General features: G+C 36.3%; 1 protein-coding gene across 3 annotated transcripts; it reads right to left on the bottom strand.

The window, feature by feature from the left end:
- Nucleotides 1–21,023: 21,023 nt before the first annotated feature.
- On the bottom strand, nucleotides 21,024–92,823 carry LOC145680456 (TNF receptor-associated factor 6-like). Of its 3 annotated transcripts, none has more exons than XM_081751005.1 (5): nucleotides 92,421–92,711; nucleotides 81,596–81,759; nucleotides 74,247–74,430; nucleotides 68,296–68,499; nucleotides 21,024–22,101 (listed from the first exon to the last, which is right to left on the bottom strand). In XM_081751005.1, exons 1-5 carry the CDS (start codon nucleotides 92,421–92,423, stop codon nucleotides 21,274–21,276), a joined length of 1,383 nt encoding a protein of 460 aa, XP_081607131.1. In that variant the 5' UTR covers nucleotides 92,424–92,711; the 3' UTR covers nucleotides 21,024–21,273. The 3 variants fall into 3 exon arrangements, with proteins under 3 accessions (XP_081607131.1, XP_081607133.1, XP_081607132.1); XM_081751006.1 differs by lacking the exon at nucleotides 21,024–22,101 and adding an exon at nucleotides 59,801–60,887 and having other exon boundaries at nucleotides 92,421–92,648; XM_081751007.1 differs by lacking the exon at nucleotides 81,596–81,759 and having other exon boundaries at nucleotides 92,421–92,823.
- Between the last annotated feature and the right edge of the window lie 29,073 nt (nucleotides 92,824–121,896).

Genomic DNA, 121,896 nt, shown 5'->3' with positions numbered 1-121,896 from the left:
TTTTTTTTTTTTTTAAATAATCAATATTCCAATTTTTAAGTTTTTGAGACAAATTACAAATGATTTACCTCATATCTGCAATCTTGCTCATTAAAATGAATCTCGAATTCAATTCAACCATTAAATCAGCTAATACGAATCTCCATGAAACTGAAAGCAATAACAGAAGAAACAGCTCCGCCATTATAAAGTACACGGTCATATTCGATATTTCCATTTCTAGAATGGGTAAAATATAACTAGGTACTAAAAAAAAGTGTTACACAATTTTAAATTTTGATCATTTTATTAGAACAGTATATATACGTGTGCTTTCTTAGATATAAAAAAAAGGAATTAGTTAAATCTCAATAAAGGCACCTGTTTTTAACCAGCTTCCTCATACGGCCAGGGATACAATTGATACTTTTCTGAAGGATGTCAATTAGGATGTTAGCAATAAACCTCTTGAATCCGTGTCTTCAATCCCTTCACTGTGGGAGATTTGGACTTGTCCACCTTCTCTTTAGTGTAGACAAATATGAAAAAAAATCACACGGAGTGAGATCTGGACTTCTTACTGGCCACACGTGAGATCAAACGCAGTGAGAGATAAGCGGATTATCATGTTTGTATATATTGCATGTGCTGCCTCCAGCGGACAACGATTGAACTAAGTGAAGCAAGTAATGTAAAATCTTAATTTCTCAACATGAAATCAGTAACATTATATTTTATACGGAATGCTAAGCATCCGGTACAATACCCAGTTATTTTTCACCAACCCGGTTCATAATTATCTTCTTGGAGCTGAAACTATCCATTGCTTAATCCTAGATTTTCACAAGAACGGATTCCGTGCAATATTTACTTTAGTTTTTTTTAAAGAAAGCTCAAGATTTTGGAAATCTTGTGGATATATTAAAATTTGAAGCCAGACCACTTACTTACTTGTTGCAAGTCCTTGGCATGAAGCATAAACATGCTAGGAATGACCGTTCCCGTTAACTGTTTATCTTGAAAGTTTACATATTTGATAATCTTAAACCATTTCTGTGGATTTTTTTACTAGAATAATGCCCTTCACATGTCAGAAAAAGCAGTCTAGTTTTATAATAGTCTTCAATTTTTACCATTATCAAAGACGCTTCAAATGACTAGGATCGATGTTAACAGACCAAAACTATAACCTCGAAGAAAAATGAAAATGAAATCTAAGTTTTACGTCCCACGGTTATGCCGGTTAGGCTAAAGGAGACGGTGTTGATGAGAGATGAGTGAAATGGTGTAATGAAGAAAGTGGGAGGAAACGGGAGAACCCCGAGAAAACCCACGAGCACGGTGTTTGTCCACCACAAAGTCCATACGGCGCAAGTTGGAATCGAACCAGGGACCCCAAGCACCGGAGGTGAACGCTCTACACTGAGCTACCGCGCCTCCCGTAACCACGAAGAAATTAAATGTAGAATTCTGTCGAGGAATTTACAGCTCAAAATATCTTAAAATGTTAATTATGCCTGTTGTGCTGTATGGTTGCCTGTAGCGGTTCGTTGTCTGTACAAGCACCGGTTGCAATGTTGCAATATCAAAGGTATGTAGGTACGCGCAAGTGTTCCCCTCCCCCAGCATTCTTGAGTCTTATCCAAAAAAATATTCAGGAAATATGAAGAGAAAAGTCTTTTAAGCTCTATTTATATATTAAATTATTTCTCTAATATTGATTTAATATATAAGCTATTTCCTTTTTTTCAAACAACCACTACCAATGTACGTTTATACTAGGGATGGCCAATTCCGGAATTTTTACTTTCCGGAATCCGGAAAGTAAAATCGGAAAATTCCGGAATTCGGAAAAATTCCGGATTTCGGAAAAAATCCGGAATTCGGAAAAAATCCGGATTTCGGGAAAATTCCGGATTTCGGAAAAATTCCGTATTTCGGAAAAAATCCGGAATTCGGAAAAATTCCGGATTTCGGAAAAAATCCGGAATTCGGAAAAAGTCCGGAATTCGGAAAAAATCCGGAATTCGGAAAAATTATTTTTTCTTTTTGTAATCCTAAGAATTTTGGTCAAATGCAAACGAACAAATTTCCTTTTTGTAATCCTAAGAATGTATGATGCAAGTTAAGCTGAAACTTACATCCTAAAGTATACACTACTCAATCTTCCCATGGTTAATGAGATGTAGTCCAAAAGTACGATCTACTCCTAATATTTAATTTTTGTTTTACTGTGATATTGTCCAGAGGTAAGACATATATCACACTGAGATAAACAACTTGACATAATGAAGATGTTATCATACGTAGTTTTCCAGAAAATCGTGAGAAACGATTTTTTATGAAGTTAAAATATGCGTCGCTTGTTGCCAGTGTGATGCAATTGATAACTTTTATGCTGGAATAGTCTTATTATTATTATTATTATTATTATTATTATTATTATTATTATTATTATTATTATTATTATTATTATTAATCGTTTATGTACTGTAAAAGAAAAATATGAACCGTTAAGTAGTAGATTTTATCTGTTGTTTTTTGATATCTTCTAACAAAAATAACAAATTGCTTGTAAATACGCAATGATTATCAAGGACAATGGCATATTAATGTAAGGACTACTCTGCAGACTAGCAATAAACAATAAACAATAACAGATAAACAATAGTGCCCCTTCCCAAAAAAAAAAAAGTAACTAACTTGGGCACGTCAGAATGTTCGCGAGAATATAGGGACGCATTGAGACTAGCAAAAAACGTGGTGTTATTATTACTCAAAGGGCCGTACGATGGAGGCTTTAACGTTAATGTTAATGGCACCAATGAGCACTTACTTGCTCTAACGGTTAACCTCATTTTTGAGATGATTCTTAGAAGTGAGCGTGTTGGCATGCAGTTGGAGTACTAACGATTTGCGTCACTATCGAACACTAACGTAGCACTAGCGACGTTTAAAGTCGAAATTGGAGTCTGACATAAGTGGCTTGTCAACTTCACGGACATTATATTTTCCTTGAATGCGAGAATTTTGCGCCCTACCACAAAAATAGAAAAAAATGCGCTCGCAATATATTTGCACTGGGATGTTTGCGCCCTACCCCAAAAAGAGGGGAAAATGCGCCGGCTATATATTTACACTGAGATGTTAGCGCCCTACAATTCAACTTATTATTGTATTGTGTAAAGTAACTTCCACTCGCACTTGAACTAGGCTTGCCTCTCATCGTCTCAGTGAGTTACTCCATCCGTTATAATATTCCGAACAAATGAAAAAAATACAATTTTATTTCACTAAAGGGCAATCCATACAAATACAATTTTTCATTATACTACAAAATTTACAATAAACGTATAAATGACTGATATATAATTATTTATTAATATAATCAAAGAGTATAATTTAATCTACAAAAGGCTGTTTGGCTCTACCCAGATATCTCTGTTCACAATCCTTGCGAGTTGTTTGGCTTTTCAGGACACAAAATATAGAAAAGAAAATGTAAAGTGAATGTAAAATCAGTTCAGTAATATTATCAAGAAAACTATGTACAGTGTGTTTACTTGCTGGAATTACACTTCAAACACACAATTGCGTTCAGTCGTTCTTTCAGGAAAAATGTTCCGGGGGGCACATTTAGTATTCCGGAGGGGGGTCACTGTTGGTACTATTCTATTTATTATTATATTATAGACGTATTATTTTGGTCTCCTCCGAGGGGGCACTCTGAGAGCTCTGGGGAGGCCAGTGTTCCCCCAAAATCATCTCTGGAAGAAGCAGTGATTGCGTTGATCCGTTGTGTTCTTTTGGCTTATATTGAAGTTTATTCTCCCCTTATACAGCCACAATGAAAATAAATCACAAATGGTATGGTTGTGGGGGAAGGATTGTTTATGCTGTAATGTCAGCCCCTCCGAGGAAATGCGTAAGCTCCAATAGTTTCTTTTATTTCGCAGGGCTCAAACTTCCCGGTGGAGGTACTACATCGCACGCGCAATTTTCCCTGTTCTTGAGGTAGGGCGCAAATTTCCCAGACGCAAAATTCTCGACACCGTTCGAATGACCTCGGAAGACGATATCTTTTTCAATACTTTTTTTATATTCTTTTACTCGAGATTTCTTCATAGCTTCTTATTAAAATACTTACTAATATATCCTCATTTTATTGTCCTAACCAATCAATATGGGTATGTTGTCAGTAAAATATGTAGATTGATCGAGCCTCTTTTGTGTAACCATAGTGTTTCATATCATGTCCCCATTAGAAATCTTGGCTAAACGAACCAATATATGTTGCCAATAAAATAGTTTAGATTGATTGAGCCCCTGGTAAATAACCACAGTATTTCGTGACAGATCCCCCCCCCCTTCCTATTACCATATTCTAGCTACGTGCCTGACTCAGCTAATTCTCTACATTCTTTACCAAGCACACATTTTCTAAAGCGGAAAATGCTCTCTAAATACCTAAGCTCATTATTTTCAGCAGATACACAAACTGGGTAACATTCTATCTACATGAATGTTATATATGTCGATTACTGGAAACCGCTTCTCGCTATCTATTACCATATTTACTATATAATGATTAACGTTAAAACCGGAAATGGTTGATTTGTACCGCTTCCGGTTTGAATATTACATTCATCAGGGAACTCGATTCTTAACTATTGACTCTGTACATCATGGCCAAAATTGATTGGTAATCCATCAGATAGTTCTTGAGACTGTTTGTTTCACTGACGGACAGAATGAATATATGGCTATAGAGTTTTGATAAACTAAATTCGTTAATGAGTGATGATGGAACAAATATAAGAAAGTGAACCAAGAGTAGGCCTACCACCGGGAAAATTTTCGAACACAAAATTAGCCATCGAAAACCCACATGTCCTGAGTTAGAATACCATAGATGAAAACTCTACCACTGAGTCATCAATCACCCGCTTATTAGTTTTGTTAACTATGAATGCCTGCTTATGTTAATTATTGAACAATTACATTGTATACTTCGTAAAGTCAAAAATTATAAATTTGTATTTACTGTACAAACAGTGAGCGCAGAAAGTGTTCGTACACCTATGCTATTGAAACGAGAATGCCTGCGAAAAAGAAACAGAAAATTTAAGAAGTGTAATAACACACACAATATGAATAATGAAAACTAAGCTTTATGAATATATCAATAAAGAACCACAAAGACAAGTTTAATGGTCAGAAAGTAAATAAATTCCGTAGAAAATGTATAGAGTAGACGCAAAAAGTGATCGTACACCTGACGTACGAATACGAAACAAAGATACCACAACTGGGGTTCACTAGTATTCACCTGAGTATACACCTCTGTATAGCATGACGAGTAACAGAATGAGTTTAGTTGTGAATAGGAGTGAAAAAACTGCACGGTGGGCTGTCGAAATGGGAAGCAACCGAACAGAAACAAATGAGGAGACAAGAAAAGTAATTATTAAAGTGCATAAGAAGGGTAAGTCTTTGAGAAAGATAGCAAACCTCAGGGGCAGATCCAGAGGGGGGCGATCGGGGCCATCGCCCCCCCCCACACACACAAGAGGAAACTTTCTTATTTTATATATAAATAAACCCATCCATAACAAGTTTGGAGCTCTTAAAAGTAGCAGTATTACTGCCGACCGCCCCTTCCCCAGAAGTCCGTCCTGGATCCGCCCCTGTGTAGAGTAGCCACAACCGAGTATTTTCCGCTGTATGTTTGGAGTCGTTGTCTTGCTGAACAATAAATTGTTTTCAAGAACCATCTTCTGGCACTAGTATGGAGATATTCCTTTAATATGTTAATATACACTTTGTGGATCATCACTCCATCGATAAGGTGGAGACGACCCACTCCTGAGGCACTCATACAACCCCAGACGAGCACGGACCCTCCTCCGTGTCTTACTTTAGGGACGAGATTTTGAGGATTCATCTCTGTATTCACCTTGCGCCATACCATACGCCTCCCATTGGACTCGATAAAATTAAATTTATTTTCGTCCGAAAATATGGCCCTATTCCAGAAAGAAGCCTGATCCTTTATCTTTATACTCTTTTTCAAACTTTAGTCTCTTTATACGATTTGTCTTGTTCACCCAGAACATTTTCCTGGCTATCCGACCATGATACCCTGCAAATATTCCGCACTGTACTGGCTGATACTTTAACACCGCGTGTTTCCAGATCCGTTGCACAGCACTACTTTTTGGAACCTTTTTTCTTTCCCTAATAATGTAACGTTTAACTTGTTCACTTAACACTCTTGGTCTTTCAGTTCTTTTTTTTTTATTATTATTATTTTATTATTTTTTTTATGGTTTCACACAGTGATAGAAACATTATACATCGCAATTATTGTTTGTACTGTTGAACAAGACCTGTCTGCAAGGTTTGCCAGGGGCGGATCCAGGACGGACTTCTGGGGGGGGCGGTCGGCGGTAATACTGCTACTTTTAAGAGCTCCAAACTTGTTATGGATGGGTTTATTTATATATAAAATAAGAGTTTCCTCTTGTGGGGGGTGGGGTGATCGCCCCCCCTCTGGATCCGCCCCTGACTCTATAATACCTTGAAACAGCTTGGCACACCTCCCCAATCCCCAGACATGAACCCCATAGAACATCTATGATCTGTTCTGGAGACAAGAATCAGAAGGCACAGCTTGTCTACTAAAGAAGGCCTAAGAAAAGCTATTCAAGAAGAATGGGACATAATCAGTCCCGAAGCTACAGAACTACGAACTACTACAGGTGAAATCAGTGCCACAAAGACTACAGACAATCATTAACGCACAGGGTAATCTCACAAAATATTAAATAACGTAATATACTTTATAAGCATTAATTCAAGCATAAGTGTACGGTGACTTTTTGCGTTTACAAAAAAGGAATTGTCTCTTTTCTTCTGAACAAAACAGTGATTGTGTTTGTTTGGCCTTTCTCTTGTATATAGAAATAAAATGTATGAATGTGTAGTCTTAATTCTGGTTATATATATATTTTCCACCTCCCGTTCTCATGCTAGCTGTTTTCAATATAAAGTATGCACGGTGTACGAACACTTTCTGCGCTCACTGTAGGTATGTTGACAATAAGCGAATGTTATTAGAATATTTGTTGAGATTTATTTTCCTTCACTGCCTTTCGTCTGGTTAAAAAGTAGTTTGCAGTGCTTTGGAGCAGCTGCAGGTGGGAACGCGATAATGTTTGAGACATACCGGCGACTTTTTTGTGTGTGAAAATAAGACCTTTCTCATAAAGTAGTAAATAACTGCAGTAGCAATTGCCTACGTAAATGATAAAGACATATCCAACTACAAGAAATTAATACAGTATATATAGCATATTCATTATTGTGTTTCTCTTTAAACAGCTACTAGCTAAGGATGGCCAATTCCAGAATTTTTACTTTCCGGAATCCGGAAAGTAAAATCGGAAAAATTCCGGATCTCGGAAAAATTCCGATTTTTTCTAAATTCCGGATTTTTTCCGAATGTCGGAATTTTTCCGAAATCCGGAATTTTTCCGAATTCCGGATTTTTTCTGAATTCCGGAATTTTTCCGAAATCCGGATTTTTTCTGAATTCCGGAATTTTTCCGAATTCCGGAATTTTTTTGAATTCCGGAATTTTTCTGAATTCCGGAATTTTTCCAAAATCCGGAATTTTTCCGAATTCCGGATTTTTTCCGAATTCCGGATTTTTTCCGAATTCCGGAATTTTTCTGAATTCCGGAATTTTTCCGAATTCCGGAATTTTTCCGAATTCCGGAATTTTTCTGAATTCCGGAAAGTAAATTTTCCGATTCCGGAAAACAAAATTTCCGGAATCCGGATTCCGGAAAAATTTGGCCATCCCTAGTTTATACACTATTTATATACAAACCCTCTACACTCAAGTTATTGAACAAGAGATAAATCGAATATATAGTATGTGCTGTAATCCATGAATGATGGCGTTAATCCGAAAAGAAGAAAAAAAAAACAAAAAATTGCATGCACGCAGTTAAACAAAACTATTTAATTGTATAAACTATGCATTATTTTAGAATGGAAGGTCTTTCTTCGTTTTTTTTGGGGGGGGGGAGCTTCAAATTTTTCTATGACTTCATTGAAATCTGAAATGCTCCTCACCAAGTTTTTTTCTGAATAGAAAGCATCGCTACCGCAAATATTTTCCGCTTTATTTTCTTTAGGGTCCAGAAACACCTCTCTCCTCCGACAATATGCATTTTGTTAGCATTTATTTGTATAAATATACGGTACAAAAAGTCCATTTTCAGAAACCAGGTATTTTTGTCTGCTGTTCTAGTATAAAGAAGCATGAAATCTAAGAAGTTTTTCTTAGAAAATAAATAAAAAACGTTTAACATTCCAGCAAATTAGGCTAAAGAAGACAGATGAGTATTGGAAGTGAATGATCTGATATGAATTTTTTTATGCTCTCCGCCGGAAATCGAACACGGGATCATGTGCACGAAAGATACAGAGCTAGGAATTAGATCAGTGATAAGACATTTTCTTCTTCGAGACTCGATTGACCCCCCCCCCCCCGAATAGGATTTTTTAAAAATAAAACTTATCCCAAGAATTTTCACCTTTGTATTATAAATGTTAAATAAAATCTATTGACTTCGAACGACCGCCCCCCAAATTTTCAGCCTGGATCCATCCCTGCTACCAGCAGATTTATATTTGTTCTTTGCGAATTTGTGTTTTTGAATAACTTCTTTCTTCCAAGCGTCTGTACCTCCCTCACCCTATCAGTAGTAGAAAAATGATCGATCTGGGCCAACCTAGCTCAGAAGAGAACAACTCACAAGCCCCTGGGAAAATGACCATCGTACACCGTGAGCTCACGGTCTTTTACGACCTCCATTTTAGGGGTGAATTTATTCCCTTTTATGAGCACTTTTTAGGGGGTGTACTCGTTCCCTTTTATGACCTCCATTTTAGGGGGTGTACTCGTTCTCTTTTACGAGCATATTTTTCAACCCCTATTTTAACATAGGAGATAACACATAAGATTACGAACACATAGAAGAGAAGATAACACATAACACTACGTAACATACAGCAGAGGAGATAACACATAAGAGTACGTAACATAACAAGGGTGTATTTATTCCCTTTTATGAGCATATTTTCCAACCCCTATTTTAACATAGGAGATAACACATAAGATTACGAACACATAGAAGAGAAGATAACACATAAGAATACGTAACATACAGCAGAGGAGATAACACATAAGAGTACGTAACATAACAAGGGTGTATTCATTCCCTTTTATGAGCATATTTTTCAACCCCTATTTTAACATAGGAGATAACACATAAGATTACGAACACATAGAAGAGAAGATAACACATAACACTATTTTAACATAGCAGATAACATATAAGATTACGAGTACATAACATAACAAGGGTGAACTCATCTCTTTTATGAGCATATTTTTCAACCCCTATACTGAATATAGCAGATAACACATAGAAGAGCAGATAACACATAGCACTATTTTAATATAGTAGGTAACATAAGATTACGAACACATATAAGAGCAGAAGACTACATAACATAGCAGGCCTCCATTTTAGGGGTGAATTTATTCCCTTTTATGAGCACTTTTTAGGGGGTGTACTCGTTCCCTTTTATGATTACTTTTTCAACCCCTATTTGAACATTTTAACATAGCAGAAATTTATGAACACATTCTCCACCCCTATTTTAACGTAGCACTGATTTCGTTCCCAACCCTTAATTTAACATAGCAGAAGTGACACAAGCATGTCCCCAAACTACTGACCATCGTGAACAAAGGTCAAACTCGAAAACAAAACAACATATCGAGGTGCTGTTTCCACATTTAGTACAAGTTCCAAAATAATGACCATCGAGGTCAAAGGTCAAAACTCGAAAACGGAGCCACATACTCAGGTGCTGTTTCCACATTTAGTAATTGGTCATCAACTACTACGAGTTCCAAAATAGTGGCCATCGAGGTCAAAGGTCAATATACTTAAAACCTAATTACTCGAAAATGGATCCACATATTGAGGTGCTGTTTCCACATTTAGCAATTGGTCATCAACTACTACGAGTTCCAAAATAGTGGCCATCGAGGTCAAAGGTCAACATACTTAAAACCTAATTACTCGAAAATGGATCCACATATTGAGGTGCTGTTTCCACATTTAGCAATTGGTCATCAGGTACTACAAGTTCCAAAATAATGATCATCGAGGTCAAAGGTCAACATACTTAAAACCTAATTACTCGAAAACGGAGCCACATATTGAGATGGTGTTTCCACATTTAGTAATTGGTCATCAGGTGCTACAAGTTCCAAAATAATGACCATCGAGGTCAAAGGTCAACATACTTAAAACCTAATAACTCGAAAACGGAGACACACATTGAGGTGCTGTTTCCAAATCTAGTAATAGATCATTAACTAGTACATGTTAAAAAGTACTGACCATCGAGGTTAAAGAACGGAGCCAAATATTGAGGTGCTGTTTCCAAATCTAGTAATTGGTCATCAACTACTACAAGTTTCAAAAATAATGGTCATTGAGGTCAAAGGTCAATCTCGTAAATGAAACCACATATTGAGATAACGTTTCCTCATTTAGTAAATTTTTGTGATTTATTCAATTTTGTACAAAGCAGAAAAAAAAGTGAAGAAGGAATAAATTTGAGTGGCTTATTTACTTTTGTAGTAATGAGAAAGAAATCAAAGGAACACAATTTTAACTAGAGCAGAATTTCTGTACCTTTTTGGGCTATTCAAAGCAAGAATTAACAAGAAAGAAAGCAAAGATATGCCATATTAATTAGCTGAGAATTATATGTCATCTTGTATTATTTAAACAAAACGAAGGGCTCCGTTTTGTTTAAATAATACAAGATGACATAATTCTCCAAATTTGAGAAAGCGAACATGGACCATTTTACTCAAATTTGGATGGAGTATTTATCTTTGTATGAACCAGAAAAAAATGAAGGTTCAATATTTCTATATAATTTTGTACTACCCAAATAAACGAAATTTTATTTTTATACCAATTACAAGAAAATCAAAGAAGGGTCATTTTATATCTCTTTGTGTTATTCAAATAATAGAGGGAACAAATTTCAGTGGTCTATTTTATTTTTGTACCAATCAGAAGAAAAGCAAAGATATGCCATTTTAACTATTTAAACAAACGAAAAGATAAATTTGAATGACCTATTCAATTTTGTACCAACGAGAAATGCCATTTTGTACTAATCAAATAAACAAAAAAGCCGAAGAAGGATCATTTTAACTAACTCAGACTTTTATACCATTTTGTACTACTCCAATAAACGAAGGAATACCAACCAGAAAAAAAAGAAGTGAAGATTAGGTGGATTATTTTCTTTTGTACCAACTAGAAAAGAGAAGAAGAGCTACTTTAACTAGCTCAGAATTTATGTAACTTTTGAACTACTGAAATGTTCTATTTTTGTATTAATCAGAAAAAAGTGAAAAAATACCATTTTAACAAGCTCAGAATTTATATACATTTTGTACTAATCAAATATACGAAAGAATAAATTTAAGTGACCTATTCAATTTTGTACCCATGAGAAATTGCATTTTAACTGGCTCAGAATTTTACTACTCAAATAAACAATGGAGTATTTAGTTTTATATCACCAAGAAAAAAAAAGAAATTGCGCCATTTTGGAGTATTCAAATAAACAAAGGACTTATAATTTGTGTCAACTCTAAAATCAATTAAACGAAGTAATGCGTTTGAGTGAGCTATTTAATTTGAAAAACCGAAGTTGAGTATTTTATACCATTTTGTATTATTTCAACAAACAAAGGAATAAGCAAAAAAGGTATAAAATGGTCCTTCGCTTTTTTCGAATGAGTACAAAAATAAAATAGACCATCCAAATTTATTCCCTCGATTATTTGAATTGCACCAAAAGGTATAAAATGAACCTTCTTCACTTTTTTTCTGGTTCGTACAAAGCTAAATAGCTCACTCATATTTATGCCTTCGTTTATTAGGCTAGTTTAAAATGATATAAAATGATCCTTTTTTAGCTTATTCCTTTGTTTGTTGAAATAATACAAAATGGTATAAAATACTCAACTTCGGTTTTTCAAATTAAATAGCTCACTCAAACGCATTACTTCGTTTAATTGATTTTAGAGTTGACACAAATTATAAGTCCTTTGTTTATTTGAATAGTCCAAAATGGTGCAATTAATTTTTTTGGTGATATAAAACTAAATACTCCATTGTTTATTTGAGTAGTAAAATTCTGAGCCAGTTAAAATGCAATTTCTCATGGGTACAAAATTGAATAGGTCACTTAAATTTATTCTTTCGTATATTTGATTAGTACAAAATGTATATAAATTCTGAGCTTGTTAAAATGGTATTTTTTTCACTTTTTTCTGATTAATACAAAAATAGAACATTTCAGTAGTTCAAAAGTTACATAAATTCTGAGCTAGTTAAAGTAGCTCTTCTTCTCTTTTCTAGTTGGTACAAAAGAAAATAATCCACCTAATCTTCACTTCTTTTTTTTCTGGTTGGTATTCCTTCGTTTATTGGAGTAGTACAAAATGGTATAAAAGTCTGAGTTAGTTAAAATGATCCTTCTTCGGCTTTTTTGTTTATTTGATTAGTACAAAATGGCATTTCTCGTTGGTACAAAATTGAATAGGTCATTCAAATTTATCTTTTCGTTTGTTTAAATAGTTAAAATGGCATATCTTTGCTTTTCTTCTGATTGGTACAAAAATAAAATAGACCACTGAAATTTGTTCCCTCTATTATTTGAATAACACAAAGAGGTATAAAATGACCCTTCTTTGATTTTCTTGTAATTGGTATAAAAATAAAATTTCGTTTATTTGGGTAGTACAAAATTATATAGAAATATTGAACCTTCATTTTTTTCTGGTTCATACAAAGATAAATACTCTATCCAAATTTGAGTAAAATGGTCCATGTTCGCTTTCTCAAATTTAGCCCTTCGTTTTGTTTAAATAATACAAGATGACATATAATTCTCAGCTAATTAATATGGCATATCTTTGCTTTCTTTCTTGTTAATTCTTGCTTTGAATAGCCCAAAAAGGTACAGAAATTCTGCTCTAGTTAAAATTGTGTTCCTTTGATTTCTTTCTCATTACTACAAAAGTAAATAAGCCACTCAAATTTATTCCTTCTTCACTTTTTTTTCTGCTTTGTACAAAATTGAATAAATCACAAAAATTTACTAAATGAGGAAACGTTATCTCAATATGTGGTTTCATTTACGAGATTGACCTTTGACCTCAATGACCATTATTTTTGAAACTTGTAGTAGTTGATGACCAATTACTAGATTTGGAAACAGCACCTCAATATTTGGCTCCGTTCTTTAACCTCGATGGTCAGTACTTTTTAACATGTACTAGTTAATGATCTATTACTAGATTTGGAAACAGCACCTCAATGTGTGTCTCCGTTTTCGAGTTATTAGGTTTTAAGTATGTTGACCTTTGACCTCGATGGTCATTATTTTGGAACTTGTAGCACCTGATGACCAATTACTAAATGTGGAAACACCATCTCAATATGTGGCTCCGTTTTCGAGTAATTAGGTTTTAAGTATGTTGACCTCTGACCTCGATGATCATTATTTTGGAACTTGTAGTACCTGATGACCAATTGCTAAATGTGGAAACAGCACCTCAATATGTGGATCCATTTTCGAGTAATTAGGTTTTAAGTATGTTGACCTTTGACCTCGATGATCATTATTTTGGAACTTGTAGTACCTGATGACCAATTGCTAAATGTGGAAACAGCACCTCAATATGTGGATCCATTTTCGAGTAATTAGGTTTTAAGTATATTGACCTTTGACCTCGATGGCCACTATTTTGGAACTCGTAGTAGTTGATGACCAATTACTAAATGTGGAAACAGCACCTGAGTATGTGGCTCCGTTTTCGAGTTTTGACCTTTGACCTCGATGGCCATTATTTTGGAACTTGTACTAAATGTGGAAACAGCACCTCGATATGTTGTTTTGTTTTCGAGTTTGACCTTTGTTCACGATGGTCAGTAGTTTGGGGACATGCTTGTGTCACTTCTGCTATGTTAAATTAAGGGTTGGGAACGAAATCAGTGCTACGTTAAAATAGGGGTGGAGAATGTGTTCATAAATTTCTGCTATGTTAAAATGTTCAAATAGGGGTTGAAAAAGTAATCATAAAAGGGAACGAGTACACCCCCTAAAAAGTGCTCATAAAAGGGAATAAATTCACCCCTAAAATGGAGGTCGTAAAAGACCGTGGGCTCACGGTGTACGATGGTCATTTTCCCAGGGGCTTGTGAGTTGTTCTCTTCTGAGCTAGGTTGGCCCAGATCGATCATTTTTCTACTACTCCTATCAATTGAGTCAAGCGCTGCTAAGCGGAGGAATTCGTAACTATTACAGAAGCTGACCAGTCGCGGAAGAAGATGCAACTACAAGCGGGCAATACGAGAAGATAAGAGCGATGCAAGAATAAATCCACTTCACCATGTTAAGAGATAGGAGCTCGCTGCCATATGCTCAATGTTAGTGCTTCCAGTGGCAACGCTCCCTGCCACTGGAAATGTAAATCTCTCTTTCTTTCAGTTTTTTAATTGTTTTTTTTAGAAATGCATCAATACTGTTTTGCGCTCAAGAACAAAGATGTATTTTTTACTGATACACTACTTTAATACTTAAAATATTTTTAGTATTAAAAATATCCGGTTGCACAACCATGCAACATATAGTACCAGCCGCCGCTGATGGTTGCGAAACATGATCGATTATTCTGAAAGAAAAACGCAAATTGAAAGTATTTGAGAATAAAATCCTGGGACGAATATTCGGATCCAATAGGAACGGGAATGGGTAGAAACTTCATAATGAGGAACTACATAATTTATACTATTTATTTGAAGATTGCTAGGGTCATCAAATCTAGGAGGCTCAGGTGGGCAGGTCATGTAGCCAGAATAGAAGAAAGTAGGAACTCGTTCAAAATTTTTAACTGGAAATTCAATCGGGAAACAACTATTACAAGGACCTACGCACAGAATACAAAGTAGAAACTGGACCCAATTGACTAAGGACAGAAGTCAATGGGAGCTTTTCTGAACGCGCCATTGAATCTCCGGGTTTCATAAGCCGTAGAGTTAGTTATCTTATCAATGATGCTAGAAACCCATATTTGTGATGTCTTGATCAATCCTTGATAACATCATATAATGAGATTTCTATTTGGTTTCTACAAGTATGATTTTTCGGCTCATTTTCTTACTACGGAACTAATAAGCAAGAGAAACCTTACGAACGGTATCTTTGTTTATAATGTATTAGACATTACTACAATCTTGCTCTTCTCTGTCCAGTAAAAATGTAACAGAAAAAGGGACTACAATGTTACAATCTAGAATTTTACAAGGAAATACTATGTGGATACTAAACACTTCATAATTTGCTAGGATGATCTAAGGTGGCCAGAGGAAAACTTTTTGAATTCACTTCGTATATCGGCATTATAGAAAGATATACATGTTATAAGAAATGTATATTTTTTTTGTCTGTTAATGACACACGTGTCAAATATGCACGAACAGATGAAAATGGTTTTAACCAGATTAAACTGGGTGTGCCGCTGCTAATTATATCTGGATTAGGGATCATTTGGGAATATTCTTCAATAGTACTATGAACTCTATCTGCGTACTATACACTTAAATGTGCAATTTGGGTGTGTCTTCTAAAGACAAGAGTTGAACTGTACGTAGTTAGCACGTAACACTCTGTTGTGTTTTATAAATAGAAATTCTATACAACAGTTAGAATAAAAATAAAAGATAACTGGAAATACGTTCCCCTGTAAGAAAAGAATATAGGGTGTACCAAAAAAAGTGTCTTAGTTCTTTAATGCAATGGCGGCTATTGCCCATGCTGTGTTCTTGCGCATCGCTCATCATATATACAGGATGTTCAAAAACTACACCAAAAATCTTTCGGAGATGAATCCTAATACGATACAAAAAAAATACAGATCAAGAAAGGTACGTACACAAATACATCATTTTGGAGCTATAGCCCGCACAAAATTGGTAGGAAGGATGCATTGATTAGTTGGATTAGTTAGACGCAGAGTTACAGTTTTTAAGGTAGAATCCGAACCACCGGGAATCCAACTTGGAACTTCGTGCACAAAAAAGCGTGCATGCTAGCCAAGAGGGTAGGGTTGGAGATGATAAAATAAAGGGCCATAACTCGAGAACAAAATATTATATCAAGGTCGGGTAAATGAACTTGCTGATTATTTTGAACATAGACTGCATTAATAAATCAATTGATGTGGAATAGAAGTGGCCACAGGGTTAGCTTCGAAGCCTGTATTTATGGGAAGGAAATTCATAAGGTTTTCTAGAAATCGAAGACTAATAGATCAGAAATTGATAATTAGTATACATTTCACATCCACTAGTACTACTTTAATAAAATTTAGGCTTAAAATAGTAACTGTACAATGTTCCATTACTCGACCTTTTCATGTCATTCCGACCAATTTACGATGGACTATAACTCCTATATACAAGGTACATAAACAAAATGCAACTTACCTGATTACTGGCGTGAACAGTTCTCAATCGTCGTGGAATGAAGATAAATCAAAGTTTTCCAGATGAATAATATTTTACCATTCCTCATGTGGTGTAGTAAGGATGGTGAAAAATATCTGCTCCGGAGTCTGAACTTGCGAACTGGCCACAATAATTCAATACTGTTGAGAGCCAGGGGGGGGAGGTGTACTTCATCCCGGTGTTCATGAAACCACACTTCTAAATCTCCAGCGAAGTGAATGAGCGCACTGTCATCTTAAATTGGGTTACTGGACTGAAACATTCGAACCTGAACCCTAGAACGCACGTGATCATCTAGAATATCCACATAATCAATGTACTAAAGCGTTCTGTGATCATAATCACAGGATCCACAGAATACCAAGAAATTGTAATCCACTGCGTCACCGAGCCACTGTCATGTTTCATAGTAGGGAGAAGACTGTTCGGATCATAAATTTCTTCTAGCGTCCGTCATATATGAACACTGTCTCTTATTGGAAATAAGGTGAAAGATGAGTCATCGGATCATAGGCTATTAAGAACTTCCTGTCATCAGCGGTTCATTTCTCATGTTCTCTGTACTAATTATTTTACACATGCTAAAGCATTGTTGGCGGTAATGGCGTACGCAAAGAGAAGTTGCGGGTTATAATGTCCCTTCGACAAAGTATTGTAGGAAAATATTTATCATTAAAATAAGAATACAAAAACCAGCGTTTGCTGAAACGATTTTAGCTTAAATGCTTGAGTAATAGCAGGAGTTGTAGCTCCGCCATTGGTATAGTACATAGTCGCACAAGCTCACATTGTGGTACATGGCCATATTCCATGTATCTATATATAGGATTACAGGGAGAGAAATTAGAAAATTTGAAAGAAATGAAACAAAATAATCTAGATTTGGTAGGAGCTTGTGAAGTTAGATGAGAAAGAAATGGGGTGTTGAACAGTGAAGGATTAGAATGTTTTACCCAGGTAATGGAAATGGCGGTTATAATGGTGTAGGAAAATTCTTGATAAGTGCTTAAAAGAGAAGATAGTGAAAGTAGAATGTGTTGATGATACAGTCATCATGTTAAGACTTAAAGGAAAAAGAAGGACATAGTAGTGATACAGACATACGCACCCACAACTTTGCATACAATTGAAGTATAGGAAAATTATGAGAAAATAGAATAAAATTATAGACAGGGAGAAGAGGGGTGCATGTATAATTGTAATGGGAGATTTCAATGCAGTTGTGGGAGAAAAACAGGAAGGCAGTGTCGTAGGCAAATATGGTTTAGGCGAAAGAAATGAAAGGGGAGAGGGACTGGTCAATTTTTGTAGGCAGAATTCACTAGTAATTGGGAACATGTGGTTCAATCAGCACAAGGGAAGAAGATATACATGGAAATCACCAATAGATGGCGGAAGACATCAGATATACTAAGTTATGATTTAGGACAGATATCAGAATAGCTTGAAGAACGCGAAGACCTTCCTGGAGCTGACATTTTCTCTGATTATAACTTTGTATTGACCGAAGTGGATATTCGACTGTAAAATGTAGGCAAGAAAATGCTGAATATTAAAAACCTGAAGAATGAGGTGGTACGAAATCTTTTCGTTGATAAATTAAAAAAAAAAAAAAAACTCAAACGAGGAAATTATAGACGCAGATAGTAATCGAAGGTGGGAATATGTTAATCTTTGCATACAGCACGCTGCAGAAGAAGTAGTAGGTTACCGTGAACACAAAACGACTAAGAAACCACGGATTACAGAACAGATGTTGTAGAAAATTAGGGAAAGGAAGACGTGGAAACATGTTGATACGGAAGAGAGCAGAAAGATGTACAGGAAGTTAAACAACGAGTTACGAAAGGAAACAAACAGAGCAAGGGAAGAGTTTTACAAAAGAAAATGCGAGAACATAGGAGAATTAGAAAGAGTAGGGAAAAATGAGAAAAAATGTACAAGGAGGTGAAATCTATGGAACTTCGGAGGATACAAGGGTGTACTACGATAGCAATAGAAAATAAGAATGAGAAGGTAGTCAGCAACAGAAGTGAAGTCTTATGAAGATGGAAATAATATGTTGAGGACTTATATGAGAGTAGGGATAGACCATGTGCCCTAGATGTTGAAGTACAAATGAAGTAGGCGAGGATGATAAAGGGTTTAGGATTCTTCGGAATGAGTTTAAAAAGACTAACTGCAAAAAAATCATGCAGCTTGATAGGAATTTTTGCATTATTCAGAATTACCAGATGTTAATTTTTCTCTAATGTTATGAAGTTCTTGCCAGTCTAGTGCAGTAGTTAAATTGATGATCCTTTAGAAATTCCTGCACTTCAAGATAGAGCATTGTTTCACCAAGGGCTGTCCATCCTCTCCCCAAGGGCTTGGAGGGCCAATACCCCAAATTTACACTTCCCCAGTTCGATTGTATCATTTTCAATGAGAAGTGATTACCCCCATAGTCTCATGTGGGAATCCCTGGCTTCAACTGACATGAATATAGTGTTAGCACTTTGCATGTAGTTCTTACCTTCAAAAACCACAAAGTTTATCACAGAATAAAAAATTTAAAAAAAACGGGCTTTACGCGCAATGCTACAATCAAATCTGCAAACTTTATTTGCTAATTATACTCAACGTTGCTACATCAGTGTTATTAGAAGCGTACTAGAATTCGACCACTTTGATATACATGATATAGAATATATTCTTTAGCTTTAAGAGTAGAACAATGTTTTTCATGTTGCTTGAAGACCCACATATTTTGATTTCATGTTTATTTCTCGATTTTTCTTTACACTTAGATATGCAGTGCATTGATTTATATCAGCAGTTGAATATTGTAAATTAGGAGTTTATATATACATTAACTGTATACTATTTTTTGGAAGGGGAAGCACTGTGGTACATTTTTACCAATGGTGAGCTTACCTGTAATCCATTTACATTTAATAAAATTTAACATTCAAATATTTTACACTTACGAGGAACAATATTGTAAGGGTACAAAGTTTATTTATTTATTTATTTTGGAGAGACTCCAAGTAATTCAGAAAAGATGGATCTGAAGGAGCAGTGAGTATAAACTATATGTTAAATAAACATAATTACATGTAAAAATTTGGATAGGGTAGAGGGGGCAAACACCCAAGTTATTTTCTTCCCTACATATGCAAGAATATATCGCAGTAATCATTTCCTCCGTATAACGACTTGCACACAGATGTGCTGTCAGTTGCTGGATTATACCTTCCATTGATGCTCTTTCTTATTTCATTAACTACAACTAAAAGATCGTTAATAAAAACTACAATGGACTAGTATTATGAAATCTCCAATTTCTGGAGAATGACTCATATAGAGTTGACTCCGATTGAAGTCCACGTCAAAGTAAATTGCTGGTGGATAACTGCCTTCGAAATAAAACTTCTAGTTCAACATTCCATGTTATTGCCGTTCAGGCTATTGGAGACAGATGATTATTGAAAGTTAGTGATTATGTCTTCAAGTAAGATTTCTAAAAGGAAACCAATTCTGAATGGGACTTAGATGATTACATATAAAACCCATGGGCGTCCATATGGGGGCAACTAACTCTTCCCCTTAGCACATAAAAAAATTACTTTTATAAAATCAAAATAAGTAGTAAAATATGTAGCTGGTATCATTCCTGTCATTTATATGACAATTATGCATTAATATGGTTTGTCAGTATCGCAGGGTATGAAAAACAATATTGTAAGGTCTAAAACCTATTAAATTGAACGTTTTTACATATCTTTTGTTCAGCTTGTATATTATAGTTGATAGGTTTAGAGTTTAGCGCCCCGTTTAGCACAGTCAGGAATGGGTCTACAGCTTAGTACAGGATACTAACTACATGAGCTCCCATCAGGAATCGAACACAAGTATCTTGTCAAAGGCGCGTGCGCTAACCACGCAGCCACGAGGGAGTTCACTTATACTTCACGTATTATTGTATATTTGTATTATAGCAGGTAGTTTTCTTGTAGTCTTACTTATTTCGTAATAGTTTGCAACTTCTTGGATGTGATAATTAAATTTAAGTGCTATTTATGTATTCAGTCAGTCTACAAAATAGCTACTTCTGTGCCATCGTGTAGTATTAGAGATTTAGTTTATAAAGTAGGGTACCGGAAAAATCGAGTCCCACTCCTCCTCTTGGAATCGAACATATGGACGCCCATGCACGTACCCAATGAATTATTCATACCACAACATTACATTATTAAACATTTCTACATTCATACTACAATAGTTTTCAACATCTGTCGAATTTGTCAAACTCGTCGATTAGCAGCAAATGATAAACATTATTAGTATTTCAAAGCATAATTTAATGTCAACTCAAAAAAATATATATATATTTGGAAAATATAAAATAAGTCATTAATTAATACTGAGGAAGATAAGTTCCGTATATTATTTGTGTATATATAAAAATATATTTTCTTCGTCCTTTGACTAGGAAGCAAATACTTAACTCAAGGAAATTTAATGTAAAAATGAAACTTGATTTTAAGCAAACAACTAATTTCAAATCAACAAGAAATGTTAAAAGCCCTGAGACATATTCTGACCAATCACGGTAACATCTTTACCTTTCCCTTTTTCCACCTTCAATAATTTCAATTTTGATAGTAATGGAGTCATCTTTTAGGTATCCCAGAGCAGAAATTTGACTGAATGTAATAAATTCTGGGAAACCAAACCCTTTGGCATTCATATCTTGAGAGGGGCGCTGGAATGCAGCCAAATCTCCTCGTGCGTATGCACCATCTTTAAAATGACGATCCGGATCTCTGTGGTTGAGTATTGTAAAGTAAATTTCTCCCGAGAATGGCCAGTCAAGGCAGTAATCATATTCCCCTTTCATTAAGTGAATGAGCAATGCCATGCAGTTCGGGTTAGAGGGTGATATATTCAACCGAGCACAAAACTTATAGCCAAAAGCTGAAGTGTAGAAGCCACGCGTGTAGAATACCGTTCCAGGATTATCCATCATCAGCATATGCTTCTGAGAAAATTCTTTAACGTGCCACACGAATACACCATTGCAAATTCTTGATGTTAGTTCTTCCAGCAAATTATCACAAACTGACCGAGGATTACATGATATTTGAGCAAGCTTAGTTGTTAGATTGTCTATTTCGGTCTCTTGGACTTGACATCTGTTTTCTAACATTGAAATTCTTTCTTGCATTGCTTTCAACAGGTCCTGACAGCTATCACAATTTTCACAAGTGCATGCAGTGGTTACTCTTGTATCTTTAGATGTATCATCCGTGTGAGAATCACCATTACTTGAGTAGGAAAATGGTCTTACTTCAAGACTTCTTAGACTTGGCGCTTTCATAAAATCCAGTTGAGACTTGTATATCTCATCCACTTTGAAGTTCAGTTTATTAAAGACCATGGTGTGGAGCTGCAAATGAAATTTAATATTTTTAAAAGAAAGCATTTTAAAGCATAACGAAGATCTACGTTTCTAACTAATGCACTGCAGGTGTATAAATATTAAGTATTTCATATCAAATTGATTTAAATGAATATTTGGTGTTTGATTATACAGGGTGCGGCACGTAAAACCGGCTCGTCGTAATATTCTGGTATATTGTGTTTTTGGCAACACTTAAATAATCTACCTTCCTACCAAGAGATGGCGTGTCGAGGTCGGGTCGACTTACGTGACCTGCAGCAGTCACGTGTAGCCGCAGCCAGTGAAACTTGTCAAAACCAGTTGAGAAAAAGGCCTCGTTGTGTTAAGCCGGGTGAGTGTCAGTGTGTGATAATGCCGTATTCGATCGCCATTTTTCAATCAATTCCTGAATGGTGCTTTTTGCTGGCACAGAACGTCCTGGAAATTTCTCCCGAAACAAATTCTTTGTTTTCACAAAAGATCCAGTGAGAATGAACCCTTCAACAATGGCAACACGCTCGGGTATCGAATACGGCATTATCACACACTGACACTCACCCGGCTTAACACAACGAGGCCTTTTTCTCAACTGGTTTCGACAAGTTTCACTGGCTGCGGCTGCACGTGACTGATGCAGGTCACGTAAGTCGACCCGACCTCGACACGCCATCTCTTGGTAGGAAGGTAGATTATTTAAGTGTTGCCAAAAACACAATATACCAGAATATTACGACGGGCCGGTTTTACGTGCCGCACCCTGTAGTACATTTACCTTATTACATAACAAAATATACTTTAAACATTTTCAAATGTTTTCAGTTATTACTAGTTCTATTTACCAAAGTTGCGAAATAATTTGCTTGTTTATAAATGACGTCAGTCACATGGCACTGTTTTCAGAGGTACTGGTTTTATTTGAGATTTTTTCTCAAGAAAATCAAAAGGATATGTTGAACGGAGCCAAATTTAATGGAGGCAGTCGTATACATACTTTAAATCCTTGTGAGCTGAATATTAACTATTTAACATGGAATCAAACAATAAAGCATGTAGATGGCTGCAATTTTTTTCCATACGAAAATAGAGCTTAAAGAATATCAAAAACTATATTTAAAAAACACTAATACGTCTACAGTCGTGGCATAGCCAGAAACAACATCTTCGACTAATAAAATTGTCAAGTCAAAGAAGCGCAGATAACTTTTTTTTTTTTTTTTAACAAACAAGTCTCATTCTTTTTACTTTTCTTTATAGTCATACGGGTTTGAAATACTGATGAAATTTGTTAACAGAAAGAAAAAAGTACTGAACTCACTGCCGCTACAATCCATAATGGGTTATGGCTAACTAGATTTAGCACGTTCAACCGGGTGATGCGTGGACAGTGCATCAGCTCTCAGGTGTCATAATTTCTGACTTTCTGGACCTGGGTTCACTGCCTCTTAATTCACGTAGTTCACCAATTGCCTCATGATGATGAAAAAATGAAATCTTTTATTTTACGACCTACGATTATGACTTGGGGACTAAAGATGATGATAATGAACGACATGGTCGAATGAAGGAAATGGAAGGACACGAGAAAACCCACTCACTGGCGGTTGTCCACCACACAAGATCCACTTGGCGCGAGTTGGGATCATATCAGGACTTCATGTACCACGGAGGAGCGCTCTACTACCAGTGTTGAATTCAGACATTTTCACCCGGGGGGAATGTAAACCCTTCGAGGGGAGGAGTGTTTTCTGTATTTTTGCAAGACAGCAGCATATTTAACAATTCTATTCACATGCACATCCTACCTAATATTGAGACTAATTGCGGATAAATATTCAATGTAAGATTATAATTAAAAACAATCGTTTAATTTTATCTAAAACAAAGACATGAAAAAATATTTTTAGAGTAAACTTTAATTGCTACGTACTGTACAGTAGTTATTTTTGTTATTACCTTTTTACAGTAGTTTCTGTTTGTTATTAATGTAGAAATTTGGTAAAAAAAAAAAAAAAAAAAAATAGGGTTGCCATTCGTCCCGGAATATCCGGGATCGTCACGGAATCGAGATCTGCGTCCCGGTTCTCCTAAAATATTTCTTGGGACGCTTAAATGTCCCGGATTTCAGCGAAAAAGAAAGGAAGGGAATATTATAGTTTGCTTTTTTTTCATAGAATTAGGCATATAATTATTCTCTCCAACTTCTGAGTATGGCAGTTCAAAAGTTGAAATAAAAACTTGAATACATGAAAAATGAATTTAACAAGTTCGCGATTTAACTAGTTTCACATTGAACGAAGCATTCGTTTCAGTGGGCCAGAAACAGAAGGTTTTACTGCTCAATCTTATTGTTATCTTCAGTAATCTGGTTCAATCTGCATCTTGCTTCTGAAATATTTTAATCAATAATCCCATGACAGATCCTAAGAAATTAAAGAAAAACAATTTTGTGTACCAGGAGGAAGAGGACAAATCATCTGTTTACATTTGCTTAACTAGGGAAAGTCGACTAAAACGACTAAAAATGTAATTACGTAATATTTGAACAACTCTATCTAATGAAAAAAAAAAGTAAATTAGTGCATAACACTTATTTTTATTTTAAGCACTTCAAAGATTCCCGTAATTTAGTAGCGTTCCGTAGATTTTCAGTTTTGAAATAGCAACCCTAATAAAAGAAGAGTTAAAATAACTCAAATATTTTAATTTTCCTAAAACAAACATACGTAGAAATATTTTAACAAAAAATTCTCATTCTTTCTCACACTTCTGATTCTAAATCAAGCATATTCGACTTGGCTTCTTTGTTATACACACCTCAATAACTTCGTTCACGACATCTTCAGTAGAGACTTCTAGTGATGAGCAAATGCAAGACCAAGACCAAGACCGGGGTGGTCTTGGTCTTGGTCTTGCACATTCAGTCTTGGTCTTGGTCTTGCACTGGAATTCTTGGTCTTGGTTTTGGTCTTGCATGCAAGAGTCTTGCAAGTCTTGCATTTAAGAAATCTCAACCCTTTCATAGGTAAATTTTACTATGGATATAAGGGATACAATGTATGTTTCTAAATGTAATATAGTTTAACTTTGTGTATGATGATAATGTACACCATAGGTGATGATCTTTATTATTTTTAATGGATGCCCACGCTTCACTACTTATAAGATATGCCTAAATCGCAACGTTTCGTAATCTGGTTATATTTTTTTTTTTAACAGATCCAACACTTCACTGGTTCCCAAACTAGGGAGGCTACCCTGAGACGCATGAAAGAAAATCAAGACGGCACAGATTTTTGAAATACCATGAAATACAAAATTATTTTTACACTCTAAAGGCGTTAGATTTTTCTTTTCAACCACGTTTAGCTAATCTTTGTATTAAACAAACTTCCAATTAAATATTGAGATTTTGTTTCACTGATTTTAATATGTACTCTATGGGGCATAAACATGGACATTACGCAAAAGCGATTTAAAAAATTGCAGGCTTTTGAAATGTGGGCATGGACGGGGAAAAAGGAGAGAATTAGCTGTGTTGAACGTAAAACGAATGAGGTGTTAGAAATATTAGCAGTAGGGGAAAAAAGAAGAATTTTAGATATTGTTAAGAGGAGGAAGAGGAACTGGTTAGGATATGGCTAAGGAGGAACTGCATCATGAGGGACGTGCTAGAGGGTATTGTGGAAGGAAAGAGAGCGAGGGAGCGAAGGAGACTAGCTGAAGAAGGTATTAAAACAGAAAATTGCTACGTGAAGACGAAGAGACTAGCTGAGGACCACCGAACGTCGAACCTTCTCAGTTGCAGGTATAGCCTGCCAATAATGGCAAAATACCTAGGATGGTGATGATGATGATGATGTTTAGCAATATTGACCAAAAAAGAGAGAGAGAATTAAAATAATAATTATTATAATCAAACCTCTTATTATTTTAGAATAATTTGAGTGAAAACTGAAAATGACTCAACTGTCTATGTCTTGTATAAACTCAATTTACATGAATACTTTCGACCTGTATTAGAAATACAAAATAACGGCATCAAACTCCAAGTTATTTGAAGTCTCACTTTTGAAAATGGATTACTAGCATCAATTACCCACTTTGTTGGGTTAAACTAAATAATAATAATAATAATAATAATAATAATAATAATAATAATAATAATAATAATAATAATAATAATAATAATAATAATAATAATAATAATAATAATAATATTTCGTTAGTCAGTCACTATTTACTATTAGTAAAGCGCTCTCTGAATCGATCATTTTCAATTATTTTTATATTTCTCTCCCCTCCTCCCCAAGTTGCGGAGCTAAATTTGGATTTAAAGGGCATCAGAAGGTCACTGTTCGTCTCAGAGACCCCCAAAAATTATGGATTCGGCACTAATATCGGTCATTTTGAATAAACACACTCTCTCTCTCTCACACACACACACACACACACACACACACACACATATATATATATATATATATATATATATATATATATATATATATATATATATATATATATCCTCCCCCATGTTGAGACACGGCATCGGAAGTGTCATTATTCATCGCAATGACCTCGAAAAACCATGAGTTCGACATTGATAATAGTCATTTTCGATAATTTTTATATATTTCCTTCCTTCCCCAAGTTGTGGTGCTAAATTTGCATTTAAACGGGATAGGAAGTATCACTGTTCACCTTAGCGACGCCGAAAACTATGGATTCGACACTAATATTTGATCATTATTATGTATCTCCCTCTCCCCCAAGTTATGAAGCAGAATTTGGTCGTAAACGGTATCGAAAGGTCAGTATTCAACTCAGCGACCTCAAAAACTATGGATTCGACAGTAATATTCGTCATTTACGATCATTTTTATATCTCTTCCCTTCCCTCCGCCAAGTTACGGGGCTCAATTTGAACAGCTTCGGAAGTGCCACTGTTTAGCTCAGCGACCCCCAAAACAATAGATTCCATTTAATATCGGTCATTTTCGATCACTTTCAATCACCCCTAAACTGCACTGTCAAAATGATATGACAGAAACCCTCTCAGGTCCGATCCTCATCTATATTTAAAATGAGATAGAGTTCGGTCGAGTGGTTCAAGAGTTATTAAATTTTATTTATTTTTATACATTTTCGATCTCCTTCCCCTCCCTTAAGTTCTATCGTCAAAGTGATTTGATAAAAGCCACCACAAGTTCGATCTTCATCTATGTTGAAAATTTGATTGAGATCGATCGGCTGAATCAAGAATGACGAAGTCACAATGACAGTCACTTATATTTTTAGTTTTTTACATATACCTCCCTCCTCCCCCTCCCCTACGTTGCACCATCAAAGTAAAATTATAAAAATCGCTCCAGGCCTGAACTTCATCTATGTTGAATATTTGATCAAGATCGGTCGGGTGATTCAAAAGTTAAGTTTATATATATATATATATATATATATATATATATATATATATATATATATATATATATATATATATATATATATATATATATATATATATATATATAATGTCCCTCACCTCCTCCCCTACGTTCTACCATTAAAATGAAACAAACTCTAAAAAACACTTTCCAGGACCGAACATCATACAAGTTAAACATTTGATTGAGATCGGTTCAAGAGTTATTAAGTCACAAACTTAGTCACTTTTATTTGTATTTATATTGATTTTCGTACATTTCCCCCTCCTCCTCCCGTACGTTGCTCCGTCAAAGTGAACTAACAGATAACATTCCAGCTTGAACCTCATCTATGTTAAAAAAATAATAATCGAGATTGGTCGTTTGGTTCAAGAGTTATTAAGTTTTATTTATTATTTTATAACTACCCCTTCTCCCAGGTTTTACCGTCAAAATGAAATGATAAAAACACTCCCAGGCCCAAACCTCATCTGTGTTGAAAATTTGATCGAGATCGGTCGGGTGGTTCAAGAGATTAGGAGTCACAAAAATAGTCACTTTCAATCTTATAATTTAGATTTATTGTTGTAGTATAATGTTATATTGCTCAATCCTCGATGTGCCTTATACCTAAGGAGGCTAAAAGTTATATTAATAAACAATTATTCAACGTATAATAAACAATTATTTAACGTACGTCCATGAAATAAAACTTGCGGTCATATGCACTAAGTTTTTGTCAATGTCATGAAAATGTTATTTCGATATTAATTTTATGAGCACACAATAAAAATTTCCAACGGATATTTGAGTCTCGGAGCCAAGGCCATACCCATGTAGTAGACACCTATGGTGTACGATATTACCGATGTTCAATACTACATTTCTCTTTAGTTTTGGAAGAACACCACTAGTATGCTTTGAAAGGAAATGAAGTATCTAGTTAACGTCCCACGATTATGCATTAAGGCTAAGGGAGACGGTAATGATGAGAAATGACTGAAATGGTGGAATGAAGAAAGTAGAAGGAAACAAAAACACCGAGAAAATCCACACACTCAGTGTTTGTCCACCAAAAAAGCTCACATGGCGCAAGATGACACCTGTGTGGTTTGAAAACGAGCAATATCTACAGAAAACGCGAACAACCAATTCAGAAAACGACATACTGTAGCTATATGCTACAGGGGCAGATCGACTCACACGGATTGCATAAACTACTGAGAATATTCACTCTAGCAGCTACTCAATTTTTACTGAAGCTAAGAAATCCATCTCCTTCTTTTTTACACTCTATCAGGGACGGCGCCAGAAACGCTTGATGGGGTGGGCGGAAATACGCGGACCTAGCTGCTGGGTGGGCGGACAATGAAAATGAGAACTGCGCAATGTAGACATTTTTTGACAATAATTAAGTTTCAATTTTTATACTCTTTAGTTAGCTAAGGCTCAGACCGAAATAGGGGAGGAACAAGGATGTGGAAAACAGCTGTATTGGCCTATAGGAGGTACAATTCCGGCATTCGCCTGGTGGGACTGAACAAATGCAGGACTTACGATGATGGGCTGCGGGAGTTTGTGGCTATATGCTCGACCTACCGAATTCCGCGTGGCAGACACACTACCTCTGCTTCCAGTTTTTTAAAACAATAATAACGGTGTGTATTGTGTAGTCGATGAAGTTCAAAACAGCTTTACCTTCTCCCTCCAAGAATGCATATGAATGCATAGAAATAAAAGAAGGTTCAAACAACACAGACTAACAGATAATACTCTACCTTTCGTTAATAACATAAAATACACAATAAGTAGGTAAAGTAAAACAAGGATAAAATAGGCTATTGCAAAAATTTTTATCTTTGAAGAATTTGTTACAAGAAAGCAAGAGACAAAAAAATATAAGTCAGTATCTTCAGAAGTATGCTGTCATCTTCACTCTCCAACATCTAGTTCATTATCACTTTCTTCGAAATCGAACACTTCAAATTCTGAATCCTGTTTGCCAAATGTTTTTTTTTTTTTTTTTTCTATTGAAGAAGGATTATCAGAACGTCAATGGATTGAAAATCGCGCTTCTTTGAACACGAGGAAGACACTGGGCCTGAGAAGAAATCGCTGATAAGTTTTTCGACATATTAGCTGAACAAGCACCGACCGCCGAGACTTCTGAACGCAAGAATGCTGTGCATTGCTGTAAACAATTGCAAGTTGTAAGCCTTTTTTAAAGAAGCTATCGCGCCGAAACAAAGCACTACTACCCTCCTTCTCTTTCTGAAATGAGACAACAGACAATACTGGCCAGTCCTCTCCATTATTTAGTCTGCTTTTTAAAAAGCACTGTTTTTTTTTCCAGTGCAGTACATACAAACACTCGCGTTTCAATAGCACGATTGTGTGTGTGTGTGTTAAACTTTAATTCATTAATCACAACTTTTGGCATCATTGTATTGCTACTAGGGTTACCAGATTTGTAAAATCAAAAAGGAAGACACCTTGACTTAAAAAAAAAAAAAAAAAAAAAACTTACTTTTACCGAAACTTAAGTTTGCTTCCAGACAGGGGCGGATCCAGGACCGACTTCTGGGGGGGGGGCGGTGGGTTGTCATGCTGTTACTTTTAAGGGCTCTAAACTTTGGAATGGGTTTTATTTATATATATAAAATAAGAAAGCTTTACTCTTCTGGGGGGGGGCAATCGCCCGGATCGCCCCCCGTCTGGATCCGCCCCTGCTTCCAGATTATATCAAACAGCACATTTTAAAGAAAAAGAAAAATATAGAAATTAATACATTTTCAAAGTAAACTACTACAAAAAATACAACTACAAAATGATGCCTCACTAGCAGGCAGCAATACTAATGATACTTGAAGTCATGGAATTTAATAAAGTCATGACACTAACAATTCATTTATCTTATCTTCATTCTGGCAATATTTTATGTATCTTGAAAACCTGTTTCATTGATTATTCTCCTGAAGTATCCCTGTTTCATTAATTAATGGGCTTGTTTCATTAAATAGTCTCCAAACTCGAAAAGAAGGACAAAAGCGCGTCCGGCTTGGAGACAAATCCCGACATCAATTTTTATGTCCAAAAGCCGGGCGGTTCGGCTAAAAGCCAGACGTCTGGCAACTCGAATTACTGCAAGTCTCTGTATTAAAATCATTGTTCATTGCAGAGTTAAACAGAATCCTAGAACCTATTACATTACAATCCAAAGTAATTGCTTTGAAGTGCAGGATGTCACCATTATTGTCCTTCTGTTGAGGTGGGCGGATGGGTGGGCGATGCCATCCATCGGGTGGGCGGTTGCCCACCCCCGCCCACCCTTAACGCCGTCCCTGCACTCTATATAAAAAAATTCAAGTAGTGTCGATACTTGTGCAAGATTCTTGGTCTTGGTCTTGGTCTTGCACCCCTTGGTCTTAGTCTTGGTCTTGCATCGGGATTCCTGGTCTTAGTCTTGCATGCAAGACTCTTGCAAGAACTGCAAGACCAAGACTCTTGCGCTCATCACTAGAGTCTTCGTCACCTCAATAGCAATTTTTCGCTGATATACTACTATTCTATTGCTAAAATCTATATAAATCTCAAACCCAGTGGGGCAACTGTTCCTCCCTGATACCTCTAAATGACACTCTCTGAATCTGCCCCTCTGATTTCATTTTAGTTAAAGAAAGGTGTGTTTACTTTAACAATCGCAAAACACACTTACGTCTGTTACTTCCGATGCGAAAACTGGGTTTTAGGTCGCTCTATTTCAAATAATGTAGAACTGTTAATTTTCAAGAACTGAAGTCTGCTAACATCAGAGATCATATTATGAAATGATCGAAGAATCTTCCCTATCTTTTCTTTCCTATCTCAATCTGTGCTAGTGCTACCTATAATATAGGGTGAGAGTATATTACCTTACTAAAATACAAAGCTTTTATCAACTGTTGACAATTTTTCTTCTGTCACATCTATCCTAGATGTTACATGCTTAATATTTTAGAATGGGTCTGTGTCATTTATATGTATATTGAGATATCAGATTTCGTCTGCACGTGCACGGAAAGAAAAGTAAATAATTAGGTGAAGTAATTTCTACATTTTGTGATTGAAATTTTGAGTTTCTCCGGGGGAGGGGGATGAATTTTCTTCGAGGTGAGATTCCCCCGGGCTACCCCCTGAATTCATTCCTGTCTATCACTGACAAGGAGACTTACGGAAGTGTCACTCCCCGATTTGAATGGAACTTTGCACACTTGTAGAACATCGAAAAATAATCGACACGTATTTTTTTGTTTCGGGAATGGTGAAGATTTAAGGATAGAAACCACCCTTTGAACGTTAGGGGTGGTCTCCAAGCATAGACAGAAAACAACCATTTAATATAGAAGAAAACAACCATATACTGTCAGGGGCGTTTTAGGACAGATGATTCAGAATCTCACGTCAAAATTACAAAATTTAAAATGTCGGATCCAATATAGTGATTACAACTACAAAATGTCTTCTGGGTTGAAATTCTCTGCAGTTAGCCAAGAAAAATTTTAGTTGGCAGGGATTACTATGAGAAGGTTGCAGATCGATTTGAAATCCCTTTCTATTAATTTGGAACCCCCTTGCTTTAACGGAATGCTTGATTAAAATGAGTCTCTGCACCTCTCCCTATTCGGAGTTCTTATGTATAGTGAGTCCCCTCGCCTCTCACTGTCAGAACTTCACATATCCTTAATTGTTATAATGAATTTATTGAGAAAACGCTTCACAGTAATGATATTTCGTTTTAAAAAAAGTGGCATAAATATTCGAAAAGGCTTCACAGTAATGATATTTCGTTTTTAAAAAAATGTGGGCACAATGATGGATAAACATTGTTTACACCAAGCTCATCTTATTACAGCAACAGCTGTGATAAATCACAAAATGCAACACAATATTCTTCCAAATAACTGTTTTTGTATCACGCATATCTAATAAGATTTACAAATCTGGGAGAAGAAAACTGATTATGAATTAGTGTTTTGGATCTAAATTATATTATTACGGAGATGTAAATTTATGTTATAGTTGTAGAGGACAATATCAGTAAAATGTCTCAAGAAGTTTTTCCATTGCCTAAAACCGAACACATTAAGAGGCTGAATCCTACCAGTTGTTAGTGCCGAATGATTTTAATTTTGAGGTAATCTTTTGTTCGTAAAATATGTTGAAATAAGTTGATTAATTGTGACCACTCTACGAATCTAATAACAAAATGGACTTGGCGTTAGACGCTGGGAGAAAAACCTCTTGAAACCATGATTTCACAAGACTTGATGTTAATTTTCCCAAATTTTATGCTTTCACAAGAACATTTTCAGATTAAAAGAGGTTGTTTTATACTATAGGGCCAAAGTTCCATTCTTTTCCTGCAAAATAATTAAGAATGGTGATAACAGAACACCATTTTCACGAATTAAAGGCTGTATGGTGTAGCTGTGTCATAGATTTATTGACTGTGCCGCACTTTGTACTGTTTGTGTCTCTGTAACCCTATAGTGAGAGATGCAGAGACTCACTTTAATCAAGCATCCCATTAAAATGAGTACAGAAAGGAGTTACAAATTGGTCTGCAACCTCCTCACAATAATCTGTCAACTATAATTGTTCTTGGCTAACTGCAGAGAACTTTCAACTTAAATCTTCACCACTGCCGAAAAAAAAATACTTGTTCATTATTTTTCGATGTTCTACAAGTGTGCAGAGTTTCATTCAAATCGGGGAATGACACTTCCGTAAGTTTCCTTGTGTCACAGCAGGTTGTAACTGTACGGTCTAGTTGATCGATTATTAAAGGAGAAAATTTTTAACTTTTTAAATGAACCTCGCATAAAAGCACTCTCAAGAATCTCTCTCTCAGCCAACGAACGAATGTGCATATATGTATGTGCGTCTCGTCTGTGACGGAGATCGTAGAGTTCCTCTCGCCTTCCCAAATAAGGAGCTAAAATTCAGCACAATGGACAAACGTCGTCTCTAAACATTCTTATCTATAAGTTGTCATAGCTATTTTTAACTTCTGACATCACCAAACTGCGTAGCAAAGCGAACTGTTGCCTAGCAACGCGAGGAGACGGGGAGAAAAAGTGCTTTAGTCTGACAAATACACCCGGCGAAGTTACCACGAGAAACTGGTGCGAGCGACTAGAATGAAAGAGCAATTCGAAATAATGTTTTATTCAGTCAAGTGCATAACATAAATCAAAACGTCGTAATGTTGAATTAACACCATAATAATGAAGATTATAAATAATTTTAAAATGTTCGTCTAGGAACGTTAATCTAAAAGTTATCTCAGCGACATGGAGTAGATAAACAGCAAAACCAATCCGCACATCGCCCGGAAGATGAAAGGAGAGCAACTTTTAGGACACCCTGATGGATTCACTAAAATAGTTTCCCTTCAAGTGCTATCCCTAGTGAACAGTGATAGTGAATTGTGAAATACAACAATGTGACATATCATAATCTATAAATTCGGGTCGTCTGCGTAATCCGCGTTCATAATTATAAATGGGCCTAAGTTAAAATATCATTACAATAATTAGTTATCCAATAGAAGTGCCTGAAAATAATGTAATATATGTTCGTGAAGTTTAGTGTTGTTAATTAAAGCAAATAGTGGAAATCAGAGTATCCTTTCAAGTATCAATCATGGTTCATATTTTTACTTGTTAATTTTAAGATATGATATAACAATTTTCTTTTCAGCATAATTAAACAGCGCCTATGCAACATAGTAATTCGTACATTACTAAATTGCATCAGCGCTGAAAGTACAATTAAAATCTGTTTTTGTGCCGGTTCCCTAAAACGTTCTGACCGAACTCTGGAGTAGTGTAGTCCTGTGGCTATATGGTCGGCTTTGATGGATGATCCGAACTGGTATTATAGTCCAAAGGAGATATTAAATCGTAGAGGATCGAATCCCGGACCACAGTAAATGCATAAGCCCACTTTGGGACCGTAGGACACGAACCACATACTGTAATAATATGGCGCCCGGACAGGGACAAACGGTAATCGAACCCTGATATCGTTATAAGATCTTCATAATGATAGGTCAATACCAAAAAATGTTAGTGGCCCAACTGGGAGTAGAACCAGGGACCACGCATTACGAAGTCGTATGGCATGGGGTTCCGGGTTCAAACTCTGCTCCCGCCAAGTGAACTTTGTGGTGGACAAACATCGTGTGCGTGGGTTTCCTCAGCGTTCTCCCGTTTCCTCCTACTTCCTTCATTCCACTATTTCATTCATTCCTCATCATCACCATCTCCTTTACCCTAGCCGGCATAAGCGAGGGACGTATAACTCAAAATTTTCATTTCATTTCATTTACGAAGTCGCATGTTAAGAATTCAATTGAGCAGGTCAATATGAGCTACCTGTTTCTTTTTAATGCTCTTACTCGCACCCACAGACGATAAAATTTGATGATTATGCTGAAGAGAATGAGTTCTTCTCCGAAAAAGAAGAATATATACGGTAGTACATAACCAAATCTTACGTAGGGTTAAAGGTAGTTTCTGAGAAGTGAGTTTTGTTTTTAACATGTCTATACAATACCTTGATAAAGATTACAAGAAGTCGTATTATCGGGGATCACAAATGGAATACAAGGTCTGTATGATAAGTAATGAGACTCGCCGCGCCGCGGCGCGCGTGTCGCTGGAGCGGGTTTGTCGGTGATGGAGGATGTAGGGGGGGGTCCGAGCAAAGCAACGCACCGCGCGTCAGTTGGCTCCGAGCCTTAGTGGAGCGCGGACAAGCCTTGGACAAAGCCCTTGTGAACATTCTTGTCACGGCGGAAAATCAACAAACATGGAGGGTTCCATCGAACAGCGTTATGCGATCAAATTTTGCGTTCGCCTGGGGAAAACGGCTACTCAGACGCTTTCTCTCATCACGGAGGCCTACAAAGAGGAAGCCCTATCCAAAGCCCAGGTGTTTCGTTGGCACAGTGCGTTCCGGAACGGCCGGGAAAGCGTTGAGGATCTGGAGAGGGCTGGACGCCCGACAACAGTGACTACGGACGAAACTGTGGCAAAAGTGAGGGATCTCCTGAACTCAGACCGTCGATTATCGTTGAGATTGATTGCTGATGAACTCGATATGAACCACACAACAGTGCACAAGATTGTGACGGAACAATTGGGAATGAGAAAAATCTGTGCGAAACTGGTGCCGCGAGTGTTGACTGACGAACAAAAGCAACGACGTGTTGATTGTTGTCAGGAACTGTTGAACCTCATGAACAGTGACCCTAACTTTGAAGATGACGTCATAACAGGTGACGAGTCGTGGGTGTTCCAGTACGACCCTGAAACGAAACGTCAAAGCGCGGAGTGGCACACTCCTGCGTCCCCGCGCCCCAAGAAGGCCAGAATGTCGAAGTCAAAGGTGAAAACAATGTTGATTGTTTTTTTTGACAATGTGGGGGTGGTCCACAAGGAGTTTGTACCCCAAGGACAAGCCGTCAACGCCGCCTTCTACAAACAAGTCCTTGAGAGACTGCACAGGAGCGTCAAGCGGAAAAGACCGGCGATCGCTAGCCGGTGGAAGTTGCATCACGACAATGCCCCTGCCCACACCGCCTTCTTAGTGACCTCCTTTTTGACCCGGATTGGGGTGGAAGTCCTTCCACAACCACCCTACAGCCCAGATGTGAGCCCGGCCGACTTCTTCCTCTTCCCGAAGCTGAAGCCACGCTTGAAAGGAACCCGTTTTGCAGACGTCACAGCCATCCAAGCAGCCGTGACATTTCTAAAGGACATGCCGGCTGCTGACTTCCAGGGGGCGTTTGCAGCGTGGAAACATCGATTGCAGAAGTGCATCGACGCAAGAGGAGAGTACTTCGAAAGCTTTTAAGTCCCTGTACAGATCAGATCAATAAAACAATGTTTCCAGACCTGGTCTCATTACTTATCATACAAACCCTGTATATTGCATATTAGCAAAATCACTTTTTGATATCACTACACTAAGAGAGGTTAGGCTTTAGCGCATCAGCCCCTTCCAAATCTAAATCCAAATATTTCAGTTTAACGCCCCACGATTATGCCCTTTAGGTTACGGGAGACAGATTATTAAGGTAATTAAGTGAATGATGGAGGAATTGGTGGAATGGGAAAGTAGGTGGAAACGGCAGAACTCCGAGCAAACCGACGGACACGATGTTGTCCACCACAAACTTACTTGGTCTGGATTCTGCCAGGGACCCCATGCACCAGAGCCACCATGTCCCCCATCAGCCCCTTCTGTATGCCTCTAGTCTACAGGTGGGATTATGCATAGTATATAATTAGCCTAAGTACACTCATGTCCAAAATTATTGTCGCATGTCTATAAATATGTTGTGGTAGGAATACAATTTGATAACGAATTCACCCGGTATTTCTTATAATGTTAGTATGTGTATAATCGGCAAAGATATGTATGTGGCAAATTTCATGTCAAAAGAGCAGTAAATAAGAACAATAAAACGAAAATAAAACTTTCTCGTCCATTTAGCAACATTTTGTTTTACTCATTTTAATTTTCGTATTTATAATTATTTTCCTATGAAATTTACCACGAATATACATTTCCCGATTATACACATAGCATTAGTATTAAAAGTACACTGGAAAATCATTATCAAATTATATTCTTACAAGAAGACACTTATAGATATGCGACAATCATTTTGGGCATGAGTATACATAACCATTCCCCTTAACACGAAAACTGTAAAACGGACATGGGCGACCTGTCGATGAGTCGGATGTTGTCACTATTAGCTTACAAAGAGTTAGCCGCTTTCTACTGTCACCGGTGGAACAAATAAGACTGGCCCTCGGTGCTGCAAAGCAATAAAAAAGATTCAAAGTAGGAGTAAAATACAATTCATTCAACGAAATATTTATCTCATATTTTAACATATTATTATTATTGGAGCTCATCCGTGGCTAAGCGGTTAGCATACCTCCTTTGGAGTGGGAGACCTGGGTTCGATTCCCGGCGGGAGCTCATGTGGTTCGGATTCCACGTTAATCTGTAGGTCCACGTCTTATATAGCCTCGCTGCTGAAAGGGACGTTAAAGTCATTATTATTATTATTATTATTATTGATGTTTTGTGCAACTGGAATCAATCTCCATGATGCACTAGATCGCATCTGGTTGCATATTATTATTAAAATTCTAATTCATATAAATGGATAAAATAAGCAATTTCAATTTCCCATTTTTACTGTTTAAAGCATGTCATCACTTTTGCCTTCTGATGAGGATTGATTATATCGATGATAACATGATCGCTATCCTCATCAAAAATATTTGGCGAGACAAGGTAACTTTCTTCGATATCTTCGACATATTGTACGTAGTTCCCTCAATTTTTCAGGCACAACAAAGTTTTTTTGTGATAGATTCTAAAAACGTATACCTAGTAATATTTGGGATCACAGATAACTAACAAGCAGACAGCTATCGTCAGATTTTGTCTGCTGATGCATTGTTTGAACATCATCTAGTGGTGTTTGTACGAACTGTTATCAGGACTTGTACGTTTACTCTACAAACAGTTGTTTGTGGTATTGAATCGTGTCGTAAATGGGTAAAATTGGGTGCGAATCTGTGTCATTCGATTACGCATGAACAAGTAAAATGGTGTGAACAACATGCAAGCACTATAAAATGTGGAAGGAAAATAATGAATTAAATGTCGAATCACATGCTCAAAGTTACTTTGAGAGAGAAAAGCTATTATCTGAGGAAAATCGCTCAGTAGTTGCAGATATCAGTCGATGCACAGCGTCGGATTCTTGAAAGATAGTTACAAACTCGTGTAAATATTGCATGGAAACAAACTGGTTATCCAGAAATAACTTCACGTAAGGACAAATTCATTATGACTACAAGCAAACGGAATAGGCATTTGACCGCTTTGGAAATAGTAATAGAACTACAAAAGAGCCATCCCCAGTCGATATCAGATAGGATGGTGGTCCGAAGCCTGCATATATTTAGTTTTGAGATACACTTGCAGTAAAGAAACCACTCATTCGAGCGGTAAATATTGCAGAATGTACTTTTGGGCAAGAACGAAGACTGCGTCGACAGACAATAGAAGAGAGTATTCTGGCCCGACGAATCTAAATTTAAACTTTTCGGTTCCCGACGTCCGATTTTCGTGCGTCACCCTCCCGAAAAATGCTTTCATCCCGACTATGTAATACCTACAACAAAACACGGGAAAGACTGTATGGGGATGTTTTACAAACAATCAATTTGGTCATTTAGTTCAAATCAACGGAATAGTGGACAAAGAAAAGTGTATCACAACATTAAGTGAGGCATGCAATTCCATTAGAAACTTGGGGGTCTGAGCCATAACTTTGTACTGCAACAGGACAGAGATTTTAAACATTCTTCAAAGCTATGCAGTAATTATCTGCAAAGCAAAGAATATACTCACATTAGCACAAAATTGGAATAGCTGCAACAGTCTCCAGATTTGTTAACCATCGAGTTTTTGAGATGAACTTACATGATAGTCTGTGAACATATGCTAACGGATACTGAACATCTCTGGAAGATACTTCAAAGTTATTGGAGTAGCATAGCTTTGCAAAAGTTGGTTAAATTGGTCAAACAAATGCTTGGAATTTGTAAAACTCTTATCAAGGCTAAAATTCCGTACTCCGATGAATAAAATCTTCCTCAATAATTTGTTTCTCAATGGAAACAGAGCAGTGTTTTTTCCTTTTGTGAACAATGAGTGTATTTTGCAAAACGAGTTCAAGAAACATGAGTTCGTATGACTACAATGTACTGTATTGTGTGTGGAAAATTCGCGGGTGGTTAATGGGAGTCTTGGAAGAGAATAGTCTGTTGACATCTCCCTCTGCTTGAGATTGAAGTGCACCATTCCATCTTGGTGTGAGAGTGAATCTAGTGTTTATTTTTGTATAAAAAGTACAAAAGAAACAAAAACTAAATAAAAATTAGAAAACGATAAAAAAAATCCTTATTGTTTTGTTCATGAGGATTGTACTTTTGTTTATTCTAATATTTCTCATTTTTTTATTTTCATTCTGGTTTATGTGTTTTGTCGAAAGACATGGTTTGATGCACCTTCTAATCTCCTTGACCACATTCGCTTTACGCTGATCCTTACTTGGTACGAACAGTCCCGGGTTCGGTTTCCGCTGGAGACACTTGGTTGGAAAGATGTAATAGCCATCCTGAGTGAGCTGTTCCTGGGTTTTCCGCAATCATACCAGGCATATCTCAGGATGGTTCCTAATATTCAGGTACCAGGCCTGTTCCTTCCTTCCCTCTCCCTCAGTGTGCTTGCCAAAGGACATCATCCCTCATACGTGACGGACTTCAGACCATAAATACCAGTAATGCGCAGCCATGTATGAATAAAATAAGCAGTAAATAAACGGACGAGGACAGCTCAGAATTTAGTCCGCATCGCCTGTGTTAAGTATTTACTACTGAACTTACAACAATAAAGCTTGTCGTCGACCATGCTCTTCAGCTTTTGATACGTCGTGTACTCAAGGTTCACAAAGTATTATTATAAGCCTGTAGAATGTCTTTAGTAAACATGTTCTAGTTCAGGACATTCTTGTAAGATGCCATCAGCTACAGCAGCGCTGTGTCGTCGTTGTGCACATGAAAGTGAACTTCATATTAGTAGTGTGTTCGGTTTGTAGTTCTAAACAACTTTCACCTTTTATTTCGCAGATTGAAGTGCCTGTTCTTCACCTGGTCAGAGGTGTGATGAAGAGAGAGAAAGCAAATCCAGTCATCTGACAGAGGATTCTGATTTCGAATTGACTGGAACTTCGACAATTTCCCTCTCTCAGGTGCTCATAAGTGATTTTTTCTGAAGTTTATGCGTAGCGAAATCAACTTTTCGCGTACTAAAACGGTTGAATCCCTCTGATTTAAGAAAATAATTAATCAAAAGATCCTAATGAGAAGCACAGGTCAACTTCTGTTACACTTTGCTCCATCTTCCTTGCCATTCTGGAGATTCCTGTAAAGATGTTATTGAAGGATTTGTGGAAATCAAGCAGGCAGTTTGAAGGTTAAGTAAATGCATACACACCATTCTTTAGAGTAGAGTGACCAGATTTTGACAAGAGAAAAGTAGGACACAAATATAATAGCATATGATAGTTTACTGCATCGCTAATACGCATGTCCTTATTTAATTTAACGTTAGCCTTAAGTTTATTATTTATTTTTTTTAAAAAAAAGAAAAGGCACTCAACAAAATATTGCAGGAATTCAATACAACTCCAAATACTTTGATGAGTGACAAAGTGGTTTATTTTTATGAACGTACAGTGAAACTTCATGTTGGTCTAAAGACTTTTTTAAATCGATTTTCGGAGCGTGGTATTATTTTAAGGAATGAGAAAAAAATAGACCGGGACGAGAGAACTTCCACTTAACTTGGTTAGCATCACTGTCATAAGTTCGAAACGAAACCTTTCCTACACTGAGATAAAAAAAAACGCATGTGGCGTACGTAAAATCGTAGGTTACATGTGTAAATCCTGTAGTTTGTACAGCAAATGTATAACTAAAATATTACATTTATACATACTTTCCGTACAAGTGTTCCGAATAAACGTACTTACCTTACGAACGAAAGAACTGTATACATGCGGTCAGGATCTCACATACAGATGGACGTATGTAACATATAGCTGATGTATCTAACATATTGAATACATATTGAATATATATCTAACATATTTAAAATATTCAATAAGGCACACGGAAGAGCTGCCCTTGCCAAATATACCAAAGACTCAAATATTGAATTTGACGGAGACTATCCTTTGGAACAGGCAAAATTTAAGCAACATGCCATAGTTTTGCATAAATATAGCTGACATCCAGATCCGTTGTTCCAAATTAAATGGTCGAAAACGAATATCCTGACGAAGTAACTTTATACTAGTGACAATTAGAAATAATCATTGAGAAAACATTTGTCTGGTAGACTATACTTAAGATAGACTTGCGACACAACAGATATAGTAGTCGGCAGATAAGTCGGAGTTGTAACACCAAACTGTAAAAATTTACATTTATAATATTTAGACTAGCTCCAGCAAATGTTCCAAAGTGAGCCATAACGTGAATAACTTGTTGATAATCCTCTTGTGAACGGATAATGACACTAATGTCATCTGCATAAGATCGTAATGTAAATTTAGTGTCGTTTATTGGAATTCCAGTAAGCTGGCGATCGAATATTGTAATAAGAGACAGGAGATATAAACTGAACACCGACGACAATGGGTCTCCTTGGCGTATGGACTTATGAATTGGAAATGACGGTGTCAAGAAACCATTGACTTGGAGTCTGCAAGCTGCATGTATAAACAGGGTTTGGACTTGTTGAATGAATTTATGAGGTAGCCCTATATGTTGCATAACATGAAATAAATAGGAATGTCTCACATTATCAAAAGCTTGATAGAGGTCTAAACTCAATAAACCACATGTAGTATCAGTAGTATCAAACCAAGCAACCGTGTCGCGTAAGTCCATTAGGACATCTAACATTTTGTTACCAAGACTAAATCCACTTTGGGCATCATGCAATAGATCAGGCATGAAAGGTTGCAATCTGCGAGCAAGACATTTCGCAATAATTTTGTAAACATATTAAATAAAGTAATAGGGCGGTAATCACTCAAGACCTGGATTTATATTTTTTGCTTATTAAAACAGTGACCCCTGTAGCAAAGGTGGTAGACACCTGACCCGTCTCTAAAATATAATAAGCGACTTCAAGGAAGTCCGAGGCAATAATATCCCAATAACATTGATGCAAAATATTCGGAATTCCATCGACCCCTGGACTACGCAACGTACTCGAAGATTTAACTACTTGGTGGGTTTCATCCATTGTATATGGTTGAGTCAAGAGGTGTGTTTCAGAGCTAGGAAAATTCACTTGCGGCAGAGGAAATGTCGGATCAGACTGAGTAAGGTAGGTAAATCATGAAATTTATTTTGATATTCGGAGAGAATATAAGCCGTTATATCAGGTTGCTTCTGAAGAACATTCGCATCCGCTGTATGAAGAGAAGGAATACTGAGACGTTCTCGTCGGCGAGTTTCTTTTATATGATGGTACATGGATAACCTTTCGTGTGGAATCGTCAGAGGATCACGTCTTCTTGTAAACCCTTCTAAGTTTCTGCGTTGCAAACTTAAAATTTTTGCTTTAAAAATTGCAATCTTTGCTATTGATTTGGAAGATCATTCCTGTGACTCAATTCTTGAAGACATTTATGATAAATTTGCATATTGTGTGTAGTCTGTATAGCCTGATCTTGTGTGATGCGCATAAAGGTTTTCATATTGAGTTTAACCATTTTCTCCCACCGATTGAGAATAGAAGTGGGGCTTACGTTCACACCATTTAATCCAACAGTTTCGAAACTTTTTATTTAACTTCAGGCAAAACTAACAAAGAGGAGTTGAATTTCCAATAAGATTTATCCATTAATCTTCGTGGTACATCATAAGGTATCTATATTTGTACTACAAAATGGTTTGAGAAGGAATTACGACGCACATTAATACATCTTATCTGTGGCGTACACAACCTATCACTAAAATAAAATCTGTCTATTCTACTCTTAGTATTGCCAAGTAAGTGGGAAAATCGTCTCCAAATATGATGTTTTCAATCTGAAGTGAGGATTTTTCTTTTTAATCGAACTAGCCGTTTGGGCTGTACAGTACACTCTTTATGTACCCAATGTTAAATTAAAATGCAACATTGCCATTTACCTGGACTCACAACATAAGTGAATGAAATTACTGTATTTTACGCTAACGAGTCGATGGCCAGACCCCATTTAAAATATGATCCCTATTCACCATACTTTTACAAAATTGATACACCTCCTCCAGCCCCTCTATAAATGGCAACGTTGCATTTTCGTTTAACATTGGGCGCATAAAGAATGCACAGCCCAAACAGCTAGTCTGATTTAAAAAAATCTTTCACTTTAGATTGAAAACATCATATTTGGAAACTGTTTTTCCTCTTACATTTTGTTGTAACAATGATAATAACAGTCACCCTATGTCAGGGGACTTTTGAGACACCCTGTATATTTAACAACTACGAACGTAAGATCTTTGACACTATAGTCACATATATCAACAAATATATTAAATAAATACTCTTCAAGTCATACAAAACTTTGCATTATGACTAAAAGATTGTACCTTAGTTTGTGCGGTTGTTTGGTTAGCAGGACTTATCTGTCACTGGCTTCCCCTTGACTGTTATATAACCTTCATTTCTACTTTATTTGAAAGATAATGGACTGTAGATTTCGAAAATTAATTCAATTTTAACATTAAATTCACTTTGGTTATATTAATAGTTCGCAGGGGTGTAGCAAAGGGGGGACATCGGGGCCAGGGCCCCCAAATGGTTTCCTGGCCCCCCAAATGACCAGCTTTTAAAACATCATAGTAAAATTATCTCGCTTCATTCATTTAAAAGTAACAAAGTTTATTGACAATAATTTATGGTAAAATAGTATGGAGAAATATTGTTTTTCCATACCGATCGAAAAATAGTATAGGGTAAGGGGGTATAATTTCGAACACTTTAGAAAGCCACACCAATCTTACAATCTTACAATCTTTACAATCTTTTTTTTATTTTTGAACAAACTAGATACAAGAACAGGATAATTTTTGGTAAATACAAAGTTTTGTAATATATGTGTTGCGTTACAGAAATATTAAGAAAAAAGCTCTGTTAGAATGTTCATAAACATAATTTTTTTGTTAGCACAGAAACGTTCAGATTTGTACCACATCAGGTACAATTCTGAACACTGGTACGTACAATTTCGATCACATACATTTTCCACAAATAAATTGTTTCTTACCTTGTGCACCTAAACACACTTCATGATACCACACTTGGCAAGACTGGCATCGTATCCAGTCGCCTTTCACGAAGGACTCTTCACTGTAATAGCTCAACTGGCAAAAACCACAAGTCCTCATTCATTGGAGTTAATGCCCTACTTCTTTGTGGCTGTCTTGTAACTTGAAGCTTCTTTCCTGCAGTAGGTCGGTTAACAACGCAGGATTTCTTAGCCTGTACTTCAACAATGTGAGCGTTGCTTGTAAGATGGAGCGAGGTTAGGAGTTTTCTTTTACGTGTAGAATGTTTCTTCTCAGGGATTTTGAGTATGTTGCGAACCAAAGCATTTTCCGGAGAATCAGAGGGTTTTGGTGTAGGTAAGAGAATGGTAGGTTTGTCTTCGTCTTGTGGCATAGGAGAACCTGAGGTATCTGGTGTAGGTGAGATAATAGTGGGCCTATCTTGATCTTGTGACGTAGGTGAATCATCAATTTTCGATGTTCCTGGTACACAAATGTCATTAGTTTCAGTGTTGCTCCTAGACTGATTTTTTCTTCCGAAGACGATACGAACAGGAGGGAAGGAGCAAGTTTGGACTTTGGAACAATGTCGTTCGAAAAGGGCATGATTCCAGTACACGCAAAACCTTTTATGGCCGAGCCAACAGAAGCTGCCTCGTTCCAAGCCTTGCAAAAGAGAGGATTAAATCTGAGCTTCGACAGAGCCTCGTTGGGATGGGGATGTTGCCAGTTTGTTGCTTTTCTGTGGTAGTATCCCTTCAGAGACTTGAATAAAGTTCTATCTAAAAGTTGAAGAACGTGCGTACTATGCGGTGGTAAACCCACGAGCTCGGTCTCATTCTCCAGGTAGAATTTCAAGGCATTGAAATTGGTGTGGCTTCCATGATTGTCCAGTATAAGCAAAACTTTACCAGGAGTTTTGTATGTACAAAAATGTTCCAGACACGTAAGGAAAAGCTTTTCGTTGATGTAGCCAGACTCGCTCAACTCCACAACTGTGCAAGGTGGCAAACCATCATTGAATTCCGGGCGCATTCTGACACCTTTGAAAATGATCATCTGTGGAATGTAAGAGCCAGAAGCATTGCAGCAAGCAACGACCGTAACGTTTTCCCTTTTTTCAACGTTGGTTAGTTACACGATCTCACGCTTTCCTTTTTGACTTACTATTTTCATGAGTCTGTTATTCAAGGGAATCCCAGTCTCTTCCATGTTGTATATGCATTGAAGCTTATCAAACAAATTAAAGTCATTCATTATACCTTTCAGAATTCTAAAGTAGTTCCTCACTTCTTCTTCATTCATACCTGCAGCTCTAGCTCTCGATAGTCCTTCTGGTTTCCTCAAACTTATGTTTGGGTGCCTTTTCATAAAGGCTTTGAACCAGTCATCACCAGCTATCTTCACATCTGGATTTCATGGGTGCCGAACTCCACAGGCCACAGCCACATCAAAGCCAGCACGTTTTACTTGCAAGGGTGTAAGTCTTAATCCTCTGTTCTCGAAATACATTAACCTATTCACCAAAGCCTTCTCCGTTTCTTCCGATAGTACTGTGGGATGTCCAATTTTGCCTGTCACCCGTGGAGTAAGTCCAATCTGTCTTTCCTTTTCCTTGCCTACACGGTCATGAAGAGTGCCAAGTGGTATGTGATACAATGCCGATGCTCCTCTTAACGATAAATCAACCGATAAGACGCTCTTCCCTGCTGTTGCTATATTAGAAGGATCCCACAAAAGACGCTTCTTCTTTTCAGTTTTCCGTCGTGGTATCTGTAATGACAAAACACGAAAAGCACACTAAGAATGCTAGCAAAACTGGCTGATATGTACCTTCACCCTAGTGTTCAGAATTGTCCCTTATTGGTGTTCGGAATCGTACCTTTTGCTATACTTTATCTGCGACTAAACAGTTACAAATGCTACTCATAGATGCCATCTGGTGTACCATGCTTGTTTCTATCATGGACCGTGCAACATGCTCCAGTAAACTAACAACCAACATTTCGCAATTTAAAGCAACAATACAACGTCAAACAATGAGCTATTTTATAGTACGACATTTTCTATGGCTGATATACATACCTTTACTTGAAGAATAATTTCTGTACGGCCTCAACAAACACCTAAACACACAACTCTATCAGAAACAAACAAGCACAGGAGTCACGCCATATTTTTCACTCAGTGTTGGAAACTGTTGTATTTCGAAAAATGGTGCAAAAGCTTATAGTGTTCAGAATTGTACCTGTTCGAAATTGTACCCCCTTATCCTAGTATCTCTTTCTTATATCGATCGAAAAATAGGATATTTTTTGTGACAGCAGATTACACAATTTACTGTGATTTATATTTGACAGTTTGAAGACAAACGTTTTAACAAGGTACTACAAATACAACCATAAAACAAAGGTACTAAACTCATTTGTAAGTACAGTATATTTTTATATGCTTTAACAAGTGTTTTAAAAGACATAGAGAATGGAAAATTTGATGAGAAACAATGATTTTATTCAATTTGGATTTCATTCGCTCTCTCTTTTATTTCTACTCAGTGTAATATAAATAATTATGTTTTTTTAGTCACGAATAATAAATATTTTTGTCAGGAAAGTAAAGAAATTAAGTGAAATTTCAAAGAAAATCAATCTTGTGTAGATAGGTTCTGTATACAAGGTCTTAAATTTAAATATAAAGGTAACCTAGAAAAGTTTTGTTGCTTTTTCACCCACCACCTTCGAACATCGATATGTCACCTAACCTGGAATAATCAAAATAGTCCCCATCAGCATCGACGACCTTCTGAAAACGTTCTGGAAAGCCATGGAATCCATCGCGGTAGAACTTGGTGGGCCGTGAAACGAAGAAAGTATCAGGTGCATTTTGGACTTTTACTAGGGATTTGAACTGGCGTCCTCTAAGGTGATTGTCCAAAGAATGGAACTGGTGATAATCGGACGGTGCAATACCCGGGGAATATAGTGGTTGCAATATTGTTTCCCATCCAAGGCGAAAAATGGTGTCCTGAGTCATCCTAGCCACGTGGGACTTAGCGTTGTCCCGTAAACGAGGACCCATTTGCAATTCAGAAGTGATGGTTCCAGAGTTTTGAGTTTTTGTTGAGCACAGCTCAACTTCTAAAACTACACAGTTGCATTGATACTCTGACCAGCTGGTAGCAGTTCCCGATGCACGATGCACCAAAAACACAGAAGGACCTTCTTCTGGTACAATGCTGGTTTCGGCTGTTTTGAAATCGGTTCATGGGATGCTAACCAATGATGACGGCACCGTGGAGCTTCGTATTGGACACACTTTTTATCACATGTCAACGCCCTGTCCAGAAATGGCTCCGAAACAGTAAATAAACACAGGCGACTGCCGGACCCATCGTCTTGCCGTCTGGCCCGGAGTCAAAACATGTGGGATCCATCGACCCAACTAGTAGTGCTTCACAAGTTGATGGATGTGCTGCCGAATGGTTTCTTCACACACTGAATTTTAGTCCCAGCTCCTCTTTGTACATGTGTTGTCTTCTGGCATGTGGTGTTTTCGGGTGTTTCGTCATAGTCCATCGCTGTAAAACTTGTTAACCATCGCTGCAATGTCCGCGTCGTCACGACACCCTCACCAAAGGCCTGGCACATCTTCTGTCCCGCTACAGCGGCGTTTGACCTCCATTTGAACTCGTTCAGCATACATGCTCTTATAACGCTCTGTGGATGTCCCATGTTCCCTCTGTCTTTACGCAAGTTCACGGTGTGTCTGAATTGCTACAACCAGGTAGTATGTTGGATATACCCACACCAACAACCGACGTTCGCCTTATCTCCACTCGCATTCAACTCACGGTATGAGGTCCAATTGAACACAGACCTCCACGAAAAGGGACAGAACTTTCTTGTTACCTTTATAGTTATGCACAAAAGTATAGCGTTTGGTCCGGGGCAGTAGTTCTTGATTAAGCATAATAAAAACTATATTGAATATAATTTATGGATAATAATAATAATAATAGGAAGAAGAAGAAGAAGAAGCTAAAATAGTATTTTTAGTTTTCCAGAAAGAAATCAAAATTTTCCTTTCTGTCAGGCCTCAAAAACACTAGCAGCAGCACATTTTTTTTGGCTTTGTACATTGTAGCTGGCCCCCCTCAAAATCGACGGGCCCCCCTACACAAACCTGCTGGCTACACCCCTGATAGTTCGGCAAACAGAAAAAAAGAAACAATATTTATATATATGTCTGTATTTTCATTTATTTTCGATAGTGTCTGAAGAAGGATATGCTAGATATCCGAAACAGTTACAAAAAATTATAATTTAAAATAAAGTGGGTTTTAAGCTTTGGCCAGTGTCTCTTTTGTTAAAAGAAAAAAAAACTATAAAATTTCGAGAATGAATGTTTCTAGCATGGTTATCCCGCTTCTCTGAACCCCCACACATTTAGACACAAACAACACGTATACTTAGTGATTACCTGAGACCTGTGTGAGTGAATCGAGCAATTGTGTGGCAATACCTTGCTTGCATCAATGGCAATAACACTTTACAGATGGCACGAAAAGCTAGCGCGTTGGCCTTGAAGGGTTAAACGAGAATTACTATCTGAAGCATTCAAAAAACCACTAATTTTATTTTACAGTCCCTTAGAACATAACTTAAAGTACAATTAAAAAAAAGAGCGGCAAGGTAATTGGTCCGCCTCACAGCGATAATGCGCATTACTTAAAATTAGAAATTTACACAAAAAATTAACTATTTTGAAGTGCAAGGATGCATTTTTCACCCTTAATTTACAGCAATCTAGATGGTGTTTTTTAAATTAGCTCTACATACTTACATAAACCTCGGATAGAAATTTCCAAGTGATACATTGCTTAGATACTGAGATATGAATTTTTGTATTAAGCTCTACGAAATATTAGATGGCCTCGAGAACGACCGGGATGCCTGAAATTCTGAAACTTTGGTCTCGTATTTCTCACAAATTATTAGAATTTCGGAAGAAAATTTTTACAGGTCTTCATACCATAGTAGTGTTAACAAGTACACGAAGTTTCATTAAAATCTGAATTGGTGGGTGACATGGCTTGGAATGAGCCTTCAAGAGATACCTTTGCAACTACCCAAATTCTAAACTAAAGCGTTCCACTGAAGTTTCATGTAGAAAGTATTCTACTGTATCTTTTAAGGAAAATAACTGGAATAAAAATAACTGAATATCACGCAACAATAAGGCATATAATAAACCAATTTTTACGATATACAGAGGTAATTATAGAAGTTTTGCTACAAAAATACCTACACAGACTATAATTCAATGAGCTCTGAAATACAAAGTAACAAAATAGCCTATAAGATTCAGTCTACAGAGTAATTGTTACTTAAAGAATGGACATACACCATTTCGAGAATCGAGACAAAACGAGAAATGTTTATGATACTTTTCGTCTCGTCTCAATTCCCATCTCCAAAGCGAGACGATAATCTGAGTTAGCCTTGTGCCGTCTCGAATGTAAAATGTTAATTCTCATGTTATTTTGTTTTAGAAACCAGATGAGAAATTCCTCTTCTCGTGGGCAACATTCAACAAAACCGAAATATTCTTTCCAAATGTCACGTTTCTGCTTCTAATGGTATGACCTGAGCGATAATTAGCTCGTAGCTTTTAATCTTCTACGAGATGATAATAATTATTATTACTATTACTATTATTATTCCTGAAGATTTGATAGTTCAACTGTTGAAACATCCGAGTATTCAAATATCTGAATATAATAAAACGTATGTCATCGCCGATCAATCGCCATCAAAAATCCTAAAGTAAAAAAAAAAAAACATGGATTTGAAAGAACCTCCAGATTACTGGTCAAGCGCCGCGATCACTACGCTGTAAACGATTCGTTTTTAATCTGGTTACGCTGGGTTTCTTTGTCTCCGCTTCCAAAGTTGTATGTTATATTTCTTCGATTCAAAACGTCTTTTGTATTTCTTTTATGATGATATAAGTAAATAATCTTCGGCAAAGTTTATATTAATAACATGAGTTGTTCTTAAACCTTTGGTTCACAAGTTTGTTTCTTCTGTACACGAAACTACAGATACGACAGATTTAATTCTCATACTCTGCATTTGTTTCAAAGCAGTTGCCATTACCTGGTCAAACACTTATGTCCACCACGATACATATTAACCGTTGGTAAAATTCCGGAATTCAGAAAAAATCCGGAATTAGGAAAGAATCTGGAATTTAAAAGGTTCCGGAATGTTTACGAAATCAGAAATTTTTAAATTCCGGATTTTTTCCGAATTCCGGAATTTTTCCAAAATCGGATTTTTTCCGACTTCCGGAATTTGTTCGGTTTTATTTTCGGAAGTCCTGAAAGTAAAAATTCCTGAATTGGCCATCCCTAGTTTACACACAACCTTTTAGAGCACTAAACTAATAGCTGTGTACAAACAATGCAAAGCATTTTGTTTCCTGCAATACATCATGTATTAAAATCCGACAGTAGTTTCATTATCTAACCAGAAATAGCTACTAGAAGCTGAGATATGAAGAATTGTATAATGCCTGCAAACCACTGAATGTCTAAACGGCTTTCGTTAAATACAAGTTGTAGTACTCACAGTTACATCCATTTGTGTCTATATGATCGGGTTAGTAAAGCTTTCTATATGATAGGGTTAGCAAGTCTTATTCTGCTCTCCCATAAAGTTATGATACGATCTATTACAGGATACAGAACGAATTATCAATTTAACCAAAGTTGTTGTATTACTACACATCTGTTTCCGCCTCTGTCAACTCTGGTCGATCTAGTTGACGCGACATGTTTGCTTTCTATACCCCTTTCTTCGTGTAGTGAACTAAACAGTAACTATTCTGAATTACGTTACTGCGCATGCCTCAAATATTTCTTCTGATAACAATAGTTTCCGTTTTGTCCAAGCAATGTTCTGTTTCTTATTCCCAGCATGATCCTTTTATTACATTATATGGAGAGCATGTAGGTCTAAATACCTCATGTATTACATAGCATGTAGGTTAACTACTACATGTAAGAACATTGTCGACTTCCAGCAAAGAAGGAACACGTGATCATAGTATACAACCCACGGAAGTGATAACTGTTAATGCAGTGGTTGTAATCCCTAACGAGACAGTGGGTGAGTGGACAAAGCACTGGCTTTTCGCACCGGCCACCTGAGTTCGAATCTGTCTTGGCTCGATTTTTTTATTCATTTGAGATAAAGTATTGTTTCTTTTCGCTACAGGTAGTCAGTCTTTTCGTATTTTTCGTTGTCCTACACAGTTAAAGTAACTGTCTATTCTTATTCTTTCTACGAATGATGGGTCTTCTCTTTGGTTTCATGTCAAACATGCACACGTAATGAAAAGACGCTTTTGATAATAATAATAATAATAATAATAATAATAATAATAATAAATATTACTAGCTAACTCGTGCGTATTTTTGCACAATATAATTTTATATTATCACGTGGAAATAAGTAAGGCCCTCTGGCGCCCCCTTATATTTTTTCGATGCGCTTATGGGTCCACGGTGTCCAACGTTGGTCCCATCCCACTATCACCTTCTGTTCTCTCGATATAAGTTATCGACATTTTGTCTAAAGAGGGCTCTGCCGTGGCCCCCTGACTCCCCATGACAATGCCTCTTCGTTCATTTTGCATTGAAATCGCTTATTTTTCTGAGTACTATGAGTGCATACTGTCCAACATTGTTCCCATCACTCTACCATTTCCCGTTCTCTCGATCAGAGATGGAGTGGGTCAAGTTTTCTGAGTGGTTATTATTATTACTGAATATTTGAGACCTCAATATTACGTCCTATTCCAATGGAAATAAGCATACTGAAGTTAAGAAAAATGAAAAGAAATTTTTTGGACCCTCTATAAGGATAAATTGCCTTGTGAGAGATACTTTGGAAGGAAAAGAGGGGGGGAAAGGTGTCAGCTACTGGACAATATGAAAATCGAACCTTCGGAAACTACTAAGTAGGATTTTTCTTCATCACGATACATAATAACATCCTTCCTTTGGGTAAAAGATATTGAATTATGTATGCTTTATATATTTTAACAAAGCATACAAATATAAAAAAAAAGAATAGTTTCTATTTACCAATTTTGGTTGAACGAATATATGGAACGTGTTGAAAATGGCGAACGAAAATATTATTATTATTATTTCTAGTAAGAGTGGAATAACTTAGTAACAATTCCACAATGACGTTTCAGACAAATTTATGACTCATACAAGCCAGCTGTAGTAGCTTGAAAAAAAAAGTGCCAACCAGAGATGGAGTGGGTCAGTGGGTCAAGTTTTCTGAGTGGGTCAGTGGGTCGTGGGTCAACAGCATATGACCCATCACACACCGTGACCCACTGCGACCCACCGACTCAGTATGATCTACCGACCCTCTCTGCTCACTGCATTGTAGACAGTATCTTCTGAAGACTGGTAAATTTGTCTTCGTTTTACTTTCAAGACCTTCGTTTCCCTTCCTTTTCCACTTGTTTCTGTCTATTTACCTGAGGTGAGTATAACTAACCAACTGAAAAAAGAACTTCAGGACTTTTGGATATTGATATTTTTAATTGTAAGAATAGCAATAGGACTTATACTACTACTTGGCTTTCGAGATCTGTGAATTTTTAGAGGAGCTAACTACTGGAAAAAATATATTTTTGAATCACTGTAATATATAAATTATTATATAAAAAACTGAATGTAACTATGTGTGCCTGATCATCACGGTCAAATTACAAAGTCAAATGAAATTACTTTTGGTATATAGTTAGGCCTTAATCCAAACTGAGATGTTATATTGCTTTTATTATAATACATAATATCCTAAGGAGATAGAGAGGATTCGAATTTTTTGCGAAAAAAATGAGTATCTCGCAAACCGTTAAACTTACGGAGCTGAAATTCAGTGTATTAACTCTTTATTGAAAATAAACAGAATGCGTCCTAGCATTTTTTTAAATTCCCCTTTATGTGTGTGTGGGGAGGGGGCACTTTCTATATATGGAAAATTGGTAGTGAGTTGGTTTGTAAAATCGATCGACAACGATCGATGTTATTTAAGAAAAAGAAAAATCAGAAACAAAAAATACAGTGCTTGGCTTCATATATCCATTGTTTTCTACTATAATAATTGCTGAAGCTTATGTTTATTATATGGAGCGCTTACAGCACAGGACAATCAACCCAAAAACTTGTGACTAAAATACGCATAAAATTTGTACTGTAAGCTTAATTACACAGAAATTTTAAGTTTGGATTGTACGCATAATTATATGGAAAATTTTACACTCTTTTCCCTTTACGTTGGTCTACTTACTTTGATTTGGAACTTTCAAATTTCATCCTTTTTTCCACTGAAAAGTATTGATAATTCAACAAGGAAATAATTATACTATGATAATTTAATTTAAATTTATCGTAATTTGGCAAATGGCAAAACAGCAGTCTGGTAATTAAAGGGGAAGAAGGAGGGAAATTCCCATTCACCTCTGAACACTCCAGGAACCTCGTCCCCTTTCGCTTTCTAGACGGGGGAGGGAACTTGGTAATGGCATCAAACCTTCATGTGTAATTACAAAAATGAAATTTATAAACAAATAAGAAATCATCAGTTTATCAGGCTTTAATTAATAATTTATTCACAAGATTCCCTATCGAAGGCGTGGTAGATGAAGTTTCTGTTCTCCATGAGTCGACATTGCCAACTGACGTGGTCGATATGGAAAAGATATTGTATGGTGATAGAGAGATTATACTTCTTGCTGAGTATTTCAAAACTGACTATCAGACTTAAGTCTAACAAGCAGATTGTCGGTGAGGAGTTGCAGAAATCGAGTAGAAGTATTATCAATTTCCACGACAGAGTGCGAACGGGGATTTCCCCTTATGAATTTACAGATGACTGATATTAGAAATAGACTAAGTGCTGAAACATTGTCTAACTTGTTGTTCATCAATGTTAATGGCCCACCGCTAGACAAGCTCAAAGTACACGAGTTAGTTATTTCTTGGCTGAAGGATGGACATCATTCCGCTGCGGATGATTTACCACGAAAATGTTCTGGAGGCCAACAGGAAATAAACCCGATTTCAGATTTGTTTTAAGGTGGAAAGTTACGAGTCATAGAAAATGTATACTTGTATTAGTAATGGCTTATTTGTGTTATTCAACTTTGTACCTATTTTTTAGTAAGTCTTTTCTTTGCTTTAGGCAAATTACTTTGAATAAATATTCATAATAATTGCAATTATGCATATTTGTAACTTAAATTTAACGTGGTGTTTTAGTGATTACACAAATTACAATTATGAGTATACTTTATGGGGATGCTCTTAGGTAGGGTACCCGGGCACATTTATAAACTATGAAAAACTGATTTTTCAAGTTTTTTCTGAGAAAAATACTGTGAACTGAGAAACCATAACTTTTTCCATATTGTACAGGGGTATTTTCCTGCGAATAGAAGTTTCTTTTGGAATGCGTTCAGAAATTAACACTTGCAAGAATACTCTCTTAGTACAAGTATATTTTAGGCACAGACTAATTTCCCTCCACCTCGAACTGTTTCAATTTCCTCATTGACAAACACTTTACCATTTTATATCGTAAAGGTCAGATCCACCGTTATTGTAACAGAGTGGTGCTTGAGCGATTGGCTAGAAATTCAAACTCCGATTAGTGACAATTTCACGGTCTTGTTTTATTTCAAGTGTAAACTCTTTAGTCAGTATAGAAGAGGCCGTGGATCGTGTTCAGAGTTGATGACGATGGATTTTGGTTAGTCAGAATAGGTCACAGTGGATGAGTGGTTCATGGTGGGTGGTCGGTCATGTTGGGTCACAGTGGGTGGTGGGTCACAGTGGGTCATGGGTCAGAGTGGGTCACGGTGGGGGGTGGGTCAAGTTTTCATTGACCCACGCCAACTCTGCTGCCAACACTGCTTCCAAAAGTGGTTTTCGAGGATGCAAAAGTTGAGTTGATTTTAGTTTAGCGTCCCTTTCAGCAGCGAGGCTATATGAGACGTGGACCTACTGATTAACGTGGAATCCGAACCACATGAGCTCCCGCCGGGAATCGAAACCGGGTCTCCCACGCCAAAGGCGCGTACGCTAACCGCTTAGCCACGGAGGAGCTTAAGAGGATGCAAAAGTGTGTATAGTGTAATGGTGAATAGTTTCAGAAAATGTAAGTGTTAAATTGATTTTAAGTATGTAAGTTATTTCACATCTCAAAACTTTCGTAGTGACCCTCGTATTACAGATTCAAAAATGTATTTTTTCCTGTAGTTAGCTCCTCTAAAAACTCATAAGACCTTATGCAGAGTTGTTTTGACGTATTATTAGTGTCATACTAAATACCTTACTACTGCAGGAAACATGTTAGTCGAGCTCTTTAGTATGGTACTAATCACGCGTCAGAACGACTCTGCATAAGGTCCATTGTCTCGAAAGCCTAGTAGTAGTATAAGTCCTATTGCTATTATTACAATTACAAATATCAATATCCAAAAAAGCCTCAAGTTCTTTTTTTATCTAGAGGTTCTCATCTCAGTTAAGTAAACAGAAACAAATGAAAAAGGGAAACGGAGGCCTTCAAAGTAAAACGTAGGCAAATTCACCAGTGTTTAGAAACATATTTTAAAATCACGCTCGACTCTATTCACAGGAGCTAAATACGCGGTTCTGGTTAGTTAGAGGTATCAGTTTTTCGCCACGTACCATGAATATAGCAGAAATCAAATGACTGTTACTGGCCGTCTTCGTGGCCGTGCGTACTAGCGCAATGTGCTAGTAATTATAATGCTATTGGCGAGGGTTCAATTTCATGTAGAAAGTAGGGATACTGAACTCACAAAAGCCGTAACAAAATTTGTTTTTAAGTAATGATTATGGCGGCTAAGCTACAGAAGACGTCGATGATGAGAATGAAAGAAATATTGGAATAAAAAAAGTGGGAGGAAGCGGAACCCGGAGAAAACCTACACACACGGTTTGTTTAGCACAATGCCCACTAGCTGGTAGCTGGTTGGAACAGGGTGAACCATTAAATTAACAACGCTTCAGTATTATTAATAATAATAATATGTATTAAAAGTTTTAAAGTTGCCCTAAAATTTGGCAAACCTTACTTAAACGTAGGGATTTCGGGGAAGGGGTTCCGTACCTTTAAGAGACACCTCTGCAACTACCCAAATTGAAATGAAAGCTTTCCACGAAAGTTTCATGTAGAAAGTATTCTAGTGTACGTTTTAAGGAAAATAACTGAATATCATTAAACAGTAAGGCATATAATCAACTAACTTGTAGAATATGCAGATGTAATTATAAAAGCTTTGCTTTAAAAATATATGCACAGACCATAATTCAGTGAGCTCTGAAATACAAAGTAACAAAATAACGTATAAGATTCAGTCTACAGGCAATTGTTACTTAAAGATGGCATACACTATTTCGAGAATCGAGATAAGACGAGAAATGTTTACGGTACTTTTCGTCTCGTCTCGATTCTCATCTCCAAAGCGAGACAAATTGAGTTAGCCCTTTCCCGTCTCGAATGTAAAATGTTAAGTCTCATCCCGATTTTGTTCGGTTTGTTTTCGAATCGAGATGAGAAATTCCTCATGGGCAACATTAAACAAAACCGAAATATTTTTGCCTATTATCGCATTTCTGCTTGTAATGCTATGACCTGATCCTAATTTTTAATCTAATTTTTTAAGATTAAAAAATTCTTAAAAGATTTTAAGAATTAGATGATTTTAATCTTCTACGAAATAATAATTATTATTATTATTACTATTATTATTACTGAAGATTTGATAGTTCAACTCTTGAAATATCAGAGTATTCAAATATTTGAATATAATAAAACGTGTCAACGCCGATCAATCGCCATCAAAATTCCTATAGTAAAAAAAAAAAAAAAAATTGCCCGACGTATATTCGATCGAAGAACCTCCAGATTATTGGCCACGAGCGTTGACCACTAAACCACGATCACTACGCAGTAAATGATTCGTCTTTAGTCTGGTTACGTTAAGTTTCTTTGCCTCCACCTGCTTAGTTGTACGTTATTTTCTTCGTTTCAAAAAGTCTTTCGTATTTCTTTTGTGATTATATAAGTGAATAATCTTCGGCAAAGTTTATATTAATAACATGAGTTGTTCTTAGACCTTTGGTTCATAAGTTTGTTTCTTCTCCACACGAAACTACAGATATGATAGATTTAATTCTCATACTCTGCATTTGTTTCAAAGCAGTCGCCATACCTGGTCAAAGTCTTATGTCCGCCACGATACATCAAGTAGTTTGGAACAATGAAAAAATAAGCGGACTCTTGAGTTGTGTGTTTTATGTGCCTTATCTTAGAAAACGTAAAATTTAAGGAAGAAATAAAATACTTAGTTCTGGGGAGAAATAGCAAAGACTCCTTGAAACAATTACATAAAAATAAAATCTGCGTTCCTATTTCTAGCTACCGGTCACATAACAAGAACTCTTTTTACGCAAATCTCCACGCATTTTCATCTCGTAATTGAGATGTCTCAACTTACGAGGTCAGCGCTCGCGAATTCGGAACTCATGCTCCCTCGACCGTATTTCAACGAAATGAGCGTAAGGTTGAGTGACTTTGATGTAGAAATGCCTGATAGTTTGGTAAACGTAATGTCAAACTGATAACTTGAGTGCTTGAGTGTGTTAGATTGCTGTGATCATGAGGGCGAGTGCATTATGTCAGACTTTATGTGTGAGGCCGATTGAGCAGGATATCGAAGTATTGATGTGAGCACGAGGTTAGGTTTATGTGAACGTGAGGTGGAAATCGAGAAAGATCGAGTGAGTGTGATGCCGGATTGTTGTTGTGAACGTGAGGTTAGATCGAAGACACCTTTGCTCATAACTAAAGGCAAAAAAATATTCACCACTAGCAAATTACTGAAGACTAAAAACTTTTTTTTTGTTGTTTGTTTGTTTGTTTACAGTAAAAGTTGCCATATCTGTACTATATATCGCATTGCAAAACAAATAACGAGAGCAACATAATACAAGGTATCCTAGTGGGTTGTGACATTTTGATATATCACTATGTGAACAACAATGTATTGCTGGGGAAGCTATGTGGCTTAAAGTACTCAGCATTCTCCGCAGTTTCATTAACCATGACTTCGTAGCCAGTGGAGTAATCCTAGACTCGTATGTTTTTGAAGATCACCATACAGTTACTGTAGTTTCCAGACGATATTTAAAGATGATTCAAAATTTTCTGAACTGCGATGACTGGAAATAGAAAATAACGATTTCTGGTTCCAATACGATTTAAAAGACATTACCCAAGAAATCACAACAAGGTCACGCTATGTAGAGTTCTGCAGAACTTGCAACCCCACAACTGTACGGTTGTCTTTAAAAAATGCACGAGCTTGGGATTGCTCCACTGGCAACGAACTCATGGTCACTGAAACTACAAAGAATTCTGAATACTTTAAGCCGCATAGCTTCCTCACCACCACATTGATATGCATACAATAACAAACTGTCACAATCTACTGGGACGCCCTGTGTGAAGGAAATTCATTCTATACACTAGCATCAGCTTCATTTTCGGAATGAGAGGGAGTGCTGTAATTTTCACTATATAACTAAACTATTGCTATCATTCCAAAGTAAGTGATTAACATGCAAAATTCAGAAAAACTAGCTAATCTTTAATTAGTTTTGAAATAAGTCGTAAAAAATATAGTTTACTTATGTACCGAACACTTATGAACTGTATCACCACCAGCGAAACGCATGCCTCTTTACTTAATTTTTTTGTTTGTTGAATCAATGATTTAGAAACGAACGAGCCGTTTGGGCCAGTTTACAGCAACTTTATGTCGCCCCCAGAAAACAGAAAGTTGCTAAGCGCCACTTTCCTTGATTTCCAACTAAGTGCACATCCTGACGTACCCATTTCATGATTAATGTTGTGCAGAAACGAGACAAGTGGTAGGAGACAATATGAAAGGTCTGCAGTGAAAACTTAAGTCTAGAAGAAAGAAAAAAATCGTAATTAATTAGTGTTTCATCCGTTTATGTTCTCAGAAATTTGCATTTTGGCGCTTGGCACCTTTCTGCTTTCTGGGGGCGATATATTATCACATCCTCTCTACGTCAAAGTAATTAACCTATTGTTTCAAAGTTAGTACGGAGATATATGTACATTTACTGGCGACTGTATTAAGGAATTCGAAAAAAAGAATTACCAATGTCTGTATAAAAAATAATTTATTTATAAAACTTCTCTAAGTTAATGCGTTATATATAACAAATATATATAAAATTACGTACGGACGTACCCTTTATTTATTTTTTTTTATAATTTATTAAAATACCTTACATATAAATACGAATAACAACACATGAATAATACAAGAATTAATACCAATGGATCGTAACACATCAGTACACAGTCAAAAGTATATAATATATTGAGGAGAATACATTTAATATTGCACTCATGTCATCCGTTTCTTACACTTTGAAAACTTCTATTTTAATTATGATTTCATCATTCATCAAATACCCCGTAGATGAAATATCCAGGAAAGTGATAAATTCTGGATAACCAAAGCCTTTAGCATTCACATCATGAACGGGTCGCTGGAAAGAAGCTAGATCGCCACGAGCAAACACAACATCTTTGAAGTGGTGTTCGGGATTACGTTGGTTGATCAGTGTAAAGCAAATCTTTCCCGTGAACGGCCACTCGAGGCAATGATCGTACTCACCTTTCATAAGATGTATCAACAAGGCCATATAACTATGATCAGTAGGTGAGACATTCAAACGCGCACAAAATTTGTATCCAAACGGTGACGTATAGAAGCCATGACTGTAATACATTTTACCAGGGTTATTCATCATTTGCATATGCTTATGCGAAAATTCTTTAACATGCCAGATATACACTCCGTTGCAAATTTTGGATGTGAGTTCTTCCACTAAATTATCAGATACTGGCGCAGGATTGTGAGGAGCTAACTGAGAAAGTTTAGCAGTTATATTGTCTATTTGAATTTCTTGAACGCGGCATTTCTGTTCTAGCATTACGATTCGTTCAAACATTGACTTTAACAATCCTTGGCAGTTTGGGCATTCTTCACATTTGCAACTACCCACTCCTTGACCATCTTTATTCAGGGCGTCATCCGTTTGACAATCACCATTGCTTGCGACACAGTTTTTAGGCCTCGAATCCCAATAGCGTTGTGCTTCTTGCGCTTTTAAATCCATTTGAGTTTTGTACAATTCATCTAGCTTGAAATTCAGCTTCGTATAGGCCTCCATATGTAACTGTAAATACAAATTAAGAAAGGAGAACGTAAAACCACCATAATGTCATACGACAAATGTAACTCCATGATGACCTTCACACGCAAAGAGAACGTACAGTTACTTTAATGTAGATATAGACACTCTTCACAATGTTTCTCAGTAAAGTACGAAAGTTGTATTGACATCAAAATTTACAACTTTTTCTTTATATATATATATTAATGAAACTAAGACCGAGTTTCGTTAGTACTTCTTGTGTCAAAACTAATCAACCTTCATTTATCAGCTGCTATTTGCAAATCGTATATGTTATTTTGGTGCGTAATATAGGCACGTGAAAACATTAGAAAGTTTTACCACTGCAAACATCACATTCTATTACCCAAAATTAGGTTCAATATATAAAAGAATCCAACTGAAACCTTACTTAAATGTAATTCCAAAAATGTACCATAATTGCAGAAAGAGCCACTATTATTACGTTCAAATTTCTTTTAGGTACAATGTTGTATTTGAATCTTAAGGTAACAACGATCTTCAAAATGAAGTTCAAATAAAAGGTACAAGCCACAGTACTAAAGTTTCTCGTTCCAATTCCTTAAACTAAATCACGTTGTGCTGCATTATTAAAATTAAAAATAAACTAATCGCTCAGCAAATCAAACCGATTTTTTTATTATAAAACTACGAGAGGGAGTCCGAAAATATGTTTCCCCAGGCGACTGTGGACAGAGGTGAGGATATAAGACCAAAAGTAGCATGTGACATTAAAGATCAGACGTACCTCTATTTTTCCACGTAAGTACTACGTACAATGAGAAACTTATCATAACCCTTCCCGGAAAAATTCAGGGCTCTGTATACAGAAGAAGCGTCGAACAGCTTCCGTGACTTCAGCATTACTTCCAAAGCGCCTGCCGCCGAGTCTTCTTCAAAGCCAGAAACAGATGGAAGTCACTGGATGGGAGATCAGGACTGTATGGCGGATGGGCAAGGCGCTCTCACCCGAGCTGCAATATGGTTTTTCGTTGCCGTCGCTGAGTGTGGTCTCGCATTGTCATCCAACAACAGAACACCAGATGTGACTTCCGCAAGGCGGTTATGGATTTCTGCTCTCGATACACTTTGTGCCCATTCATAGCGGATAACCGCTCGCACTTCCTCCCTTGATCACAACGTTAAAACGCGCCTTCTCTCTATAGCTACCAGGCTCAGACTGAGAGACTCGTCTGCTTTGCACAGGTGCTGCGACGCCATCTGCAGGATCGCGGGCGAACGATACCCACTTGTGTTTGGGTGTGTTGCGCGTGCAACCTCTATCTTCTTTTCCGACTGCTGTTCGCTTTCATGGGGAATACGGGAGGAGAAACTCATTTTCGGACTCACCCTCGTAGTATCTTGTGATAGTTCCGCCAACTAACCATTTGGCTTCATCATACGCTATCTGATGTCTTTTATTTATTTTTAATTATGGTATACAATAGGCAAAGCTTCTATAATGAAGAATAATGTAGTTATTAATTAATATTTTCTTGTGAAATACAAACAAAATTATAAGGCGTTTCTGGAAAACTTTACCGAAAGAAAACTCATCCCCGAAAGTAAACAACCCGTTGTAGATTTTATCATAAGTAGCATGCAAGCAGTTACTGCATAACACGCAGAGTTTATTTAACATGCACATGCAAGTTTATTTAACATGAGGTGTATTTTTTCAGTATAATGTCTCTTTAGACTAAAGCAGATGGATAATAAATGAAAGTAAATTACTGCGAAATTAAATTTTTGTGCTCTTCCACTGGGAATCGAATCCGGACCACGTGCACCAGAGATACAAGCTAACCACCACACCAGATGCAAACAGTTAGCAAATATAAGTAAAATGTAAATTACGTCTGGCAAGAACACGTCTTGTCCGTCAAGCAAGATTGACAATTTTAGAAAGAGAAAATAATGTTTTCTTTATGCTAGCGTCAATATTCGAGAAGAGAATTATGCTCGTCCAATAATATTAAAAATTTCATCCATTATTTATTTTGGAAACAAGAAATCTCGTACATTTCTTCTTTCTCTGTCAAAGAAGGGAGTTCTAAAATTTAACAATAGTAAAGAAAGTATGCAGCATGTATGTACAGTCCGCAGCAAAAAACCTGCAATATAAGCATGTAAGTTTATTGTGAACCTACGCCTAACAGCCAAGAGAATCAACATAACGTCTAAGTGGCACGAATCACGCCAGGGGAAACCTCGGCGTCCTCCCCTGCACACTTATTTTGAAGCAAAAGACTTCGTAGTTTCATAATAAACTTACATGCTCATGTTATAGGTTTTTTTGCTGCGGACTGTACAAAGAAAGAAAAAGATAAGTTAAGTTCTCACACCTATTAAAATACTAATATTATACAGAGCGAACACTTCTTCATAGATAAGTGTGAGTCGTCCATTTCCAAACGACATCTTGTCGACCAAACAAAATTTTCCAGAAATCGAAAAAAACGTTCTGGAGCTTCAAATGTTTACTAATATCAGCTTTTTTTTATTTTTTTATTTTTATTCTTATTTTTTTATTTTTTTTATTTATTTATTTATTTATTTATTTTTTTTTTTTTTTTTGCAGAATTATTGATCAGGGACAAATAAATGTTTGCTAAAAATTTTAACAAAAACTATGCAATAGTTTGAAGGAAATATCAAAAAGTAATTTGGATTAGAGTCGTTTTGGAACTGTTTAATGGACAAGATACCTTTTCGAACTGTACGAAGCCATTTTGTTATGGAGATAAGGCGTTCCTGAGACAAAAGTGATATAATGTTGTAATTATTTGTTTATTATAATGGGAACAGGATAAAAGTAATGGGTATAAAAGAAATTATTGTTGTAATGTCTGAAATAGAACGACTTACGAACAAATAATGATTGATTTGCAACATTCTTCAAAACAGGAGATAATATTATTAAAACCAAACGAAATTCCTTTTAAAACTTCACGAAACTAAACTAAAAAATAAAATCGCGTGATCAAGGCTTATGCACACTGTAAACAATAGTTTCTAAAGATGATTATGTGTGTGAACCATTATCTCGCTGTACTTATGCTGTATATCCCAAATCCTCCATTCTTCCTCCTGCATCACCATTTTCTGTTTCTTATTCCTCTCTAAAGGTATCATCACATTTGCTATCCTCGTAGAATTTCGAAGAAATATCATGCCAATTCGTTCCAAAATGTAGTTGAAGCAACCGTCTGATATCACCTGACTTACCCAGATCTGCTCCTACAACAGGCCCCTTACTCATTAATGATTTTTCGGTGGAATATTTTACGTGCGAGATCTGTGGTTATTCATCCATCACAGAATTAGATCATACATACACCAAATTGGATGCAATTTCAATTTCACCAACAATGTTAAAGCACGTTGGAAGGCATAGCGCAATACATGACTCAATCTTCTATTTGGGTGGACAACAATAGAAGAATTACCAACCGTTACGAATAAACATACTGTCCTTAGAATGTATTGTGTTATGAGAAAATAATACATTTTTAAATTATCTGAATCTAGCTGTGACTTGTGGACCACAGTAGCTTTGAAATTGTTTTTATTTACACACTACAGATGTCTAAAGGACAAGAAACCGTTTGTTTCTGTAAATTTTTAAAAGATTTTTCTTCCTACATCTTGCTTTGTTGGACGTGGACAATGACATTTCCCACATTTGAACGTAATTTGCACTGCTTATCGGATATTTTAGATCTATAACGCGTATGTAATATGAAAGCTATGAATACTTATTGATCCAATGGTGCCAATATCTCAAAATCGAATTTTCTTGGATAAGATGCCGTTTGGAAATAGACGACTCATATATACACACAACACGAGCTTTCGCAAAATTTATAAAGTATGTGACTTGAGTTTTCACTATTTTCTAGTACGTAATTCATTTTTTATATTCACGCTCGAGGTTTGAGTTCTCACGTTCTACCTACTTACCCGATATCTGCTATTAACGTGGGCTCTGAACTACGACTGAGGCTGGAACCCACTGCAGTTGATGGGTGTACAGATCATCATGCAAGCACAGGCAATTCTCCACACACTATGTCATATCCTAGGAAACTGGCTTACAAAATCACGCCACCGGTCCCAACATTCAAGTAGGATTCCTTTGTTCCAACCACTACTTAAAGATTTTAGCTAAACTACCTAGTTATTTCATAAATATTGTCAAAGATTTTAACCGCCGTTTGACTACCTCGGTATAAGTGATTGCTGCCATCTGGATACCGTGGGCGATGAATACCTGAGCCATTCATGCCACAGTGAGACACGTAGAAGGAGAACGTGTAACGATGGAATGGGGCAACTACGAGAATCATGTTGCAGTTATAGTCCTACACAAGGTGGACACAGATTTTCGCCACCCTCAAACTCCTGCAAATCACCGAACGATTTGTTCACTGCGCCATCCAGCATTTCAATGAAACGGGAAATATCAATAACCGGCAAAATAGTGCCATATATCGTGCACAATGAGAACATCACTGGCAGTTAAAGCCTAGCTGCAAGGATTCAGCGAAATACTGTCAGGACTTAATCAATGACGTCCCGAGAGATGTCTATTTCGAGACCAACCATGTCACAAGTGCTCAATTACAACTTAAGACTCAAGAGTCTACAAACAACGTATAAGTCACTTCATGACTGATGCGTTATGCCAGCAGAAAGAAGGGGAATGCCAAACGTCTCCTGAAGCGTTACACAGGGAAAGTCAAAGGACAATTCTCTTTTCCAACGAGAAGCTGTTCACAGTTAAGCAGTCCTTTAATGCTCAAAATGACCGTATGCACACATTATCCCAGTGTTTCCAGGGTGCAAATGTCCCATCACTTGGAGTATGAGCTTCAATAAAACAACACAACTCCATTTTTGTTAACAAGGGGTGAAGATATCGACTACCATACACCAAACAGCAGCATTGGAGCCTATTGTAAAGTCACTAAATACCAGCATGTTCCACAACCAACAGTGGGCCTTAAACAGGATTTTACTCCCGCGCACAAGGCACGGTCAACACAGGAGTGGCTACAGGATTGCTTGAGAATATAAAAGTACTTATGCTCATTAATACAACGGTATAAGTAACAATTGACCTAATTAAGGACTTGGAAATTACGGTCACGGATAAACGAGATGAAACTTGGAATATTTTTTTGAAATTATCACTTCAGAAAACTTGCAAATTATATCCTCTAAACCATGATTTAAAACTTTGCAATATGCGTGCGGAGTCAGAAAGCCAATGCAGAAAAGTTATTTAAGTAGGTTAAAAAAATATAATCTTCGGAAAGGTGGATCAATTCTCATTGGATCGACCTGGGACAAGGTAAGAACCACTGACGGACTTTTCTTTTCGCGAATTATTTCACTTACACGTTTCCTAGGTTACAAAAGGTAGGTACATGCTTACTAGTAAAATATGTATAAACAATAACATGTATAAACAATATAACATGTAGCTTTCTGTGGAAAATAGATCCAAATGTGGCTTAAAAGTTGTGAGTGATATTAAGTGATATAAAAAAAATAATGAGTATGTAACTGATGTAAACAGTAAAACTTAAATTCTTTCACATAAACGACGCTATGTGAATAGTGTACGCGCCTTGAACGTAGGAGACCTGGGTTCGATTCCCTGCGGGAGCTCATGTGATTTGGATCCCATACTTAACTGTAGGAGATCTAGAAAGTTCTCGTCGCTAGGTTGGACATAGTTCCACCAGTCGCTAACAGATGGCGTAAAGCGGCTCAGGCCCACAAATCAGGCCTTTACGCCAAGTGGCTTGGTTTGGTTACTGTAAGGCACGTTTCATGCAGTTTCGCAACTGAAAGGAATGTTAAACTCAAATCGAATCAAATCAAATTCTTTGACATCCAATGTTAAAACACATTTTTGACATTTAATGTTAAAACACGTTGTATGTGGCCGCTGAACTACTAACAACAATCTTACGTTGAAATCGTTTCACTCTTTTGCATATTACCAATTATAATTTTTACTCTGAAGTTCAAAGTTAAGTGTATAAGTCATGTCAAGAAACGAAGTACTAGTACCGAGATACGGAAGAATTTTTGAATCTTCAGCTCTTCTATTAAAAATCGCAGTAAAAAAAAAAAAAAAAAAAAAAAAAAAAAAAAAAAAAAAGATATGCAATCAGTTTATTGGGAGGTCTTATTTCAATTTGAGAACAAAATGTGTTTAAGAGTCTTCATCCCGGCGAAATTAAAATACCGCTAATTTTACAGTAATTATGTGATATCTTCAAATAGATAAAAGATAATTGAAATATGGAACAAGAGCGCCCTAGACAATATTATTTTGCGTGAGGTACCGTTATCACAAGTCACCTACTGGCTTTTTGTTTTCAGCTGTTTAGAAACGCGAAAATAAATGCCGATTTTCAAAATGGCTCAAAATCGAAAGCAGATAAGTGAGTCGTGATAACGATATCTCATGTAAAATAATATTGTCTAGGGGGCTCTTGTTCCACATTTCGATTATCATTTATCTATTTGTCTAAGATATCGCATAATTACTGTAAAATTAGCGGTATTTTAATTTCGCCGGGATAAAGACTCTTAAAAAATGAGTCATTCTACATGTGAGTGACTTAACCAGGTGAATAAAAATAGCACAAAATAAGTGATCAAAATCGTACAGACGCAATCTTTTTAATAATTTGATTTTTAAAAAATACCTGTATGTTAATTTTGTCTTTAAGTAAACATGTATCGAGAAGCCCCACATACCAAGTTTCGTGCTGAAGCATTCTGCAGTTGAAAGAAAGATTCACCTTCGCCCGTCATAATTAACTTGTGTAAGTGAATCCGTAAAGAAGAAAGCATCCCCCACATAACAAGTTTCATGCATGCTCAACTGTTAAAATAATAAATTTTTCTTACACCTTGTTCCACATTTGCTCTAATGATCAGTTCATGTAGTCAATGAGTGATAATACCTAGACTGATTCTGAGCCTTCAATGAAAATATTAGTGAACATTTCATTGATCGGTTCAGCAGTCTTTGAACTGGTAACAGTCAAAACATGCATTTATACATACACAGCACCCGATAAGCTTTTAGTATTGTTAAAATTGTTCGAATGTTTTTCTTGTTTTTGTCTGCTAATATTCAAATATTTATTTCCAAGTGTATTATTCGTTATCCAAATCAATGCCATTCCATTTCTTAGTTGCAATTTTTAAAATTAAATCTACAGAGTTACTAAAATTCGATTAATGAACAACTACATTTACTTGGTTTCACTTATTACTGCGTTACTTATCTTGAACCTTTCACTACAAATACATCTACAAAACGTATATGAAAATTTCTTGACCAGTGAAGTTCCATACTTACGGATAAATGTTTATTTAAATTAGTTGCCATATGATTTCCTAGCTCTTCTCGAGGAACTACGGCATCACAACCAACTTGCTTGAACTCACATGCAACCGGTGCCTTGTCGCATTCCTCAAAATGAGTATAGATGCTGCTACCAGCAATAACGCTGCCGCAATACTGGCAGGACTTCATCACAGATTCTTCAGCTGTTTGCCTTGGCTGAAACACACATTTGTACGTATGTAAATACAGGAAACAAAGAAATGAAATGTCTGGTTTAAATTCCCACGATTATGCCCTGTACGTTAAAGAAGAAACACACGAAACACAGACATCCAGTACACACTGTTACCTTTATAAGGAAACGTAATTTACGAAACATTAGATTTGAATTTGTTAAGTACTATTTTATTATGTCCTCTCTATGGATTTAAACTGTAAAAAAATACTATTACTAGTTTATATTAAGCCGTGCCTAATGCTATATAGTCAGCATTAAAGCCGTGCCTAACGCTAATTCTAAAACTCGTGTCAACTCTTTTGATTATACCGGACTCTGTTTGTTACATGTATTCTTTGCTTTATTTATTTATTATTTTTTATGTTGTTTCCTAATTTATTGTATTTGTGTTTGTTTTGTTTTTATTTCGTGGTTTATACATATATTCGTATGTTAATCTATTTGGTTCACGTGCAAGTAACCTGCATCGAAGTTTATTCACAATCTTGTGATGAGTGAGTTTGGCCACACACACACAGTATATCTGCACTGTCTTTAATGTGCAATACTTCTGTATTTATGTACCATTAATAATTTCCTGATTTCTATGAACTTTTAAATTTATCTGTAACTGCTAATTCTTAGATAACGTTTGCCAAGTGGTACAATTCTCCGAAGTTCTAATGCCTGTCTGTATTCTTATTCTGGATATAGGTTTGTTTGATATACTTCAGAAACGAATTCTATTTTTAAAACAAACTAGTGTTTTAAAATATCACATTAGCGACTAAATAACTCAGAATAAAATATTTCACGAGAGAAACAGCATAATTTTCTGTAATTTTTAATTTGTTACAGCAACTCTCTCATAATATAACAGTTGATAGATGGGCTGTGACATTATTATATTCGCTTAAAACCCTATTTGTACCACCGATGGATCCTCGTTCACCATTTTAGTATATTTCCATATCTAAATCATGATGAATTCTTATTTTCTGTTGATGTTATAGCTTCATTAAGTCACAGAATTTCACTCTGTATTTCAGAGAATACTAATGATGAAATAAGACAAGATTGTGTTGTATGTTTTCGTATGTTTAATAATAATGCTAGTATTTCCAGTATGCTATCATGTATGCACGATTCAATAAATTGTAATTGCGACGTGCATGAAAGAAATATTTGCACTAGAACAATTTACTGTGATTCGAAATATTAAAGCTATTGTAATATGTAGTCTGCATGAGAATTAAAAGAAAATAAATAATTATTACTGTTACTGACCCAAATGTGATGGAATTATTCATCCGATTACGTTGCATCACTCTGTATTTTCATTACACAGATCGATTGCTTGAGGAAAAAAAATGAAATCTAAGCCGGTTATGTCGGCTAGACTAAAGGAGACTGTGATAATGTGAGATGGATGAAATGGTAGAATGAACAAAATCGAAGAAAACGGGAGAACTCCGAGAAAACCCACGCACGTGGTGTTTGTCCGCTACAAAGTTCACTTGGCGCGAGACAGCATCGAACGAAGGACCCGATTGTTTGAAGAGTTGTATGCTATTGTTGCAATCATATACTGAAGTCACGATAATATGAACCAATTTACTGACTACCTAAACTGTCATGTGATATGCACTGTCGATATATTGCCGTGCAGCATCAACTGGGTGTCTACTTAGGTTGTTAAGGTTGTGCACTAATCAACCTTACTTCATGAAGATTCTTTCCTCTTTTCTTTATTTCTGAAAGATTAAAAAAACTTTTAAGTTGAATGGCATAACTATCTTCTTATTAATTATTATACTTCGTGTATCGTTTATATATCTACTTAGCTATCCTGAATCTGTCACTTCGACTGCTTGCTGATTCAGCTGCTATCAAGTTTGAATTTACCTGCTGCTATCAAGTTACAGGACCATTGTGAATACTAATGAAAAAAAAAAAAAAAAAAACTGTCTTCTTTCGCACGCTGCATAACCTTCAAAATAATTTATTAATACAGACGACGGATTAGAAATGTGACATGGAATAAACTTAATTAGAAAAGTTAAATTTAAGGATGAATTTAAAAAACTCGAATACATTTAAACAATCAACTTTAGATATTTCTCGTAAACAAGCGCTTTTCCGAATTTGAATCCGAGTCAGCAAAACGAGAATCACTCATATAAAACAATTTATTCATTCAGTTTAAAGCGAATCCTACCTTTACTAAATTCAAAAATAAACAAGTTTTAGGGAAAAAAAAAAAAAAATGAGATCTTGACAAATAATTAGTTTCTAGATCAGGGGTCACAAAATTTTTGAACGGCCCACAGTAGGGCTAAAGCATTGAATTCTTGGCAAAAAGTAGGAATGCGCAATATGAAGCAGAAAATTGTAAGAAAACCAATTAGTTCGGTGTGTGCAGTGGCTACAGTAATGTATTCAATATGAAGAAGAAAGATTTGGATATAAAATAAATTTACAAGCAAACAACAACAACAAAAAACAGTTTTTAGGTGGCACGCACCACGATGCACTATATGAACATGTCTTTGAAAGTGTAAAAGAAGATCCGTGGACTGAAATGTTTATGTTATTTCGACATTACTTCATCAAAAATATAGTTTTCATCACAAACGGAAATATTCCTTATATTCGTGCCTAAATTATGTAACAGATTATATGATTGACATAAACACACGCGTGGACAATATCCTTTGATTTGACAATTTACGATTGGCTTACATTCTTCTGCATGAAAGGAGGAAGTAATTATTCAATTTACAACTGAAGAATAATAACACTAAAGAAAATTTCTTGCTTCTCAAAATTATTAAATATTTCAAAGTTGTGGAAGATTCGTTCTGACAATGAAAATGCAAGAACGCTTCAATACATAAAAATTATCTCATCGCAAGTTCTCGTTATGAATATATTATAAGATATATTAAACATATGATTTACATGCATGGTAACCTGTTCAGGTTGTTTCATATATTGCATCGTGCAATACGTGGGCTCATTTCAGGGCTTTGATTGGAATACTCTTGAGCTGGAGCGAGCGGAAGCTCATTAAAGTTGATTCCAATATCACTTCTGTGCACGCATCTCAAAAAACAAACCACTTAATTGATCAACACCAATTTTTATATGGTGCTACCTTATGGTTCGTAGATTGTTTAGCAAACACTGACGTTTCAAAATCTCGCCACTATTAATCAAATATGGTTGACTAGTGTTTAGTTCTGTTGGTGAATGCCAGAGAAGTACGGCTAGATGTTAGGAACAAGATGGGGCCTGGGGGCGAAGCCCACATGAAGGTCTGGGGGCAAAATTCCCAGAATCGACTTATATACAACTCTGTCAGTGCATGCATGGAGATCACAAGTCTAATAACCTAACACTTGCTCTCGCATTCATCCCAGTTCAATTCAAAAGCACTACATCCAGAATGAGTTTTTCTTCAAACATTTTCATATGCTACATTTCCCAAAAGTGCAAATATGTACAGGATTTCTCTTTGCATACAGTAAGAACAATGTTTCCGCTACGACATATTAAAAAATCACAGGCATATTATGCCACATTTTCTATTAAAATGCCATTCTATCGTTTGACCATAGTTTATATGCTTTCAGTATCACAGCATTTTCTAAATTTGATATTAAATTGTACTATTACACATCACATCAACATTCTAAATATACAAAACGATACATACATGTGGATCATGTCACAATGTTTACCAGCCACTGTATATCTTTACGCAGTGTAGGGTTAGTCGCATTTATAGTCACTTCCTATCTTCTGTTACTAAACAGCTCCTCTCCGGCTTCAGTGGATAACCAAGTTTACATATGCTATGAGCTCATTGTAAGCTGCTAGCACTTCCTTTCCTGCACACTATCTTATGTGTACACTATTAACATTTCATTATAACAAATTATATCGAGTCAATCCTTTACTTCATTTTCAGAGTTTTTGCCAAGAACTGCCTGGTTTGGTCTAACTGTGCGGCCCCTAAATCGAGTTTTCGTATTTTCTACGAAATAAGCACATTATACTGAGCTAACTGATAGTTTGGGTTTGGCAACACTGTATGTAATTCTCCAGATATACGGTCTACAAGAAAATTTTTGATTAAAATATATTGAATCTTTTGATAAAAAAAAAAAAAAAAAAAAAAAAAAACTTTCTTAGCTCGACAATGGTCATTACGTCTACGCAACTACGAAAAAAAAAAAAAAGTGTTTTCTTACAGAGAATATTACTTTAATATGTCTTTCCTTAGTACATAATACATAGTGTTAAGAAATTATACTTGATGGTTTGTATTAACCTATTACGAACTTGCTAGTAATAGGTTTTTACAGTACACCTACCTGAGCTTTCCTGTACTTCATTGTTTATCCTTATATTCAAGATTATATCCAATTTACGGAACTTGATGCTTTCTCTTTCAATTTTATTTTGTCATATAATTTCTAGGATTTACTTTTTTTTTTAATCAGTTTTCATTAGGAAAAGAAAAACTAAAAAAATCGTTGTATCTCGTTAACAACAGGCAACAATGAATGACCAACAAAGATTTTTTAAAAAAGAAAAAAGTTGATTATGAAGTTTGCTTTCGTTTCTCAGAGCACTCAATGAACCTCCATAATTTATTTTCTTACACAAATTTACTTACTGTTAACAAGCAGAGGAGCTGTGTCTTATTAGCACGCCTATGCAATATGCGAGGAACGTCAGTGTTATTCACTATAAAGTTACGATCCGACTTCAATTTCACGATCCTTTGCCCATCGTACCAGCCGAAGACCGAAATATTTAATAATCTCTGGCAAATGGAGGAAACAACGATGTTTTCTTACATCGTACTCAGAATGGAGGCGTGCCAGTCACATCAAAGCTGAGGGTGAGGCATTCCTGGAGAAAATCACCACAGGGAGCGAGACGTGGTGCCATCACTACGACCCGGAAAGCAAACTCCAAAGTTCACAGTGGCGTCACCCCACCTTTTCCCCTCCAAAGAAGTCCAAATCGATTCGAACCTCAGCGGACAAGGTCTCCACCCGCTCCAAGTTCTTCGACATTCGGGGACTATTCCACATGGAATTTTTGGAGCACGGACAGTGAATGCCGCCGGTACGGAGAGACGTTGCACAATCTCCGCTAGTCCATCAAGTCCAAACGTCCCGGGAAACTGTCGTCGGGTGTAATTTTGCTTCATGAGAATGCGCAGCTGCATACGGCCAACGTGACGCAGGGGACTTTGATGATGTTTAAGCAGGAGGTTCTCCGTCACCCGTCCTGTACCCCTGTCCTCTCCCTTTGCAATTTTCACCTGTTTGGTAAACTGAAGAAAGTTCTACGTGGACACCATTTCCACTCGGACGTTTCATACAGAAGGTGATGTCGTGGCTTCGCCGGCAGCCCAAGACCTTCTAGTGGAAAGACATCTAGCGGCTCTGTCACAGTGGACAAAGTGCGTCGCCGCCAGAGGTGATTCCTTTTAAGGTAGGTGAACAATTTCCCATACTTGTACAGAGTGACTACGAATTAAATGAATGCTCCTCATACTTGGTATGAAACTTAGAGCTTCATTACATAAGTTCCACCGGAAATCGTATTTGGGTGTCACGCGAAGATCTGAATTTCATCGAAATGTATTTTACACTCAAATTATACAGTATAACATACCAAACATGATAAAACAAAATAAATGAAGTCTAACGCTATGGAAATTTACCTCAAAAAGGCACTCTTGAACATGCTGCTCCAATTCAATTGGAGTTAATCTAGCTTCACATCCAAAAGATACATAAGGGCATTCTACCTTCTGCTCCATGATCTCACGTCTTGTATAATTATCCGGAAAGACATCAAACTTCGTCAACGGAGTTCCATCCAATGGACAAACAGATCCTCGTTTCCTATGCAACAATTCAATTATTGTTAGAATTAGGATGAATATGCATCTGCATAATGAATATTACTACGATTTTTACAATACTATTCTATTTCAAATCAAAACTACCAGGCATCATTACACTAACCGTAATTAACTATAAGAAATTCACTTTTTATTAATTATTTTATATAGATTTTCTGGATTGATGATATATAATGAATTAACAAATATAATTACTTATTTTCCAAGGAAAAATATTAACAATGGCTAATTTCAGCTTACAAGTTGTTTGAATAAACATAAATATACCTCGTGAATATTAATGATGTTTGTATTCACTTAACCACCCGTTCAGTCAATCCACACTGTTTCAACAACTACGTCATCGTTTCCTTCACTACTTCTTTAATGAATTTTACGTTGCCTGACATTTCCAGTGCAGCAAAGCTATCTTATTACTTACTCTTAACTAACTAACTTTACTTTTGAAAGAGCACACTGAAGGATTAATGATCCTTGTTATCTTTTCGTTCTCCAGTTATTTTTATTACTGGGTTCAAATTTAGGAATGAAAGCCGGTGTACATTTAAAGTGTACACCAAAACACGTCTAGGCTTATACTGATTTTAAGAATTAACTTACTCTACAGAATAGGAATGTTACAGCAATATGATTCTTCAAACAACATAAATTCCTTAAAAGAAGCCGTACTGAAGAAAGCGACACACCAGTCGCTGAAACGTCTACGGTGAAAACTGACAAAACGAGTGATAGGTACAAACATCATTAATATTTATTATGGATCCAATCAGATAATTGAATATCTCATGAAATTACAGGATAGTTTCAATCATTCCTGGAGAGAGAATTTACGTTCGTTCAAATATTATTTCTAACGGTAAGTTTATTTTCACAGTTATAATGAGTGTATATATGGTCAGTATACGATATTTATAAAAGTGTAATATTAAACATATAAAGTTATCGACTATGAACATGCTGAAAATCAATTGCAACCAGAAAAGGCTTGCAACGGTTACACTTTTCACTTCGACCGACATATAATTTCTGGTCTCCGAATTCTTGTTTCTTTCATGCCCAAATCCATTCTAAATTCAAGTTTTTCCCGTTATCATTTTACATTTACGTTAAGTTAAAAGAGAAAGGAAAAACTATAAGCTGTTTTATAACGGAGAACAGCAGCAAAGATGACTATTCTAGTCAATTTTTATTTCATATTTAGTTTACCGTCCCTTTCACCAGCGAGGCTATATGAGACGTGGACCTACAGTTTAACGTGGGATCCAAACCACTGGCAGGAATCAACCCGGGTCTCTCATGCTAAGGTGTGTACGCTAAACGCTTAGCCACGAAGGAGTTTGACTATTCTAATCAAAACTAACTATCTGGTAATATCAAATTCTGTTACCAACCATAATTGCATCACTGGTTTTGAGGTTTCCACTTCGACATAATAGCTAAGGAAAACGAGTGTTACTGATGTGTTGGGCTGTGGTAGAGAATGTATGAATTGAAAGACTGATTTAGCGAACTGGTATGTTTGCGTAAGAAAGAAAGAAAAAAAAAGCGTGATAGTTATAGCTCTGGAAAAATGACTATCGGAAATCTGAGTACCCTGAAGAATTTAAGATTTGCAGATGTTTCTTTACACGTCCATCAACAGATACTGTAACAGAGGGACCACTGAGAGCCGCCCGAGATAAGGTAGATCGCGCACCGTGAGAAGGCAGAAGACCGTGACAGTAGTGGCGGCGTATATTCGAAGGAATTCTGTTACGATACAAGCAGTGATTACTCGTGAGCTTAACAATTCTAAAATGTCAATATTTAGTGGGCTGAGAGGTGATATAACACTAAAAGCATATAGCGAAGTACCAGTCTCTCATAATTGCTTATAGAACGCAAGGAACATATTATAGCATAAAAAAGGATTTTACTGGAATTTTTAATATTACTATGTAGACCAATATTGTTTCAAAGACCGATATTTCGGATCGAGTAATCATCATCAGGATCAAAAACAGGCTTAAATCATACCATCTAATGAGTTCATTACATGCTTTGTTACAGCACCATCAGTAGAAATAAATTATATGAACTTAGTACACAAATATAAAGTGGTGAGTACGATCACCAATTACAGTAAGGTCATCAGACTCTTAGTCAACATCCTACAATTATATATCTATGTACACAAATGAAGTCCATTTAAATAAAAAAATAAATACTTACACATGATGGCGTATAAAATGAATAACATATCATGAACTGCACTTAACTACTGTTAACTTTTTTTTTTTTATTTATTTATTTATTTCTTATTACTGAAGATCTCCAAAATACTAGCTTCTTCTGGGAGGGTCCCTGTAATCGGGGTAATTTCATTAAACAGAAAACATCTTAGAAAGCAATGTTGCAATATGAGCAACTATTGAAGATTTGAGATTCCAAAGCTGTATCTGATGTCGCAGAAGGGGTCAGCCACAAACCACGAATGACCAACGAGCAAAAATAATGAGAAGAGGCGTGAAGAATGCAAGGTTTATAATGGAGGCGGCAGGTAAACAAGGTTGGCAACCACTGCTGTACATCCCAGGGCGCTCATGCGAAAACGCCAAGGATCCTGAGAAGTCTCCATCACACTTGAACAGGGTGGAAAAAATGATTTTGTTGATTTTCTTTAAAAAATCATTTTTGTTGATTTTTTTTTATTTAAATCAAATCTTTCTTCTCGCGTAATACAAGTCACAAACTGAAGATAAAACATTAGGAATTAATATTAAATGTTAATTATGCCATTTAAGTGAAAGTATTGGGATTGAATTTTGAATTGATTGCCAGTCGTTAACTTATTTCAATCCCAAATAGATGTGCAAGGGTTCGGAAAGAAACAGTGGGGGGGGCACTTTTTTTTGGGGGGGGACTGTTTTTTCTGCTTTGCTTTTTCCAAATTCTGCTTTAAATTGATAAAGCAGGTTTTGTTTCGCTTCTCTACAATACAAAAACTAATTTAAGTAGTAGTGGATACAGATAATAATACAAAACATCGAAAATAAACATGAATTTCGAAAACATATTTCAAACAATTTTAATTCTTAACACATTTTTATTATTAATCCCAAAAAAATTAATCTATGTATATAATAAGTTGCAGTTAAGTTTTAACTTTCATATGCATTATAAGAAATATTTTTTATTGTGAATTAAAAATACAAAAACAAGGAAAAACTGTTACATGACATACAGAATTTATTGTACTGTGTGTATGAGTTCAAACAAATAACACATCGGGAAGATAATAATATATTTACTGAAAAACGCACGAAACAAATTTAAGTTTCGGCGCCGTAGCCTTCTCAAAAATAACATGTTGTTCTCTTTGTTCATTACGTATATCAAGTGGCTCAAGTGGTACAACGTTGGCTTCGCATTTGGGAGGTGATGGGTTCGATTCCCGTTGCCGACCATCCTGACTGGGGTTTTCCAGTATTTCCCTCAGTCCTATCAGGCAAATGCCGGGATGCTACATATTAAAACAGGCCCTGACCGATACCTTCCCAAATCCTTTTCATGTTGTTGTTAGATATCCAGTATAAAATAGCCTCTGAGCTGCATCTGGTGATTGTTAAATAAATAAATAAAAATCACTCTCTCGTCAATCTGTTGTAGCCTATAAGTTTATTATGTCTGACTTCCGAGACTTTCATAAACATTCGTACTAGAGTAACAATGAAAAATAATCAGTTTTATTACAATTCAACGTATTACTTTAAAAGACTGAAAAAAAAATGCAATCTTTGTATGGGACGCTCAAAAATCACCTAATTTGTTAATGCACCTCTTGCTTCCGCCTTTGCTACCCCTGCAGAAACTTCTTTGAAATGGAACAGAATTGTTGAAAATGTATTTTCTATTCATTTATTAAATACGTAATAATCTGTTACCACCTATCAGGTGCTTCGGACCTGCAAAATCGGTAAAAGTCCCAAATTCTGTAATGCACTGACTGTTCCTTAAGCTTGTACGAAGTACTGAGTCAGGAAAGTACTGAATTTTCTGTTCATGGATCATATGCGTAATACTGTTCATCTGAGCGTTTGGTTTCCAAGACTCTGGAATATATAACCACTATCATGGTTTACCCAGTCCTGAAGGTTTCTGAATTTTTAACAAGAATTCAACATGTCATTACGGAACTTTACCTTATATATATATATAAATATATATATAAACTACGAAATACATTTAAGTCAAGCACAACAAACATGAGTCCGTAGTTAACTTTTCCGCTTCTATTGAGAAATCCGGGATCAGTCCCGCATTCGACCATTCCAACAAAAGTTCTTAATTCCATCTGTGAACGTAGAGATAGTGCGATACTGTGATTCCTGACTGATTTCATTTCTTATGTTTTAAATTGTTGTTATTACTAATTACCAGCAATGACGGATTTGCGAAAGGGGTGAGGGTGGGGGTGTCTTTTGGACTGAAGCCTGTTCTCCGAAATTACGGAATTTCTAAAACAAACTAAATTTTAGTTACGTCTTTACTCAAACTTCAATCTCCCCTCAAATGACAATCAGGTATTTTTTAGAAAAAAATAAATAAATAAATAAATAACCATTAATAAGAAGAAAACCTCCCAAAACACTTACTTTTCGAAATCCGTACTGATTATTTGTATAAAATGGTATTCAAGGTTGCATCCGGAAGATTATTGCTACATCATTACACAGCTACAGTGTAACAGAAATGTGAAAGTATGCTCTGACGGATATATTGAAAAACATAAGTTTAACTATGTGCTAGAAACTACGGTACTAAGCTCTAAGAAATAAAACACGAATACCTAAAAATGAAATGATCTAAAGACGAAAAAAATGTCGATAACTCAGAAGTTAAAATAAAGTTATATAGCCTATAAAATTGTTCTCAAATACTACGTACTTAATGTTTAATTCATAAAACATGTGCTCCATCCATCATGATGGTGAATTCTAGAGGGAAATATGGCATTTAGGTCATGAAATCTTGTTTAACTATAGAGTATAAGAAAGCTATTTAGACAGAAAAATCACGAAAATGAAAAAAGCCAAAATTTCCGTTTTTTCCTAAAAAGCCGGCTTTTATGTGGAAAAAAACATCAATTCAAAAAAGCCGGCTATTTTGCATCTCTAATCCCAATCAATGTTTCTTAAGCACTAAGGAAAAAGTACGGCGACGTTTATCAACATGACTTTTCACAAAAGTTACTCATATTTGGCAGGGGCATACCAAAAAAGAACTAGCTTGCGGCACGAAATACATATAAAATACGCAAATTTCATCTAGTTATAAAATCTAAAAAAAGATTTAAGTTTCGGAGAGGGAATCGGATCCCTTTATAAATACCCCTTATTATCTGGGAACAAAGAAACAGACGCGTACACAAAAGAATTTTCGTCTTAAATGTCCATGGTGATTTTCTCGTTGGAATAGTTAACGATTTAAAAACCTTATGTTACGATGAAGCATAATTCCTACGTTACCCGTTCAAAACGGAATTTTCCCTAATCATCCTCTGCATAAAACACTCGTTTTCATACTGTGTTGTACATACATTTGCATCTTATTGTATTATGATTATCTTCCATAATTGAAATAACACAACAGAGGCTGGATTTTACTTATTTTCACTTTAAATTAATTTATTTCGGAATTTGATTTAAATCAATGATTTTTATTTAAAAAATCAAGTGATTTAAATCAGACTAATTTAAATCAATCCACCCTGCGCTTAAATGATATTTTGGTTGGGTGTGTCGTACAATGGCGCAACTCAGCTCCACTTCTGTAAAAATGGTATTAAATATCGGCCAAGAAACAGAGTTAGAACTTGTTGCAAAGTCCTTGACCATCACCATGTTCCATAATGAGCTGTGGAGCTTCCAGCAGGATTCAGCACCTGCCCAGAAAGAAGAAAGAAAAAAACTAATTTTACGTCCCATAGTTATCTTTTCGGCTAAAGGATACGGGTGATTAATGAAAGTGAATGATTATGAAAGAATTAGTGGAATAAGAATATGGGAAGAAACGGGGGAATTCCGAAAAAACCCACTAGTTGTCCACCACAAATTCGTGCAGGCGAGGATCGAATTACAGACCACTCGCACTAGATGTGAGCACTCTACCACTGAACCATCGTACCTCCCCACAAACCAAGGATAACACAGAAGTGCCCTCAGGGTACTGTGTTTGACTGTATTTCACTAGCAGGCTAGCTCTTTAGTAGCCCAAATCTCAACCCACAGCACAGGTTGTGTCCATCCCTGAGGGCAGTGTCTGCAGGAAGAGTCATCTAAACATTGAGAATCTCAAGCGTGCTTTTTTCTCCCACAACAGTAAAGGGTTTTCCGACAGAGATCGTGCCTGCCACGATTGATTACTGGCCTCAAAGACTTAAGGCCTGCCTGTGCGAAGGCCAGAAATAGGCATTTCCAGAAGTTATTGATACTCTGCCTTGGCAATACCTTTAAATTCCTCACATCCAAATATTATTAAATTAGCTTTACAACTGTTTCCATATTTCATCGCTAACTTTGTAACGGAACTTTTGATGTCCCTATTTAAAAATAATAATAATAATAATAATAATAATAATAATAATAATAAAAAGAAAACTCATTTCAAAACCTGGTATCTTGATCTCTCGTTTCCCGTCCCTTCTCAGCAACAAAAATTGCTACTTGTAGCTCAAAATTGCAATGTATCAACATTGAAAACGAGAGATCAAAGTACCAGCTTCTGCCAGTCTGGCAATCATTCGAGTTTGCGTAAACACAACGATGTGTATGTTTAATTCAATACGTGCAGTTATTTTACACTTTCACTTAATTAAATTCAAATGCCTGATTTCTCTACATTCGGATACACCTGGGATGCAAAAGAACTTCCGTTCAAAAGCCATGCATTGCACTTGAAAGCGCGACTCTTATCGATACCTCTGTCCATTGTAGCTACTTTCCAATATACCGTATGGCAACATACTTTCTATGGATTAAGCAGAAGATATAGTAAGATGAACTTGTTATCTTTTAATCATTATTGTATTAACCAGAGATAAATGAGAATAGAACATGCTATGCGATATAGAAGAAATAAACGAGCAAAGCAATACCACTACATACTTCAGACACTTTGTTATGCATTCCATGCAGAAACGATGCCCACAAGTTGTGAGCGCAGGATTTTTCATACATGTTAAGCAAATTGGGCACTCATAGCGATGCTCAAGTTCTGCTTTAGGACGGGGAACTACTACAGCGATTGTTGAGGATTCCGGAAGTGTATTCTGAAATTAGACAAAAGTACAAGACATGAGTTAGCCAACTTTTAAGCAAATACATAGTCATGGTTAATATTAGCGTAAATATGCACCTAAATGATTATTATTACAACTGATTCTTTTCAAGTAAAATAATATAGCATGCTACATCAATATTAATTATTATTACACAAATCCATATTAAGATTATTTTTTAAGATTCTTACTCCGGTTTTAGTTGAGACAAGCGGAAACTAGCATATATTACCAAGTACTTTCAACAGAGGTTCAGACCAATTACAAATTTCAAGCTGTGAAGTTACTCCAATACACATAAATGTGCTTCACGAAATTACAGAGATGGATTCAATCGCCATAATGGAGAAAGTACATTTCTTTTAACGATTCCTTCCAACGGAAGATCCCTTTCGTAATACAGTTAACGTACTATTTATGCATTCCTCTACAATATACTGTGCCCTTATATTCTCAGACCTGAAGGCTACGTTCTGTAATAATTTTATACTGAATAATTGTCTTCGGAGCTCCCCAACTCAAGATTTTAATTGATATGGAAAGAACATTGAAAAAGTATATAATGTAAAATAAGGGAAAAATCTCACCCTTAAATTATAGCTTAAGTATTCGATAATTTTCCACAATACAAGTATTAGTATAATAGTATCCCATATAACTTAAGTATTCTGTATCAATTAAGTATTCCATAATAATTTAAAGGGTCATTACTGAATTTTCGTAAAAAGGTTAGTAGTAAACTAATCTTCGAACACTCTCTAAGGCCTCAAGAAGTTACATTAAGCTCCAAAAAGCAGTCTGAAGTCAGAGGTACTCTGCAGTTATCTAGGGATTAATATTAATTATTGAAGGATATTAATTGACGGATGTTTAAACTAATTTGTTAATGTACTCTTTCATTTATTGCGTCTGATATTTGATATACTATAAACTGTATTGTTTCGGTGTTCCAGCAGATCGAGTAATCTATTACCAATCAATCTCACTTCCCAGAATATCCTCTTACACTATTTGTTAATACGTAAAAAATTCCATGCGCTAGTTTTCTAATATTTTGATATTGTTATTGTTGTGAAAGACTTTTGCAGATTTTTTATGAAGATTTGTGTAATACTGTGCTAGTTTGCAGAAATTCTGCTCACTTTTTTACATTAAAATATAAATATTTATATAATTTACTAAAAACACCAACTACATTAATAAGGAATAGCACTATAACTGTTTGTGAATTCCTTCTTACGTTAAACTTCGATCAGCACACACTTCTTTAACTTGCTACAGTGCAGGTTCAAAACAAGAGGATTCTAATGCAAGGAGTTTACCTTATCATATTAACAAAATCGTGCAAGAGAAAATTCTAAGAAATGAGACCGTTTGCTACTGAGTTATCAGATCTCCTGAGAAAGGTGTCACAGAACACCGAAACAATACTATTAATAGTGTATTAAATATTAGACAGTCAATTATCTGGGGATTACGTAACGCAACGTCATGATACTTTGACATCAAAAAGAAAAAGCTATACTCACCACTGTATCTGGTCTACTTTAACGGATAACGGTTTCAGTATATCCTGATACCTTTTTCAAATCTAATTATAATCTAATTAGCTGCAAATGCAGTATTTTCTTCAATCATTTTGTGATAGCTATTTAAATAACGTTTCCGTCTACTTGTAATATTTGTGTGATGGTGCTAATTTGACTGATTGGGGATTAAAATGGAAATATCAGCTCCGTGGTTATTTTTCCGCGTACTATATTGACTAATGGCCTAGAACTGACAATGATCAGAACACAAAAGTAACAACAAAAATAGTGGATATCAGCTAAAAGAAAAAAACAGGAAATGTAGCTTCAATAAAATATATAATAACATAAATAGTGAAAGATAAAAAGGGCACGGAACAAATTAACTTAATAACATAGGGAACAAGACCAAGAACAAGCAATAATATTAAAAACAAAACTTGGACAAACAAGAAAATCTCAGAACATCAACTATGTCAATCACATAAATGAAAACGAGAATGCACTCACTAAAAATATCGTTATACTGCAAAACACGACTAAGGTTGGTAGGTACACCTGAGCTGAATAATCTCTGAGCGCTAAGTATTCTATAAAAATGTTCCGAACACTCAGAAGGATGATACAAGTTTCACACTAAGGGAAGTTGCCTTCATGGACTAAGAAGGAATGAGGTATTTGGTCTAGGAATTAATTCGTGCGGTTGGTACGCACACATTGAAGCTGTAGTACAAACACAAAATACATAAATATCTTAAGAAAAATATTGTCCATCGCTAGCCACCACTTTCGCCCATCTGTCGGGCAATGTACGGATTCCGTGGCGAAAGAAGTCCTCATCCTTGGAAGCGATCCAGTCAGAGACCCATGTTTCGATATCTTCTGAAGAAGTAAACCGCTGTCCAATCAAATCATTGTTCATGCAATCGAACAAGTAGTAGTCCGAAGGAGCAACGTCTGGTGAATACGGCGGGTGGGGTAAAACTTCCCATCCGACATTTTCTAAATAGGTTTTGACCGGTTTTGCGACATGTGGGCGAGCGTTATCATGTTGAACAATAAATTTATCATGTCTGTTCTCCCATTCTGGTCGTGTTCTGGCCAGAGCTTGCTTCAAACGCATTAATTGTCTTCGACAACGTTCTCCATTCATAGTTTCACCCGGTTGCAGCAGCTCATAGTACACCACACCTTTCATATCCCACCATATGCACAGCATAACTTTTGCACAGTGAATATCTCGTTTTGGTTGTGATGGACCTGGTTCACCTGGTTTCACCCAGGCCTTTTTTCGTTTAGGGTTCTCGTAATGGATCCATTTCTCATCACCCGTAATAATTCGATGCAGAAACCCCTTTCTGCTCTGTCGTTGAAGCAGCAATTCGCCAATGGTTTTTCGTCTTTCAACGTCTCTGTCTTTCAATTCATGTGGAACCCAATGTGACATCTTTTGAATCATTCCCATGGCTTTCAAGCGTTTGGAGACTGTTGTTTGATCAATGCCTAATGCTGCTGCAAGTTGTTCCTGCGTTTGACACGAATCCTGCTCGAGCAATGCTGTCAATTCTTCGTCTTGAAATTTTTTTGGCTGTCCAGCTCGCTCTTGGTCTGCCAAGCCGAAATCACCACTTCTAAACCATGCAAACCACTTCTGACACGTTCGCTCAGCTAGAGCATGGTCACCATACACTTCCACCAAAATACGATGACTTTCAGTCGCACTTTTCTGCATGTTAAAGTAATGCAGCAGGACACCCCGCAAAAACACTTTATCAGGCACAAATTGCGCCATGTTCACTTAACTACAAACTGGTGTTGTTGACCCTTTAATCCACTGCCCTATGCTACGAACGATACGCGATGACAGGAGTTTGCAACACATGTGTGGATACACGGAACTGTGGGACGCTCCGTTCGTTGCGCCATCTCTTGTCCACCCGCACGAATTAATTCCTAGACCAAATAGATGAGTGTCCAGTATGCAATCATACCAGGATCACTTCAACTTGGCAACCAGAACGTGACGATATATACCAATTACCATACCTAAAATGGGCTGGACAAAATCTGGCATGTTACCCTGGGCATGGTTCCAGTCCGCTTGCCAATGAAGCCTCATTCGTTGCACAAACCAGTTACAAAGATAGGAGTAAGGGAAAAGAGCTACAGGCACATACATCAACGTGGTGTGCTTGAATGTTGTGCTAACACGTTCGTTTTGTGGATACTGACATGTCTAGGCAACGATAACACAGCCCTGTTGTAGCCGATGGCATCTAACTTGAATGTTTTGAACGTGAGTGTGATTACAAAAGACATTCTGCATGCTTCTAACAGCGCTTTAGTCCAGATAAGCACAAAATGTACTGAAACATGAAGCCCACGGTCGAGAGCAAGCTTAACTGTAAGTTCAGGAATTAACAACGAATGAATACAGGGGATACAGATTAAATTCTGAACTGTCCTCATCCGTGATGAAAAAACAGCCAACAGAATTCTAGTCATTGAAACCGTCCCTATAAGACACATTAAAATTAGACATTGTCCTAGCAACCTCGAAACTCTTGCTGGTATTCCTGGGTACTTGTGTGCTATTTGGCGTGTGACTATAGCCAAAGTACAGTCTTGGAGGAGTCAACAGACAAGGTGGAATAGCAAATCAAAAGATGACAACGTAAGTTCGTCCGCGATAATCGTAAGCACAAACATACCACGGGCGTGCAGCCTAAGAACGTGAATCATACCAGTCTTAAAACTAGCTATGATGCAAGGAAAAGCTGCATAGGTGGTTAGTAATACAAAGCATACGAGCTGAAAATTTCCGAGAAATCGCTCACAACAACAGACCAACCGCAGTTCGTTTGTTTCAACATAAAAGGTCACTAAACCTACTATCTCCCAACCAATTCATGTATTAAATTTCTGAAACTCAAAGATATGGAAATGTATAAATCAACTACGTCGACTGAGATTACTTTTCAGCTGATCTGGATTTACCAGAGTGCAAAGGTCCCATTTTAGTCCTGATCATTAGTGGTATATTTTAATTTCATGTTGTGTTTAGTAATATATCCGGTTAATAATACGGCTATCACATAAGTGAGTGTATTCTGTCTGATAGTGTAAAACTTAACCTTATGCACCTTGGTCACCAGTTAGATTTCATTTAGCTAACTGTTCACTTTCACTATCATTTATTGAAATAGGTTAGCAACAACCAGAATATAAACACAGCTATTATGTGACAACTAACGTAAGTAATGTTGTCAGACGTGGTGAAAATATAAGTAGTTTAAAAGTGTTGTATATTATATCTCTTATTAATATCTTCACGAAATTTCAGTATCAGTGTTGAATTGGTATACATCACAACAGGGTTGGCTGGTTTAAACCAGCGGTTTAAAAAAAAAAAAAAAAAAAAAAAAAACTAGTTTAAATCAAAAAACGAAAAATGTTCGTAAAAGTGTAAGTGTTCGTAAAATCTTGATGAACACACATTTGTGTATCTATTGAAGCTTTCCTGGCGACGTATTGTGAACAGGTCTTCTCGGGCTAGCAGACAGGTAAATACTGTTATATCTTGCGACGTTTCGAGGGCTGGCATCGTCCTTATCTTCAGGCGAATATGATGGTGCAATGGAGTGTATGGAATATATATACTCATGTATGTATGATTGGACTCTTCTGATTGGTGGTTGAAATGGCGGCTTCTGATTGGTGCTTGAAATGGCGGGATATGATTGGCGTCCATGTTTTAGTCAGTTGGAATCCTGTGTCTCTGTTAAGGTTCGTTTTTTCTTGTGTGATTGAAACGGCTTCTTTTATCCTCCTGTCCCAAACTCTTGAGCATTGTGCTATTATTTCAGCATCTGTGAACAAAATCTTATGTTGCTGTTTGATGCTATGTTCAGCCAGTCCGGATTTTTCTGGTTGGTTTAGTCTGATGTAACTGTTGTGTTCTTTGCATCTGGCTTCAATGGTTCGTCCTGTTTGTCCAATATATGACTTACCACATTCACATGGAATGCGGTAAACTCCAGGAGTTCGGAGGCCAGGTCGTCTTTGGTTGATCGTATTAAGTTTTTTATTTCTGCTGGAGGCTTGTGTATTGTCCTGATGTTGTACCTGGCAAATACCTCGAAACGTCGCAAGATATAACAGTATTTACCTGGCTGCTAGCCCGAGAAGACCTGTTCACACATTTGTATGTTATCACATTTCACTCCTGTATATTATTTGTATTATATTCAGACCTAAATTCTCCCAGAGATTATACTACAAAAGCAACTTCTTTTTTTTTTTTTTTTTAATGAATGTTTTGTGATTTTTTTTATAGTTTATTATTGTTATGCAATTGCAATCAAAGAAAAATTTTAAATATTGTTTCGTTTTAATAATGATTACTATCGATAAAATACATCGAAATGCCGTACTTTCTGGGGGGAGGATCATACAAACCCCATGAGAGGCATTTATTGAAATCAGAAATATCTTTGGTATCTATTTATGTATAAATGGGTCAGAGCAAAAGTAGACTCACATAATTCATATCTTTATTCACTTTTCTTACTGATATGCAAATTAAGTCGTCGTATTTCTTTAACTTGGACTAATAAAAATCTTAGTGAATTAACTTGGGACTGAATTAGTCTTCTCTACTCCGCAGTATTTTGAAATTGTTCATGTGTAATTCTGTATAATGGCTTCACTTGTGAAACTGTTTATCTTTTTGTTCTTCTGAAATGACTCTTGACAATTATATTAACAAGTACGTAAATATCAGTATTTCTTCTTTTTTTTTTTAATATCAGGAGTCCTTCGTGAGTGAGTCGGCACACGTATCACATTTATGGCCCATTAGTCCCGGTTTCGAGTTCAAATGGAGGGCAATTTCTCTCGTATGTACGCCGAGAAGCGGTTTGAATTCCGCTTTAAGCTTATGTCACACCTTCCAGCATAACCTGGTTGTTGCATAATACGACCAAGGCAAAACAAACTTATTTCTTGCCATGTGTAATATAAATACATAGAGCAAATTATTTAACCCCTCAAAAAAATGTTTTTTTTTTTCAATAAAAACCATGGTTTTTGCCAACCCTCCATCACAATCACTTGGGCTTAGCAGGATCATACATAAGTGTGATTGCAAGTGGAAGGGTTTACAGAGCAATCTAAATTCATCAAAAGATGTAAGAGGCCACTATACATCTAATTTTGCGGTAGTAAGATTTAGAAAAGGTAGCGAAACAATACTAAAACTGTTATCCAGATGGTACGCACGCAGCGGTAAGCACAGTTTTCTTTTCTGTCTGATAATACAAAATGAGTTATTTACAAACTTTAACGTATTTTGACATGTTTGATTTCTTTATTCAAAAACCCAATAAAACCATTTCCATTACTATTTTAAATTGTAACGCTCCAGCACGGGCGCTATATAAGATGTTAGGCTACACGTTAGCGGGATCCACACTTAACGGCAGTTACGAAAATGCACTTGAAAATCCACACTTTACAAAAATTCACTAAAATACAGAAATTTGTTTTATTTATCTATAATTGTTAAGAAGTCTTTAGTAAAGAGAGAAACAGAAAATTATGGTATTATTATTATCACATTATACTAATAATCATGAGTACATGAGCAACTAAGAAACAGTGATGGATGGCATAGTCTATATCAATTCAGGTAAGGTGGTTACCTTGATAGTTTTAGATGTTAAAATTCAGGAGAATGTAAGAATTTTTTTTTTCTTTCTTCAAAAAAATCTGAATAATTTACTGATTAAAGTGGTGTCATTTCTTTTCGAAACATGTGTCCAAGTTCTCGTGCTGTAGCCTTCTAAATTTGTTTATGAAAAATCAATACTATATATATATAGGATCATGATAAACAAACAGGTATATAAACCGTGGGCCCATTCTGCTTAGATTTCGTGATATCGATATATCAATAAAAAGACCATTCTATTTCGTACACACTGCTTTGAAGGCTCCGGAACTAATCAAAAAGAAAGAAAAAAAAATGGTAGCCCACATAATAGGTATTAAAAATATATCATATTCAGTACACTAACAGATCCCAGTATCCCGGACAAAAACCCGGAATTCAAAACTTTCCACAATTCGATCCTCAAATCTGAGTATAGAACCCTAATATCTTAAAATGTAATGAGGAAAAATGACCAATCTCATCATACAATGTACGCTATAATACATTTTTTCGTAAATAGCCAGAATTCTGTAGTAATACGACTAGTATCGTAGGAGGTACAGCATAAAAATGAATGACTAAAATACCAAACTTCGAACCACTGCGTTCATTTAAAAATGTACTTTGTAATATATCAAAGGAAACGGAGTGTTGTTAACAAAATTGGATACCCTTTGCTTGCTTTTCTCGGATAATACTTAGGTCATTCTTTACTCAGGTAGATCTTATTAATGAGTTAAGTCAGTATTTTCATCGCATTTCTCCTCATTCCTTCTACTGGACTACCGCAGTTTTCATTTCCAGTGACCTTCCTCCTTCGCAAAATGCAACATACAACCAATAACTTAACCTGTTCTAAAAACCAAACTCATGCTTGCAATGATCACCTAGCACAGGTAGATGCGTGTTTTCGTAATTACTAATCGTTTAATAAAGATCTAGAGTGCATAAGGGGTATCACTTACAGCAAAAATAGCGATAATAAAAATAAGTGTAAAATAATTAATAAGTGCTTTACGACGGTTAAAATAAGTGAGTGGATATGAATTGGAACTCGTATCATTGTAAAAAAAAAAAAAAAACGTGCTGTCATAACTTTGCATAAGCGCATACCCACCAACTTCGCTCTGTCCTGGTCGGTTAGATAGCATTCATGCTTTTTAGTTACCACCTAGCACAAGTTGGTTTGTTTCTCGCAGTGTAATTTTTAAACAATTACTACCCAATTACTTCCAGTGTCCCCTTTAAATTTCAGCTATGTTACATGTGGTATGCTTACGTAGCTCAGTGGAAATGTTTTGGAAGGAAAATAGTGAAAGAATTATTTTTTTTTCAACAATTATTTCGAGTGGCATGCATAAACCTGACTTATACGTTTCGCAACATCATTGTTTACGTATATACTCGCCATCGCTAACGCGTCTGTTACCTACGGACGCATAATCTTGCGGGGGAAGGTTCTAGAGAGCAGGTCCCCCCATATAAGTTAGTAGCTAGGTTGGTTCCTTTCTCTACCAAAGTTTAAGGACAATGTTCAGCAGACGGGGTCCAACAACTTTTGGATAGCATTTCGAATCTTCCCCAACTCCTTTCATGGTTCCAGAACGGAGTACCTTGTTTTTGTCTAAATTGTGATAAAGATATAAGTACAAGGGCCCCGGGGGCTTCTAACTCCCTTCGCTAGCTGTCCCTAGGTCAGCTATATTTTGTAAAGTAACACATTGTAAATCTTACATGTGCAAGATTGGGGGAGATACAAAATATCAGCCCTATATATATATATATATATATATATATATATATATATATATATATATATATATTTCAAAAATTGAGGTACAATTTCGATAGTTTCTGTGCACATTAGGTTAGTTCAGGTTAGGTTAGGTTAGACATTATTATGTAGGAGTAGAGCATAATTTCAGAAAAAAATGATAAATTTCGCATATTTCTGTTAATATTAGGTTAGTTTATGTTGGGTTAGATTTGGTTAGGGTATGTTAGGTCTAAGTATTTGTATCTTCCATTTCTCCCGTAAATTTTGTTTTTTACGTAGTTCTCGAACCCGTCTGCCAAACATTTACCAAGTTTAATATTTAATTCACATGGTATTGCTGAACGAGCGTGAGCGAGTGACGGCGGGTTAGAGCCCCGCAGGGTCCGTTGTTTTCGGTCATTATTACACCTAAATAGGAAGGGGGACCTGTGTTCTAGAACCTTGCTATCATGCGGGTCCACCTGATACGCCTCTGCGCTAACTCGGTCAGATGCAACTTGTGTTTCTTAAGTGGCAACATAAGAGGCTAGTTGGTGTTCTTTGTACTGTACTTTTTACGACTTATGTTTGTGTGACCCCTCCGGGATTTATGTAAGAGTACCAAACGGTAAGAAATTATATTTTCAAGCAATTTGTTACGTTAAACGTTGTCCCTCATATCTGTGGAATATATCCTAAAACGTATGCTATAGTAATACATGCATTTTACTGTGTCTGAATTCATGCCAGAAATCAGAAGTAATTTCTACGGAGCTAGTTCTGTCTGTCTCAAACAACTCGAACATCAAATAGTGTATTCTTTTAAATTTATGTACAATGCTACCCATCCTAATTTAAAGTCACGGTATTTTTCTTCATGCACAATTAAAATACTACGGGACAGATAGTAAAATTGTGGCAATTCGTAATTCATGAGAGCTCCCCTCAACTTCACCTGAACGGGAATGAGTGCTGTAGATAGATGTATTAAGGAGTATAGAGACGATTTCAACAAAACTGGGATATAGTATACGAGAGTGCCTCATCATTTAGCGAGGACTCACGAAGTGCAGTCTTTTAAGGATTATTCATTGAGGATATAGGAACTTGAAAATGAGGTAAAAATGCGACTTTCATTTAATTACTGAGTAATATAAAATAAAATGTACGTCGGTTTGCGTTGCGTTTCGTTGTGTTTCATGGTATGCGAAGAATAATAATGTGCCCTTGTACGTAGTGTATGAGTATATGTGGGGGATTTGAAACACATATCGCATGTCACGTGCACGTGGATGCTTCTTACTACTTCTAAATGTAATAAAATCATTTTTATACGTAGTGCAACAGTAGGAAGTATCCACGCGCACAGATCATGAGGCACTGTTGTATACTATTACCCAAAACTGTAATTTTGTCGAGAGCATTTTATATACTTTTACTGAAGTCTTCATAAAGTAAAACTGCCAGCAAAGTTAAATTCTATAAAATGCACTGTAATTTCATCCACATTCAAATCATGTATGTCGCTACAGCACACAAGTATGAAAGGCACAGGTTGCTGATCTATGAAAGTTAGAATACCAGAACACGCTCTAAATATCTCAAATTTACTTCTGGATTTTACTCTTCCAACGTTCTGTAAATTCCTACTTACCATGATACCTATTTTTTAATTTTTTCTTTCGTCGCTTATCCCTATCATTGCAGATTGCTTCTGCTCTTGCTTCCTTGTTGTCTTGCACCTTCCGCTTCGATATTAGCCAATAGAAAGTCTCATGCCAATGAAATTACGTCATGCGTTTTTCGTGACCGTTTCAAAGTATTTCTAAATCCATACACACTTTTCAGCGATAAGTATGTTGCCAGTAGCATCTAATATTGTTACCAATAGCAAGTATTTGCTTCGAATAGAGTATAAGATTCAACGATCAGCGTTTGTTTTGTGTGGTGAAGGATACAAAGAATTTTCTTTTTCAGTATAGCTTCTTGAAATCAGTCTTGGAGTGTAATGAATTTATTTTTCTTTTTAACATTCCTCTTTTTAAATATTTGTAGTAGTTATCACATTTCATAAATTTAAAACTTTATTATTTTAGTCGTACGTGCATAACACACAAAATACATAAATTGGACGTTAAATTAATTAGTATTCTATCTAGCCTACGTTTGAAGAGGTAATACATTGTAATAACAATGGTTTACATTAAACAAAATAACAGGTTAATTGTTTCAAACTTTATTAACTTCATTGTCATAGTGATCAATCAACTGTTCTAACCAAGCACCTATCCTCAAAAGTAATCTTGAGAAAATAAAAATTCCATAGATTCGTATTCGAGGCAAATACTCAAGGTTTCTGGCCTGTGGTGTAAGTAGGGTTGCCATATTTCAAAAATAATCCGGGACGCTACTAAATTACGAAAATCTCTGAAATGCTTAAAATGAAGAGAAGTGTTCTATACTAATTTACTTTCTTCCATTAGATAGAATTGTTCAAGTATTACGTAATCACATTTTTAGTCATTTTAGTAAACCCCCCTTAGTTAAGCAAACGTAAACAGATTTAACCCCTCCCTGTGGTAAGCTATTTTTTTTTTTTTTAATTTCTCAAGATGTTTCGTGGTTTTCCGCCTGTTTTAGCTCATTCAAGGAACGATGTTCCCTTTCACACGTTTTGTCTGTTGGTGTTGTGTCATTTTTTTAAGAACAATTTATTCATTGGCAATATGTCCTGGCGGCTTTTGTTATCTTCAAAGAACTTCTTTAGTTGAAATTTTATTTTATTTTTGTTATTTTTAACAACTAAATAATTCACATATATGCCTACGTCAGTATGATCTCCCTCCCCCACTAGTCCACTGCATTTAGGCTCGAACGTGGACAAAAATAATAACAAAGCGAAATCACTTGGGTTAGGTTCAGTATGCTTTCCAGAATATATCCTGAAAATTACCATCTTCTCCCACCTTGGGAAAATCCGCCATCTTGGATTCAATATGGCGACCAGACCGAAACATCGACTTACATTTAAATGACAATATCTACTCACAGAATTAAACTGGAAACTTCGTTCTTGCGTCAGTTTCAAGATAATAGTATAGACTAACGAATGCATGTATGCATTATTCTATGTATTGCATCAATATTGAGAAATGATGGACATTACCTAAAGAATATAGTTATTCACATTTTACAATGATCTTTTATTGGCATATAACTTAGAAACTAACAGAGATATTAAAAAATGCCTCGAAATAAACGTGATAGAGCATACTCGTAGCTTTAAAACGATGGAAGTTATGTCGTTCTCCATTTTCAAGAAAACCAGTAAGGAAACTTGCTGGGGGTCCAGGAGACCCCCACGCGAGCACTTACGGGTTAAGGTTCTTAGAGCATAAAAATATTTAGTCAGATGACCTAAATGTGGTCACTAAGTCCGCCATTTTGGATTCAATATGGCGTCCAGATGAAGAGGCCAATGTAACACTTAGACAGCAGTATCTTACTACAGAATTAAGGTTGAAACTTCGTTCTTTTTGTCAATTTCTAGATAATAGTTATTTCCTTCTTACCTATCGTTGCCATACAAAAATATGTCCGTTATTGTCCTAAAAGAGTATTTTTTCTTGTTTCTATATAGTTCAATGACAAATAAATATGAAAGTACAATGATTAAAGTGCATTTCTGCAAATAAACAAATTTTTTTAACTGTTCACTTGGTAAATTAAAATTTAACGGAAAAATATCTTTCTTCCATAACAATAACAAAGTAACTACGCTAGTCTACACAAACACCGTATATATTTTATGGAAATTATATTTGTTGATTACAGCATACAACAGAAAGCAAAATAAGGAATATTGTGTGTAAATTTTTGTATGGAAATATGTGTATGATTTTGTGTGAATTATAAAAGTCAACATATACTGCAAGGAAGGATCTTCTATATTGTCTTCATTTATTGGAGTCAAACCGTTACTGCAACCATATCCTAGACAGTTGAATGATGGCGCTATAAACACTAAGTATTGGGAAGCTTTGCTCTGTTTTTTTTTTTTTTTTTTTTTAATTTTTACTATTTACATTTCAATATTTTTGACAATTTTGTTATTTGTTACAATTTTAATATACTGTGCTTCAATTTCAATATGTTCATGCGTCGCTTATCCTTCCTTATTGCATTAACAGGTGAAAACAATTATAATTAAAACAGGCTAATTCGGCCATTTTGACACGAGCCATCTTACTACATAATCTTATTTCAAACAATTTTCATTTAAAGCAAAATTAGTGAAACAGTTCACAGGGCTCTGAGGCCGGGACCTCCTTTATATAAATCTCCCGTAAGGGAGGTAACTAGAACTGGAATCATATCCTATGGAGTATACATACATGTTAGAAAACTGAAGTCCACTTTTCTGCATTCATAATTGTTATTATTACATCCTTTTATACAGTTACAAGATAATAGGAAAATAAGATTTCATGGAGCAGGTTCTTTCGCAGTTGTTGTTGGAATTAACTTTACATTGTAATATTTAGATCACCATTGAGTGGAATGTAGATTTACTCCCTTTCACTGTTGAACTTGTAAGAAAATTCTTAATGATGTTGTCTTGCTGAGCCTGAGGTAGGTGGAAAAGTAGCTAGATTGAAATTTCTACTTGTAACACTCTGTTTCACTATAGTTTTCAATTAGAGCTCGCACCGCAACTAGTTCAGGTCATCAGTAACTTTTCCACTGTATACTACACAAAGAAACTTTTCTCCATCCTCTGCAATATCATTCGGTGATGATTGTTCTTCGTTAAAAATAGTAACTTTCGTTCGTAGTTCTGAATCATTCATAAGATTATGGAATCTTTGGCTTTCCCTCTTTTCAATACAGAGCTGAAGTAGTGTCACATCCCATAGCAGCATGAAGTCCTTCATCTGACCCAAAGAATATCGAAGTGCTTTGCTACTGTATATAATCTGAGGATATTTCTATTTGCTTGGGACGAATATGTAAATATCATTCTGAAAAGGAGCATGCGCAATTAGTAAAAACTTATTGTAATCATTAAACACAACTGTCACATCTATATCGTAATAGCTTGTAACGTATTTCTTTATTATTTGTTTGTATGTTTGATTTTGTTGCCAAATTACTATAAGCAAGTAGTATTCTCCATCGATGATGTAACTCTCAAATTGGACATAGGAAAGCTATGCTCTGGCTTTGAATAACTCTCCAGGACTGGAATGAGAGCAGATTTTCTCTATCCTTCTCTGAGAATACACTCTTCAAAAAATGCCGGAGACCAAGCTGCAAGCTTGAATTGAAGATATGTTGCAAATTGTTCACCAGAGTGCACAACGCAGAGTGCGTTATGAAAACGCTGGGTAGAATTAACATCTACGACGTCTTCTCTGATTTGATACCTTTTGTCATAATTCCAAAAGTTTGGATCGTGTCTTTTCTATTAAGATGAATACTGTTAAATGATTTACCAGTCATAAATTTCAATTGCACATGGAGGCCAACTTATTTAGCCGAATCACAGCTTATACCAATTAGCAACCAATCCATTAGCAAGAGATAATAAATCAGGCAAATCTTTATGGGAGGTATTGTGTACGTGTAACCACTCGATCATCGGAGTTCTACGTGCAGATCTAAAGTAGGATGTAACACTTCACAACTTTTGCTGTCACCAGCAACCTCAGCTATAACTAACGTAGAGTTTATCCATCTAGCAACTGTGGACCTACTTAACTTTCGTCCATGACTCACTCCGACAATGGATTTCATCGAGCTCATAAGAAACTGCTCAATGATCACGTTTGACCAAGTTTCAGTCCAATATTTAACTGTTCTTCTTATAGTAAAATGAGGACTCCTTACAAATTTCATGTACTCAGTAGCAGCCTTTTTGTGTTCTAGAGCCACTGTGCGCTGCAAATAAATATGTGTTGTCTTTGGATAGTTCAAATGCCCTGCAGCATGAAAAAAGCGCAACATCATTTGAATGCAATGGAAGTGAAGACTCCAATCACGAGCATGTTCTGCAATAATATAAAGTCGCATACTTTCTACAAGATGGTAATATTGGACACATAATTTTGAAGTTCGACTATAAGTTGTCAGTTGATCTATTTTTTGATAGAACAAAGTAAGAGCTGTCTGAGAATTTGGGTTTTCACTGACAGAACTTGAAAGCAATTATACATTCATAATAACAATATATATATATATAGTCTCCATTGATAACATCTTCAGTTTAACAGCTCAAAATTTAGTTCCAGCGAAATTTTGCTGTGTGAGAAAATGTGCACGTAAGACATTTGAGAATTTTCGACAGCTCATCATTTGAACTATACTGTTACTTGCATACACTGTATTCCGAAGGTCTTCTAAGCCACCTCCTTCCATAATCATACTGATTGAACCCAAAAAAGACATTAAGAGGTTAAATCCTCTCAGACGGACGTCAACTGCAGATAAGGGTCTTCCAGGAGCAGCCAACGACAGAATTTCAAAGACTTTATGGCAAATTGGCTGATCAAAGGTTACGAAAACTATTCTTTGATTTACCTTTTCAATGTCTTTTTCAGCAGAAACAATTGCCATTGATATAGGGTGACCAGACGTACTGATTTTCGCAGGACAGTACTGTTTTTCAGAGTTGTCCTGCGTGTTGCAAAGACATTTAGAAAATCGAGAAATGTCCTGACTTAACTTATTTGCAATACTTTAATGTTTCATTTTAATTAAAATATTTCCTTTACAAAATCTATAACCTGTCCCAGCAATTACTTTCTGAGATAAGGAGATAAATTCCCAAGCTGTCCTTTAAGGAGTTTAAGAGATGTTATGTTTTCGATAACTTTACCTTCTTCCCATTCATATTCCATGTCTCGCTCAAATCACTTTATTCCATTTAAAGTATCAATATTATACATTGTAAATTATTGCTGTTTGAAACGGACAATGTTACGCTAGCGGAAAATTCTAGGATTTACACATAATTGGATACAAAAAATAATTTCAAGTGGATTTATTTTCTTTTAGACAAGAACATAAGATTTTTGAATACAGGTTTTTAATACAGTAAAAACTGCCTTGAACAGGCTCCTTTTAAAATTTATTTTAAACGGAAATATTTCACGGTCCCATGAATTTAAAGGTAAAAAAAATGTGTTAAATTTTCTTGATTGGGCGGAACCTGTGTTGCGAACAACGGATGTTAAAATATACATTTAAACGGAAATTTCCAAGTTCCGAAGTGCAGCGTTTATAAAAAATTTTCGACATTCTGTGAGAGGTTAGGTATATAAACTACGTTGTCTGTAAAGATCTTCGTTTCCTTGTTACCCTACTTACACATTTAACCTTTAGTACAAAGCTATATAAGGCTCTATATACCGTTCGACTTTTTGAACGAACTGCAAAATACATAGTAATTTCCAAATACCAATAACTCGTTCTCTAGCTGGTAGAGAGAAATGGAACAAGAAGCATAATATACACAATAGATCAAAAGGGAGCCAAAAGTAGAGGGAGGAACGCTGAAAAGAGCATAAAATCTACTTTCTGTCTTGGCCTTTGGAACATATATATTTCCATATATATAATTTCACGTACTGACTATGAGCTGTTTGAACCCGAAGAAACCAAATGTATTCAAGAAGCTGTGAAAGCTTGCGGCAATAATCATTTCAAAGATCATAACGAGATTTGAAGAGCGATGATTACGACTTCGTAGTGCATTCGAAGTGTTGATTCAATAGCGACACAGACACCACCAAAACCAACCGGGCAAGTATTTCTTCGAAACGCATAGTCAAAGAATCCTGGCATAAAATTCTTGTCCAATGTAAGTAAAGTGTTCCTGGGACAATGACAAACGAATTTCAGATTTATCGGCAAGTAACATTGCTTCTTTGAAACAATGCCCCTTAACGACCCGTGACACGGAAGGAACATTTTCGATGGACAATAATATTTTAACTGATAAATGCAGGTTTTTGCCAGAAAACACCGAAAACTACATAGTTGTGTATTGTAGCATGAATGTATCATAGTTTTACACTAAGTATATGTAGTTCAAGTAATACAACTTTTTTTCTCTAAAGATAATAAAATTCCTCAAATAACTTTAGCTTTTGATTGGTGCATATTTACAATTAGGGTATATTAGTGCATATTTGCATCTTTTCAGTACATATTTTCGTGATTTTTAGTACATATTTGCATGCATATTTTGCCACTTTTTAGTGCATATCGATCCGAAGTCTAGTAATGACATTCCGGCTAAAGGAGACGTACACTTTCTGATAATAATAGAATTGGAACCATTTTTTGTTCAAATGTACTCCCACCGCAGGGGCGGATCCAGGGGGGGCGATCGGGGCGATCGCCCCCCCCCAGAAGAGGAAACTTTCTTATTTTATATGTATAAATAAAACCCATCCCAAAGTTTGGAGCCCTTAAACGTAGCAGTATGACAACCCACCGCCCCCCCCAGAAGTCGGTCCTGGATCCGCCCCTGCCCCACCGGGAATCGAACTTGGGACCATGAGTACCGTATAGGGTATTATGTCAGAATACACCGCTTTTGCAGTGGTATAATTGAATATGTGAAGAAAAAACATTAAACCAGACTAGGAACAGAATGTTGGAAATTGGCTCTATTAGGTAATTTCTTAAATGCAGCTTTTACGAACATAGTATAATTATAGTTATGCCTACAACAACAATAAAATTATTGTAGACTATCCCTAGGGGCGGCTTCGCCCCCAAATCCCCAATTTGCTCGGCATACAGCCTCGCACAATATACCAAATGCTCCTATGTGCTACTGTGGCAAAATATTTCGCGTTCTTCTTTCTGTCTTTCATATAGAATTGGATTGAGCTAAAACTCTATCACAAAATTCAAACACCTCGTATGGCAATTTAGTGAACCATCCCACCTCTTTTCCTTCCCTTCTACTTCAAGTGGCAAAAAACGCTCAAATACGTGTTTAATTATTTTAAATGAAAACTCAAACTATAAACTTTCATGTGTCTAACCATAAGGGATCCCGAGATATGGACATCTTAATAATAATAATGACAATTCCCATCCCTTTTTGCCCTCTAGGTAAAATGTCAAAAACGCTGAAATACGTATTGAACTATTTTAAGTGAGAAGTCATATACCAAATTCCTTATTTCTAACCTTCAAAGATTCTTAGATATTGATATTATAATAATTACAATCACTGCCCCTTTTTCTTTCTATCTCTTTTTTCCACATTTTACTAAAGTATTGAAAAACGTTGAAAGGAGTGTCAAATTATTTTAAATTAGGAATCCAAATACCAAATGTCAAGTCTCTAACTTTAAAGGAATTTGTAGGCCAGAGAGCCGCCGTAGGTCCATCGACGTGCGAATGGCGGGCCGGTTTCGGGCGCCGCCGACGGGCTATCCGCCATAATCCCGCTGCTCCCCTTCCTTTAGCCGATACCCAGCCGCTGAAATCCCCCCACGTATTTTCCCATGTGCAAGACGTAGTCGGAACAACCGTGAACCGCTGCGGTTTGCCACCATTAATTTCTATTCACTCCGCCTTCTCTACTCTTAGAGTTTTGGCAACAGTGTATTTGTACTTAAGCGCTGAAACCTCTATACCAATACATGGTTAAAATTCAAAATAACTACCACTTGAACGTGGTACTTGTATGTTAATTTAACACCAAAATGGAAAATAAATTAGAGATAAAGAGGGTCCCTTAGCAAGAAAGCTCGCCCCCTTGAGTGATGCACCAACCTATATCTACATGCACCTTCTACATGCAGTTAGAAATCTAAAGCACCATGTCGAATGCTGTGTCGCGCCGCGGTTTTTATCCTAAGACATTTACCGGACAGTGTGTGTTAGATAAGGAAAGAAGGGTAAAAAAGAAGATAGGAAAGCGCGTGAAAAATTTTTCACCTCACCATTGGCTTGGGTAGTAGGAGGAAAAAAACCGAAAACACATGGAGTCCAGGGAAACCCCCTTTATCGGTCATGCACATGCTCAAGTTATTTAAATGGTAAACCACAAAGAGAAGGGGTGGGAAAAACATGTAAAAAAAACATATTTTACTGTCTGCAATATTTCAAACTTTAAAAGTTGGGTGTGATTTTAATATGTTAGATGTCTGTAATTTGGTGGGCTAGTTTGCTTAGTGGGATATATTTTTAAGCATGCAATTTGGGCTTCTTCTTCCCCATCATCCCGTTGCTGCCTGGTTTCGTTTTGTCTTGGCCGGTTTCTTCCCTCCTCCCTTGTCTTTGGATCAATGTATTCTGGATTTGGGATATACATGTATCCGTTCGAACTGGTTATTGGCTGTAGGTGTGCATTTAGGATTTTCAATGTGGCAATTTTGATATCTCTAGCTAGTTGTCTGCTGGTTTCTCGGTTTGTAGCATCGGTTAGTAGGCTGGACAGCCACACAATGATCCTATTTGTGGCTTCTTTGATGGCTTCATTCACATATTGTTTGACGTGGTCTGGTACTGATTCAGGTTTCTGTTGTTGTGCTTCTTTGGCTTGCTGTCTTGCCTTCTGTTTTTCTTGTGGTGTATGCGTCACATTTTGTTCAACCTGATGTTGGCTTTCCACCGTGTGCTTCTTTGTGAAAATTGTTCTTGTGGAGGCTCTGCATGACGAGGCCGTTTGGGGCAGCTGCCACTTCCGGTCCGATTTCCATCCCTAACACAGGTTGCGCAGAACATTCTTGAAATGGGTCTGTTTGCAGGTGTCACTATGTGCTTCCCCACAACGGAAACAAACTCTTTTTTGGTTGCACTGCTGCCTACGATGCCCAGACTGGTAACAGTTCCAGCATGGGTCTGGTCTTGCCTGTACTTTTGATTCTTCTAATTTGTGGTGCTTTCCGTTTCTGTGTATTCCATGCATTATCAGAAAATGGACCTGCTCTGGATTTGTTGTGAAGACCCGTAGTAGCGGAAGTGGCCCATCTGCCGATTGTATTCTTATTATGTTCGAGAATGCAATTGCGTAACTCTAGTTTGACGGGTTCTAAATCTGCTTCTAGTGGTACCCCTTTTATTACATAAGTAAACGTTGGGGTTTTTGGCTTCTGTTTGCAGTTGGGACCATTGCTTCTTTTCTCTACTGGGCCTGGAAAGGGCTGATTCTCCTGACTTTCCGGTTAAGCTGTCTTTCTTCTTCTTCTGGATTTTACTTCTTTGAATCTTCCAGCTTCTTCGTCTTCTTCATTGTGGCTCTGAGAAGGGCCACTTTCTCTATTTTTGCTCTCTGACGGATAGGGTTTTCGTCTCGCTGTGCTTTCGGGTGAAACTTTCTGTTAAAAGCATCGAGTTTATCTTTAAAAGCCAGGCTAGCATACAAGTCTTCTTTCTTTTGCCGTTGCTGATCCTCCTCTTGGTTTTTCACCTGTGTTTGGTCTCTCGCTTTGTGTGCTGGTTGATTTCTCATCTTTGAGGTTTGCTCCTGTGTGAGTGTAGTTCCGTGGCTCTGGAAAGGGCCACTTTCTTCTTGTTCTTCTTCAGAGCTCGGCATCTCCTCCCCATTGTCGATCACGCAGTGGACACGAAAATCTTCGTGGTCGAAGATGCGCAGAAATAGCTCTCGAACAACCTGAGTGGGAAAGTTTATCATAAATCTCCTTTTTCTGACTTGGGTTACTTCCATCCCGGAAGCGTCCATGTTTTCTTTATCTGGCTTTTGACATCCTCTGAGGTCTTAAATCTGTGACCGACGGAGTACATCACCACGGGTAGCAGTTCACTCTGTTCATTCTCTGGTTCAGCTATGACGATTTCATCTGGTTCCGGGCGCTGTGGCCGCTCTTGTCTTGTATGCTTCTTTGCGTTGGGGTTCTCTTGTCCCTCCTTCTTCTTAGCTGATCGCTTCTGTTTCGGCATCTCGGACTGTTATTGATCTATTGTTTGAGAGTGTGGCTCTAAAAGGGCCGAATAACTATGTTAGGATTTTGGACCTTATTTGCTCTACTTTCAGTGTGTATTGTATCTATGCGAACTAAAAAGAACAGTACTGAGTTCCTGTCAACCCGACTGTCGGCAAAGTCTGTTCAACCTATACGGCCAGTGCGAATCTTGATCCACGATAGGGGGTCCAACCGACAGAAAAACAATGACTATTCCACATAGAAAGCAGTGTGTGTAGGTCAATGTTGTGTTACTGAGTTCTTTATTGCGCAAATTTTCTTTCAGCAGCCTATCTGAAAAGACTGGCCGCTGGCTCTCTTCTCTAATATAACTCCTTCAGTTTTCACCGTTAGGTTTCCGGAGTATTAGACTGCAGGCCATCTGATCTCAAAGTTCTATGACGACAAAATCTTCAACCGCTATCTTCTCTCTGCACACATCGCCTTCCAAGCATATCAAAAGTAGCTCGTAATTGTCAGTGAGAATTTTAATTTTGGAGTTTATTGTTTGCAATGAGCAAAGCTTTAGACAGTATATTTGACATTTTTGCCAAGTAATAAATAACGTAACATGTTCTTCTGTAATTGGTCACGAAAATAGTTTTGTAAGTCTAAGAACTGTCTGACAATAGTTACATGAGTACAGTGCCACCTGTTAGTCTAGCTCAGCGGACGTTACCGAGTTCTCACAATTATTCAGCGGTCATTCGTCGAAAAGTCTCTATAACACCATCTGGCGGAAAAACGACAACTACCATCTAACTTTACGACGACGGCAGCCGCTTCGTTGGATTTCCTTCCTTCATTTTTCCTTCACTTCGGCGGCTATCCGCCAAAAGGCGACAGCGGACCGATGGTAGTTGGCGGCACTTTGCACATGGGGTTGTTACTCGCCTCGGTTACCCCTCGCTTCTATTCATATGAAAACCAGAACAAATGACGTTCACCACGCGAAGAATGAAGAATTGTGGGTAATGCAAAGCCGATCCGTTCCCGCCACACGACCGTAAACATGGAAAATCGCCACGATCAGCGTATGATCCGAAGGTCACATCCGTCGCAGTACCGCGTTCGCGGTTACTCCGGAAAAACCGTCATCGGTACGCCAGTGGTTGCAGATACTCAACCGACTCGATGTCTCACGCCTCGTTCCCGCTCAAAATCCGATTATATACCGCCATAGTAGCGATTGACCCGGCGATGTGCGGCGGATAATTGCTCATAGGGTAGAGACTTGAAATTTAGTATTTGGTTATCTTATTAAAATAATTTCCACCCAATTTCCCTTCCTTTCTTCAAATTTCCAAAAATTCCTGCCTTAGAGATACCCTACGTCACAAATCTTATCTACTGTCCGAATTTCAAGTTTGTAACTTAAACGGTTTGATCTGTGCGAAAATCAGTTATGCACTCAGGACTTCATCTTTTATATATGAATTACAATAACAGCTTGTGTAATTTCCCAAGAAAAGATCAAATGCTATTAAAAGTCACAATGAGTCCCTAGTCCCTTCCTAATGTTTTCGTGTTGAACCCCAAAAGTCACAGCTCTCCTGCTGATCAAGTAGCTAGCGAACGTATCTTTGATCTTTAATGCATGATGTTCTGTGGTTTGATTCTCGATGAGTGAGCATTGAACGCATTACAGTGGTTCAGATCCAACTTTAAACTCTAGTTTTCGTTCTATAAAACATCGCTTTTGACAAACGACGTAAATACATATTAACCAATCAACCAACCGAAAAGTCTGATTCAGAAAGCTTTTCGGTAAGGAGCGCTGAAGATTCTATATTTCTCATTATTCAAGGTAAAAGTAATTGAAGTTTTGGGACTCGAATTCGATTTTCATATTATTTTCTATGACACAATTTTGAAATATATATTCTTAGTTTAAAGAGTGAGCCGTCTTACCCTCCTTTCTACAGCTGTTTGTCCAACGAATGAATCATATTCTCGCTTCTTTGGGGCTTATGGTGACCGCCTCAAGGAACTAGGGACAGAAGTATTCACAATTGAAATATCTGTATTAAGTACTATCAAGTATACTACACATTTTGATTAGACACTGCTAGGCTTGTCACACAGATTGGATCGGTCGGGAAAATACCATATTTGTATTTCCCAACGATAAATGATGGAAGTTAAAAAAAAAAAAAGACCTTTGTGGGGGAACCGTCCCCTCTGCCCCTCACGTGGATCTGCCAGTGCTTGAAGGTCAGCACATTTCTTCATCAGAGAATTCTTCTCTTCGTTATTGATCCTGTATATAAACCCAAATAGGTCATAATGGTGGTTTAGTTGAGAAGACGTTCTTCTAGTGAGCTTACGGCTTGATCCAAAACATGAAAATGAAAGCTACTTTTGAAAGAAATCTTGGGATCCGTAATGCGCACATCAGGGGCCTCACATTCAAAATGATTTTTGGTCTTCCGTGATCGTGATTATAACCAGGGTGGAAAAAAATCATGATTTTTTTTAAAAAATCATTTTTGTTGATTTTTTTGATTTAAATCGATTTTTTTGATTTAAATCAAATATTTTTCCTCGTATAATACAAGTCGCGAACTGACGAAAAAGCATTAGGAATTAGTATTAAATGCTAATTATGCCATTTAAGTGAAAGTATTGGGGTTGAATTTTGAATTATCCCCAATCGTTAACCTATATCAATCCCAAACAATGTTCTTTAACCCTTTTAAATTATGGCTCTTTTAAATGTAAATCATAGACTTTCAGTCCAGCAGCTACAGCATCATCCCTATTTATCCTAGGATCATGGTACATACATCACTCTCTATAGAATAGAACAGCTTTTGAAACGGTAACATTCACATTACCCTATCATGTCCCTGAAGCGGGAAATTTTGAGAGTAATCGGCATTTTTAAAAAGAAAAATTGATCCCCTCTGGATTCCCCTGTGTTAACGCACAGATCTCAAAATCAACTAGGAAATACTAAGGGCTGTACTAAATGTGTATACAAAATTTCAAGATTCTATCTTGAATAGTAAGGGTGAGGAAACTATTTAACAATGAGCTAAGAACATTCCCACAATGCCCCAGGTGACCCGGATGTAATATAAAAAATTCCTCAGACATCCCTATTTATCCTAGGATCATGATTTGTACATTATTCTCTTCAGAATAAAACAAATTTTCAAACGGTATCCTTCAAATGTCTCCATCATGTATCAGGCGGGTAAATCACGAAAAAAGGAATTTTCTGTTAAAAATATCTTTTTTCTTAAATTTTTACCTCTGTGGACCCCTCCCCCTGTTTTAAGGCAGAGATCTGAAACAAATCTGAAAAATATACTGAGGGGTGCACTGAGTAAATGTGCAAAATTTCAGTCTTGTAGGTGCAAAAGTAAGCCCGCGAAAAATAATATTCCCCAAATACCCCAGATTCCCGTATAAAACAGGATCTAAGGTAAGTTTCCTGAGACATCCCTATTTATCCTAGGAGCATAGTACGTAAATCATTTTCTTCAGAATAGAACAGCCTTTCAAACGGTACCATTCATATGTCTCCATCTGAGGCGGGAAAATCACTAAAAAAGTTTTTTGTTAAATATATCCTTTTTTAAAAACATTTTTGCCCCTCTGGACCCCGCTGTTTCCACGCAGAGATCTGAAAACATCTGAAAATTATAAAGAGGTGCACTGAACGAGTGTGCAAAATTTCAGTCTTCTGAATGCAAAATGTAACCCGCCAAATATAATAATAATAATACGCATAACAAAAAATATATTTTTAAATTTATGACGTCATCACACACTATGCCTCAACGCAGAAAGGCATGGAAGCATATGTAACTTGTTCTAAAATGTCTCCAGTCTTAAAGAAAACGAAATAAAAGGCCTTATTGGTACTTTTTTAATCGAATAATGAAGATTCTATCCTATCACCAAAAAATAGTGATATAATTTAAAAAGTTAAGCATTAAGGAAAAAATACAGCAACGTTTATCAAAATGACACTTTTTTCACAAAAGTTACTGATATTTGGCAGGGGCCTATCTTTAAAAACTCAGAACTAGCTTGCGGCATGAAATACATAAATTTCGCCTAAAGTTATAAAATTAAAAAAAAAAAAAAAAAAAAAAAAAAAAATTGGAGAGAGGATAGGATCCCTCTAAATACACCCTATTATCTGGGAACAAACAGACACGCACAAAAAGGAATTTTCGTCTTAAATATCGATGGTGATTTCTTCGTTGGAATAGTTAACGATTTTAAAACCCAAACCCAATGTTACGAAAAGAAGAAAGCAGGATTGCTCCGTTACGTATTCAAAACGGGATTTTCCCTAATCATCCTCTGCATGACACTTGTTTTCATACTATACTGTACATTTGAGTCTCATTGTATTATGATTAGAGTAGAGGGGGGCAAGAGTACGTGGGGGGTAAGGATACGATTCCCTAAAATCAGGTGAATATATTCGCGTATGGCAATAATGCGTCACGTGGAGTTTGATGTTAATGGCGTCTAGAACCTAAACAAGTTTGAGTGTGCTGCGGCAAACTACAAGCTATCTAGGTAATTATTTATGTTTTTCTAATAGTTTGATATAATATTGGGACATAAGTAGTTAATGAATATCTTACACAATGTTTTAACGATTTCAAAGTACTATAAAGCGTTAGTTTCTAACATATCCATTGTTTGACAGGATGGAGTAAATTGACTTTCTTCCAACAGTTGGCTGTGCAACATCAGGGGAAAGTCAATTGTGTAGTGAGGGGGCAAGGGTACGCAGATACCTACGGGGCAAGGGTACGCGTGCGTACTCTTGCCCCTTCTGTTCTATGAAAAAGAATTCAATTTGATTTAGAACTAACAAACAAAAAAGAATGTAGATTCCGTTGTAATAGAGAGTGACGGCAAACTTAACGAATACTGTTTCCCATATGTAGCCTCTAACGTTAAGAATTCTGAAGAATCCTGATATTTTATTATGTACGAGAAATAAATTTTTATTCTAAATACCATTCCTTACATAACAGTATCTAACATACTGTTATGTAAGTTTTCGAAACAGATAAACGTGTGAGATAGTGACATCTGCAGTTATTGAATAACGTTACGCTTGCTTATTTTATTCAGGTTTCAGAAATACTACGCTTTGTCCTCTTTTATCTTAAATGTCAGTAGTCTTCAGTAATAAATTTCAATGGGCCTTATGCAGAGTCGTTCTGACGTGTGATTAGTGCCATACTAAAAAGTTCGACTACCGTATGTTTCCTGTAGTAGTCAGTCCTTTAGTAATCATACGTTAAAACGACTCTGCATAAGGCGGTATCAGTCCAATGATTGGTATGGGATTCTATAAAGATATATGAAGCTAACCTAACCAAACATTTGACAATATGTAGCTTCATCAAGGATAGGTCGAGAAGTTTTCAAGTTGCCCTCGTAGGTGACAAACATTCTGTAACTGATAGAATAAGCTGGAAATATATGTTTATAAAGGTTCTAAATATTATCTGATTTTTTTTGTATCCTATGCATTCCCATTACTGATATAAGGAGAATTAAGGATTTTTCTTTTCTTTTTTTTGAATGAGAATCTGCAACGTCTTTAGGTACAATAAAGCCAGTAGGCCTATTTACCGAAGAAATGGAGAACGAATTAGTGCAATATATCACATTACTGGATCAATTCTTCTATGAATTAACTTTAAAAGATCTAAGATGAATGGCATACAATTTTGCTGAACGTAACTAGGTGCCCCATATCCTTTAACCGTGTGAATTGAATGGCAGAAAGAGATTGGACAGAGTCTTTCCGTCGTAGACATTTAACAATTGCTTTGCAACAGCTTTCAAAGACTGGTCTGGGGAGAGCTCGTGGTTTTAGCAAGCCACAAGTTGAATGATTTTTTAATTGTCTAAAAGATCTTGTAAGACAAAACGGCTTTTCTCCACGGGATATCTACAACATGTACGAAACTGGAATAAATACGATTCCTCATAAAGTTCCAAAATTCGACTAAAAATCAGTTGTGAATAAAACTGTATCTAGTGATTTTGGATTTAACATAACAGCTGTTTCATGGTGAGTGCATCTGGTTCCTTTATTCCCCAGATATTTCCCACAAAACAAATGAAACAAGAATTATTCGATGGCTCGCCGCCAGGTTCTGTGGGAACATCTAATTCTGGTTCATCAACTCACAACTTTTCGTAGAATGGTTATATTATTTACACCAACATGTGCGATCAAATTCGGTTACGAAAAAGGTATTTTTACTTGTTGACAATCAGACCTCTCACATTTCAATCGAAGCGATTGATTTCTGCAGGCAAAATAGGATAGTGATGTTGAGTTTACCACCAAATCCCAGTCATAATTTGAAACCATTAGATCCCACCTTTTTTTGACCCACTGAAATCCTGGTATTCAACAGTGTGTGATAAATGGATGAGGAATCATTCATCCCACATAATTCCAAATTGCGAGTTTGTTTGCTGAGGCTTACTACAAAAAAAGACTCATAAAATGCTTCGTGTGGAGTGTTGTACTATATGGGGCGGAAACGTGGACATTACGTAAAGGTGATGAAAATCGACTGGAAGCCTTCGAAATGTGGGTGTGGAGAAGAATGGAAAGAATTAGTTGGGTCGAGCGGAAAACGAATGAGAGAGTGTTAGAAATGGTGGGTGAGAAAAGAACACTTTTAGATATTATTAGGAAGAGGAAGAGAAACTGGTTGGGACATTGCCTAAGAAGATATTGTATTATGAGGGATGTCCTAGAGGGTATGGTGGCGGGAAAGAGAGGGAGGAGGCGAAGGAGACCACAATTAATGGATGATATAAAAACAGAAAGATCATACGCGAAGACGAAGTTAGCGGAGGACCGTGGAACATGGAAGCTTCTCAGCTGCGGCAAGTGACCTGCCAATAAAGGCAGAATACCTATGATGATGATGACTACAAAGCTGCAACCATTGGTATCCCGTCTTCAAGAATCGGGAGTTGTCCTACTGAATCCAGATGTGTTCACTGAAGAAGATTTTCTTCCTTATATTGTTGATGTGATAGACTTAAATGTAGAAGCCAGGTCTGAAGACGAAAGCATTCCTGAAGCAAAAAATTAAGCATCAGACCTGAATTGAGCCTAAAATCGTTCATTGGATGATTCACTGGAAGTAAAAAGCGACCCATGCGGTGCACCCAGATCAAACACTCCTTTGCCAGTTGCTCGTCCTCCTCCATCTGTTACCAAACCTTTAAATAGTAACGCTAGATCCTCACTAGAAGCAAGCAAGACCTCATGCTGACTGTCCACTTCAAATACTCTTCTGCCGGTTGCTCGTTCTCATTCATCTGTTACCTAACCTTCAACCAGTAACACTGGATTCTCACTAGAAGCAAGCAGGAGCTCATGCCGATTATCCACATCAAATACTTCTCTGATGGCTGCTCGTTCATCGGTTACCAAACTTTCCACCAGTAAACTAGATCTTAACCGGAGGTAAGCAGGGGCCCATGTACACCATTTACATCATGCACTCCTTTGGTGGTTGTCAGTCCTCCTCATACTGCTAACAAGCACTCAACCAGTAGATCTTGATTTCTCGAAGTCAATCAGAGATCTGACATCCTCTCCTTTCAAGCAGAACTTACTTTCCAAACGGCGCCCTCCAAAGAGCAAAGGCAAACATCATCTTGCACCAGGAAAGCTACAACCAAAGTTGTAGCTACAACTCCTCAGGTCAGTGAGGAAGTAGTGTACGAGTGTCCATTATGCAATATCATTTACAGTGATCCACCAATAGAAGACTGGATCAAGTGCGCAAGATGCCATGAATGGTGGCATGAAGAATACACATCATATAAAGGAGTAGGCACCTTCATCTGTGATAATTGTTAATGCTCTCTTGGGTGCGTAGTCTTGCCCCTTTGATTTCGTACTCTTGCCCCACATATAGGGGCAAGAGTACGAATTTGAATGTTTTCATTTTATGAGTTCTAGTTCCTCTAAGAATAGAGATATATAAAAGTTGACTTCAGATTTCGTGAAGGAGAGTTCAAGTTTTGTGTTCCATATAAAAGTTTTCCGTTGTAACTATTTTTTACCAAAATATATAAGTTTAATTAAAATTTGCGTACTCTTGCCCCCCTTTCCTATATTAACTTCCATAATCGAAATAACAGAACAGAAACGGGATTTTACTTATTTTCACTTTAAATTAATTTATTTCGGAATTCGATTTAAATCAACGATTTTTATTAAAAAAATCAAGTGATTTAAATCAGACTGATTTAAATCAATCCACCCTGATTATAACTCACTTGGAAACAGGGAGTCAATTTCAAGAGTCTTTGTAATTTCTTATGCATCAATTAGTAGCTCTTTAAACGCTCTATAGGTTCGCATTGCTTCAAAATGAATTTTGGAAAAAGTTCACATTGCCTGGGATAAATTCACAAAGAATATGGCTCGCTATAAACAATACCAATTCCTCCTCCACTCTTTCTTTTACATGCCATGTCTCCATTTGTTGATACAGCCCCCCTAGTACTATAAAACCCTCTTCTTCCATGGTGGAGTGAAAAAAATATGATGTAATTGACGCTACTTGACAGGAGTAGAGATCAAAAAGGTCAGCAGAAAACAAGTCATAGAACTTACTTTTTGAGGGTCGTTTTGGCGTCCCCTGACTGTGGCGCCCCGAGCAGCTACCCGGGTTGCCCGGCCCTTGGTTCGTCCCTGGCTGCAAATAGTTCAAATTCGCTACTTTTGGATCATAAGCTCGCTATTGTTCATCTTCAGATCTAACAACACTGCCAGTATATATCAGTTTACGCTAAGCATAAAGTGTACAGGACAAATATGCACATGTTCTAAGTTTGAAATCTGTAAATTTAATAGAAATTCTCGTGAAATCATCCTAATTCACGAATCAAACAAAAAAGACCTGTCGTTAAATACTTACTGCTACAGATGTTTAGAAAAATGAAATCTTTGTTTTTTTACGTTCCATGATTATGACGTGCAAGCTAAAGACAGTGATGATGATAAGAATGAATGAAATGATGAGAGAAAACGAAAGAATCCCGAGAAAATCCACACATACGCTATTTGTCCATCAGAAAGCTCACTTGGTATGAACTGGGATCGACCCAAGGACCCCACGCACCAAAGGTGAACTTTTTACCATTGAGCCTCTGCGGTCTCCACAGATTCGAAATGAAGATGCTCGTAGTAAACAACATGTATTTGAGGTTACCTTTGACAAATTCTACACCTAAGTAGCTAGTTCACTTACCTCTTTGCAAAAAAATGAGTTCTTTTTTAATTTAACGTCGCACGTTTGTATCGTTTAGGCTACAGGAGACAGATGATTACTGAAAGCGAATAATGATGAAATTAAATTTTGCTCTCTCCCACCAGAAATCAAACCTCTGACCACGTGCACCAAAGGGACACACACTAATCACTAGACCAGCGAAAGAACTTACCTCTTCGTTCTTCAGTTCATTCCTTCTCATTATCAGAGGTTCTTGGTGTGGGTAAGGAACCCAATACATCTATAGTACTCGTATTTTCTCCTTATATTTGAGTTCTGCAGTAATCAGTATTGCGATTAATCAGTTTTCAGAATTCTTTCTTCCCTAATTTTTTTTCTCTCTCTCTCTCATATATATATATATATATATATATATATATATATATATATATATATATATATATATATATATATATATATATATATATATATATATATATATATAGATAGATAGATAGATAGATAGATAGATATAGATATATATATGGGTGGGTCGACATAAAGGAAATTGAAATCGGTAAACATCTTCCGTTCGCGCATCGCACTTAAAGTTTTTATAATTTTAGAAATTGCCTCGAACTTTTAACATAAAGACACATTTACCTTTTTTTTTAAAGCCTTTTCTAAGGTTTAAAGAAACTAAAATTTTGATCAATAACATTTTACGCTCGCGCAAGTGTAATGAAATCATAAAATAAGAATTTATATATAAAAAAAAATTATTTACAAAAATCACAATTGCAATTTGATAAGTAAAAATAAAACAAAGTTTTTTTTAAAAAATTTAACTTTTAAATATGTGCATAATATTATTTTTTTAAAAAATTACAAAAGTAGTATTTATAATTAAAAATCCTTAAAAGCAAAAGCAAAATAGTTAAAAATCATTTGTAGTTAAATAACAATGTTTTTAAGTAATAATTAACAATTTAAATAAAATTACAAAAAATAAAAGCAAAAAATAAAGGAATAAGTAATAATTGTAATTTAAATACTTATTTTTACATCATTAAATAACAACAATATTTTTCAAAAAATATAATTAAAACTTTCCTAAAACTTTTGTAAATTTTTATATTAGCTTTTAGCAACGTGTTAAAAACAAAAATTTTATTTAAAAAATTACAAAAATAAATATGCTAATCTGTTACAAAGTTTTGGTGCTTATGTGTAATTATAAAACAAAGCCTTGAAAGTGTAATCAAAAGGAACTATTAATGTGTTTTTCCTTTTTATAATAACTTGTCCTAAGGGACAAAGATGATATAACCTAATAAAACTTTTAATTGAAAAAAAAAAAAAAGAGTTTAAGCACCTAATTTGAAATTAAAGACTAATAAATTTTGTAATATAATGGGAGATCCGGGCCTGGCAGGGAAGAGAGTGGAAACGGAGACAAGAGAGACATTATTCTAGCCATGTGCGGCGAAACGAACATTGAATTTGGGTTGAGAGGGCATCATTTGCTCCTATAAGTCTCATTTATAAAATTTAATTTTAAAAACAACAGTCTAAGCTTTTTAGTTTTAGTCTCCATGCATAAATAGGTAGTGGCATATAACTCAAAAAATAAGCACAAAACATTAACTATCTATGGCCTATGGAACCCGGAGGTTCAATGCCGCGTTCACAAAAGCTCTCCACTGACTTCTATTCTTAGCTAATTGGATCCAGTTTCTACTTTGTATTCCTATCTCTGCGAGATCCATCTTAATATTTTCCTCCCATCTGTGCCTAGGTCTTCCTAATGGTCGTTTTCCGATGGGTCTTCCAGTCAAGACTTTGAGAGTGGTTCTACTTTCTTCCATTCTAGCTACATGACCTGCCCAACTAAGCCTCCTAGACTTGACGACCCTAACAATGTTGGGTAAACCATATAAATTATGTAGTTCCTCATTATGAAGTTTCCGCATTCCCCATTCTCGTTCTTCTTGGGTCCGAATATTCTTCTGAGGATATTGTTCTCAAATACTTTCAGTCTATGTTCTTCCCTCAGAGTAAGCGACCATGTTTCGCAACCATACAGAACAACAGGCATAATTATCGTTTTATATATTTTAAGCTTCAAATTCTTCGACAGAATTCGCGACGACAAGAGATTTTAAACCGAATAGTAACACCAATTCCCTGCTTTTAGTCGACATTTAATTTCTTCATGAATATGATTTTCGTCTGTTAATATCGATCCTAAATATTTGAAAGTATCCACTTTATCAAAAGTATTATTTAATATTTTAACGCATCCACAATTTGCCGTATTACGGTCCCTACGCACTTCCATGTATTTAGTTTTCTCTGCATTTATTTCTAAACCCATGTCCCTGCAAGCGTTTAATAAGACCTCTGCCTTTCTTTCTACTGTTCTCCTATCATCCTCTATTAAATTTACATCATCAGCATATGCCATAACCTGGTGAATACCGTTCAACTCTAGGCCCTGGTTGCTATCTTTGATTTTCCTTATGGCGTATTCCAGCACAAAGTTAAATAATAATGGCGACAACACATCTCCTTGTTTCAGGCCATTTTCGACGTGAAAGCTCGTGGACAAAAATTTTCCTACCCGGACTTTACTTTGGGATTCATTTAAACATATCTTAATTAATCTAATTAGCTTTCTCGGTATTCCAAGTTCTGTAAGAACGTTGTATAATGTTTCTCTCCTAACCGAGTCGTACGCCTTTCTAAAATCAATAAATAATTGATATACCGGGCTATTGTATTCCCACGTTTTTTCGAGTATTTGGCGAATGGTAAATATTTGGTCGATAGTTGATCGATTTCGTCTAAATCCGCACTGATAATCTCCAATAATTTCATCTGCGTATGGGGTCAATCTTGCTAATAGAATATTTGAAAGGATTTTATAGGATGTTAACAGAAGAGAAATGCCTCGATAATTATTACAGTCAGTTTTGTCGCCTTTCTTGTGAATTGGAACAATCATTGATTCTTTCCACTCTTGTGGCAATTCTTCCTTGTTCCAGAAAAGGAGAATGAGTTTGTGTATCTTGTTCCACAATTTTTCGCCTCCAGCTAAAATTAACTCAGCCGGAGTTTCATCTACACCCGGAGATTTGTTTCTTTAATGTCTTTATAGCGGTTTCTACTTCTATTCGGTTGGGTTTTGGAATATACGGTTCTGGGGTGTGTATCTCCTTTTCTCCACGCACATTAGTTTTTGGCTGCGTGTTCAGCAAATCGTCAAAGAAATCTTTCCATCTATTTAAGAGGCTATCCGTATCAGTGAGAACTGTTCCGTCAGCTTTCTTTAATATATAAGCACGAGGTTGATATCCTTTCTTAAATTCGTTGATTTCCTTATACATGTCCCGTATGTGTCATGTTTCATTACACAATGTTTGAGAAAAAGCTGAAGTTTTACAATTTTCGGGAATATTCACTGTGCAACTATTCGCTCATTTTTCTAAAACAAAACGAAACAGAACTCACCTCGTGAAGGTGGTTGCACGTCGAGTTTCACCCACACCTTACCCAACAAACCATCCAATTGTTGGGTGTGTTATTTACATTTAACAATATACTATGTAAAAATATTTTTCATACAGTAGAATTTTTGACTTACCGTATATTTCCTTTTTTTTTTTTTTTTTTTTTTTTGTTTTACATCTACACACATTTAAAGGCTGATTTTTATTGGAGAAATGAGGCATGACTGATCTAGACTTCAGTGTTGCTAGGATATAGCCATCTCTAGCTTCATGTCCACATACTTTATTCGATGCCGATCACATGTTTGACGGATCTGATGGGTGTAGTGTCAGACTTGATGAATGGTTTTCTATCATGTTCACTTAGGTTGTGCAGAATTGGAGGAGGATAAAACACAAGAATTCCAATTAATAGTTTCAAAGTAATCGGAAGCCTGAAAGTTTATTTTCAGAGGTACAAAATTTCGAACAGTCTTCTTTCTGGGGACAGTTTGTTTTGCATTTAAGATCCTTCTATAACCAAGCTTCCGAATATGTTCTATGAAATTGCTTGGCATTTAAATTTTCTATGACCAAAGTATAATCTTTTCGTCCATCAAAGAAGAGATCCCAACTTTCCTCTAGAGGTCTGAATTAATTTTTCAAATTAGTTCTAACACGAGTCTGTTCTCTTCTTATTTTATACTTATCAACTACATAGGAAGAATCTGTATCAGTTATCACCCAACATCTTGTAGAACACTTGACGCTATAACAGCTGTTGCCCGATCAGAGACTCCGAACCGATAACTGTTTAGCACTGTTGATCTACCTTGAATTCTCTTCTGCCATTGGAGCTTTCAAGACGATGTATTTATCTTTCACACATTCCGAGATCTCAGAGGTAGAACTGTCTGTATTCATCAATTTCTGAGGACCCCCTTCAATTTAGGAACCTTTCTCCACTCAGTGCTCGCTGAAGATGGCGAGTGTTCCGACGGGCCTTCAAATTTATCTTCTTAGTAACTGTTTTGTCAATAATTCAATCCAGTACAAATCAGTTTAATCAATGTCAAGTGAGTTCTGCTTCTTTTTTTCCTAGCAAAACGAACGAAGAATTTCACAATGAAAATTGAGAAATATTGATAAATTTCTGTTTTTTCTCAGACCTTGCGCGAACGGAAAATGTAACATTATTGATCAGAATTTAACTTATTTAGGTTCTTTAAACTTCGAAAGACGCTGAAAAGGGTAGAGCGTCTTTACGTTAAAAGTTTGAAGTAACTTAAAAAATTTACAAAAAAGGGGCGATTTTTGAATGTTTCAAAAAAATTTATGTGCGATGCGCGAACGGAAGATATTAACCGAGTTTAATTTTCTTTGTGTTCATTTTCTTCTTATTACAATAGGCAACTATTTGACCATTTCATTCATCTCTCATCATCACAGTCTCCTTTAGCCTAACCGGCATAACCATGGGACATAAAACTCCAAAATTTCATTTCGTTTCATTTTTTTTTCTTTTTGCACTAGAGCATTTCGAAAGAAAAGAATTTTTTTTTTTTAGACCCACCCTAATACTACCTATGCTGGACAAAGGCAGACACCGACTACAGATAAGTTTTTATTAAAAGAGAATTTGGGCGGTATTTCTTTCCTTGGTATCTCCAAATATTGAGAATTTGAAGAAACATTTAAAGAACATTTTATATTAATGTTTTACATTTATTTTTGAATTTAATATTAAATCCGTGTTTAAGTGGGAATCTCCATTTTCTTTCTAATTGTAGTTTTTACATGATATAAGAGGTTTAGTCTATGGGAGATGACAAATGCACAGGGCCAAGTTCCAAGCCAAGTTGTCATAACAATTGGAGGATTTAAAGAAAAGTAAACTATGTGCGTCTCATGCCCCATACCTTACCGGATTGGTTGAGATGAAGTATAGCATTCCTTTCAGCACCGAGGCTATGAGACATGAATTTTACATTTTAACGTGGAAGATATCCAAACCATATCAAACTCTTACTATAAAGTGCCACAACTCAAAAAAGTTAGTTTTGAGTAAATCGCATTTGAAAGTGTTGGTCATACATTCACTTTCATGTTATTCACTAATGAAACTAGCGCTCTCGTGCAGTTTCTAAAAAAGCTAGGGCCATGATTCTTATATTGCCGGATAGACGGCAGGCTCACTAATCTGAATATATACATAACTTAAAATTGAGAAATTTTTGAGTTGTGGCACTTTTGTAGTAAGGGTGCGATATGATCTTCCATCAGGATCAAGTCTATTGTTCTCTCCAGCGGGAGCAGCTCGTGATACACAATGTCCTTTCAATCCCACCTTCTTGGGCATTAGGGTGACCTACTGTAGAGCTTTTCTTACGCTTCGACTACGACTTTTTTCACATGTTGTTCTTTGTACTTTTCATCATTCATGATCAACCGCTTTAAAAATGGCTCCAGTTTGTGATCTTTCAGCGGAGACTTACGGATGAAAATTCGATCAAGTAAATGTTTTTGAGTCTAATCATGTGACACTCAAACGTCGAGCTTATTTTTGCAGCTTGATTTCTCCTAATGGTTTAATTCTTTTTGATGTTGGATGTTTAGCTTATTGGCGATGTCACGACTACTTACATGTCGGCGTTGCTCGACTTTTGTCAGAATATCATCTACTTTTGTTGTGATTGGTCGTCTACTGCGAGGAGCATCTTATTGGACATTGACATTTCCAGAACGAAAGCGAATGAACCATCTTTTAGCTGTCGCTTTCGATAACGTATCTTGCCCATAAAGAGCACAAATTTCTTCACAGGTCTATCCAACATCTTAAGAAAGGCCTTTATCGAAAAAACAAATGTAAAATGTAGCAGTTTGGCAGGAAGTTCACTAATCTTCACAACTCAGCATCTCACGTCTGATTATAAGAATTAAAACATATTTTCAATATTTATTAGCTTCAACTGTCAAATGACGTTAGACCAGCCCCGCTGCCACTCATATACCCACAAATTTGGGACACTTTGACGTAATCTCGTGCGCAAAAAGCTCAATACTCTTTAGATGACCTGATATATGGAAGAACAAGTCCAAGCAAAGGAGATGAAATTCATAAGCGTCCACGGGAAAACAGGAAAGAAATTCAGTACATTCAACTAAATAGCCATACACTCAACCAACAGTATTCGAGAAAGAATACAAAATTACACGCTACGCTGAAAAAATGAAATGAAAGCTTTGAGTTTTACGTCCCTCGGTTATGCCGGCTAGGCTAAAGGAGACGGTGATGATGTGAAATGAATGAAATGGTAGAATGAAAAAAGTGGGAGGAAACGGGCGAACCCCGATGAAACCCACGTACTCGGTATTTGTCCGCCACAAAGTTCACTTGACGCGAGCTGGGATCGAACCAGGGACCCCATGCACCACAGGTGAACGCTCTACCACTGGGTCACCACGGCTCTACTGAGAAAATGGAGAAAATATAAAGTGCAAAAGGAGTGGAAAATAGGAAAGGAATACGAAAAGAGGTTCAGAAAGTAAAATAAAACGAACAGGTGTTACTGAAGCTAAGTACACATCCAGAGGATGTTAGAATCCGTAATTTACATATAATCATGGGAGCAAGAACAAATTAAAACAAAGAATGTTTTTCTCGACACACGTTATTTATTTCTTCTTTCCTTCTTTCTTATACAAAATTCCTCAAACTCAAACATAGTTTGGCTTCTAATATATAAATTACCTTAAAATATTAACAACAAAATATCACAGCCCAATATATTTACGAAAATATACATTTTATTATATATACAATATGTACAGTAACATTTTACTATATTACCCAAGATGAGTCAAATACATGATACAGTCAAAAATAAACCAAATAAATGTGAAAATATTTATTACGAAAAAAAAAAAACACAAGCTTTTACAGAACCTTGCTTTCTAAGTAAGCATCTTAAGCTGTAATGCACTTTTGTTAAGTGTGTAAATTTCTTACCGAAACAGCTTGCAGGTTATTTTCGTTTTTTTTTTTTTGACTGTTTAGCGAAAAAAGAAAAAAAAACGTAGTACGCGTCACGATGAGAATTCAATTGAAGCTTGTTAACCGCAATGGAACCGATAGTCACAAATACGTTCTGCTGGGTTTCAGTTCTGGAACCGGAACAGATTATTCCAAAAAACGACTCCTTGCGTGGAACCGAAATATATTTTGTGATAAAGCGGTTTTGAACTCGGAATCGAAGCCAATATTGAATTGGAAGCGAAATTACGTAGAAAAGACAAACAGATCGTTTTCAGCTTGTAACGATAATCTGGACCTAACGATATTTGCAAATGATAATGTCCGAAGTTACTTCAGTTCCTTCTCGAAGCACAGAGAACTATTGTTTTCAGTTCCCTGAGCAGAACCGATCTGTATCGAAATACATTTCAGTTCTCTTCCCGAAGTACTGAACGTATATATAAGCTTCGGGATTGGATCGAAAATGTTACCATTATCAACTTCGATTTTGTTATATTAAAAAAAATCTTTGAAATCATCAATATTTTGCTTAAGCTTATAAAGCTTAACTCCTGTATATTAGACAATACCGCCTCACTAAAGACCACAACTAATTTCAAAGGTCAGAGGCTTATATCGATTTTAAAAAAGCAAAGAAATATGGTTTCATTTTAACTCCTGTACACTTGATAATCTTGCTTCACTGAAGCTTAGAACTAGTTTCATACGTCAAAGACTTACAATGATCTTCAGAAGAGACGAAAGATCATTTCATCTTAGCTCCTGCGTATTAGATTATCCCACTTCACTGAACAGTACAGTTTCATAAGTCAAAGAATTACATCGATCTTGAAAAGCGAAGAACGAATAATTCCTCTTAACTCCTGTATACTAGATAATCCCGCTTCACTCGAGTATAGAACTGGTTTCAGATAACATAGGTTTACAACAATCTTGAAAGATCGAAGAATCACCTTTTCCACTTAAGTATTTTCATACTGGCGGGTAGCTTTCTTTGGAGCGCACGTACTAGATACATATTTTGACAAAAGGAGAACTTACAGTCCTTGAGCAAGAATTCAAGGTTATGGGTTATCTATACACTACCTACGGTTTCGTCTTATTACAACTCTTGCGATTATATTCCTCGACATAAAAGGTGAAGACATGCACGTTTCATGCTCTAAAGGAAGTTACCAAAAACAGCCTTCAGGATTGCTTTGTCCAATAATATCAACATTGATAAAAGTTTGTCACCTTCGCAAGAATCTTCATTCGTAAAACTATAATAAAGGTTCGATCTATTTTCGACTGCACCATGTATTTGCAAGTAAAATACAATATATAACAATATCAAATTAGCTTCAATTTAGCACCAAAAACCACCCACTACTCATCCATACCCACACATATTACATAAACATGTAAACACACACATAAATATACACGCAATCGGAATGTCCTGTCTCATAAACACATTTCTTTCAACAGATTTAACTAGAAAGAGAGTTCCATCTTTACGAAAAGAACCCTGGTAGAAAAATAAGGACATAATTAAATTTCCTTGAACGGAAATTATATATTAATGCGTCCTATATGCATTGACAATACGGTATCTTTTGCATACCAAGGCAAGAATGATAGTAAATCATTCGTTTTTCATGAACCACACAATTCGCTTTAATTATTCTAAATATAATAAATACATGAATGCTGTTAAATTTCGCGCAATTCCATATATGGATATTCAAACAATATATTCTTTGAGTATTAAAGCAAAATAATTATTCGAATGCATAATAACTACTCGAACAATTATTCGATAACGAATATCCAAGTGATCAGAGAAAATTATTCGAATTACTAATAACTTTAACAGCATTAGTACGGTCACCTCAGAAATATACCAATGAAAATACGTAGTAGTGATAAATAGTTAGTCACTCAAATATCTAGGCCACAATTACCAAGAATCCTTATTAAAAAAAAAAATAATAATAATAATAATTAATTAAAATTTACGTATGAACTTGCACATATCAACTCACAGTACATCATAATATATGATACGGAGTGACAACATTTCATACTATAACATCAATTAATAGGATCCTTGAAAACATATGCAAATCAAATACGAAATGAAGACTTAATGTGGCTTAAAAAACAGTTTTCTAACATTAATGTTTACTTTAAAGATCGACTACCTCAATTTGTTAACTATAATCTAATCAGATACTATTTAATTATTTTCACGTGGTATAGCAATATAGAAAACAATATTATATTATAAAACCATTTAAAATTAACAACACAAAAAATAATGGAAGTCAGCATTTAACGGAAATCAACTTACAGTGAAAATATTTCTAACAAACAATTTTATTGTCCTGCGAGTTTTAAAGCAGTGTAGTTAAACTTGCATTCATTA

The sequence above is a fragment of the Thermobia domestica genome, chromosome 3, assembly GCF_964235325.1.
Source record: "Thermobia domestica chromosome 3, izTheDome1.hap1.1, whole genome shotgun sequence".
NCBI lineage: Eukaryota > Metazoa > Arthropoda > Insecta > Zygentoma > Lepismatidae > Thermobia > Thermobia domestica.
Note: the sequence above shows the minus strand (reverse complement) of the source record. Positions and strands in the feature narration are given on the sequence as shown.

Excerpts from the sequence above, each read along its gene's own strand:
- LOC145680456 (XM_081751005.1), bottom strand. Across the intron at positions 68,500-74,246 it reads TTCAAGAGTGCCTTTTTGAG|CCAAGGCAAACAGCTGAAGA; the intron begins GTAAATTTCCAT and ends TGTGTGTTTCAG. Across the intron at positions 22,102-68,295 it reads ATTTAAATAAACATTTATCC|CTCCACACCATGGTCTTTAA; the intron begins GTAAGTATGGAA and ends TTTCATTTGCAG.